Here is a 101866-nt window from a genome sequence, read left to right on the forward strand (position 1 = left end):
CCCAATCAATCTTCATTAGTTGTAGCAGGCTATCAATCTCAATAGAGAAGGGTGTGGATTTTTCCATATATAATCCTTCTACTGCAGTCTGTCATAAGGGAGGGTTATTTTCCACGTTTTTGGAGTCATTTCAGCAGGATTTCAGAGCTTGGACAGGGTTCACACATAAACTGCCACTGGGTGGAGATCCAAGTTAACTTTTCAAAAACCTTCCCCACTATATTTACTGCCTCTATCGAGTCAGCACCCCCCTTGTCATCGCAACCTTGTATCTCGCCCACTAATACTCTAGTTACCGTCAACCGAGGGAAACTCAAAGTTGGTGTGCGCCGAGCTAATGATGAACTAACACTACATGCGATGGCTTCCAGTTCTTGGCTGCCAACTGTCGCTCAGTGAGGAGTTTAAACATTCCTGTGTGACTGTTCTGGCATCCGCCGGCTTCCTTCCCTTCACAGTGCATCAGACTTTCCCCTGAGTCCCTCGCCCTTGGATGGATTAAGAGGACTGCTGTCTCCCACACAGAGCAGAGCTGTCCCTCTGCTCCAGAGCTAGGCTGACACTCCCTGTCTGGCTTCCTCTGTCATGATACAAGCCTAGATGTTGTTGTTGTTGTTGTTGTTGTACATTATGTTGTGTTGATTGAGTACAGTGTGTTTTGTATGACAGATGGGTGTCTTAAAGCTGTTTATTGAGGCAATGTTTTGGGGGAATGTTTCCAACTGCCCAAAATGATTTAACCCAAAGTGCGACATTTGCTCAAATGCCGACAGTGTGCCACAGCCCTGTGATGAGTTCTGGGACTCTTGGGTTTCCCAATGTACATACGGTATCACTGACACTTATGGGGTTGTTCAAATTGAGTGCCATTTCTATATCTATTGTTTTCATGTTTTTTCCCTAACCTAGGCCTTTGTATTAACCTGATGTCTTTTTGCTGTGCTGCTGGTGGCAAAATCAGTATTCACTCACTCACTCACTCACTCACTCACTCACTCACTCACTCACTCACTCACTCACTCACTCACACATTCACTCACTCACTCACTCACTCACTCACCCACTCACTCACTCACTCACTCACTCACTCACTCACTCACTCACTCACTCACTCCCATGCCGTGTGTTTTATGGGTAGTAGCACATATCTGTTGATTTGTAAACACAGCCACTCTCTACGGCTCGTGAGTCATCTCTGCAGATCCATTCTGCGCCACATCTCACATGTGGCAGAATCATTTTCTCATCAGAAATTGGAAGATTAAAAACAAGTCAGCCCTGTCGTCTGAATACCAACACGTCTACCGCCTCCTCCTTTCTCTGATGCATTCCTTCAACACATCCAGGGAGGGAAATGAAAGAGATTTCAATCTTCAGCTCGTATCTTCAGACATGCTCTTCAGACTTCCCGGTCTCCCAAAGGTTAATGACTTCATATCAACAAATAAATTCTAGCAGTTCTCAGCAGACCTGCCAGGTGGACACATTGGCACAATTGAGTTTGCGGCTTATTAAAGTAATATTCCTTATTAGGTTTCTGCAAGGTGTGGAGCTGTGAGCGCCATCTTCCAGAGCTGGACAGGGAACTCCCTGAGTCAGCAAGGTGATGGATTCTGTACGCAAACAAGAGTTGAAGGAAGCGTCCATCTTCTGTGATTATGCCTGCAAATCAAGCAGGACGCATTCTGCCACCGCACTGGACCCCTTGTGACGCACGGGGACTAGATGGACTTTTTTTGGGGGGGGGGGTTCCTGTGGCCCTGCGACCACACTATTCGGGGGGCCGTAGGGAGGATATGTCTGATTTGCTGACTAAAGCTTTGAAGAAATAGGTTACAGGCAATGCGGGCCATGCACAAACCCAGGTTACAGGCGACCAATGACACTAAAGGAGCGCGTTATCAATCATGCATGGTCTTACATGTCACAAAACATGCTTCTGCAGCACATTTACCCGAAAAAAAAAAGTCCCCTCGGATAGAAAACGAGTCTGGTGTTAACGCACGTGTGTTAGGTAATGATTTCTGGGGGATTTTCTCTCTGCAGATGAAGTCTACTTTCCAGGTCAGGTTTGGGTGAACGGAACGCTGACACTGGACACCCGTGACATTATCAGCCGCCATTACGCGGCTCGCCGTTCACCCCTGCAGCCCGAAATGTCACATCTCCTCATGAAACAGGTGCTCCGTGGCCCTCGCTTCCTCTCAGCCCAGCCCCAAACAATGGCGTTGATGGGGCCTGGCTGAGGTCGCGCTCTTTTTGGGATTTGACCTGTTCTCACTCTCTCATATTGTATCTCTTTATTTCTCTCTCACAACACTTTCTCTGCTGGATTCACACATGTAAGAGCATTGTGTGGAGGTGTTTTAAAAGGATGCTGATGAGGTGTGGGTAGGACAGGCTTCCGCCCGTCTAGTGTGCTGTGTCTATTCTTAAACCCCGACCTCTGCTTCTCTAAGGGGGAGGGAGATGGGCAGGAAAGCTGGGACAGAAGCAGAAGCTTCGTAAAATACTTTAGATTTTAGGGTTACCATCAGGGGTATTTCTCCTTTGTTCAGCTGTGGTTCACTGATGAATAATATGTGTGTGTGTGTGTGTGTGTGAGAGGGAGAGAGAGAGAGATAGTGAGTGCAAGAGTGAGTGAGTGAGTGAGTGAGTGAGTGAGTGAGTGAGTGAGTGAGTGAGTGAGTGAGTGAGTGAGTGAGTGAGTGAGTGAGTGAGTGAGTGAGTGAGTGAGTGAGTGAGTGAGCGAGTGAGTGAGTGAATGTTAGTATGCGTGTCCGTGTGTGTGTGTGCGTGCGCGCGCGTACACGTGTTTTATTCAGACTTTGACGGACAGGAGCTTAATGAGACTTAAGGTTAATGTAATGATCTCTCTCAGATGTGAACAAGCGGCCATAGCACATGGTATCAGGGCATGTGCTATCTTTTCAAAGACGAAGAAAACCAACGTGACCAGATTGTCTTTGATTGGCCACGACCCCTCCCTGTCCCCTGTGGATTTCCTGTCTTTGTTCTTCCCAGGGTGCGAGATTCGCTGGGTCTTAAGAGTTGACAGTTCCATCATGCATTTCAGTGTAATAATATGTCATAAATATGCAGCTTCACGACCACAAGGTCCCCCCCACACGCCTCCCAAGGGTGAATGTGTATGCATGTGTCTGTTTTCATTCGTGTGCTATATGTACAAACATGAAGATTCCATATGTGTAAGCGTACGCATATTACCTAAAGATAAATAAATGTGGTTGTTGTGGTGACAGCAACATATATTGATAGAAGGAAGAATGATACGGAAAGAGAAAACTGTCTCCCATACTCCTCACCATTGGGTCCACAAAAAAGCAATATATAGTAGGCCCAATAAAATTGTGTAGAAGCAAGCATTATGGGGCGGCTGTAGCTCAGTTGGTAGAGCGGGTCGTTCAGTGATCGAAGGGTCAGTGGTTCGAATCCCAGCTCCGACTGTCCACATGTCGAAGTGTCCTTGAGCAAGACACCTAACCCCAAATTGCTCCCAATGAGCAGGTTAGCACCTTGCATGGCAGCCGCCGCCATTGGTGTGTGAATGTGTGTGTGTATGGGTGAATGAGAGGCCATTGTAAAGCGCTTTGAGTGCTGCTAAGGTAGAAAAGCGCTATATAAGTGCAGTCCATTTACCATGAGGGATTTCACCATGCAGAGGAAACATAGCATGCATGCTAACCCTAACACCTCATACTGTTTCTCACTGACATTCAGTACCACTAGCCTGCTAGCTAGTTGTCTAGTTGTCCTGCTAGTCACTAGCTGACTTTTGCTCAACTATGAGTAAGTCAGAATCCACATACAGATTCAAACGCTTCATTTCCCAAATTCTCTCTATCTTCTGAATGTCTATATTTCTATCTAAGCGAACTATGTGCCTTTTTACTCCAATTCAAGACTCCCACATTTGAGTTTCTATGTGAAATATAAGTAACACATGGTGATTTGAGACGACTGGTGCTGAGGGTAGACTGCGGTAGCATATTCTCTCCTATTACAGCCAATCAAGCTCACAGTGACAGACAGTCACGAACCAAGCAGCTCAACTATCCGTGATGATTAGAATCCCATTCACACTCTTAAGACAATCCTCAGTTCAATCAGTCAATTGTATGGCCATCACTGAACTGAAACTTTCAATTTATAGGCTACATAATCATCATTTTCGTACTAGGGTTCTTCTATTATAAATATTGTATAATAATGTTGATTATTATCATTTAGGAAAACACGGTTATAGGCTACTAATTGCATATCTCCCGGTCAATGGAATTTGGGTAGACACAAACGATTTCAATCAGACCAAGTACTAGCCTAAATTCAAACTTGTGAATGAGTCAGTTATGTAGTACCTACATGTTTCCATTGTAGGTTATAGTTTCACATTTTTCTTGTGGAATAAGATACGTTGCAAACGTATGGGAAATAAATATTCACCATCTTGATTTCAACTGGATCACAAGACCGTTGCCTCCCAAGGAACGACCGTGGCATCTCACAACCTGCGCGGACGGTCTCTCCGTTAGAGACCCGTCACTCCAGCCCGGAGGAGAGGAGAGGAGAGGAGAGGAGAGGAGAGGAGAGGAGAGGAGAGGAGAGGAGAGGAGAGGAGAGGAGAGGAGAGGAGAGGAGAGGAGAGGAGAGGAGAGGAGAGGAGAGGAGAGGAGAGGAGAGGAGAGGAGAGGAGAGGAGAGGCAGTGAGCGGAGAGCTGCCGTCTGCGTGTGTCTTTAACAGAGTGATGAAACTCATCGTGCGGACGCAAGTCTAGGAGGAGCTCCAACACATGCCCATCTGAGAAACAGGAGGCAGTTAGTTGCACTTGGATTACCGGTTGGTGAACTGTCACAGCTTAACGGCTACTGACGGGTTTTACCATTGCGAGGCGTCAAGAGCGCACCGGTCATAAAGACTTCACATCTTCAGTAGCTGCAAACAACAAAACAATTATATTTGTTGCATTTGATTGATTTTATTGCTGTTTTTATATCTTTGGGTAAAACACCCTTGGTGAATTGACATTGGGCTGCGTTAAATATGATCACGGACGATAGAAGTCAGTTGCAGCTTTCCTTCTCGTAGGCACGACAGTGTTCAACTGAATAGGCCTATTTGAACAAAGTACGGATTTTGATTTTTTTTTAACCCTCCTCATCAAGGTAAGTCATCTATTTTGATATTTACATTTAAAAAATGTTTTAAATGTTTAAACATGTTTTAACTCAACACTTTTACTGATGAATGGTGTACAACTAAATGGTGTACAACCAATATCAGATAAGGAACTTCACGCTTGTTGATTGGCTAATTGTAGCACATCATTTCGCGTCAGTAATTTGCGCACAGGACGGTGACATTTACTCTCATTAACTCATCACAAGACATATTTCATTCAGCCAGTGAGTCCAGTAAAACATTAAATTAAAGTCTACCGTCAGGAATCATTTCGGATAATTGTCTGTGCCTTTAGATGGGTTGCACGAGCTTCTAGTTATAGCCTATCAAGTATATTGTAATATGCATTCTAGAACGGCATTATGATTTAAACAATCATTCATACATTACACATATTAAACTTGTTATACTGATTTGATATGATGCATGATTGAGTTATCCAAACATCTTTTCCCTTAAATAATGAAGGTTCTTTTCCAATAAATCCATTTATTATGCAGACGCATACAGCTGTCTGGCCCAGATACATTAGGAGATGCAGGCAACAGCGCTTCCACTGAGAGCACATGATTCTACATGTGAATTCTGAAAAATGTGCTAATGTAGCCAAGTGGTGCCTACAGTGCTCATCATAAGCAAGTGTGTGTGTGTGTGTGTGTGTGAGTGTGTGTGCATGTGTGTGTGTGTGTGTGTGTGAGAGAGAGAGAGAGAGTGTGTGTCTCCCATGACATTTTATAAGGAGAGGAGTTATACCTCACACACATACTGAACAGACAGATATTCTGGAGGGAGTTACTGAGATATGTCGAATACTGTAGAATACTGTAATAAAAGGAATTATTTCATGGACACAAGGTTCGTCTTATAGTCTAGCACTAAGGTACCATTTCCATGTAGAATTTTCTTGAGTCTAGTCTTAATCTAGCCCGTAATCTGTGTCTGGAACACTGGCCCTGGTTGGCTTTATAATGACTTAGTTGTTGACTTGATGTGTATTATGCTGTATCTCATATTGGGTGAATTGGAGCTGTGCTACAACTTTGAACCACTCCCATACATTATCTCACTGATGCAGTCTTATGAGGAATTCAATGAGCATTCAATACTCTGCATTGTCTGTGCGTCCGTCTTGAAACTGAAGAGTCAACACAATGATTCTAAATGCATGGATAGAATTTGAGTACTGGGCGACAGATGTGGAAGAGAGAGTGAGAAAGATCGAGATTGAAATCGAGATGAAAGCGATGAAGACTGAGAAAAATCGAGCAGAGCAGCTAGGCACATACATGGAGCCAGATACGGGACAGAGAAGCTAAACACATACATGGAGCCATCCAGGGGTAACTGACTGTTAAATCCAGTTCTCCTCGATTCCAGTAATTCATCATTCTGCACTGTTGGGCTGGTCAGGGACGAGAGAGAGGGGGAGTGATTGTGTGTGCGTGTGTGCGTGCGTGCGTGTGTGTGTGTGCGTGTGTGCCCGAGAGAGAAAGAGAGAGAGAGAGAGTGGGAGACAACAGATGTTCTGTATGTCCCTGAAGAGCGAAGAGAAAGCTCTGAATGGCTAGAGGAAAATTAAATCGATTATGGAACCAAAGTTATTGTGTCCCAGGAATTTGTCCGGAGAGAATGCCCCCCCCCCCCCCACACACACACGGTAGGACCGAATGCATGCAAACACAGAAATATATATATATATACACACACACACACACACGGTAGGACCAAATGCATGCAAGCACAGAAATATATATATATACACACACACACGGTAGGACCAAATGCATGCAAACACAGAAATATATATACACACACACACACACACACACACACACACACACACACACACACACACACACACACACACACACACACACACACAGTCCACAGTCACAATGTTCCTAAATCTCTGTCAGCTTAGGTCATAAGTGCATGTTGGGCTGGTTTGCAATTCGTCAGTATTAATCGAGCTAATGGTTCATGTTTTATTTATGGATTCATGGGATACACCATTCCCTTTATCTCCTTCTTTCTTTCCATCTCATTCTCCTTCTCCATCTCTATCGTTCCCTCCCTTTCTGTGCGCCTCGCTGTCTGGGACTGCTGTCTACATGTCCTGCTCCGATCCCTCCACTGGGGTGATTCATCACAACAGCCTAACTTGCCACAGAGACTAATTTTTGGCAGTATAGAGTAAATGACCCATATTGTCTGGCCTGTCTGCCTGCCTTTAGTCTAGTGGGATCCATCCTACGATATGTTCTCATCATGGAAATGCTCAACCTTGGCCTATTGTGTGTGTGTGTGTGTGTGTACAGTATGAGCTACAGTAGATGGCTTGGGTGATTTCATATACAAGGGATCAATAATATTGATCCCTTGTATATGAAATCACCCAAGCCATCTACTGTAGCTCATACTGTACACACACACACACACACACACAATAGGCCAAGGCCTGCACTATATAAGTGCAGTCCATTTACCATTGCAGAGGAAACATATTATGTTTCCTCTGCAATGGTAAATGGACTGCACTTATATAGTGTTTTTCCACCTTAGCGGCACACAAAGCGCTTTACAATGGCCTCTCATTCACCCATTCACACACACATTCACACACACATTCACACACCAATGGCGTTAGCTGCCATGCAAGGTGCTAACCTGCTCATTGGGAGCAATTTTGGGTTAGGTGTCTTGCTCAAGGACACTTCGACATGTGGACAGTCGGAGCTGGGATTCGAACCGCTGACCCTTCGATCACTGAATGACCCGCTCTACCAACTGAGCTACAGCCACCCTGTGGTTTACGAATGGTGTAGAATTCCACTCACACTGCTGTATACTCACCAAGAGGTCCATCCCACTCACACTGCTGTATACTCACCAAGAGGTCCATTTCCCATGACAGTACATACAACAGTGTATTGAGGCCAGACTTAGCAGCTTTCTGTATTTCACACAGCTTTCTGTATTTCACACAGATGCTGCTGTGTGCAGATATGCTGACACACATCTGCTCCCGCCAAAGGATATTATGTTTTTATGACATTGTAAAGCATAATTAATGGACTATAAAGGATACTGAGTCAAGTGTTTGGAATAGAGTGCACTTGACCAATTTTAGGGAGGTAACTGTGCTTAAATGTTGCCAAATGCGTGCCACAGGTTTGACTAGCCTTCATATATCATTTATGTTTTTTAAACGAACAAACCCGTAACACAGAAGAAGAAGAAGGCTTTATTTGTCACAGGACACACACATGCAATGGGCTGACATGGGTGACATGACACACACACACATGCTCTTATCCCATCCCATTGTACTTCCCCCAAGGGCCTCTGGTAACAGACGAGGGCCCGTGAATGAGCAGCACCAGGAGGGCAATCCAAGTGCTCCTGTCCGCCTTCGCCAGGGTCAGACAGCGTCAGCAATGTTTTTGTATTGGTTTCTTTTGGGAGGAACTCCTTGCGAACACAGGGAGAACTCTGCACAGAAAGCGTGCTTCTTGCTGTGAGGCGACAGTACTAGGTACCCAGATCTGGCCCTTGTGACTTAGTTCCGGCTCCTATATGGCCCAGAATCATTACACATCCGCTTGCTATCTGGGTACAGTGCCACCGTGCCCTGCGTGAGTGATTTTGGGGTTCAGTGTCTTGCTCAAGGACACTTCGGCACAATGGTACAAAGCTGGGATCGAACCGGGGACCTTGCGATCACCAGCCGGCCGCTCTACCTCCTGAGCTACGTGCCGCCCGAGGCGTGAACATTAGGAACTTCTCTCAAGTTTTATCATAAATGTGTATTCCTCAGACCATTTCTGCAAATAGCCTCACTCGGTGGCTTGAGTAGCCATTTTAATATCACACAGCAATTACAGGTATATGATTAATACTTATTCACTGTTTCAACGCAATAATAACCCCCTAATGAAATGAATTCTTCCATGTTAAATTTGTTAAGATATGTGTCATTTCAGCTCACTGTTCACAGTGCTACACTTAGTTAACACACACACACATACACACAGACATATACCAGCCCACTTCCGGCTTTAGGCCTGGGCCATAGCAAACACACACCAGTATTTGCCATGTCTCTCCTATGTTGTTTTTTAGCTTCTCTTACTCTGAAAATGTAATTTAATGTAATTTATTGCTTTATAAATGTTCTTATCTCAAACATACTCCTGGAGCTTGCTCGATCGCCTTGTTGAGAGGGGTCAGGGAAGAATTTTTACAGCTCACTTATCTGGCCCCCGGGTGATACTGTTTTTTTTGCTTCCCTCTGGAATATGTAGAGAGTGGGTCGTATGCCCACCTCCCTTGTTCTCTGTAAAGCGCATTGTGTTGCCTCTGGGTATGAAATGCGCTATACAAATAAAGCTTTGATTGATTTGATTGATTGAGGAGCTCTCTCTGTACACAGAGTACAGCACCTATAGGCTACTGAACAGCTAGCATCAGTAGGTGGAGCTAGAGGGTATCCATACTAGAGAACAGCCTACATAGTGTGAGTATGGTAGGCAGTCATGATAAACTTCTGATGTGATTCTGTTTGGGATTGGCAATGTCTGCTGGGCATGTTTGTTCGCTGTGACCTACGTGTCTTTCCTCTGTAGTCGCATCTGGATTTTCTGTCTGACTTTGATTTTTTTTTATTTTTTAGAAATGTCCTTATGAATTATAAAAACTCAATCCTTTGCCATTTGGGGTTCCTCATCATTGAAATAGAGAAGTAGCTACCTCAAGGCTTCCTCCCCCTCTATGAAATGCCTCTGATATTTTCTACCCTTGGCTCTTATGTTTGTGGATTTGTTGCCCTGTCACTCAAGCGACTGAAGCCCCAGCAGCGCTCTCTCCCAGTTCCTGGATTAATATACAGTAATGTTCCCTACTGTACCTCCAATGATGAACAACAACAGCCACAAGGTTTCACATTATCTTTACATCAAGCTATCCGCTCTCACATGAATAGATTGCCTCTGCACAAAGTTGAATACTTTGATGGTGATTTAAGACGTTCTGGGATGTTTCCATGTGGAGATTTGAAACCTCCTCCTATATGCCAGAGAATTGTTCTTGGGTCTTTTATCACTTTTATGAACATCAATGAGATGATACACAACTTCACTGTCAAATGAAGCCGACAGACGAAGTACCACACAAGTACAGTTACAGTTGTGTTACTGGCTTGTGATCTCAGTATGCTAGTCAAAAGAGAGTTAAAAGCATAGCACATGCATAGAAGATATATATCATTCACGCAAAATATTATCAGCATGGTTTGTACATCTGTCACTGATCAAGCGCTCCCAAAAAAATCAAAACACACATGTGGTTATTCGTCTAGACCTCAAATTCTTGCACTATAAGGAGGCCAGATCGTATTTGATAAACGTCTATAGCTGCTTCAACCCTCCCGTACTCATTGTAAAAGACAGCTTGAAAATTGCACGTCTTCTACTGTCGACCCTTGCAGCTGTAGCAGTCTCTGAATTTGAGAATAGCCTATATTGTTAGTATAATCTCTATGTAGCACTGTTCTTAACTCATAAAACCCTATCACAGAACAGACCAGCATACTAAAATTCAACAACACTTTACTGTTCGCCCATGGACTCTAAATAAAAAAGCGTCACACATGCTTCTCCATTTCTCAAGCCGGAGGGGAATCTAATAGCTATCCAGATTTCCACTTCATCTATCCATCTCATTGTACATTGTCCAGATGAAATCTGGTGGAAGAGACTGTAGAGAGACCCTCGTACATTAGCATGTACAGTGTGTCCGTCACGTCTGTACCAGAGCCCACCACCTGGGGGTGCTCACCACAACCACAAGTTTGAATATTGTTCGTCAACCCCCCCCCCCCCCACACACACACACACCCAGAACCCGAGATACGGGCATCAAACCAGCCGCCATAGACAATAAATGGAGTCATTTTAAGTTATTCCATGTGCTTATAATGACAGTCATTGACTCCAAACTGCTCAAAAGCAGATAGCTAGATTCTTTAGGCCGAGAGGAATCCAATGATGACCACCTCTTGACATCTGTTCAATTTTACTGACCATTTTAATGACGATTTTAGATTGACGAGAAGACGACCAATTTCATTCAACAACTGTAGCCTTCATGATGACGACATACGTAATGCGGGTGGGGGACCACATGTCTAGCCTTGTGAGACCATCAGATCTCGCTAGCTCACATTCTGTTTCTCTCGAAAAATCAGTCTGGATACTCTCCATAGAGATCCTTTTGTGCCAGATCAGAAAACGGCCTGGCCAAACAGCTACACTGGTCAGGTTTACTGTAGGTATGACGACAGCGAGGAGCGGCTGAAGTTAGGTGTGATAGACGGTGATAGATGGTTCATCCAATCACCTGCCAAGTATTTTTAAAAGTGCCCGCCCTTTTCCAAACAGTTTCCAACGGAGAGTTCCCAGATGGTTGTGTGACGTAAACCATCTGGCATGTCAGGTTACCACCGGTTCACCGTGTGTAGTTCTTTGAATTTGGTCCAGGACCACCCTTGTTCACTTTCCTGCTTATCTGCTTTTGTCCCATTTCTCTCACTTCTTCTGTCCGTGTTTGTCTCATGTTTGTGGTAATCACGGCTTTTATTTGTTCGTAGCTGGGTGGGTCTGTTGCGTTAGTAGTCATATGCACCTCATTTCATCCTCCCCTAACAGTGTGTACTTTTTTCTGTCGGGTCAAACCTTGCATCTCCAAAATGGCACGTTTTCAGAATGCTGAATAGAGCATTACTATTTCCAATAGGCCGAGGGCTGGGAGGCGTTCAGCGATTGAGGAAAGAAATATTCACCAAAATGGAGATTACAGGTTTTGACCCGACATCAGCGGTTTGCTCTTTCGGCTCATCTCTTTTTTCACTGCCTGTTTCAATTTGTTATTCTCTCCTTCCTTCGTCGCTCTTCTCATCAGCGCTCCGGCAGGGATGGGTGGACAGTCCCGTTTGTGGCTGATTTGATTTTCATCTCTTTCTTTCTATAACCCACAATTACTGGTTGGTCTCTCCCTCTCCCATTCTCACCTGTCTCTCTCATGCTCCTCATCTACCCCTTCTCTGTTGGCCTTTCTCTACCTCCATTTCCCTTGTTCCACGTGACGTCTCTCATCTCTCTCTCTCCTCCTCCTCTCTGTCCTTCTCCTCCTTCCTCCTCTCCCCAGTATAATTCTCCTTTTCCTTCACTTCTTTCCAGTCTGGCATTTCCTCCCTGTGTCAGTGTCACTCTGATAAAGCTCTCTCTAGCTGAGCGAGGCAATCTGAGCACACTTAATTACTCCCAGGTTGCGGCGAGAGAGGGGAGTGTCCATTGGAGGTTGGTTTTGAGAGACCAGTGGATGTTGAGTAGTGTTTTTGTTCTGTTTTTCTAGCAGCTTTTGTTCCGCATTTGGTGGTCTGGACTGAGTCAACGCACTCAGATAAATTGTGAGCAGCTTTCCACTAGAATGTTTTCCAATTTTTCTTGTGAGGTTAGGGGAAGTTGAGGATAACAGAAATGTTGTCATTATTGCCTCGGATACTACATGCCCCTCCTGGTGTCATTGGTGACATGTGGAATACATTCATCTATTATCTGACCATCATTTTTGTTTTGTTTACTGCTGGTTATACTAGTCAGATGCCCAGATCCTTCCAGATAATGCAATCCTCTCATAAACATTGGCATTTGAAACTTAAGCTATTTGACTCCTCCATCCTGCTAACAAGACAGCTTCACACAGAGCCGGCCATCTGTTCACATTTAAAACATAATCTGTATTCAAATGGAAATGGTGTGCCATCTTGTTTTGATTAACAAATCTGCTTGTTTTCAGATAAAGGGAGGAGAAAATGTTGAAGTTCCACAGCCAGAACTATCAACTTTGCTGTCAAACTAAAATGGGCCCCCTACTGTTTTAAAGTTACGCAAGTCGGAGAGGCTGAAATCACTTCGCCTGCTTGGCAAAAGATGACTTGTGTCGCTGTTTTTTAAAAGAATCTCCGACGGCAGCTTAAACTATTGTGAGGCAGGCATAATGCTGATTTATTGCATGTTCCCGAGGAGAGACTCTCTTACTCAATATGGTCCCTCAGCGAGCTTTGAATCGCCCGATATGCTCCTATTGATTTCCTTTTCCTGTCCACCTGCACTTGGCCCTCATTTCTGGCTCGCGTGGACGGAAATTTCAATTTCACACATAATACCAGGTGCAAATCACCTCCCATTAGTTTTTTTTTTTACAATTGATTGCAGCCCCCCTGCCTTGTTGACGTTTTGAAGGCGGTAGCAGCCAGTCATATCCCGCTCCTTTGAACCTTCTCAACCTTCTCCTGGCTGGTTACGTTTTTGACCATGTGGGATAGATCTCCTGCATCGGTTTCTAGGGTACCATTTTGTGTAGTTTTGCATTCTATTGACAAGAATGTTGTGGATGGAATATCAGACAAGGAGCAAGTGAAATGGGGACAGAGGGAGCTGAGGGAGAGGCTCAAGGAGGACAAGAAGCACTTCAGGAAGAAGATGGAGGGCAAGAACCACTTCAGGAAGAAGATGGAAGGCAAGAACAACTCCAGGAAGAAGATGGAGGGCAAGAACAACTTCAGGAAGAAGATGGAGGGCAAGAACAACTTCAGGAGGAAGCTGCAGCAGAGCGTGAGGGAGGTGTGGGATGGTACGAGGGTCACCATTGGCTACAAATAGACCAACTGGATGATGGGTTTACTTCAACTAAATAGCAGCAAAATGGAGGCTCTACTTGTCAGCACCCCTCACCAGGTCCAGCACTCTCCCATAACCCACCTCACCACTGCAGGCCAAACTATCGCTCTCTCCTCCTCCATTACCAAGTCAAGTTTGATCTCTGTCTGACCTTCGACTCCCACTTTGTCTCCTCAAGGCTGGACTACTGCAGCGCACTGTTCAGCGCAATCCCTCGCAAGAACTTCCAGAAGCTCCAGTACACCCAGAACAGTGCAGTCAGGACCCTGATGAGAGTGTGGAAACGGGGCGAACCCTAACCCCATATCACCCCTATACTGGCTCCGGGGCTAACCCTAACCCCATATCACCCCTATACTGGCATCTTGGCACTGTTACCCTGTCGATGCTACCCCATGGAATATGAGGGATGTAACCTAATCAGTTATTAATCTGGCTTGCCAGGCAGGTACAGGCATAGTTATTACCTACCCTGCTTTATGTTTTATTATAATTAACAATTTACTTTTTGGTAACCCCTCATTTTACAGTCCCCAATTACTAAGTATTTAATTGGTAAATATATGGTCATTTGTAGAATATTATTAGATAATTACCACTGTTAATAAGAAGGTAAATACGGAGCCACTACAGCTGCTGTAAATTACTAAGTATTTACCTGGTAAATATATGGTAATTTGTAGTTGGGTAATTACCACTGGTAATAAGAAGGTAAATGCAGAGTAAATACAGCTGAATTACTAAGTATTTACCTGGTAAATATAATGGTAAATTGTAGTATACTATAGGGTAATTACCACTGGTAATAAAACAGCGATGAACTACAGGTGAAATACTCCAGAAGAAAAACCTCCACTATTACCCATCAACTCAGCCAAGTACCTTGTAATTGTGACTGATTTAGGTTGGTATGAAAAGGAGAATAATCTATTACAAGGTATATGGTAAGAGCCAGGTAAACAAACAAGGCTTCCTTTTACAGTATAGTTTCAACTTACTTTCTGAGTAAATTGTCATATTTTACATTGCGATATATGGTCTATATTCGGCAATGTTGAGGATGTTCAGTTAGCTCTTAAAGACGATACACAGACGGACATGCAGATTGATGTGTGATTGGATGGAGGATTAATGACCCCCAAACTGTGAATCTGTCCCACGTGATTCTCTGCCCTTCGCTTACTCAACTAGCCTTTTTAATGTCTTAGGCCCAACCTCTCCTATACAGGAAGTTGATGTTGATGTGGTCCAGTCATAAACTGAATCCCAATCTGAGTGTGCAAACCACCCTTGCGGCCCCTCACACTTGCGGCCTGAGGTCTGAGCACTTAATTGACGTCAGCTGGAAGGGCCAGAGGGTGCAGGGCCGTGAATTAAATGGGACAGCACTTCCAGCGGCGTGCCAACGATTCCCAAGCTAGTTTAGCTCAATGCCCCTCCCACTTCGTTTTCATTGGCTGCCGCGTCCCTCCGACGCAGAGGCTGCTCTGACGCTCCCCTCAGCTCTCCGCTCGGCTCTGCAAATTGACCGATTGACGTCTGTTTTAATTTAATAATAATAAAAAAATTATGTTGGGTGGGATATGTTTGCAGCATGTGGATTTCAAGATAAATGTTGTGCTATCTGCAAATGTCATCATTTATGTGTGATGCACTGGGATCATGACTCGGATGCACTCAAGCACTGTGTCACATGAGACGCGGTGGGCTGTGGGTATTTTCTGCTCCTAAGTCCTCGAAATTGCGGACTTTTGGTAAGTGTGGTTAAAGTGCGCAAAATGGCGGCAGTGGCGCACTTGTGGACCTAGCAATTCAGTTTTGGAACTACCCTGAGCCCTTGTGGACTTAGCGGGAACGCGCATGTAAGACCACAAGGCCGCGAGTGCTCTGCACTTTCGTCTAAGTGCGCGATTTGGGATTCAGCTATAGATAGACAAACATACTCCAGGAGCTTGCTCGATCGCCTTGTTGAGAGGGGTCAGGGAATAATTTTTACAGCTCACTTATCTGGCCCCCAGGTGATTACTGTTTTTTTGCTTCTTTCTGGAATATGTAGGGGTGGGTCACATGCCCACCTCCCTTGTTCTCTGTAAAGCGCATTGTGTTGCCTCTGGGTATGAAATGCGCTATACAAATAAAGCTTTGATTGATTGATTGATTGATTGATTGATTGATTGAATCAATCAGAGCTTTATTTGTATAGCACATTTCATACCCAGAGGCAACACAATGCGCTTTACAGAGAACAAGGGAGGTGGGCATACGTCCCACCTCTACATATTCCAGAGGGAAGCAAAAAATCTGTAATCACCCGGGGGCCAGATAAGTGAGCTGTAAAAATTCTTCCCTGACCCCTCTCAACGAGGCGATCGAGCAAGCATTTACTTTTTACAAACTCTTGCGCACCTTAGACATGTTTGCACAGTCTAGGCATGCTAAGGAACCTCCTCCTCCTCCTCCTCCTACTAATTGTGCAGTAATTGACAAAAACATATATGGTACTGTCTCATAAGCCACTGTCTGTTGAGAACAGAACTTGGATACTGTTAAAGAGAGATTCAGAGAGATTGAACAGTACTGCTCGAGTCTTCCCACGAACCAGGAAAGAACTCATCAAGAATACGGGGTCCTCTTGAGATAACTGACCTGTAGATACCCACAGTCCTCTCTAAACTCTCTCCATTGCCGTCCTCCCCCCTCTCTCCGTATGGCTATATTTCTCTCTCAGTATGTTTAATATTTCATCTGTCTGCCCATCTTGTGGTTTCCACCTTCCATTTCTTTACAGTAGTTGTTTTCCAATAGCTCTCAGCTGCATATATGTTTCTTCAGTGAATGTACAGTATGGACTAGGCACAATTGGGATTTGTTACTATGTGGGAGAAAAAGATGTAAGCTATTCTTTCACACTGCGCTTAGATACCTGTACAGTAAGAGATATATCCATTAATATTGGATATGTATCTTATCTACACTGTACATTATCACGCTCCTTTGAATGGCTCCTTTTTTACATCTCATTTCTCAAAGGTTTTGGTCATGGGAGACGCAAATGCCTACCACACACTAGAAGTGTTTTAAAAAAAGTTTTCCCTACTGCTCTTGACAACTTGGCAGTCAGGGTGAAAGCAGCGGATACGTACTGCATCACTGTCCGCCCACACAGGCAAATTCAGTGTAGTCAAAGCCGACGTCTATAAAAAAATTCTATGCGGGGGAAAACCAGATTCTTGGTCTTTCCCTCGCAGGTATAATTGAAAGCACACACAAAAACAATGTTTTTTGGACTTAAGACGGAGGTCATATCATTTGATATAATAATTATACATTAAATTATCTTCAAAATATGTGGAAATAGCTCCGTTATTTTTAAGGAGACACATTCAGCTCTAGACATTTTATTTTGTGTCACACAAATGATGTAAGGAGATGGTATCAACACAGGTGAAACACTTAAACATGATAATAAATTGTAGTAATGAAAAAGGTGATAATAAATATGTCACAATTATTCCACAATGCCAAGACCCTGAGCAAGGAGGTGATTCATGTGCTTATCAAAATGTTCATGGCTTCTACAGCTTTTAAGCTCGAAACTAAGAGTGCAAGGATAAAGTTGATTTACAATGTGTAAAAAGGATAATAATTTGTCCGCCATATTTGAAGACATGTTTTATGGCAGACCCGAAATAAAGACATAAACATGTGCTTTTAAAACAACAACACTGCCTTTGTAGTGTGGACACAGATATAATTGTATGCACACTGTGTTGTTTGTGCCGTTAAAATCAATGCAAACACACAAGGATGTCATAGGATGTCCAGCAGTACTTAATAAGTTCTATTTATTCCCAAACAAACGCATCATTCAAAACAAAGTAAGTTCACTTGAGGGAACTGAAGATAAATGTCGGACAATCCATTCCAAATCTATCAGTTCAGAATCAGAAGGATCACAGTGCATTATATCGCTGGCTCACACAGCATGAAAGAACTAGTTATAACATTGAACATTGATACTGTTGTGACATTGAAAGACAAGTAAAATCCTGAGCCAAAGGACAAGCGATTATAATAATTCCAATGTACCTGTACCCATACTTTTTACACATAAAATAAACAAATAAACTTTATATTCTATTCTATATAAATATTGTATGCAACTTGCCTGTAATTAATTGTAAAAAAAAAAAAGTTAGACAGAGATTAGCTGAAAAGACCACCTACAAATGGCTTACCAGACCATAAAAACCATTAGTGTGGAGCTATCTACTGATTGGTTAATAGTGGGGTAATTTGGACCTTACTTAGCCGGCCAGACTGTTCCTGTGATCAAAATGGTTGCTATGTGGCCGGTTGTAGTAATGGTACTGTATTGCTATCAGGTGGGGAGAGACAAAGAGTGGGAGAGAGAGAGAGAGAGAGAGAGAGAGAGAGAGAGACAGAGGTAAGTTGATTTAGAGAGAGAGAGAGAGAGAGAGAGATTTAGGGATTGAGAAATGGAAAGAGAGATGGAGTGGCATGAACCTAACAGCATAGCATGCTTTTCACCATTGGCAGACGCACATGCAAAAAATAGATTTGCCAGCCTTCTGGTGAGATAACTCTTTTGACCATTCAGAGATTCACAAAACTGAGAAACATTATATATACATAGTATGTTTTGTATTTCATCTCCATGGTCTATGAATCAAGGAATGGCAGGATACAGATAGGAGACCAGAGTTTTTGAAGACTATTTACTATCTCACTTTAAAAATGGCCAGTTCATGTTCCAGCATCCTTGTACAGCCTCAGCTCTCATGGCTGTTTAAGTCTAGTTTGTGATCAGATCAGTTTGCGGTTAAAAGTCCTAAATGTATTTCAAGTTATTAGTCTCTATAAAGAAAATTCAAATTCAATACACTTTGAGGTAAATAATGACAAAACTTTACAAAGACACTGAAAGCTTGAAGGAATTTCACAAAAGCTTCAAAGAAACTGAACTTTGGATTATATTCCCTTGTTCTGCCAGAGCTGGTGTTTCTCTGCAGTGTGAGGCCAAATGAAGCAGATGATGTCACCACAGAAATGGACTCACCAATTCTAAACAGGCTTTTTGCACATAGGACAGGAATGGAGCTGTGTATACATGTTTCTGGTTAACTGTCGATGATTGGATCCACAGAATTGCCCTCAGCAACTCTCTCTCTCTCTCTATCTCTCTTCTTTTCTCTCTGTCCTCATGTCGGAAAACGTATGTCATGTAATAGAGCAAAAGGTGCATGTTACATGAGTTATATGTGACGAAAAAATGTACTGTCAATCTACAAGGACAGATTTGTGAAAAACAAGGTAAGGTGCAAGGCTGGGGTTTGGGGAAAGGTGCCTAATGTGCTAATGTGCTGTGCATGTACAGTAATCCAGCAACCTATAGGTTGAAAACCAGGGCTTCTCAGGGGAGAAGTACTATTCCTAAAACTAACCCTAACTCTAACCACAGACAATTATCTGGAGGACAAATTGCTTTACAGTATGTGATAATGCGACAATACTACAACTGCTATGTGAGCTTACAGTAGTGATATATTGATGTTGGTCATGTCGTTTCCCCACACGTGGTTACTATTTCTGTAAACGAACACTATTTTGCTAATTGGGCAATCCACCTCTCTCATCATGTTGTTAAAGAGAGCTGGATCAAAGCTTTGCCTGAGGCTACCTGAAGATCAACCGTAACACTCTTGCTTCATACAGCGTTAAAACCTTCCCCCTCAGTTGGATGTTCTCAGAATGTCCCCAGACGCCAATAGCTACGGGGCTAACGCCACCATCGCTCACGCTTTGTGGTGGACACAGTGGATGAATGAGCCAATGACACAATTAAGGGGGAAGTCAGGTAAGTTGGCCTAATGTTGACCAGGAACAACCCCCCCCCACCCCCCACCCCCCGCCCTAAAAAAAAACACACAAAAAACACTCAGTCAACAGTCATTGTAGTGACACACCGCTATATACTACAGTATACATAGGCGTCTTTATTTTTCATGATGTAGTTACCTCCATTATTAAGGCACACTTAAAACCAGGGGAAGAATTTTCTGCCGTTGTGTGCTAATGGTTGGGAACTCTTCTATGTGGCTAGGACTCAGCTCAGGGTATGCCAAAATATGCAGTTCTGTGGCCTTCAGTGTAGTCGTCTGCTCAACTGCCTTTGTTATTTTCTGGGGGGGGGGGGGGGGGCGGTTTCTTTGAGTGTAAACCCAGAAACATTTCAAGAATTCTTACAGTGCGGCATGACTGGATGTGTTGATATTACAAGCACTTGAACATGTGGCTAATAGTTTAATGTTTTCTTTTATGGCGTGCATTAAGACCGGGGGATTAGCTGGCCACCCAGTGGAAGGATGAAGGAGCTGGGGGTGTGACCCAGGAGCTGGGGGTGTGACCCAGGAGCTGGGGGTGTGACCCAGACAGACCACAGGCCAAAGCAGTGGCTCTCTGCCAGAGACATAACTCTGAGGGCTTTTGTTCTCCGGCTATGTGAATAGTTTGAGATGATAATTCACTGTCTAATAATAACACACACACACTGTAGTCTACTGTAGGAGGAGGGGGGGGGGTAGATAGATACATAGGTAGGTAGACAGATGATAGATAGATAGATAGATAGATAAATAGATAGATAGATAGAGAGAGAGAGAGACAGAGAGAGAGAGAGAGATAGATAGATAGATAGATAGATATCAACTTTATTCAAGGGAAATTCCTGAAATTCCTGGGTAGAGACGAGAGAGAGAAAGGGAGAGAGAGAAGAGGTGATAGAGACTGATAAAAACGGACAAAAACGTCTTAGGATGAAAACGATTACGTATTGTAACCCTAGTTCTATGAGTGGAGCGAAGCCCCATAGGGTAAGCTCCTTATTAGCTTAAACAATCGTAGCTAGCTACAATGAAGAAAAAAACATACACGCACCTGCGACCAATCAGAACAGGTGCACATCTGCTCCTAGACAAAACTTTCAGTGAGCAGACTGGGATTCAGCAAAGTCTGCGCCTTGTGGGGCTTCGCTCCACTCAAAGAACTAGAGTTACAATACATAACTGTTGTTCTATTTCGTGGAGCTCCGCCTCACAGCGCAAGCTCCTTATTGGCGGAGAGGAGCTACACGACCGCACCATACACTCTTGCTATACTTGATAACAAAAAATGGGGCAAAATGGCCAAAACACCATCATGTCCGATGCTGACTCCTGCTGGCAGTTGTGCCCAGCACAGACAATGCCACAGAGAGAGACGACACGGACAAAAGATGTCGCGGACAAAAGGAGACGGTGACGACCAAGTCGCCGCCGCACAAATGTCTGCCACAGACACTCGATTAAACAGTGCGGCCTTGTGTGACCACATCCGAGCGGCTCCACGGTGAATCGCTGGCTAGTCATTTTCTTCTTTCTTCTCAGTCGTACGCAAGCTGTTCTGATTGGTCGCAGGTGCGTGGATAGTTTTTTTCTTCAATCAAGAAAAAAATAGCTACGATCGGTTTAGCCAATAAAGAGCTTGCCCTGTGAGGCACAGTTCCATGAAATTCTGCTTTTTTTTTAATGTGCACTATCCTGCCAAATAAACAAATAAATAAAAAAATAAAAAATAGAAAGCATAATAACACCAAACAGCCCATCTGGAATTCCTGAAACCAGGATGTTTTGTGATCCAAATGTTAGCTTGATATATGCAGCAGCGATCACATAGCCAGGCTCATATTATCTCTGTCTCTACTATAGGAAAACTAGGTGTTAAGCGGGGGCGTATTGTGTTATGGATTCTTCTGGATGCTAATGAAAATACCTCAGAGCTGAAACATCCACAAAAATGCTGGGTCACTGCACCGGAGATAGCGCAACACACGAGGGTGTTAGTCATCGCTTCACCCACACGCCGAGGCATTCAAGTGAACCAAGTGTATTGCAGGCATGAGCACACAAGCACACATTTATAAATACACACACACACACACACACACACACACACACACAAACACTCACAGAGCAAGTATGAGAGAGAGAGAGAAACATGGGCTAAAATAAAAGCAAGACAGCCTCCAACCAAGCAATAAATGTAGCTGTCTAGTGTACATGCAGTTGATTGACACCTAGAAGCCCAAAGAACCGGATGATAAAACACCCTCCAGGACAATCTTTTATTTCCCGATTGATGCCCCCACCGCAGCACCCACTGCCACTGCTCACTCTGACAGGCTCACACCGACTGATCTTTCATAGGAAATTGGTTTGCTGAAGGTATTGTTTTTTTCATTGTGGTACGTAAGGAATGTGCGCTAACCAGATTAGCTCAGCTGTAAGGTTGTTAAATTGTATTCTCATGGTACAGTATGTAAACAAACATGGCATTGTGGTACTGTGGCCCAGGTTAATCTCGTCTTGAGAGGGGAAAAACTCCCCTAGTTTGGGGAATGTGTGTATCGCTGAAAGATTTTCCTATGACGGAAAGTAAATGTGTGTGTGTGTGTGTGTGTGTGTGTGTGTGTGTGTGTGTGTGTGTGTGTGTGTGTGTCTGTGTGTGTGTGTGTGTGTTCTGGCTGTATTTGATGGTGCAAGAGTAATATGGCTCCGGAGCCTCCATTCAGTTGACATTGCTGCGTTTTTCCTGCATCTGGTCCCATCTCTCCATCAGTCTCCTGTCTTTAGCACTGTCCCACCCCTTGTGATTCATGGTCATAAATGGTTGTTTCATTCACCACTTGAGAGCGCATCCCAAAAGCCATTAGCTTTGTCCCACAAGTGTCTGCGCTGTAGTTTTCCATTCGGAGCGAAGGGTTAGGGTTGCGATGCTGTTTGAACCTCTCCGTTTGAGTTCAAGATTTATCGGGGAGGATTAAGTCGTATCTCTGCCCTTTTTTGGCCTGTCATCCTGTCCTCTGGGTTCCATTATCTGTCCTGCTTCCTCGACCTCTGACCCCGGACAGATTATCTTTTATCCATGATTTGTGTGCTCATTCACTCCTAATGCTTTTGGACAGGGGCAGATCACGGGGCCTATCATCTCAGTGTTGTCTGTTGCACGGTGACCTGGGTTCTTTCTGGGAATGCCTGTATAATGCCTGATAAAGTTTGGTCTGTTATATATATATATATATATATATATATATATATATATATATATATAAACATATATGCGGTACTTGCTAGAGTGAATCCCATTTGTATTTGGTTAAACAAAAATGAAAAAGTTGGTGCGCTCATTTTTCAAGTTGAACAATAACTTTGTTTCTTTTTTTCCTTCAGTGTCTGCTGAACCTAAAGCTCTGGCAACATTACAGCCATAAGTCATTCTACATCTGTCTTCCACTGTCTGGCTTTTTATTTGGAGGGACAAGAGAAATGAGCAAAATATAATTTGATAAAGGTCCATGTACCAAACATTGTTTTCCCATTAAATAAGTTTTGATTGCAAGTGAAGAAGAGACAGTGTGTGTGCAGGAGTTCTTTTCGTTGTTGTTTTACCAATGGCATTAGCTAACAAATTAGATGTGTTTCTGAAAAGTCTTAGAGGAAATGACCTGGCACTCCACAGGCAAGAGAAGCAGAGACTTTTGACCAAGAGAGGTTTGTCAGATGAAAGGACCTTTTGTGTTTGCCAAAAAATACTCCTTGTGCAGAGGCAGATAGCTGTAAATAACTCAGCTGCTCTGCATAGACACGGAAAAGAACAAAACAACTTCAAACACATCCAGGAAATCAATCAGAGCAGAGCACACTTGTTCAATCGATCATAAATGTTCTCCTTTGTTTGACTGGTCAAAATCAGTAGAAACGTCATGGATGTCATTAGCTCTTGACTTTAATGTCCTCACAAGGACTTATTCCTTTGTGAGTTGATTGTCCGAGTACCAAAATGGAAGCTGTAATGAGTTGTTTGATTATCTTTTCAACGCCAGTCTTAAATGAGATAATAATTGCCTTTGCACACAGTGAACATACCCCAGAAAAACAGCCACAGACAACCGTCAATCTTTTTTTCTGTCTTCAAACTCCCCCACATTCATGGGATTCAATGACATTAGCATAATGATATGAGCACTAGACTGCAGTCAGGCTGTAGCAGCAGTAATGATACATATACAGTAAGATGCTGTAATGATTATGCTGAGGGTTGTTACTGGTTACTGTACTGTATGTTCAACTGTAATTACGCTTTTTACTGAATATGTACACTAACAAACAATATGGCTATTTTATTTTATAAAAAATAAATATACATCATTTAATTGTTAATGTCTAATGTTTTATTTGTGGGAATGCATGGCCATGGAAGTGGAAATTGGAAAAAGCTCTTTTTAAATTCGATCTTCAAAGCTCCGAGCAGCTTGGGCAGCTTACTGTGTTGGAGTAAGCACCAACCAAGGAGGATTTGATAGAGAGACAGCCTTGAGCAAGTCATTAGCTAGGTTTAAATTGTTCCCTCGTTGCGCTGACAAACTCTTATATCAAAGTATATAATTTCTTACTTCCTGGAAAACGGTGAGTCACGTGCAATGACGACAACAGGTACCTTAGATTTTAGGCCAATAATCTCACTACATCCACCCGTCAATCAACGCTATCCTTCTATCGAATCTGTCTAAAGTTCTTAAAACCCGTCCACTTGTCAATGTTCCAATCAAATTCCTCTAAACATTATGTCCCGCCCTGATAGCTTGTTTGCGTCGGAAATACGTCAAACTACGGAAGTTAGATGATCTCAAATGTCCGTTTCTGTGCGACTTTGCACTGATGGTACTGCATATGAACCTTGAATGCAAGGCCTTGAGGGCAGGATTTAGGATCTAGAGGTGCTTTCACTACCGCCCCACCAAGAGCACTGTCACAGCACCATTTCTGTTGTTGTTGTTAAAGTAAGTAAGTAAAACTTTATTTGTATAGCGCACTTCACAGCATGGATGCACAGAGTGCTGCACAGGGATTAAAGGGATTGTTAACTTTGCACAGGGATTGTTAACTTTTAAACACAGAAGACCATAGCCATTGTACGATATCTACGTGTTCTGGATGACACATCAGCTCTGCTCCACTACAGTGAGCTGAGTTTCCATTTACAAGATCATAAAGCTCCCGTCTGAGTCCCCTGCGCAAAACTTCGATTAAAATTCCCTCATCCGGGGAGAACGGGCACTCGCTCGGCTTGTCTACTCTAATCTGAACCAACAGGTCCAAACCCATAAAGCCACTGTGAAAGAGAAGGCCGTAAAACACGGGTCGTTAAGCGCTGACAGACGCCGCGTTCCTCCCATTCGTTTCCCATTATTCAATGGCCTTTTGGGTCTTCCTTTTTTTTTTTATAGTCAGCAAACCATCTTCAGTTTCAGCGGAGCAGGGGTTAAATATTTATCTTGTCTGATCATCTGCGAACAGCTGGGTCACATGTTGAATTGCTCTCTCTCTCTCTCTTTCTTTCCCTCTTTTTCAAAGGCGGAGATGAGAGATTAATTAGCTATGGGAAATGTCCCAATAAGGGGCCTTTGTTGGGGGGCGTACTGAGTCACGGGTTTGTTGGGGGGCGTACTGAGTCACGGGTGATCAGCCTGATCTCAGCAGAGAGACGGGGGTTGAGGGTGGAGGAGGGGGGGACCTCCAGATGTACATATAGGCCTACTATATGACTACACATCACTATGTCAGCCTCTTCCTGGTGTAACCCATGTGTTTCTGCATGGTATGATTCGAACCCAGGTCTGCCACGGGACGGACAGCGTTTTAACCAGCTACGCCGATGAAAAGCTGTCTCTTCATTGGGTGGACGGTATTCATACTGGGGTTGTGAGTTTAACTAACAGCTCATTACAGTACCTACACAGGGATACTCACAAGGACTCAGTTTCACTCGGCTACACAGACAGAGTTGCATCCCTACAAACTCCAACATGAACAAATAGATGCACACTCACACAAACGTTCAAAACACATGCAACTTTCCTCCCGGCAACCTCTCAGGCCTCAACACACACTACAGCCCCAGCTACTTTGAGGCAAACTTAGTGCGATCCTGGCACCTTTACCTGGCACAAAAACTCAAAAAAGTTGATTGGCCCCCATCTTTACCTACCAACAGAGCGTGAGTGGTATTATGTGACCATGTGCAGGGCATCAATGTGTAAACCCAAACTCATGTGGAATATATCACATCCCCCATTCAGAACTCTCTATGGGTAATAGTAAGACCATTTCCCTATGGGTAATGTAGTCTAAGGCCAACTGCCAAACTTTGAACAAATTAAAGGTGCAGTATGCAGTTTGTAATTTCCTGTTACACTTCTGAACTTACAGATACAGATACAGATTTATTTCATTTTAGTGTCTTTATTTATTGATCTATTTATTGATTTATTAGTGTTGATTTATTAGTGTCTTTATTGATTTATTAATGTCAATTAGTGTAATTGATGTATTAGTGTAATTGATTTATTAGTGTCTTGATTTATTTATTTATCATTTTAGCACTTTATTTATTGATTGCTGCCGGAATGGAATCAGAATTGCAAAAAATATAACAAAAACAAGTGCTTCTAAGCCAAACCGCATTCTGCTTTAACTTGAATATTGACACTAAGAAAATGGCATGTCAGGTCTAGAGTAATTGTATCTCATTTATAACTCATAACCTTTTTATCCTTTTTATAATCTTTATCTTTTTTTTTTTTATCTTTTTTTTTTTTGGGGGGGGGGGGGTTATTTCTTGCTTGTTTTATTTTAGCCCTACAGTATGATACTTTGCCACTTACCCTATACAGTATATAAAATGTATAGCTTATACATTATTGTTGATGTCCTGTTGCTTGCACAGCTGTGGGAGTTGGTGCAACCCCATCTCACTGCTGTTCTACTGTACATGTACAATTATATGAGACAAAGGTGATGGACAACATCCTAATAACTCTGATCAAGCTGACACACAGATAATGTGCTTGTCCTGCAGGACTGTTACAGCATTCCCCCACTCAAAAACAAATCTGTTTTCCAAAAAGAAAATATTTATGGGGGGGACTTAGTATTTTTTATTGAGCTCCCTACATAGTTTTTTTTCATCTGCTTCGAATTTCGATATGATTCTCAAGCACTTGGAGACTGATAAGAGAGCAATATGATGAAGTGTTTGAGACAGAATACAGCACATCAACACATTCTCTATACTATGTACAGTAAGCCCTGAAGGTAACCACACAACTATTGTTGAGAATCATACTAATATGGATTCTCTTCTCAAACTGAAATAATTTACTTTTAAGATAGAGGAAAAACATTTGAAACTATTGTCAATGGTGGTTCTACAATATCTTTGTTTAAAACTTGGTGTGACAGTGCTCTGCAGTAGGGCTGGGTATCAAGTCGAATTTCAAGAATCGATTCGATTCCGATTCACAAGGCTCAGAATCGATTATCACGATTCGATTCGATTCAATATCGATTCGGTTAGTGTTACTAAAACCTTTTTTTTTTTTTTTTTTAACTGTAACCTTAACTACATGACTGCCAAGTTATGCAACACATCAATACTAGGGCTGGGTATCGATACTGATTTCCAAAAATGAATGAATGAATGAATCATTGAATGAATTAATGAACTATTCATTCCTTCATTTATTCATTCATTCATTAAATAAAAGATCGATTTTGGGATTCATGAATCGATTCTGAATCATTTGATTCAGAATCGATTCAGAATCGATGAATCTTTTTTTAAACCCAGCCCTACCCTGCAGTATTCTCCTTTGTCCATATCCAACATTTGGAATGTGCGTCCACAGCACACACATACACACACACACACACACACACACACACACACACACACACACACACACACCTTGATACACACAACCACTAGCCTGTAAGACCTGGATCAAACAAATGAAACACCTAAAAGCTTGAAAATATTGCTGCACTAGGTTAAAAAAAAAAAGCTCCCCCCAAGAATTAGACAATATGCAAATGTTCTGTCACCCAAGTTAATGATTCTAAAGTACAGCACATCATATTTGAGTCATACTGAAGTCCCTACTCTCACTGTTCGAACCCACAGTCCATCCTTCTTCACACTCCCGGCCCCAAATGTGTCTAAAAAAAGCATTAGTGCTGCCGCTCTGCATCACAGACTCAAAGCAATTTGAGTGTTTTTCTAGGGTTCTCTCACAGGATGCTGTATAGATACACTTCACCGTTTAGGGCTTGTTCTATAGAGTACATTACGGCATGTATCAAACTCAAACCTAATGAGTCTGTTGTGCTTTATGGTTTCTATACATCCTTGTGAATGTCGATTGAGCTAATGGACTAGGTAGAGACTTCGAACTGTGAAACCTCTTTTGGATGAACAATAGACGGGAGGGAGGATATGAAATACTGTACAGTCAGGGGGATTGGACAAATACTTAGGATTAATGGTGCGTTCGTTTGTGGTCGGACATGGCAAGTCGCAAGTGGCAAAATACCTACCTCCGACCTGTATGCATTCGAGCTATAGCGAATGATATGATGATGATATGATATTGACATCAGCCGGCAACTGGGGGCTGAGAAACATATCCGAATTTGCGACGAGGAAGTGCGAGTTCATGCTGCGTTTTATTTAATCATTCCTAGTAGCAAGTCGCAATTTACCACCTCCCAGTTATAAACGAATGCACCATAACTAGCTAAGATGTGTGTTAACATGTTAATGGTTGGAAATAGTTTTTTTGTGTAGTAGTAGGAAAACATGCACATGAGCGACGGGCGGCGCGTTGGTAGAGGTAGAGCAGCCGGCTGGGTTTGATCCCAGCTTCCGGAGTGTGCCGAAGTGTCCTTGAGCAAGACACTGAACCCCTAAAATTGCTCACGTGTGGCACAGTGGTGTAGTACCTTGTACTGTCGCCTCACAGCAAAAAGGTCTCCGGGCCTTTCTGTGCAGAGTTTGCATGTTCTCCCCGTGTTCTCAAGGGTTTCCCCCATGAAGAACGCAATATGAAAAACATGTAGAAGAATAGATAGCTAACACTGTCTGTGCCTGGCAAAAATGGACAGGAGCACTTGGTTGGGCCCCGGGCGCGTCCCAGCATGCACCCTGCCTACTGGCTGCTCCTGGTGGCCCTTAGGGGAATAACGATGGGGTGGGTGAAGAGTAGAGAACATTTCATCGGCGACCCCAAAAAATACATGTGTGTGTATGTGTGTGTTACCATGTGTCGCCCATTATATGTGTGTTGGAGTTTGCTGCATGACAAATAAAGATTTCTTCTTCTTCTTCTTCTTCTTCTTCTTCACACACACACACACACACACACACATACACACACTCACACACACACACACACACACACACACACACACACACACACACACACACACACACACACACACACACACACACACACACAGCTTCCTGGGTGGTGTATCTCAGAGACACATTCCCTAAGGCTTATTGTTTCTCTCTATCCTTTGAAACAAAGTGTTTTCACAACAAAGCATTAATATGTACGTAAATGAATCGAGAGGGATCAGTTGAATAGGACCTCTGTGAAAACTAGGTCTCTGTAAACCGCTGTTTGGCTCTGCTACAGCAATTTCTACTCGATGTCGGGGGCGGAGCCAAGGATGTCAACAACTGGTTCAAACCGCACGCGTATGCTCAGATTCATCCAGTCACATGGACAGTTCTTCTGCGACCTAATATGGGAGGGGGGGAGTTCCCCAACCTTCAAATTGTAACCCTCAAGCAGGCTGAATTTACCTTTGCCACCAGCAGGTAACGTAACACATAAATGGTATATTTCAGCTTTGAAATCGAGAGTTTAACATGTTTTTTGAATGATTTTTCACGGTGCCCACCCACATCCATTGTATGACGGTGGTAGAGCAATTATCGGACTTTCTCAAAAGTGCTTTGTCAACTTTTTGATCTGATCATCATTTGTATATGATCATAAGTAACCTTAAAACAGGGCTAAACATGCATTTTCACATGCATTACTCCTTTAAACAACGCCTAGAATTTAGTTACATTGTGCCAGCGTCTCCTATGCACGTATAAATGTGAATGAATGTTGGTGGTGGTCGGAGGGGAAGTAGGCGCTGATTGGCAGCCATGCTTCTGTCAGTCTGCCCCAGGGCAGCTGTGGCTACAGATGTAGCTTACCACCACCGGTATGACTGTGTCTAAATGAATACTGGACTCTGTAAGGCACTCTGGGTATCTTGAAGGGCGTTATATAAGTGCAATTCATAAATAAATAAATAAATAATTCTTCCTGTCAAAACTCAATTTCAGCAATAGAGTAGTCCGCTCTGGTGTAGCGTCCTCTCACACCCCCGCACATACACATATACACACGTACGCAGCCACTCACACACACACACACACACACACACACACACACACACACACACACACACACACACACACACACACACACTTCAACTCTAAGAAGCTGAATGGAGATAGACAGTGGACTAAGAAAACTGACTGAGAGTGGATTTAGTCTCTGAGCCCATCAGGGCCATTTGAAATTGATCTCCCCCTGTCCTGTCCTGTTCTGTCCTGTCCTGTCCTGTCCTGTCCTGTCCTGTCCTGTCCTGTCCTGTCCTGTCCTGTCCTGTCCTGTCCTGTCCTGTCCTGTCCTGTCCTGTCCTGTCCTGTCCTGTCCTGTCTCTGACACTGTCCCTTTGATTCATGTATTTGTCTGTTTGTTTAGAGTATTTTAAAACTTTCTCCCAAAGGTCTATTCTAAATTCAGTGTCCTTGAATCTAGGTCACTGTTTATCAGCTGTCAACAGTCAGCAGTTTCCCCTGATTCTTAGCCAGACATGCTCATGTATCTACAACTCATTTCTTGGGTGCAAATATCATGTTGTTTGCTCTTTTTTGCAGGGTTAGTGTCCAGGCATAGAGTCAGACACATTCTGAATGCCTCATAGAAGATGCATTTTAGTCTAGGATTAGGCTCAATGGGGATTAGTACTGTAGCTGTCTTGGATTTCAGGGATTATTACCATATAGTTGTGACACAGAAATGAGGACTTAAAATAAATAAACCTTTATTTAGCCAAGAGAAGCTCACTGAGATTTAAAATGTATTGGCCAAGATGGCAACATAAAAACATACATATAGGTTGTATACAGACAAACAGAAATATCAAATAATTATGCTGCTGCTGATGTAATTGGGTCCTTTCAGACTTAGTCTCGAAATTTGTATTGAGCAGGACACATTTTCAGATTGTATTTTGTGCTGCTGGCATATATGCTTATACATTCTCACCAACATCTTCTAGAATTGAACCTGAAAAGTGCCTGGTATATTTACTTCAAACACTGCTTATGAAATGCCAAGTGAACACTGAGCTATTACAATTTGTACAGTAACAGTGGGGCCATTGAGACGATGTACTGTATTTTAGTGTGGGCTATTGAGATGATGTACTGTAATCTACTGTAGGCTAATGAGCTCACTAGCTACCTGAGGCTATGGTGAGGTTATGTTATGTTATGTTATGTTATTTTTATTTATAATGCGCCCCCAAACCAACTGTTACATCAGCCCGGGGCGCAGCCCGGGTACAAAGGGAGACAAACAAAAACAAAGGACTGCAAACGAACAGATTAACAAGAAACGCCAGGAATTGGAGAGTGGCTGGCTGCTGTCGGGCGTAGCGCCGCCATCATGCTTCCTAACAAAGCGCTTCACGATACAAATAACAGATAAAAAGGAAGAAAGAGCGACATACAAAATGCAATACGACAATTACGACATACAAAATACAGTACAAGGCAATTACAATGAGAGGGAAAGGGGGGGGGGGTGTGCGTGTTTGTGTGTGTGTGTTTCTGAGTCCGTGAGTTCAGTCCATGTGTGTGTGTGTGTGTATGCCTGAAGGCCTCTGACTGAGGAGGTGTGAAATGCTTTGCCAGACAGTAATGGTCTGATAGGGACCAGCAGGACGAGCCACAGTAGAGACTTGAGAAGGATCTTCTTCTCACAGACACCCAACCTGGGGAAGCTTGATTGCTGCAGTGCAGTTGCCTAGCTAGGCTGACTGGATAGATAATGAGCACTTTGCTTTATGTATAATTTTATCGGTCTCTTCTCTTTCTTTTTGCGGTCTTTGGTTTGTTTTCTCATTTGCGTACGTGCAGACACACATAGGAAACAGGAAACGCACACAAGTGCGCACACAAGCGCGCACGCACACACACACACACACACACACACACACACACACACACACACACACACACACACACACACACACACACAGTAATGTTGTGTGATGCTCCAATATTTTGGATTGAAGGGCAATGACTGTTGTGCTGAGACCCACCCCCATGGCTGTCTTATCCTAATGTATAAACAGACAGGTTCTATGTGCGTATTCAACCAATTTCACAGGAAAACCAGTTTCTTGACTTCACCTTATTTTCTTATTTTCTTTTTATTAAAATCTTTTCCCCTCTCTTCTCTCAACAGATTCAATGTGAGTTCAGACAAAATGGAGTTAACAGGCACCTACTGGCTCTTGCTATCTTTCATGGTGGTGAGTTCACGTTAAGCTTATTATCAATCTGAATAAGGTTCTTATCTTATCTTATCTTATCTTATTTTGTGCCTCTGTTGCTTTTCACATGAATCAATAACAATATTGCTCCAAAAAGTAATATTTTTAAATACTGTCAATTATGATGAAGTCAATAGTTTTGGTTTGGTGGTTTTTGAGGCTCAGCAAAAACCTGAAAGATTAAATAGATTAAATTCACCAGTCTGTTATTCCTTAATTGGTTCAGTTTGTTAATTAGGAGCTTTGATTACATTAAATGCTAAATGATCCCTGAGCCATGAGACTAAGGATCTGCAATAGTGGTTTGTGTGTGTTTGTGTGTGTGTGTGTGTGTGTGTGTGTACGTACACGTGTGTTTGTGTGTGCGTGTCTGTGTCTGTCAATGTACTGTAATGTGGCACCTATATACTATCTTACGGGAATACTTGTACATTAGCTAATAAATAGTACTGTATCGATTATTTTCTGTGATAAAATGGGAAATTAATAATTTATCTGATTGATGGTTGCCGATTGTAACATTGATTGATGTTGCCATACTGAATGTACTGTATAAGAACACATGTTATGCTGTTGTCATCCATCCAATGTTCATTCACTAGCACTGTATGTTTCCCATTGAGCTCATACTGCATACCTCTTTAAAATAATTGACCTCAGCTCCTGCTGGGGTAACTTTCTGCCCCCCTCCCCCCACAATTTTTTTTCAGTCAGTACAGTCTGCTGACATTGGTGGTGGCCTAGTGGTCGTATGTATGACGTCATTTACTTCAATGTTTGGAGTGACATCATATGTACGGCTGCTAAACTGCTACATAGGACAGCATCAGCACTCTGGAAAACTGACGAAACTTTCACCCCTTTAATAAAAATAAAAATAAATAAAGTATCTCCCTTCTCGTCTGTGCTGTGTATCTTTGCGTGCTGTGAAGTGACAGGTAAGAGTCATATGCTGGATATTCCCACCGCCCAAATGAACACCTGACAGGATTCTTAAATGAAGAAACAGTGTGAATGTGAACAGATGAAAGTGGGCCTGATGATTAAAGAAAAACATGAGAGGCTAGAACCCATCTCTGCTCTACGGAAGAGCATTAGGGCCAACAACTGAGTTTATTATTTTTTTTAAGTCAGAATTTCTGAGAAAAAAGTCAGAAATAACTTCTGAGATTAAAGTCAGAATTTCTGAGATTAAAGTCAGATTTTCTGAGAAAAAAACTCGGACTTTTTGAGAAAAAAGTCAGAAATAACTTCTAACTTCTGAAGCTAAAAAAAAACAAAAAAACTCTGCTGTTGGCCCTAATGCTCTTCCGTACTGCTCTGATAACGCATTTGAGCTACAGTATTGTGTGAATATTCATGTAGGATTAATTGAAAGTGGGGCAGCTGTAAGAATGAAGCTTGGTGCTTAGAGGGGCTTCGTTCTCAGAAGACAAACACTGGTAACATGAATCAATCTGAGGACCTGATGCAGCGCACAGATGCTTTTTGAGTCTCGATTTCCTCCTTGTCTTTGAAGAGAGCAACTGAGAGCAGTTTTGTTTTTTTAACCCACATCCGTATATACACAGTCCTACGTAAGAGCATTAGGGCCAACATTTTTTAAGCAGAAATTCTGACTTTAGATTTTTTTTCTCCGAAATTTTTAGTTTTTTTCTCTGAAATTCTGACTTTAATCTCAGAAAATCTGACTTTAATCTCAGAAAATCTGACTTTAATCTCAGAAGTTATTTCTGACTTTTCTCAGAAATTCTGACTTTAAAGTCAGAAATTCTGAGTTTTTTTCTCAGAAATTCTGACTTTAATCTCAGAAATTCTGACTTTAATCTCAGAAGTCATTTCTGACTTTTTTCTCAGAAATTCTGACTTTAAAGTCAGAAATTCTGACTTTAAACTCAGAATCTTCAAAAATAATAAATTCAGTTGTTGTCCCTAATGCTCTTCCGTACAGTCGATAGGCTTACTTACATGTTGGGCACTTTTATCATCTTCATTTGAGAGAAATTATCCCCTTGAGTTCCTTTGTAAATTCTCAAAAGCACTTTCTGGGAATACTGTAAGAAGTTGAATTCTTAACTATCGATTGGCATCTGTCAAGTGTTGTGTGCATGCATTTTGAAACTGCCTCAACATCCAACATCTTCAATGGAAAATGTAATTTAAAGTAAAAGTATTTAAAGTAAACAGTTTGTAAGCAGGCCACAAACATGCCTTATTTAGATTGGTCACAACACCATAATTGTCTTCTTAGAACATCTCCTCCTCTTAGAACAGTTCCAGTAGTATCGGGAGCAAACACAAGAACAGCGTGCACGCGCGGTATACTCAGCATACGCACGTTGTGCTCCATCCTGCGCTGTGCTTGTTTCAGCAGGGCGGAGCGGTCGCTGGTGCGTCAGAGTCCCTACCTGATCCCAGCCCGGACACATCGCTCAGGCCCGTCGTGACCGTAATGGAGGGAGAGGGCCAGGCCACGACAGGGGGTCGATACAAATGTCCTGAGCTGTCGAGCAGAGACCGGCCGCACAACAGAACAGGTGAAGCTCAAATCGCATTACGCGGCTTAAAGGACAGGATCCGATTTGATTAGCGTGGCGTCCTGAGGAAGTAGCGGCGTAGACACTGTGACCTCTGTCCCGTAAGTCGCACTAGATGGTTATCTTATCAGTGCTCTGTTGTCATAGGGGTTAGGGTAATGGAAATGCTGCTATATTTTACAGTTAAGGTCACAGTACTGTACATCGAGGTAACAGTAATATTAACACTGTTAAATGGTCTTCAGCCAGTACACAGATTTCACTATGACTTCCCTACTCCAGGTGTGCACTGTAGCAGAGAATGGGATGGCTTTCTGTGCTGGGATGAGACCCCAGTTGAGACTTACGTTACACAAACCTGTCCTGACAACCCCGGACTGGACCCCACTGGTAAGACAAACTTGTGGAACATACATTCAAACACTTAAGTACCCCAGGGTGGCTGATTTAAGTTTCTTGGTCTCTCAAGTTTTCTGGTGTTATACTTTGGAGAGCTTCCATTGCACTGAGGTTAACAAAAAGCACGCTGAGGTTTGGAAGTATATTAAATTAGGTTTCCAGTACTGTGAGAGAGACACGTTGTCCAAACTCTGGTGAAGGGTAGATTAGGCACGACACAGATCCCCTGAGCAGAAAGCGAGGAGAACACAGGTTTTGGCCTAGCAGGCTAGCAGCGTTGTGTGGTGTTAGAAGACAGCCAGGTCGGATCCCAGTCTGTATCGGTTGCCAGGTGCAGTGAAGTGCTGTGATTTGCATATTAAAGTTAAAGGTAAGATGATTGTCACACACCTGACCTGGGGGTGGTGAAATTAGTTCTCCGCATTTGACCCATCCCCTGGGGGAGCGATGAGCAGCTGAATTAGGCTGACCTCACTGAGGTTTTTCAATAGAAAGTAGCTGTAAAAAAACACACACACAAAAACACTCTAGATATTGCGGTCACAGTGTTAATGTACCACAACATGTGAGGCTTTATTGACATTCACAGACAATCATGACCCCTTTACAAGGCCTGCAGAGCAGCTTCAAATACTGTAAGAACGTCCGTGGACAGGACACCAGTCTGTAAGAACGTCCGAGGACAGGACACCAGTCTGTCTGTAAGAACGTCCGTGGACAGGACACTAGTCTGTAAGAACGTCCGTGGACAGGACACTAGTCGGTCTGTAAGAACGTCCGTGGACAGGACACTAGTCTGTAAGAACGTCCGAGGACAGGACACTAGTCTGTAAGAACGTCCGTGGACAGGACACCAGTCTGTAAGAACGTCCGAGGACAGGACACTAGTCTGTAAGAACGTCCGTGGACAGGACACTTGTCTGTAAGAACATCCGTGGACAGGACACCAGTCTGTAAGAACGTCCGAGGACAGGACACTAGTCTGTAAGAACGTCCGTGGACAGGACACTTGTCTGTAAGAACATCCGTGGACAGGACACTAGTCGGTCTGTAAGAACGTCTGAGGACAGGACACTAGTCTGCCTGTAAGGACGTCCGTGGACAGGACACTAGTCTGCCTGTAAGGACGTCCGTGGACAGGACACTAGTCTGTAAGAACGTCCGTGGACAGGACACTTGTCTGTAAGAACATCCGTGGACAGGACACTAGTCGGTCTGTAAGAACGTCTGAGGACAGGACACTAGTCTGCCTGTAAGGACGTCCGTGGACAGGACACTAGTCTTCCTGTAAGAACGTCTGTGGACACTAGTCTGTAAGAACGTCCGAGGACAGGACACTAGTCTGTAAGGACGTCCGAGGACAGGACACTAGTCGGTCTGTAAGAACGTCCGAGGACAGGACACTAGTCTGCCTGTAAGGACGTCCGTGGACAGGACACTAATCTGTAAGGACGTCCGTGGACAGGACACTAGTCTGCCTGTAAGAACGTCTGTGGACAGGACACTAGTCTGCCTGTAAGAACATCCGTGGACAGGACACTAGTCTGCCTGTAAGAACATCCGTGGACAGGACACTAGTCTGTAAGAACGTCCGAGGACAGGACACTAGTCTGTAAGAACGTCCGTGGACAGGACACTAGTCTGTAAGAACGTCCGTGGACAGGACACTAGTCTGTAAGAACGTCCGTGGACAGGACACTAGTCTGTAAGAACGTCCGAGGACAGGACACTAGTCTGTAAGAACATCCGTGGACAGGACACTAGTCTGTAAGAACGTCCGAGGACAGGACACTAGTCTGTAAGAACATCCGTGGACAGGACACTAGTCGGTCTGTAAGAACGTCCGTGGACAGGACACTAGTCTGTAAGAACGTCCGAGGACAGGACACTAGTCTGTAAGAACGTCCGAGGACAGGACACCAGTCTGTCTGTAAGAACATCCGTGGACAGGACGCCAGTCTGTCTGTAAGAACGTCCGAGGACAGGACACTAGTCGGTCTGTAAGAACGTCCGAGGACAGGACACCAGTCAGTCTGGAGTGTGAGGCAATTTGATGCACCAGTACACCCCTGGACAGGGCAGCTGTATAGATATTAAAATGATAGGTTACATCTCCAAAAGGACTCAACTGAAAATCCTTCAATGTAACTTTTTAATGCAGTACTGCAGTCAGCAGACAATAGAAAAATACCACCTCCATATATAGCATGTGCATTATCCATCCAGACCGATATTTATCTTCTTACCATTATTTTATACTGTATAGAAATTGTACTTATTGTGTAATTTGTACATAAAATTTTAATTTCTAAATTGAGTATTGGAGTCTATCTGTTATTGAGCATAATCTTGGAGTCGGCAGCAACATTTCACTGTGACTGCACACGTACGTTGCATGTGACAAATAAAGAAATCTTGATCTTCATGTCCAATCCTATTATCTCACTGATGGATTCTGCAGGGGCCGAGCTGCCAGGACTCATTGCTCAAATTACACATCACAAACAATTACAGAGGACCTTCTTTTTCTTTCTTTTTTTCAGGAAATGTGACAAAGTATTGTGATGAATCGGGTAATTGGGCCCAAAGTCCCTCCATTAATAAGACCTGGTCCAACTGTCTTACATTCTCCAAGGAGAAATTACAGGTAAGTGGATATTGATTCATTCCCAGTGATCTATGGATCTTGAGTCTTGAGTGTTCTGAACTGCTGCTGCTGAGTTTTTATATTTTATATAGTGTATATATTTTATATTGTAGCCAATTCACCAACTAGTCATTTACTGTATCTTTCCACACTCTGCGTACATCTTAACTTTTCTGATATATTCATATCTGCTGATATATGGTAAATGGTAAATGGACTGGACTTATAAAGCGCTTTTATCCAAAGCGCTTTACAATGGCCTCTCATTCACCCATTCACACACAAACACATTCACACACCAATGGCGGTAGCTGCCATACAAGGTGCTAACCTGCTCACTGGGAGCAATCTGCGGCTCGGTGTCTTGCCCAAGGACACTTCGACATGTGGACAGGAGGAGCCGAGATTCGAGCCTCTGACCCTACGATCATTGGACGACCCGCTCTACCTCCTGTGCCACAGCCACCCCATATGGTGCCCCCAATATATATATGTCTTCTATTCATTTTCCTGTAGAGGGCAACGCCCCATGGTGAGGTGGACGCAGGCTCTGAACCTACTGCAGAGACCAGGCTCAGTCCCATGGTCATTCGGAAAGAGGAGGAGAGGAAGAAGATTATCGATGGCCAATACAAATGCTTTGAAAAGATGAACAGGGATCTGCCTTACAACAAATCAGGTTAGTGAGTGTTTTACTACGGTGCACTCAGAAACCTGCATAGCACAACATAGGACATGACGTCCAATGATAGAACACATTTTGTTTTGCAAAGGAGCAATGTTTTTACAGCCTTGCGACGTATTGCAGTATATTATCTACACATACTGTTATACAGTCACAAGTCATAAATGATGCATAGTGCATTGATGATACAGTAGTAGTACTGTTTCGGTGTGTTAATGAGGAGTCTATGTTTTCGGGGACTTGTGCAGGTTTGTACTGTAATCGCACCTGGGATGGCTGGCTGTGTTGGGACGACACCCCGGCCCGGTCCATCTCTTCCCAGTACTGCCCCGATCACTTCCTGGACTTTGACTCCACAGGTGAGGCGCCGCAAATAGAAGTCCGCTGGTCCAGTGGTATCAGTGCGGCTTCTCTGACGACTTCAGTGCTCATAATGAATTCATCACTTACAGTAAGACCTCGTACAGAGTGTCCTTAAGGGAGGGAAAGGGAGAATGATTCAGAAAACCAGCCGCTATGCTGTTTAAGGGGCCCCTTTTCATGATGCCCAAAATTCCTAGCGATGCTCCCCGAGGATATTACACTCTATTAAAACGGGATACAGATATTAAACATTAATACTGTTATCTTGTTTTTGAATTATTCATAACTTGGGAGAGAGCCCGTCGTGTGGACATGGCTAGATAGTTTAAAGTGCCTCAGAGATCTACTGCGCTTTTTTCTATTAATTAGAAAAAGTTACAAAATACTGTGGGGAGGATGGACAGTGGTTCCAGCACCCAGTCTCCAACAGAACCTGGTCCAACTACACCCTCTGTAACTCACGCACTAAAGAGAAGTTAAAGGTAAAATGTTTGCAATATTATCATACTATGTCTACATTTCTCCTGCATTGTACAAATGTTACACCTAAAACCAATAAATACATTGTACTAAAGAGGAACAATTTACGGGCAAACTGTAAGGTAATGAAACTGACACAGGCCAACACACATTTTCACCAGCATGCTATAGAAAGATTTTGAGCCTACAGTAGAACGATAAGTCTCAAAACAGCAAAAGATGAGAGACTTTTATGTTAATAAACTCATAAGTCTGTCATGTCACGATCTGGGTTTAAATGACAAGAGAAGAAGATGAAAGGGAAAGGATGAATTAGATTGAATTGAATGTTCAAACATTGAATGTTTTGGATGTTTTTTTCCAGATGGCGTATATCTTATTCTACATGGCGATCGTGGGGCATGCGTTATCCATCACTGGCCTCCTTATCTCTCTGGCCATATTCTTCTACTTCAGGTACATGCCATTCTATACTTAAGACTTGTAAAGTTCTTCAGGTACATGCCATTCAATACTTAAGACTTGTAAAGTTCTTCAGGTACATGCCATTCTATACTTAAGACTTGTAAAGTTCTTTAGGTACATGCCATTCAATACTTAAGACTTGTAAAGTTCTTCAGGTACATGCCATTCTATACTTAAGACTTGTAAAGTTCTTCAGGTACATGCCATTCTATACTTAAGACTTGTAAAGTTCTTCAGGTACATGCCATTCTATACTAAAGACTTGTAAAGTTCTTTAGGTACATGTCATTCTATACTTAAGACTTGTAAAGTTATTCAGGTACATGCCATTCTATACTTAAGACTTGTAAAGTTCTTCAGGTACATGCCATTCTATACTAAAGACTTGTAAAGTTCTTCAGGTACATGTCATTCTATACTTAAGACTTGTAAAGTTCTTCAGGTACATGCCATTCTATACTTAAGACTTGTAAAGTTCTTCAGGTACATGCCATTCTATACTTAAGACTTGTAAAGTTCTTCAGGTACATGCCATTCTATACTTAAGACTTGTAAAGTTCTTCAGGTACATGCCATTCTATACTTAAGACTTGTAAAGTTTGCAACTCTGCTGATCAGAGACTAATGATGGAGATGGTAGTGAATTCTATGATCATACATTTCATTCTGTGATATCTTTCATCATCAGTGATTTGCTCATTCAACAAAGAGCTGTTTCTTGAATGTGTCTGACAATGGGAGCCTGTGGAAATGTAATCTAATGTATTATGTTGTCTACATACAGTAATAGTCCTCTGCCCCCCCCAATTTTTGTAAAAAATTGTAACTTAAACTTCACTATGATCATAGTTGGATCATCGCATGTACCATGGGTCATTAGTTTTGTACCCTAATTTGTCCAAGTAATGATTACTGTTCAACACTGTTTCCAAGGATTCAGACATACCTGAACCTAAAATGCATATGTTAAAATGCAAGGCTTGAATGCTGGTCTCAACATTCTTGCTGTGCCATGGAATCTCTCATTACTAGAGAGACGCACCAGCGTGTCCTGGATGTTTCCCTTGGTTCTCTCTCTCTTCAGTGTCATGCTACAGAAGCTGACTGCAGATCAGTTCAGGGCAGTTTCACAGACATCTGAGTTCAACACCTTTGATCCCTGTATTTGTAAAAGAGTTGAAGGAAAATGTTGGTAAAAAAGGAGATAGTTCCTCATATCTGAGCTCACATCTGTGTGCACCCTGAGAGTAGCACCCTAATCTGCTGCTTCACATGCACATTCATGAGATTACTTCCTGATAACAGGTCTTGCTGAATGCCAGACAGATGTAGGAACATAAAGATACCTGTTTAAAAGCTAACAAGGGGTACAGTTTATCAATCCTGAGTCATTTTATCAAGAATGATTGATTGAAATGATTGGTGTGGTTTGTGAAAATGCTGTTAATCAGGATTTTTTTATTTTATTTTTAAGTACATATTGTATCAATCTACTGTTTTTTATATTCTATGACTCAGCTAAAAAACAGAACGACCATCCCATTGTATGAAATGAAGGCTGTATTTTATTGAATTTGCTAATATTAGGAGAAGCATTTGGCACAGTTAAAGTGTGGTGTTGCTATTGGGAAATTTGACATGGTTTAGAATCTCATGGATATTGCAGTCTGGGTGTTACTCCAAAGCAGCTGTAACAGATTTCAATGTGCTGCAAACTTTATACCTGCTCGTAAATTCAGCCATGGTACTTACTGCAGGGGCAGTACTGCACATCTCAGTAGCTACTCAGTAGTTACGGTAATATATTCCCTTAACAAGACTATTAACTTGTTTATGGCTAGGCAAACATTCCTGCTTGGTATACATGTGAATACAAAGACCTAACAATTGACTAATGAGGATCTGAATAAAGTTTTTTGAATTGGCAAAACCCTGATTTCAGAGGAACATATCTTTTACGATCGAGGTGTTGTATTTATAGTCTGATCTCTTAAGTCAAAGTCTTAATGTGGTATTGTACTAGGTTCCAGATGTGAGGTTTTCAGTGGTATTTGACAGGGAACAGCTGCACTAGCCTCTTATTTACGGCGCGACTTGAATGCCGCCAGGATTCCCTGATAAAAATACTCCAAGTAACCTTGGAAAAAAATAGTTTGTAGAAATACTGCCCTAACTTCTAAATCTGGAGCACTACATAATACATAATACTGCTGCAGTAAGAATGTTAGTGTTCAGACAGTCTGATCAGATAGTGTTGTCCTGTTGTGTGAGCATTTCCTTACATCACAATCAGAATGTTATTGTGTCTGCTGTTGTTACAGCTGTATTGTGCACCATCCTGTCTTTTTTTGCACTATGCTCATTGCCTATCTTGTACATTTTGGTAGATTGTATTGTACTGTATATTGTACTCACTGTATCTCTTGAGTACAGTAATGCAATCTATCAAAATTGTACAATGAGTGATGTCACATATTGTACTGATAATGATTTTGGTAGATTGTATTGTATATTGCACTCACTGTATCTCTTTGTTATACACTGTCTTTATTATTATGTTTATTAGTATTATTATATCATGCACCAACAGACCTAAGCAAATTCCTTGTAGGTGAAAAACTTTGTGGCTGAAATAAAATCAGAATCAGAATCTAAAGCAATCCTCAGTGGCTTTTGACAAAAGAGTAAGAGGGTGTGTATTGTCTGTTTTAAGGTACTGTGCATGTTCTACATTGAGACACTTGCAGGTTAAAGTTTGTTTGGGACCATGTTTTACAGAATCGCTGGACTCGGCAACATCTGACTATCTCATTTCAGTCTCAGGAGCCAGATGTCTTTCCAATGATTCATTTATTGTCTTGTTTGCTTCATCAAAGGACTCCAATGCTGTTTTTTGGATGAAATATGTTAATGTTTCTGAATGAGTTTTTATTGCAAAATAGCCTTTACACAGTACACGCCGTAACTCGATGATGTGCATTGTGCCTCAGACCTTGATCTGTGACAACAACGCAGTGCGGATTATATATATAATATTTGCATACGCTTGTAATACTCATGCTAATAAATTATTAGGATATGTCTAAATAATCTAAATACTATATTACATTACATTATATTAATAACTAAGGTGGCTCAAAAGTTTGTCATTTGTTATGAGTAAATGTTTAGATTTGCACTTGATGTTTGCTTGGAGGTGCCTTGTTAACTATGGTGTTTCTCTCCTTTCAGGAGTCTGAGCTGCCAAAGGATTACCCTTCACAAGAACCTCTTCTGCTCCTATGTGCTTAACTCCGCCCTCACCCTCGCCTACCTCATAGCTGTGGTCAAAAACCCGGAAGCTGTAGGCAAAAATCCTGTGAGTTTCATCTCCAAGAAATCATGGTCTCTTCAAAAAAAGTGGATTAGAGTTAGATATGGGCATTTTTACATTTTGTAAGACCATTGTTTCATAAAAACAAAAAAGGGGTTAAAAGGGGAATAAACAAGGATAAACAATACACTTATATGTGACAAAACCAGCATTCAATTATTATGTGGGCTAGCTTGTAAAAGCTAACCCAATTCATGATATTCCCACAATTTCCCACAAATTGCTCTCTCCAAAACTTTGGCCCTTAACTATTTTGTCATTTTTTGTGCTAGAAACTTCATTCAAAGTTTAAAATATTCAGGACCTTTAGCTGATGGGTGCATCTACTTTTAATATTTATTTTTTTGTTGTTGTAAATTACAGACTAGCCTACATTTACAGCAAGCTTTCACACGTGACAGGGTGTTGACAAATCGCACAAACCCTTGTGATATGGAGATAAAAGAGCCCCTAGAAATATTTTGCTTCAGTAGGGCTGAAAGTTAATATCGATGAGCTATTTCCCCAGCGTCAGCATCTGACAGGAACAGTGCGTTGTCCCCAACTTTACAATTAATATTTGCTTAAGATTTACACAAATGGATAAGCTAGCCCACCTCACATTTTCTTTGGGAAATGTTATTTTTAGTTTATTATTTGAAATCTATATATATATGTATATATAATGAGATGCCTGCAGACAATGTGAGTTCAGCTAACTAAAAACTTAAAAATATTAAGGTTTGTTCTTGGTCAGTTTACAACACAAAAATCATACTTTTTCCTACTTTAAATTTAATTTATTTTCCGATCCCTCAAACATTCACCAGCATATTTTAATCTGCATTTCACTTGACAATATATTGTCATATAATTGACAAATATAATTTGTTGTGCTATTGATAGACCTAGCACAGAGCTATTCCTCTCTTAGCACTAACAGATTTTCCTTTGTCAGGATTCTGAAGTGCTGCCACTGGAGCCTCACTCATTGAATTCTTTCGATCTCGAGGTCTGTTAAGGCGAAGATAATAAATCTGTCTCTGTGGAATGCTATGCTATCAGGGATTGTCCCTGAAGTGTTGGTTATAAGAGACATGATCATTACCTACTGGCCAAGGAAATAATTTGAAAATTATTGTATAACCATAGCTGGTTACTCAACAAAACAGCAAACTTGCTCTTTTTTCAAATTTGAAGCGGAACTAAATGTATATTTATTCATTTTTAAAACGGGAGGCATGGGAGAGAGTGACAGACACAGAGAGATTACAGCCTACAAGATTTATGAACCGAGAAGCTACCTTGGGTTGCTGGGTGTGGGACAAGTTCATCTGTGCCGTTGTTTTTAGAAAGTGCTACAGAAACAACTCTGCCATTTCCTGCACAAAAAAGATGGCATTCCTAAACTGAGGCTTCATTTTGTGCACTTGTACACACATATACAGACAAGTCAAAAAATAATAATTTCCAGCGCTCTTAGCGAGACAGGCAAATATTGCTACACAGAGGACAGCAAAGAGGACACATGATACCTATTATTCCACTATCATAAGCTTTCTTTAAGACCAAACATCTCTTTAGAGAGTTCATTCGCCAGACATGGATAGATGCTCTGCTGTCTGGGTTTGATTTCCAGCCCCAGCGCTCTGTTCCTGCCTCCCCTCGTACCATCACGCTCCCGCCAGTGGAACAGACCTCAGGTCTAATCCATCTGGCAGATCCAGAAGCAGAGTGTTTACTCAGATCGGGCGCCTGAACGTGTCTTAAACACTGGAAGGACTGACATCTCTCACAGCTATGAAGAGAGATGTTCTAGTATAATATCCCATTTCACTCCAACCCAATCATCAATCTTCAGCCTATTTTAAAGAATTTTCTATTTTCAAAAGCAAAACATTTACAAACTAATGTACTTTTGGGGTAACTAATGTACTGGTTGGTAGTGGGGTCTTTGATACTTAAAGTGTTGCCTGTGTTCTCAAAACGACACACAGTGTCATCATGGCTGTGGTTTTGAAGAAAAGGATAGGGTCGGTTGGGATTTTCACATGCTGAACATGCTGTAACTCAAACAAATGTAGCCTGGGCTGCTCTCTGGATGGATGATTTATGGGTGATGGGTTCTGGTTGGAGAATAAGCTCTCTCTGTAGAACAAGCTGCCTTTCTCTATTTGTTGAGCAGTTAAAAAGACTGGTCTGCCAGTAGTAAGGGGGAATTAATCCCTTGCGCTTAGGTCAAATGTGGGAGAAGGCCAAAGACATGAAATGCCTCGAGAGACATTAGTGCTGTGCTCTGCACACCGATTAAACATGAACAAACTTTGCAATTACATTGGATGCCATGGCCTTCTACGGTCCTACAATGGATGTTAGATGTAGTTAAAACCTGTTGAAAGACAAGGAATTAATGACAAAATTGCTTTAAGTGAGCAAACTTGTCTTTCAGCACATGTACATGTAATAGCCAAATTACCCATCTGGACTGCATGTTTGGTCCAAGAGATGGGGAGAGGATGAGGGAGGACTCGGAGGAGACATAAAGCTGTAAGTTCATGACAGACAGGTTGTTTAGGGCTGAGTATGTGTACCCTGGAGACATGGGACTAGCTAATACCAATGCCAGTGTCTTCTAATTAGATCCGCATACATGCTTGGAGACATAAGACAGAGCTGCGCCCAGGAATTTGAACATAGAGGAAGCACAGCCTAAGCGAGTCACACAAAATGTCCCTGTTTGTATCCTGTAACGGGCATTTTAGACTCCAGTAACATTTATGGAGGTCAGCGGGTGATTATAATGTTTCTATTCTATTTTGTTTCTATTGATTTCTAAGAAATACATTTATACACAATAAGCCATTTTGGTCGAGATGGATGGAACAGGATGTTATAATTGGGTTAAACACAATCTAACACTGGCACCCAAACAGAGAGAAATGTAATTTTACTCTAATCCCTTACTGTTCTTAGCCGTTGGACAAAACATACTCCAGGAGCTTGCTCGATTGACTCGTTGAGAGGGGTCAGGGAAGAATTTTTACAGCTCACTTTTCTGGCCCCTGGGTGATACTGGTTTTTTGCTTCCCTCTGGAATATGTAGAGAGTGGGTCGTATGTTCACCTCCCTTGTTCTCTGTAAAGCGCATTGTGTTGCCTCTGTGTATGAAATGCGCTATACAAATAAAGCTTTGATTGATTGATTGATTGATTGATCCCTTTGAGCATATCTGGAAGGACGCTGTGCTGTACTGTACTACACTGAGCAGGTTAATGGACAAACATGCTGTTTTCAGAAGACAGTAATACATTGTTATTGTCTCTAAACCAAGCTTATGTCTCACATTTAACAGATCTCATGAAGTGCTTGGATAAATATAAAACGGTCTTGTTTCTGCCTCGCCCATAAACATAATGTCAACATAATATTATTTTCTAAAATGTGTGACTGAGTTGCCTTTTATCAAGAGGCATAAACCTAAATAATGAAAAAAGGTATAAGACAAGTTTGCCCTCTGACCCCTTTGTGATTTCTTTCCATGCATTCCTATGCAGGTTAGTTGTAAGGTGTTGCACTTCTTCTACATGTACATGCTGGGCTGTAACTACTTCTGGATGCTGTGTGAGGGGATCTACCTTCACACTCTCATCGTGGTGGCCGTGTTCGCAGAGGAGCAACGTCTTCACTGGTACTACCTTCTGGGCTGGGGTGAGTCACTCAATGTCCGTGGATCTGATCTAATTTACTTCTACTGTATTATGACCCTATTCCTGACAAATCCGGGTGACTACTGTTTTTTTGCTTCCCTCTGGAATATGTAGAGAGTGGGTCGTATGCCCACCTCCCTTGTTCTCTGTAAAGCGCATTGTGTTGCCTCTGGGTATGAAAGGCGCTATACAAATAAAGCTTTGATTGATTGATTGATTGATTGATTGATTGATTGAAATCAATGGAATGATTAGTTTGCCTATACATTTTGCCTTACATCTAATCCAGTCACCTCCATTCAATCATACGCTTACTTAGTTGCCTGAAATGGAAAAATAATGAAGTAAAAAGTGTTCTGCAGTTTGTAGTATACTGCAGCATGTAAATAACACAAATGTATGTCACTCAGACCTGGGCTACCAACAGGACGCACGAGTGCTGGACTCTTTAGCAATACTTGAAAAGTGGGAAGCTGCTGTCAGTGACCAATCAGAGGCCAATCAGCCTCTCCGCACAGTGCATCTGTGTGGGTCAATCATCCTCCTCGAACAAAATCTGATGGGATTGTCACTGGCATCCACAAATATCATCCCATGTTGGAGAGAGCTGCAGGGAAGACAGAATAGTTTCATTGCAACTCCCCATGTGACTTCATTTTCATTTTTACTTATTTCTGTCCCTATCCCTAACCCTAACCATTCAATTTCCATGCGTAAACTTAACCTAATCATTTGTATTTCATGCATAAACCTAAAAGCATTTTGCTTCAGCATTTCTTCTTAACCTGGTATATCGACTGCTGGGTCAACAAATGGTAGCATGGGCCATTTTGAAGAGCAAAACAGAGAATTTGGTCATTTTTTGCATGCAATCTCTGTTGTATCAGAGACCACCCCGTGTTGTAACCACCTCACCCCAATATCTCAACCGCGCTCGCAGTGAGAGCTTTACAAGCCCCTTCTGTTGGTTATCGGTCCAAAATGTCCTGTCATCCCTTCGTTCAAACAGGGGTAGATGAGAACGTCCCCGCCCTGCCCAATACGTGGACAGTATGAACCGTGAATGGTCAGCCATTATTAAAGATGGAAGGATAACCGTGGACAGTGTCTGTCACACAGCTCTCAAAGGGATATCTGGAGGAGACCCCGTTAGTCATTCCAGTCCGTGTGACTCATCTGCCAATACAGGGCCTCATTAGTTTAGATACCAGACTGCGCATTGGATTAATTTTAATTAAAATGAAAAAGCCAATAGAAGCAAAACATTTGCGTCCATGTTTGAAACATCATTATGACGTGGAACTTCATACGGTTTGAATGGATTCCAGAGGGGAACCCTGTCTGCCCAAGGATATCATCTTATTTAAAATCTTAATTTATTCATGATTGAATTGAAGACATTCAGTGACTTCAATTAACTGAATTATCTATGATATCTATAATATACTGTTCAGTGACTTCAATTAACTTAATTATCTATGACATCTATAATATACTGTTATTACTATAATAATTATAGAGGTAATCTTGATCAACTTTTTAAAAGAGCACCAGTTTTAGAAGGAATAACAGCATTATCTTCTATCTCATATTCATCTATTCTAGGATTTCCTTTAGTGCCTGCGACCATTCATGCCGTAGCGAGGAAGAAGTATTTTGATGACAAGTGAGTAATGTTCCTCTCCAGTGTAAGTAGAGAGAATGTGTGTGTGTGAGTGTGAGTGCGTGTGTGTGTGTGCATGCCTGCGTGCGTGTGTATGTGTGTGCGCTCGTATGGATGTAGATGTTCTGGGTTGCAGACAGAACCATCTGATTGATGTGTTTCTCTCTTGTAGCTGTTGGATGAGTGTAGAAACCCACCTCCTCTATGTGGTCCATGGTCCGATTATGGCAGCGTTACTGGTAAGCCAGTAGAAATTCTCCACCATTCACATTCATCAGCCAGTTCATGTGATTATCCTCAGGGGCTCAATATATTCATTGACTGAGGTACATTATTTCCCTCTTGGATTTAATTGATTAATCAATTAATTAATTAATCAATGGATAAAAGTATATTACATTGTTCTTCTTGCATGCAGAACACATAACCTGTACAGTAGCAGTTTTGCAGCCATTATTCACTGAGTTAACACACGAGTCAACAGTAATATTTTCTGAGTGCTTTTTGTATTTGGGTTGTCCCAGGTGAATCTGTTTTTCTTGCTGAACATCGTGCGAGTGCTGGTTACGAAGCTGAGGGACACCCACAGGGCAGAGTCCAACATGTACATGAAGGCGGTGCGAGCCACCCTGATCCTGGTCCCTTTACTGGGCATCCAGTTCGTCATCTTCCCCTGGAGGCCCGAGAACCGCCTGGCCGGGGAGGTCTTCGATTACATCATGCATATACTGATGCACTACCAGGTACGGTACTTGTACTGTAGGCTACTGTTAATGAAATTCCACTATCACCAATGCGTTACCCCCTTCTGAATGTTCCTATTTGATTGAATGTTCCTATTTGATTGAATGTTCCTATTTGATTGAATGTTCCTATTTGATTGAATGTTCCTATTTGATTGATCTCTCTGTTCATTGTTTTACAACCTCTGTGAAACTTCTTTCTAATCCGTTCCCATATCATCAGTCTGTTTAGAAACACCCTTTGCTCTGTGACATCACTTCTCTGTGACATCACTTCCCTGTGACATCACTTCTCTGTGACATCACTTCCCTGTACTGTTTGTCGCTGAGTGCACGTCACTATAAGATGTCTGGCATTATTTCAGTCCGACCACGCTGTTCGTGGGAAACACATCTCCGTTCAGAGTCCGTTTTGCAAATCGTATCATAGAATAAAAGTATTGTCTTTTGCTTGAAACCAGCTTGAATCGAACCACATCGCGTGTTTTTTGAAGTCTAACTTAAACCAAGTATAGATTTTCATTCATACTACTGTATTCACGCACACACAGACATACACCAGTGTTTGCCATGTCTCTCCTATGATGTTTTTAGCCTCTCTTAGTCTGAAAATGTAATTTAACGTAATTTATTGCTCTATAAATGTTCTTAGCCGGTAGACAAACATACTCCAGGACTGAGTTTCCCAGAGGCGTCGTAGCGCTACGTTCATCATAAGCTACGGCGTTCATCATAGCGCTACGATGAATGTAGCGCTACAATGCCTCTGGGAAACTCAGCCCAGGAGCTTGTTCAATCACCTTGTTGAGAGGGGTCAGGGAAGAATTTTTACAGCTCACTTATCTGGCCCCCGGGGTGATACTGTTTTTTTGCTTCCCTCTGGAATATGTAGGGGTGGGTCGTGTGCCCACCTCCCTTGTTCTCTGTAAAGCGCATTGTTTTGCCTCTGGGTATGAAATGCGCTATACAAATAAAGCTTTGATTGATTGATACTGTAGTTCCACTGGCTACACACAACACTGACATGATTTGGAAGGACTTCAAATGCTCTATTTGACCTGGCGCTGGTGTACACTAAAGTCTTTAGTCCCTGAATGAAAGAGATTACTTCTTTTAGGATTTTGGATGTTGCATTGTAATTGTATTGTCCAGTGTAATTGTTCTCTCGATACACAGCATATCACATTAACACCTTATTTACATTAACATTTCATAACATCCAATGCACACAGCAGCACACCCCTAGAGACTAACTCTCAGACCTAATCCAAATCTAATCTGAAGACTAAAAAGTACATTGAATATAGATATGGCTACTGTGTATATATATATATATATATATATATATGTGTGTGTGTGTGTGTGTGTTTGTGTGTGTGTGAATATATATACAGGTATGCCTATATGTGCCTATATATATGCCTATACTGTATATATTACATTATATATACATCTGTTTTTTAAATATTGTTTTCCAGGGTCTACTAGTGGCAACAATATTTTGCTTCTTCAATGGGGAGGTAAGATTAATTTGAGCACTTTTAAAACACTCTTATTGATGCATAATATTTGGGGTTCAGAATTCAGAATCCCCTCATGTGGGGAAGCTACTGCATGCAGCAGGTAAACACATTAATATCAGCAGAGCACCTGCCCTTTTCCCAAAGGCCAATATGTCAATGTCACATTGAAGAGCTGACCAATCACAGTGTGATAAAAGGATGGTGTTATCTGACCAGTCAGCCATTTTGTGCACCTGATAACACACTGATGAGTTACCGCTAGAGACAGAGGGCTTGTCTTGTTGATTTGGTGATTGATATTACTAAATATATTTTTATGTTTATTTTATAAAAAACAATGTAGAATACCGGTATTACCTTTTTTTAAAGACGTCACTGGGTATGAGCAGAATTGTGTGAGAGCAGGTTGGGGAATGTTTTGTAACACGGGGTTGTGCCTGAGGCCTCCAATGTAGCAGCTAGCGGAGTCAGGAGCAGAACCAGGGGCAGGTCAGGCGGAGGCGGAGACGGGTTATAAACGGTTCAGATGTTTCACACACGCTCGGCAAATCATCCTGTCACCCTCTCTCAACCTCTCCACGGTCTCCTGCTGTTTGACAGATATTAGCCTTGACTTGGACCTACCTCTTATAAAGGCATGAACTTTATTTATTTATTTATTTTATTCTGGTGTTCTTGCTGTTACTACATAGAGACCTGCTAGGTCTGTAGACTAATTTATGTGATGGGTGCTTTCGCCCTGAATGACTTAATCAAAGCCAGCCCATGCGGTGTGTGTTATAAGTTGTGATTAGCCATTTAGACAGGTCAAGAGTCACGTTCTAGCGGAAAGTACTGGTTGTTTTATCAAAGACGAGTCAGGTGGGTAGGGGGGTCAATAGAGAGAGACGGTTAGAAAAGTAGACAGAAGCCCATGAGGTATCTGGCACGGACAAAAACATTTACCAAGCCCAGGATTTTGCCATGTTTTATACATAGGCAATTATTTCAGGGACCTGAAAAATAGGTCAACTATATAACTATCTCATGAATGAGCAGCCATGTCTCATCAGCATCACTCCAGTCCAGTGACCGATCCCCGATCTGGGGGGATACATCAGAATTAGAGTTTGTATTATTGCCATTGTAGTTTTTCAATATACTAGGAATTTGCTTTCGGGCATGATGCATGACATGGAGAAATCATTGGACAGGGTGCAGGGACGAGACAGGACATTGGACAGGGTGCAGGGACGAGACAGGACAGTACAAAGACAGGATGTTTGAGGGTGTTGGGGGCGGGGGGGGGGGGGGATTGTTTTTCAAATCTGCAGTAGAACTCATTCAGGTGGTTTGCCAGGCGTGCGTCGTCACTGGACTGGGGGGATTTGGGTTTGTAGTTGGTGACCTGTCTGAGGCCTTTCTTTCCTTCTGAGAATTGGTGTTTCTCAGAGAAGTGTCATTTAGCCTCCTTCACTGCCTTGCTAACCTGTATTTGACCTCTTTAAACCCTTCCTTGTCTCCTCTCTTCCTTGTCTCCTCTCTTCCTTACTTCCTCTTCTCTCCAGCCTTAACCTCCTGAGTCTGTTTGTGAACCAGAGCTTTGCTTCATTGTAGTAGGCTAGCTGATCTTGGTACTCACTAATTCTTGTGAAGGGGAGGAGTATAATTTGTTTGCTTCAGATACATAATGGTGGGCTCTGTATGCTTGGTTAGGATGTGAATTTTGGGTTGAGTTGAGTTCATGGCTGTATTTGATTCTGGGACCAAACTGCACAAACCGGCCCCAATGGTTCTTTTGTCAATTCAGTGGGAGAGAGTGGGAGAGAAAAAAAGCTTGCAGTTGAGATATCCTGAAAAGAACTACAGGTCTTATGGTGCATTTGTTTGTGGTCGGAGGTGGCAAGTCGCAAGTGGCAAAATACCTACCTCCGACCTGTGTGCATTCGAGCTATAGCGAATGATATGATGATGATATGATATTGACATCAGCCGGCAACTGGGGGCTGAGAAACATATCCGAATTTGCAACGAGGAAGTGCGAGTTCATGCAGCGTTTTATTTAATCATTCCTAGTAGCAAGTCGCAATTTGCCACCTCCCAGTTATAAACGAACGCACCATTAATGGTCGTTTTTTAAACAGTGTTTTTTAGCATTAGATATTCTTAGATCATGGAACAGCAGCGTGTCTCCATTTCGCTTCCAAATTAGTTCTGCATTGTGGAAGAACTAAAGGTCCTAGCTTTAGAATTAAAAGTTAGAATTAAAGGTCCTAGCGTGGCTTGGTTGGCTTCTTCTCAAGAGAACAATGTCAGTCAGTTTCCATTTTTAGTACCTCTTTCAGATTAGATACAGTCATGATTTACATTTAATACATTTGCCAGGAAATTTCCAACTGTGTTTAGTGCCAAGTTTAATTTTTCCATTACTTTGATTTGACTGAATTAAAACCATGTCAATCACCTTACCTGTATGAATATTCTTTTACTCGTGTGTGGTCAGACACTTCAAGTGTCTTTTACTCTGAATTTCTCCTAGTCTGTTATTAATGCCCTTGGTGTGTGTGTGCTTCCGTGTGCGTGTGTGTGTGCTTGTGTGTGTACTTGTGTGTGTGTGTGCTTGTGCGTGTGTGTGCGTGTGTGTGCTTGTGTGTGTGTGTGCGTGTGTGTGCTTGTGTGTGCTTCCGTGTGCGTGTGTGTGCTTGTGTGTGTGTGTGCTTGTGTGTGTGTGCTTGTGTGTGTGTGCTTGTGTGTGTGCGTGTGTGTGTGTGTCCCTCAGGTGCAGGCAGCTCTGAAGAGACAGTGGATCCAGTACAAGGCCCAGTGGGGCCAGCGACGGAGGGAGCATTGCTCCATGCGCTCCACCTCCTACACCGCCACCTCCATCACCGAGGAGCCCGCCTTCATGTACCACCACGACGGGAACAGCGAACACTTGAACGGGCGTCAGGCGGAATACTCCGAACTGGTGGCGTTAAAGACAGGAGAGTCTTACGCCTGACAGCAACCAGAGAATGACAGAAGCATCAGAGGGAGGGACTTTGTGGGGAACTTTGGTGAAGGATGAAAGGATCTTTTTTTTCTGGTAAGGGGCGACGACGACGTGGAATCCACACAAGAATGAATGAAATGGGTCAGTTGGCCCGAACGTTGAGGAGAGGGGGGTGGGGGGGGGGTGTCCGGACAGTGAGAAGGAGCTCTCTCTCTCTCTCTCTCTCTCTCAGAGATGGGATGGCTTTCCTGGCTTCTGATGCTTCATTTTCATTACATTGCTGCCCTGGATGCTTTCTTGAGGACAATACTGAGGTTTAATGATGAGGAACGGAGCTGTGTTAGAAATGTAGCCAAAAAAGCTGCTATATCTGGGGGGGGGGGGGGGGATCTGTCCACACTTAATAGCTTTTGAAGGCGATGTGGGTGATGAAGATGATGGTGCTGATGTTGATGAAGAAACTGGGGTTTTAATCCACCTCTACCAGATGGTGTGTTGGCTGCCGGTACAACAAGCATAGTCTGTCTGAACTGATTCAAGCGCAGAGGCTATCCCCTAAGGTGACAAGACACAAACGCACAGACACACATACACACGCTAACGTAGACCCACACACAAACACACACACACACATAAACACACACAAAGTCATACATGCATGGAGAGAGACACACATGCTCTGACATGCATGATGACAAATTGCATGGAGACACACAAAACACACAGACACAGACAGACAGACAGACACACACACACACTTTAGGCCATCTGGCCCATGTGCATAAGCTCTGGAATGTTGTACATACCTTTGGTCACCAGTTTCACTTTAAAGTGTCACATGGTGGTCTAGAGGATTTTATTTTTGGCCACACTCCTGACCAGCTTCTGTTTGTGCAGCTGCTGTTCTTGTGCTCTTTCTGCTGTCGGGAGGCAGCAAAAAATAAAGGGCGCTATATATAGAAAGGATACGTTAAAGGAGTAGTAAAGGGGAAATTCATGTTTAGCCCTGTTTTAAGGTTACCTATGATCATATACAATGGTTCAGATCATAACGTTGACAAAACTAGCACTTTTGAGAAAGTCTGATAATTGCTCTACCACCGTTTTGGTCATACAATGGATGTGGGTGGGCACCGTGAAAAATCATTCAAAAAACATGTTAAACTCTCAGTTTCAAAGACAAGAAACTCACCGAGGTGTTAGTTGGCGTTCTGACATATCATTCGCCATAAAGTAAGATTCTAGTTCATCTGGAAAGGCTTTTTTAAATATTTAGCATAGAACTATTTAATCGCAGCACATACGTGTGTAAACTTGCGCTTGAACAATAACAATAGCTACTGTAAGCAGTTCCACTTCCTGAATCCCCTGCGGATTGATCTACACATCTACAAAGGTCGCGTCAATACAAGTCAATGGATTTCATAAAACCCTAACCCTAATGATCAATAAAACCCTACTGGATTCATGCGAATTTGATGTCAGAACACCAACGGACACCAATTACCCCCTCGGTGAGCTTCTTGTCTTTGAAATCGAGAGTTTAACATGTTTTTGAAAGATTTTTCACAGTGCCCACCCACATCCATTGTATGACCTAAACGGTGGTAGAGCAATTATCAACTTTCTCAAAAGTGCTAGTTTTGTCAACTTTTTGATCATAAGTAACCTTAAAACAGGGCTAAACCAGATTTTTCCCTTTACTACTCCTTTAACATGGGTTTATAGAGCAAATTGGTTTATTCGCTTTGAATACACACACATACACACCATGTCAAACATGGCCAAATGTAAGCTCATCATTCCTTCTTGTTTGCGCTTACCAGGAAATCAAAGACTTAATTCAAAATTATAATACTGTAACACTTTTCAAATTCACTAAAAACTAATATAATTCAGATATATTTTTAAACTAAATCAATGATATATAAATAGATTGTATACAAATATATAAAGAAATTATCATTTAAATGTATAAAGAATTATAAAAGAAAAACAAAATGTGAATTTTTGATAATTTCAAAGTTAATATTGCCATTCTTTTGAGGTTTGAGGAACCAATGTGAGTGACTTCTTGTGTTCTTATTTTCTGTTACGTGGCGCGCAATTCTGTTTTACTTGTTAAATATGTTGAATTTATCCTGGACTTGGAGCAGTGTTGAACAACAGTCTAAAGCTTCTCAAAGAAACGGCTTGACAATCGAGGGAAATTATTAAAAAACAAGCCCATATTTTCTATATGGAAAGCACGGTTATCTAGAGGCAGTAATCCAATCAATTGTACAGAAACGGTTACATGTAAAGAAAATGGTTCTGTCAAACTGAGGGCTGTATTGAAATTCTGTTGACGGTTTTTGTATGGTGCATTCATGTACTTTCATGAAATGATTGTTTAGATAATATTTTTATGAATGTGGAAAAAGAAAAATCTTGGACTAAATCTTATTTCCAACGGGAAACCTACTAGTCTGATATCAGACAGAATTGTCAACGCGTTACACTCTTAATTCTGACGTTGCCTCGACTCTAACCGATTTCCATGGGGGAGGGACATTCGATTTTCCCTAACCGATCACTAGAAACCAACGTATCCGCCTGAATCTAACGTCATTTCAAGTCGAAACAAGAACGCAAAAGACATCTTCCCTTTGAATAAATGCCTTCAAAGCAGAGTGCTGGTCGGATTTCAAAGTTACTACAGTAGTACTTTTAATCGCCATTGCAATGTTCATGAACAGCCATTGTTATCAACACTCTTTGGGTCCGGCATACAGGTTGATAACGCTTGACACGCAACAATTATGGCGTTAGTCTCGCCTGTGGCGTTGATTGGCTAATTGTTAGTGGCAAATTGTTCAAATTGCTTTTTAGTCTTGAAGTTCAAACTACTGTAGGTCTCGACAACTGTCTTCATATAATTGTGCTGTGATTATGGGAGCAGAATTATGGGTCTGGTCACAAAGGCCTCCCCTAAGTTCACACGCGATTCATAGAGGACACACCATATCTGAAGTACAGGGTTAAGGTCAAAGGTCATTTGATCTGAACATCTGAAATGAGTGTGGTAAAATGAGAAAACGTGGAGGGGATGGAATAGAGTAGCCTTGTGAGAGATCATCCTGATCTCATGAGCTCACTTTCAGTTTGCCTCCGTAGATCAGTCTGGACTTCTCCCCATCTCCCTAACATTTCTAACATAGAACTTAAAAGAAACCACTAGGGGGAAATTGTAACTGCTGCTGGTACCGACCACCCCCTCTGTCTCACAGATGAGGAGTCCACAAGTCCTGAGTGAAAGTGTCGCATGTTATTTCTGTCACTCGCCAGCAGCTGCCCACCTCCCACAAACACCTTCTGACGATCGAAATATCCCAACCCTCTACCTTGGTCTGCACTGGCCTGACTGGTCCCTGAAAATGACATTGTGAGACAAAAGAAAACGATCGAAACCACAAGTCTGATCACCACTCTACAGTATGTTGCTTTGTATGCAGTTATGGCGTCGCCAAGCGCGTGTTTATGTGCAACGTGTACTAGTAGGCTATGTGCATTTGAAAGAGATTGTGTGTGTGTTTGTGTTGTTTGGTAGTCTAGATAAAGCGATCTATGAACCAAAGCTGTTTGATGTTATGCCCAGCTCCACATTACCTGTGTTTAAAGATACACATCTCTTAATAATGTAACTCCAGGGGGTTAATTGTAATGGCATGGCTCTGATCTAAATGTGAAGAGTTCATTTGCAAAAACGTGCATTTTGATAAATGTTGATAAATCATATTTTCATTCAAATATCAAATATCAATCAAATTGCTGTTGGGTTGTTTTGATTAAGCAAAGAAGAGTCTTCTTTACTTAATCAAAACAACTCAACAGCAATTTGATTGATATTTGATATTGATATTTAACTGCAATTTGATTGATATTTGTTGTGATGTTGATTTGATTAAGTACAGAAGACTTTCTTTACTTAATCAAAACAACCCAACTGCAATTTTATTGATAATTGATATCGATATGTCATTGAAAAAATGATTTATCAAAATTGATCAAAACGCACATACCTGTTTTTGCAAATGAACTCTTCATACCTGTATATTCTGCATAGCTAAACCCAAGAGTCTAACTTTTTCTCATTTTAAACTCGTCATTTTTGGCTGCGACATTAGTTGAAGTGCTTGTCTATGCTTAATATGCCAACTCTGGTGCCCAGTGCCATCTTATGGCACCGTGTTGATCTGCTGTGTCAGTGCCTCTCCGATTGTACTGTAACTGCTTTAGTTCCTATCCAGCCCACCATAAAACCCTTTGAACCTCATGCCAACGTTTGTGCAGCATCCACTGTGCTTCGCTTCACCCAGCATCATGCAGAATTTGTCACAGAGATTTTACCAAAATGGAGCAAATTCTTTGCATTTGAAAGAGGAGAAGGGTGAACCCACTGTGAAGTCTGACATGATGTGGTTTGGTCTTTCTTTTTTGCATTCCTTTGTCCTTGATATATGATTGATTTTGATGAATTCTGTATATTTTGAACATTATTTTAGTTGTCCTGTGACAATGTAAATACTACAGCAGAGTTGTGAGTGTATAATATAGTAGATGTTCACACTGTGAAATGTTTTCTGTTCGGTTCTTTCTCATGTTGCTTGTGTTTGGCTCTCTCAGCTCTGAGTGGCTTCATTACAAAGCAGACGATGTTTTGTAAAAATGCCCAAACTAACCAGCTCTTTGGTTTGAAAGCTATTTCAATATATTGAAAATATATTCATAACCTATCCTTGATTGCCTCTTTTTGTTCCAACACGCATAATCAAAACAAAAACCTTGGCAAGGAAGATCATCAGAATGCACAATGAACTTCATCACTCTCAGTCGGTAAACGTTCCATGAGAAGCGTCATTATTGAGATTCATTATGATTATGTAACTACTTATGTGGTATAGAGTATGAAAAACACAGACAATATCTAATAAACATGATAAACATTGTTCACAAGAGACTTTGAACATCAGCGCACACACGCAACCACAGACTGTCAGCAGACGATTCAGGCCAGGTTGCTAGGCAGCTACATTACCATGTATAAACAAGACGTGTTTCAAGGTTCAGAGAATTCATTTAAAGAGAAGCAGAACAACAGTGTGACCTGGCTGACTTAATTTGTGTTCTTGCTGTGTTATTCATCAGGATTCGTAGCAGTTCTGAAACCGATTATTCCGGAGCTTCAACTCAAATCACAGGCCAACGCTACCAGATTCTATTTTTCTATTGAACAGGACAACTCTTCCATCTAACTTGGCACTTACATGCAGTAAGTTACTGCAATTACTAACATGGCAGTTATCATGCTAATAAGCATAGGTAGATAGATAGATAGATAGATAGATAGATAGATAGATAGATAGATAGATAGATAGATAGATAGATAGATAGATAGATATACAGACACAGACACAGACAGACAGACAGACAGACAGACAGACAGACAGACAGACAGACAGACAGATAGATAGATAGATAGATAGATAGATAGATAGATAGATAGATAGATAGATAGATAGATAGATAGATAGATAGATAATCCCCGTGGGAGAAATTTGAGGTTTCAGAAGTGGGGGATATACATAGAGAATATACTGTACATAGATTAAATTAAATTACAATAAATGTACATACAGTACATAAATATAGGATACATTACATACATCAGGCACTGTTAAAGAGTATAATACTCAGATATACATACATACATACATACATACATACATACATACATACATACATACATACATACATACAAGAACAGTCAGGCACTGTAATAGAGTAATCAGGATTTGTAGCAGTTCTGAAACTGATTATTCTATATATAGATAGATAGATAGATAGATAGATAGATAGATAGATAGATAGATAGATAGATAGATTTGAGGTTTCAGCAGTGGGGGAAAAAGATTAAAAAGTACAGAGGAATAAAGAACATAGAGAATATACTGTACTATAATAGATTCAATTAAATTACTACAAATATACATACAGTACATAAATATAGGACACAGTACATACATGCATACATACATACTGTACATACATACAAGAACACTCAGGCACTGTTATAGAGTATAATAATACTGGGCCTGTTCTGGGCGAGTTCTTTGATGTGGTTCTTAGGACGTGGGTGTGAACAGCCCGGGTTTTCTCTTGTGTTTACACAGGCCCCCCCCTTTAGTGTGAAAGACCTTATCTGACCTGTGACCCCAGGAAGCGGCCCGGGATTACCTGCTACAAAAGGAAAAAGAAACAATATTATGCTTTACAATTAACCAGGACAAAGAATGACCCAAAAAAGCTTTGGAGTACACTGAATGGTATAATGGGAAGATACACCTCTCCACAACCTACATTCATTGAAATACACATTTTTCACAAAACCCAGAGACATTGCAAATCACTTGAATAATTTCTTCAGAAGTAAGGTAAATAAATTGTTCATCCATTGTCATTGTCAACATCCAACACTACATGAAGGACAAACCTTGCCAGTTTGAGTTCAGTGAACTAACAGTGGAAACCGTGGTTCAGTTGGTGAAAGTGGCATGTGGTGACAAACACCCAGGGATGGATGGGATAGATGATAAACTGATTGGAATGGCTGTAGATTATGTTGCTCAGCCAATTTGTCATATACTTAAAGTCGCACTGAAATTAGAAAATTTCACAAGATTTCACAGCAGTATTTGATGTTATTGAACATAACCTTCTAGAAAAACGGGTGTCTTATGGCTTTAAACCATCTGCAGCTACCTGGATGGAAAGTTACCTAATACATAGATCACAGAGAGTCTTCTTTAATGGAAGTCACTCAGACAGTGTGCTGGTGGAAAGTGGAATTCCACAGGGAAGCTGCTTAGGCCCACTAATGTTCTCTATTTTTACTAATGACTTATCTCATGTATTAAGAAATTCAAATGTAAGTATGTACATGGATGACACTACTGTATATACATCAGCAAAAACAGCAGATGAATTGACAGTCATCCTAAACAGGGAGCTAAGTTCCATTGGAAAATGGGTCCAAGAAAATAAGATGGTACTAAACTTAGCTAAAACAAAAAGCATCATCTTTGGATCAAATCACTCTCTTAGAGCAGAGCCAGAGCTCAAACTGTGTATTGATGGGACACTTATCCAGCAAGTTAAAGAAACCAAGTTATTGGGAATCAGCCTTGATGACAAACTGTCCTGGTCAAAGCACATTGACACTGTTAGCTAGGTATGTAGGTAGGTAGATAATAGATAGGTAGGTAGGTAGATAATAGATAGGTAGGTAGGTAGGTAGGTAGGTAGGTAGGTAGGTAGGTAGGTAGGTAGATAATAGATAGGTAGGTAGGTAGGTAGGTAATAGGTAGATAATAGCTAGGTATGTAGGTAGGTAGATAATAGATAGATAGGTAGGTAGGTAGATAAATAGAGTACAGAAAAACTTCCAGAAGGATAACCACCTCTGCAGCATTCCACCAATCAGGCCTTTATGGTAGAGTGGCCAGATGGAAGCCTCTCCTCAGTCAAAGGCACATGACAGCCCGCTTGGAGTTTACCACAAGGCACCTAAGGGACTCTTAGACAATGAGAACCAAGATTCTATGGTCTGCTGACACCAATATTGAACTCTTTGGCCTGAATGCCAAGCGTCACGTCTGGCAGAAATCAGGCACCGCTCATCACCTGGCTAATACCATCGGTACAGTGAAGCATGGTGGTGGCAGCACTAGGAGACGAGTGAGGTTAGAGGGGAAATGAACGTAGCAAAGTACAGAGAGATACTTGATGAAAACCTGCTCCAGAGCACTCAGGACTGGAACGAAGGTTTACCTTCCAACAAGACAACGACCCAGATTGAACATCTCTGGAAAGACCTGAAAAATAGCTGTGCAACGACGCTCCCCATCTAACCTGACAGAGCTTGAGAGGATCTGAGATGTTGAGAAGAATGAGAGAAATACCCAAATACAGGTTTGCCAAGCTTGTAGCATCATTCCCAAGAAGACTTGAGGCAGTAATCACTGCCAAAGGTGCCTCAACAAAGAATGGAGTAAAGGGTCTGAATGTACATGTGATATTCTTAGTCACTTGTTGTTGAAAGGAGATTCACTTGTATTCACTTTTATATGAGTTCTCAACTACTCTATGGGCATATTTAGCACAATTTCAAGGTCTGACGATTACTGATATAGCCTAGCTAGTGGAAGTCCCAGCCCCTCATCTTCACAGGTGTATGTATTAATAAGAAGATAACAAGAAATTTGCATTACTAAAGCAGCTGTAATCTTATTTCCATTGCCACTTCGAAAAAGCTTAGGTAGCAACACCCACTCATGTTGATGTGAAACTGGAAAGGCAAACACTTGAAAAAGACTGTTAATCTGTGGAGATTCTGTTGCTGCTATTGGGGGAGCACAATTATTACTGGACACAATGTGGGCTAATCACAAACCAGTTACTTAAAAAAAAAAAAAGAAGATTTTCTAAGTTGATAAATATTTGATTGAAGTGTAGCTCACACCAGTAACGTGACCAATGAATCTGACCATAAATAGTACGCAACGCTCTAATTTCTTTCTGTTGGTTAACAGATAAAAAATACATGTACATTTATCATGGCTGTTTAGAGCATGAACAAGGCCTCTCATGTCAGTCAAATCCTGCATCGCAAATGAACACAGGCAAGAAAGACAAGCAAGGACAGAAGCAAAGGAAAGGTCTCATTTCTGTTTCCTGTCTTAGAGCCTTTATGATGGGGAATTAGCATTAGCCCACCAATGGCCAGACATTGGTAAAATAATAGTGAAGCACCCGCCACCGCCATGAACAACAACACTTAGTTAGCCATGAGTAGTGTGGTCTTGAACCTCTAGCCACATTCAGCTGTAATCCAGCTCCCATACTGCCTTGCCACAGTGCTGCGCTGGCCCCTAGCCTCCAGGAGAGCGCTGCATTTAGCTGTTACTCTCTTCCTCTTGGCTGGGCATCTCTGACCCTCCCACACTGGGCAAGGCGATGCCCTGTTTTGGTGATCTGCCAACCCACTGGTACTGTATGATGAGTGAGGAGGAGGATGCGTCAAGCCTCTCTCCTCTGGACTGAATGTTATGATGATGCGATCACTTCAACTATAGAGGTATTGGCATCTGGACACTTGGGAACACAACACTTTGAGCTGCCATGTTAGGTTCCTTAATTGGGAACATCTTATTACTGGATAGAACCCCCCCCCCCATATGTTCATCCCCTATGGTGCTCACTAAGCACTAAACCAGTGGTTCTTAACCTTGTTGGAGGTACTGAACCCCACCAGTTTCATATGCGCATTCACCGAACCCTTCTTAATTGGAAAAATAAAATATGATTTTTTCAAATTCAAAACATAGGTATATATTTTGCTGGTGCTCAAAATGAACCGTGCATCAACATCACTGTGTTCAAAGAACAAAACCATCAAAACATGATTTTCACACAAAAACAAAAACATAATAATGAATATTTACTGCAAATCAGTGTGACTTCTGCTGTTGCCTTTCAGAGACCAGTTCAGACCTTGGCAAGTGCCACTCTCATGTCATTTTTCGCAACAAAGTCTGTTCCTTTCACAATCACACGACGTACCATCACGGCAGTCACAAGTCGACTACTGAGCGCACCAAATTCCCTGCAGCACAGATAGGCCAAGCGATGTAGCGTGATCACCTGCAGCCAATGATGGCCAAGCGGGGCGTGTCATCACGAATCATATGAGTCGGGTGTGTGTCTTGACCTCCGCCGAACCCCTAGGACAGACTCACCGAACCCCTGGGGTTCGATCGAACCCAGGTTAAGAACCACTGCACTAAACCCAATGGGAACAGTTCCTGGGTGTACTGTAAGAAACTTGCCACTTGGCTCTCATGATGATTCCAAAGGGAGTCAACTCATTCTTTGTCGGAGCTTCTAATAGTGATGAAAGATGTGTCCTGGTTCGCTGTGTCTCAGAACTCAGTATTATTGAGTCCAGAGCATATTTCACAGATTCTGTTAGAACTTGATTGTTCATATCACCAATATCACACATCTGAAAATGTCATTCATACTGTATGTCCTCACAAAACTGCTTCTAGCATTCAATGTGGTTGAAATTCGAGCACAATTAGTTTCCATCAACATTCTTTAGGGAGCATTTTTGTTTTGGGGCTTTCTTCTCCATATGCTAGTGGTAGTAGCCCCTTGTGTCGAACAGTTCTTTTGCCAAACACACTCCAATCCAATCCCCGTCACGGCCTGACCTCTGTGTGTGTATGATGTGTGTGGTGAGAAGAAATGTCCTGCTGTCTCTACTTCCCTTTTCTCTGAGAGGAGAAACACAGATGACTGGCCCTACAGTAGCAAAGGTTCTTATTGGACAGCTCACTGGCTGGGATCAGCCATAAAACACAATGGATTGAGGTTTGAGGAGCATCCATTGGAGCCCAGTGTAGCACTGCCAACTTTGCTGCAGCCTAGGCTTCCTACTCAATCCTCCATTTTAAAGTCGCACTGAAACGGACGTTTGAGATCATCTAACTTCCGTAGTTTGACGGATTTCCGATGCAAACAAGCTATGAGGGTGGGACATATGTTTAGAGGAATTTGATTGGAACATTGACAAGTGGACGGGTTTTAAGAACTTTAGACAGATTTCGATAAAAGGATAGTGTTGATTGACGGTTGGATGTCGTGAGATTATTGGCCTAAAATGTAAGGTACCTGTTGTCGTAATTGCACATGACCTACCGTTTTCCAGGAAGTAAGAAATTATATACTTTGATATAGGATTACAACAAAAGTAGAATTTTGTAATTTTGTTGGCATACATCGTTGAATAGGTGAACACTATGACCAATTGATGATGTGAACCGAAATGGGACAGAATGCTTTTTTCATTTCAGTGCGACTTTAAACTAAAGCCAACAAAAGTGTACAGAAATTAAGTGTGTCTGTCAGTAGATCAGTGGTGTATCAATCAATCAATCAAGCTTTATTTGTATAGCGCATTTCATACCCAGAGGCAACACAATGCGCTTTACAGAGAACAAGGGAGGTGGGCATACGACCCACTCTCTACATATTCCAGAGGTAAGCAAAAAAACAGTATCACCCGGGGGCCAGATAAGTGAGCTGTAAAAATTCTTCCCTGACCCCTCTCAACAAGGCGATCGAGCAAGCTCCAGTATGTGAGTGGATGTTGCTAAATGTGAAAACAAAATGCCACAACTAAGGCCCTGTTCACACTACAACGATCCCTGCATAAAACGGCAAACTTTTGTTGCGGTGTCGCCTTTCGTTTACATGAAAACAACATTTTGGGGGCATGAAACCGCAAACTTTTGAAACCGGGTTCCAGAGTGGAATTATTCAAGAAGGCCACCCTTATCGTTGCCGTGCAAAAAAACGTGACAACACAGCCCCACTTTGTGCCTAATAGGCATGCGCGAATAGAAGAATATGAGGGATGTAGCCTACTTTACTACTCACAGCTCAGTGTAGCTAGAAAATGAAAGAAAACAAATAACTAAATAAAAGGAGGACAAAAAAAAAATCAATTAATCTCGTGACAAAAAACGACTTGTCTCTATGTCGGTCAATTTTACAGCTAAGCCTGTAAAACGCAAAAGAAAAACTTTCTCTTTGGAAAATGTGTTGTCGTGTAAACAGGGCCTAAATCAAAGGGGTGTGTGGAGAGAGGACTCTGGAGGAATGGGCAGCGTGGGGCTAAGTAGTCTGCTGCCACCGGCCAGCGTTAGGTGTGCTGCATCAGGCCTTGATTGGACCTGATGGTCTGCTGGTCTATCCTACCTGCAGGAGGAGATACAGAAGACAGACAACAACCCCCCCCCCCTAGGCAGGCCAGCAAACCATCACAATTTATATTAACAGCATTACAACAGTCTGAGAGTGTGGGTGTGGTCAATTGATTTGACATGGAACGTCAAATTCCATTCCATTCATAACTGCTGCGTTTGTGACTGAAACTCTAATTGCACTAGTTTATAGTTCCACCAACTCTGAGAGGACTTTGGTTTAACTTTGATAAGGAAACTGCGACTCAGCCACAATTACAAGGAGACCAGCTGCTCTGCAATGTTCCCAAAACAGGCACAATGGCATAGCTGGTTGAGAACCATTATTTTACAAACAACCGTCTCCAAGACCCAGAGAGAGGTCTTGAAGGAAGTAGCTGCCACACTGATGGAAGACATGAGATGGATATTTCTGCAGGGTATCCTGCAGAGAAGAATGCAGAAGGGGCACATACTTCACCAAGATGATGAACGATACCTCCACAGCACAGATGGAATCCAGTCTTAATGCTTTTATCTGAGTCCCCTGAACAGAGGCCATGCTTCTATCTGGATGGATTCAAACACTATTTTGCATGATAACTACTTTCCTCTTATCTCTGTAATGGCTCCTGTGCACGCATTTCACCATTATGAAATTTGCAAAGGAAATAATTTATTGTTCTGAGAGGTCCTAAAAATGGTCTGATAAAAGAGGCTTCTTAAATAGAATTTCTCCTCCTTTTTTCCCCATGTTCTTCATTAAAGATAATGTGTTGTGTGATGTGTTATATTAACCCATATTACTCCCACGTCTCAAAGCATCTTACAGTTTGAAAAGACAAAAAGAAAAGAAAAAGACAGTGTGGTTACACTTCTTAATGACGTTTCATGACTGGAATAATCATTTTTATTTAGCGTCAAGAAAATTACATTGAGTGTGTTAATAATGTAGAGACTATATTTCCTTTGAGAATCAATTGAACTCTAGATAACTAGGCCCCCTTTCTTGTAGCCTTGTTTAATTAGCACGTAATAAACATAACTGTCTTGAGGGCTAAATCTAGGCTAACTAGATTTACTAGGCTAAATCACATGATAATACCCACTATGACATCTGCATAGTGCAATCTAGACTGCTTTAAAAATCAAATGACAATATACTTGAACATTTTTCATGTTAAGGTATGAACAACTAGTTAAATACTTTACAGGATCTAGTGTACATGTGCATGAAGCTGGTTAGATCATGGTTATATTTGATCAGTTTGAAGCTACAGTATCAGGACTTGAGACCAAATAATTTGCTATTGTTTTGTTGGTTTAGTAGTAGTAGTAGTAGTACTAGTAGTAGTAGAAGTAGTAGTACTTTATTGATCTGTGGGGGGAAATTGCATTGTTACAGCATCAAAAGTCAAAATAGCACAGACTACAAATTTACAATAGAAAATACAGAATACACAAAAACAGAAATAATATACAGAAATCCAAATGTACAGAAGTCTAATAAATACTGCAGGTGTATAACAGTAGGTCGTTACATGTCTATGGTGTGCAAGAGTAGGAAAAAGTAAAAGTACATTTGACATCAATGTGCAGGGAGCCTCAGCACCCTCCGACCTGACTCAAGTCCACAGACCTCCTGAAGGTGCTCCTCTGCCTGACCAGAGTAGAAGTAGAACATGGGAGACATTGTCCACGACGGCCAGTCGTTTGGCCAGTATGAGACTGAGTCCAGGCTGAGCCCCAGGACAGGGCCAGGCAGACCCCCAGGACAGGGCCAGGCTGAGCCCCAGGACAGGGCCAGGCAGAGCCCCAGGACAGGGCCAGGCGGACCCCCAGGACAGGGCCAGGCGGACCCCCAGGACAGGGCCAGGCTGAGCCCCAGGACAGGGCCAGGCGGACCCCCAGGACAGGGCCAGGCGGACCCCCAGGACAGGGCCAGGCAGAGCTCCAGGACAGGGCCAGGCGGACCCCCAGGACAGGGCCAGGCGGACCCCCAGGACAGGGCCAGGCTGAGCCCCAGGACAGGGCCAGGCAGAGCCCCAGGACAGGGCCAGGCGGACCCCCAGGACAGGGCCAGGCGGACCCCCAGGACAGGGCCAGGCGGACCCCCAGGACAGGGCCAGGCGGAGCTCCAGGACAGGGCCAGGCTGAGCCCCAGGACAGGGCCAGGCGGACCCCCAGGACAGGGCCAGGCGGACCCCCAGGACAGGGCCAGGCGGAGCTCCAGGACAGGGCCAGGCGGACCCCCAGGACAGAGCCTGCCCTCCTGATCAGCTTGTCCATCTTATTAGCGTCTGTTGCCTTGATGCTGCTGCCCCTGAACAGAACCGCATAAAAGATGCCCTCGCTACAAGACTGGTAGAACATGTTCAGCAATGGAACCCTCGCTACAACAGAGTGGTAGAACATGTTCAGCAATGGAACCCTCGCTACAACAGACTGGTAGAACATGTTCACCAACGATGCCCTCGCTACAACAGACTGGTAGAACATGTTCAGCAATGGAACCCTCGCTACAACAGACTGGTAGAACATGTTCAGCAATGGAACCCTCGCTACAACAGAGTGGTAGAACATGTTCAGCAATGGAACCCTCGCTACAACAGACTGGTAGAACATGTTCAGCAATGGAACCCTCGCTACAACAGACCGGTAGAACATGTTCAGCAATGTTCTACATACATCAAAGAACCCGAGCCTCCTCAGGAAGTAACATATCTTAAACAAGGCTGATGTCTTTCGTAGGATATTTTAAAAATCAGATCATGACTTTCAGGTGGTGTGCTGCACTGTGTGCGTCAGCTCGCCGAGACGCTACCCCAGCTGTGAAGAGAATTATAACCTCCCCCCCCCCCACCACTACCTCCCCGCGTGAAGAATGATTTGATGGAGTGTGAGGCTGCCAAGCAGAACGGGAGGGAGGGAAGAATGGATGTGTGGAGGGAGAGAGAGGTACATCGAAGGATTTTGTGCAAAATGTAAACACAACTTGCATTTCTTCCCCTGTCGTACATCAAAGCTACTGTAGCCTGTCATCCGGTGTGTGTGTGTGTGTGTGTGTGTGTGTGTGTGTGTGCATGCACACATGTGTTCAGCTTGGTAGGTTGCCCAGGGGAAATAGAGCAGGCTGGTTCAGACACCTGTGAAATTAAAATGGATAACTGCATGAAAATAACTAATTTATAGGAGCACTAGTATGTCAAAAACGGCGTTTAACATTACAATGTCAGTGACCACCCACCCCTCCATGTGAGGAGATTTAGAAAGTCTTTAAACTCTTTAGAAAGTGTTTCAAGTTAAAACATTGACAAGCCTCTCTGCTACCACAATGTCATTTGTAGGTTACCAGAATTCAATTGAACAAAATATCTCATCAACAATTTCACAATGGCACAATTATTTGCAAAGAGAGCACAACAGACATAAATTACATTCAAGATGTAGATATAGTTACACAATCGGGATAAAAGACATAAGAACAATATACAAGATTTAAAACTGTACATAAAGCAAAAGGAAACAGGTAGACACAAGAACACAGGTAATAACACAACATCACATAGAAAAGTGCCTGCGGTACAGGTGGGTTTTACATTACATTACAGTCATTTAGCAGACGCTTTTATCCAAAGCGACTAACAATAATTGCATTTAACGTAGGAAGAGCCAATGTACTACTACTTGCCAGAACTCACAAGTGCATCTTCTCTCTAAAACAAGTGACTAAGAGCATAATCTAGTGCTGAAGGCAAAGTGCAAGAATAGCAATCTAAAGTACAGTGCAATATAATATAATACAATAATATACAATAAGTGCTTAGGCGGGAGGATTGTTGTAGTACTTCTTGAAGAAATGAGTTTTGAGCCTGCGACGAAAGATGGGCAGCGATTCTGCTGTGCTGACATCAGTGGGCAGTTTATTCCACCACTGCGGGGCCAGGACAGAGAAGAGCCGTGACCGTGGGGTCAGGACAGAGAAGAGCCGTGACCGTGGGGTCAGGACAGAGAAGAGCCGTGACCGTGGGGCCAGGACAGAGAAGAGCCGTGACCGTGTCGATCGACCGCAGGAGCCTCGGAGTGACGGGGCAACCAGTCGCCCTGGTTTTAAGCAGCTTTTTAAAACCATCCACTGACTGTGCGTTTCTTATGCCTATGGGAAGACTGTTCCAAAGGGTGGGGGCTACTACTGCACATGCCCGGTCACCCTTGGTTTTTAATCTGGAGTTTGGGACCGCAAGAAGGCCTTGGTCAAAAGAGCTGAGAGGCATCAGAGTTCTTACTGTAGCCAGGGGACACAATAACTTGGATATATAAAGTGGGGCCAATCCGTGCAGAGCTTTATAGGCAATTAAAAGATTGTTAAAATCAATCCTACAATCAACAGGTAGCCAGTGCAGATGGGCCAACACAGGCGTGGTGTGTGACCTACGCCCTGTGTTAGTTAAAAATCAAGCTGCTGCATTTTGGACCAATTGGAGTCGAGATATAGAGGAGCGAGTCAGGGTGGTAAACAGTGAATAGTCCAGGAGGGAGGAAACAAAAGCATGGATCATTTTATCCAGACCTTGTGGAGATAGAACAGCTTTGATTTTAGCAATATGAAGCCAGATTGGAGCACTTTCTTAACCTGCAGCTCAAAGTTCATGTGCTGATCAAAGAAGACGCCTACGTTTTTGGAGGCTTGCTTGACATTAGCGGCTAATGAACCGATACACTGCTGTATTTTCTCTGATATGCTCTCAGGGCCTAAAATGAGGACTTCTGAAGCACTCTTTGTCTCTCTTTGATATTTCACCATGTAAATGTCTTAGGCATAGTTCATACTAGTGCTGTGGCTTCTTTTTATTATAATTTAAATATTTTATTTAAAATTACAGGGACAGTGCACATTAATCAACTTTTCTGAATGAATGAATGGATTAATGAATGAATGAATTTTATTATTTAAGTGTCATGCCATCAATTGGCCCATCCCACATGGGATTATAAGACACCTTTATGACATATTAACAAAAAATGTAAATAAATAAATAATAAACTTCCGGTATTGCTGGCACAATAAAACATAAAACAAAGCATGCTTCCAGCCATTTTAAAAGTTGGTGTGGTCGCATACTTGATTATCTTTTAACCATGTTTTTAAATTTATTTTAAGGGGAGACACCCCAGGTGAATAGGAAAAAAAAAATCCTTAATAGGTATCACCATCAAACTCCCCCAGTTTGTTAGGTACATTAAGGAGCATCTTTTTTGTATTACAAGTTTTCTGAAATCTTATGGATTTCAATCCAGTAATATAGTTACTTTGTTTAATGAAATGCTTTCTTGAGAGCCTCTCCTTACACAAGTACATCTAGATGATGGTAAACAGTTTGTCTCAGGGTGGTGGTGGAGTAATAGTTGTGTCAGGGTGGAGGTGGAGTGAATATGTAGGGCTGGGTCGTATGCCCACCTCCCTTGTTCTCTGTAAAGCGCATTGTGTTGCCTCTGGGTATGAAATGCGCTATACAAATAAAGCTTTGATTGATTGATTGACTACCACAGACTCAACTCTGAAAAGGCAGGGATTATTCCATCCACTGATGTAGTCGTAGTTATGAATAGGTCTTCCACCATCACTTACCTATGAGGAGCTGGCGGTTATACTTGAGGTCGTTGAACCACCCTGGAATCTCCACCCTGCATCCATACACTCCTGTGTCACTTTCCAGGGCGTGGAGGATGGTCAGGGACACATCCCCCTCTCTTACCCCGCTCGAGGGCATGTATCTGGGGGAGGCGCGGTAGGTCACCTCTCCGTCCTGGGTGGAGAGGATGGTGCTGGTACATTTGGACCTGGGCATTAGCCCTCTACCCCAGCACATATTTGGATTGCTGTTGTACCTGCAGGGCAAGGTGATGTTCTGCCCTGCCATGCCAACCAACCTGAGACTGACAGCACACTCACATTCTGGGAGCACACACATACAAGTAGGGTCAGATGTCATCATCCTAAATCGTAGTGAATTGAACGTATACCAGTTGATTTTCAGTAAAGCACTCAGCCATAATGGTTGATCATTCAATCTTAGATTCACGGAACACATTGTGTAGTGTTTCCCACTCACTGCAAATGTATATGTTGTCTCTTGTTGTTTTATGTCCAATCGGATCAAAAACGATAAAAGTAGAAATGTAAGACTCACTTCTGAGGAGGACAGAGAGGAGAAGGTAGCAAAGCAGATACATCTTGCTGGACTTCTGTATGAGAGGACAGAACTGGACAGAGCAGAATGGCCACTGTCTTCCTAGAATACAGAAGCAGTCGTCACAGTCAGACAGTTTCGAGGGGGAATTCTGTTCCAGTCACAGAGGAAGTGGATGCTCATTATATCTACCACAGGACACATTCATACCGTAGGTTTCTCTCCTTCTCGCGATTACACTGTAAACCTACAGCCCTGTGAGACAAATGCTGCACTATTATTGAACTAGTGTTCATCAAGTGAAATTGCGCTAATGACAATTAAATTGCAGTAAAAAAAAAAAGAAAACTCCATTGCTACATGGAGACTCCCCAAGTGACCAGACCACCTACAACCACACTGAATAGAAAGTGTTGAGAAGTTGCACAACCCCTTTTCAAACACACTGGCCAAACCTTTTGATCACATTGGTGCCTTCTTAGGAGAGCAAGAAGAAACTAGAAATGGTGCTCAGAGAATGCATTTCATGGCCCTGTGCGTGCCAAAATTGAATGGGTTCTCAATTGGCCCATGCTACACCCCTCCTCCGAGTTTCACGAAAAGAAGTCTGGTAGTTTTTTGTAATCCTTGTCTAAAAACAAATGGAAGTGAATGGCCGTCCATGCTGTGTTCGAATGGCTCGTGATTCACTGGGGCGGAGATAAAAATGACTGGAGGTGAATGGGTATGAATCAAGCCCCCAGGATCAGCTTGGCGCATTGAAACCACCATGGGCTTTCAGGCCAAGCTCGGTATTGCAAGTCAAGTGACGGCATGCGGCCCAAGACCCTTATTTCCCATGGTTTGTGGATTATGATAGATAGGGCTAGAAAAGGAAAACAAAATTTTTCTGGGTATCATTCAGCATCAGAGACCAATCTAATCAATATAAACTTTTAATTCAATTGGGTTTTTTGTTTTTGAAGCCACCAATACCTGTATCGAGCCCATTTGAAACATGTGCTGTGAACGAGCCTCGGGGACGCTGGGCGCGCGCGTTCATGAGTCCTGCCGAATCCTGCGAACTCAGCGGAAAACACGTCACCATAGGAAGACCCGCACTACTCTGCCTCTGATTGGATAGGAAGTCATATGTAATGACATCGGCTAACATTTCCTAAGCTTTTAGCAATGAAGCTGCTATGATCATGCTAATCATAGATATGAACATATGTCTATGATGCAAATGATCATGACATGTGGTTACTTTAGGACATAGTTGGAAAAGATCTAGAGGGTAAGTGGGTCAATGTTGAATAACTTAGCTAACATTATCTAATGTTACATTTCTTTATATTAACGTCAACTATATTGATAGGCTAGGTAGCTATGCTAACGGTAGCTAATGCTAACGGCTTAGGGTTAACTTTAGTTAACGTTAGTTAATGCTAACGTTACGTTCGGAGGTTTCAGATGTATTTCAATTTTAACATAATGTTGAGCATGCTCAATGTGACATTGTTTATACATTGATTAGTCTGTAATCTTGTCTGGCGTTATTTAGCTATAGTGGGCTGATGCTTGCTGCTGCTACTATAGCATTTGCCACATTATACATCAAATTAATCAAGCATGGTTATTGTTATTACCTGAAGGCATTATTACCATTGCAAGTAAGCATGCCATGTATATGCCATGCCTGGAAATCAAATTAATAGTGTAATTCTTCCCCATCATAGCTCATTGTACCCTGATATAATCATTCTCCTTGCCTTTGCTAATACTCATCTCTTTTATTAAACTTTGTGCTAGGAAAGAAATCTGAGTGTGATTCGGCGCTAGTGCTCATCCAGGCTGTTGTCATCTCCTGCCTGGACTCCTGCAACTCCCTACTTGCTGCCATCCTGCAGCGTTGGCCATCAGACTCCTGGAGAAAGCTGCTGCTGACCTGGTGTTCAACAGCCCCATGCTCTTCCACACAACTTCCCTCCTCCGTTCTCAGCACTGGCTCCCTGCGCTGTCCCATCCAGTTTAGGACTGTGGTGCAAGCCTACAGGGCAAATGAACAGCTCCCTCCTTCCTCCAGGCTGTGGTCAAGCTCTGCTGCCTTGAGGTGATTGGTTCCCCAGTTGCTCCAAGCCCTCCTATGGCAGATTATAACGGCCATGGCTCTTTTCTGTCCTGGCCTCACAGTGGTGGAATGAACTGTGCACTGATGTCAGAACAGAGCCAATAATACACACTGTTCATAGTGAGCCTAGTTATTATTGATTAACTTGGACTGTTTCCTCTCTCCTTGTCAGTCATTAAAATATGTTCAGTGTTTCACAATACTTATGTATAACATTTCATTATTTTGTCTCAGACCGTTTCTGAAACAATCATCGGTGTCAGTATACATTTCCCTCCAATGTTATTGCTTGCCCATTTTTAACCATTTAACTACCAGACTGTACAAAAGAATTGCACAAGTATAGTTGCAATGATGTTCCACAGTTTCCACCCAAATTCTCAACAAATGTGGCCACCACACTGTTCAGGACATTCACAGGTCTTGCTCACAGGGATCGGTAAAAGAAAGGGACATGGTTCCTCCATAATGTGCAAAGGCTTGGTCATCAGAAAATATCACAAAGACAGTGATCACAAAACGACAATTAAAAACATGTCACCAACTGACCAACTTGACATGCAAGAAAACTGTCATGTCTTTGCACTTTGCATTAGACAAATCTAATTATCTCCACCTGAAAAAAAACATAAGGGGTAAGTATGGGTTTTTTTTTTAGACCAAATTTATTTTTATCTGCAATCTTCCTGAACATTCACAGGTATGTAGTACAAGCCATTCTGATCGGAGATCTGCCACCCATGGGTGTCTTTAGTCCAGTCCTAGGCCGAGCAGTGACAAATTTAATTATTTCCACCTGAAAAAAAACATAAGGGGTATGTATGGCGGGGTTTTTTTAGACCAAATTTATTTTTATCTACAATCTTCATGAACATTCACAGGTATGTAGTACAAGCCATTCTGATCAGAGATCTGCCACCCAGGTGTGTCTAGTCTATTCCTAGGCCGAGCAGTGACAAAACTAACTAGTGCTGCGAGCAGCAGTGAGCGGGCCCTCGCACCCCACGCGGGTCGGGGTGTGGCGCCGTTAAAGGGTGTGCTATTTCGGTGTCCAGTACTGACAGAAACTTCCTGTCACCAGTAGGTGGCGCTCTAAGCGTGACTCAATACCGACGCATAGATGTGTTCAGGACAGTACCTTGATGAAGTGTGAGAAATGTTGTGTAAATCGGACAAAGTATGTAGGAGTTATGAGGACTTCCTGTAAGCAGTAGGTGGCGCTGTAAGTATGACGCAATACTGACCTACAGATGTGTTCAAGATGCGACCTTCATCAAGCATGAGCAATTTGGAGTACATCGGATAATGTATGTAGGAGTTATGAGTACTTCCTGTTTCACCAGTAGGTGGCGCTGTAAGTGTTACTCAATACCGACGCATAGATGTGTTCAGAAGGTGACCTTCATGAAGCGTCAGCAATTTGGTGCAAATCGGATGATGTATGCAGGAGTTATGAGGACTTCCTGTTTCACCAATAGGTGGCGCTATAAGTATGACGCAATACTGACACATAGATGTGTTCAGGACAGAACCGTCATGAAGCGTGAGATAAATCGGACAAATCGGATAATGTATGGAGGAGTTATGAGGACTTCCTGTTTCACCAATAGGTGGCGCTATAAGTATGATGCAATACTGACACATAGATGTGTTCAGGACAGAACCGTCATGAAGCGTGAGATATATCGGACAAATCCGATAATGTATGGAGGAGTTATGGGGACTTCCTGTTTCACCAATAGGTGGCGCTATACGTATGACGCAATACTGACACATAGATGTGTTCAGGACAGAACCGTCATGAAGCGTGAGCTATATCGGACAAATTGGATAATGTATGGAGGAGTTATGAGGACTTCCTGTTTCACCAATAGGTGGCGCTATAAGTATGACGCAATACTGACACATAGATGTGTTCAGGACAGAACCGTCATGAAGCGTGAGATATATCGGACAAATTGGATAATGTATGGAGGAGTTATGAGGACTTCGTGTTTTATGGCGAAATGTCAAACTTTGGCGGGGCGCCACGGCAAGGGTGTTTGGTGAAAACTCAATTTTTTTGATAACTTTTGATCACAAAGGTCTTAAGATGAAGCTGACCCGATATGAAGTTGATCGGATGAAATCTGTAAGAGGAGTTCGTCGAAGTACGAGGCATGGAAATGGGGGAGTTATGAGGACTTACTGTTTCACCAGTAGGTGGCGCTGTAAGTGTGACTCAATACCGATGCATGGATGTGTTCAGGATGCAACCTTCATGAAACGTAAGCAATTTGGAGTAAATCGGATAACGTATGTAGGAGTTATGAGTACTTCCTGTTTCACCAGTAGGTGGCGCTGTAAGTGTTACTCAATAGCGACGCATAGATGTGTTCAGAATGCGACCTTCATGAAGCGTCAGCAATTTGGTGCAAATCGGATAATGTATGTAGGAGTTTTGAGGACTTCCTGTTTCACCAATAGGTGGCGCTATAAGTATGACGCAATACTGACACATAGATGTGTTCAGGACAGAACCGTCATGAAGCGTGAGATATATCGGACAAATTGGATAATGTATGGAGGAGTTATGAGGACTTCGTGTTTTATGGCGAAATGTCAAACTTTGGCGGGGCGCCACGGCAAGGGTGTTTGGTGAAAACTCAATTTTTTTGATAACTTTTGATCACAAAGGTCTTAAGATGAAGCTGACCCGATATGAAGTTGATCGGATGAAATCTGTAGGAGGAGTTTGTCGAAGTACGAGGCATGGAAATGGTCAAAACAAGGACAAAAAGGCACATTAAAAGCAAAATGGCGGACTTCCTGTTGCATGTTGGGTATAGCTCCAAGAGACATTTTAGTGCGACTCGATGAAATACATATGCCCTCCGAATTTCGTTTGCCTACATCAAACTGAAAGGTGGGGCTCGCCATTTTAAACTTTCCAGGGGGCGCTCTTGAGCCGTTTTGCCACGCCCATTTCCGTCACCCATGAATTATCAAATTTTTCACCGGGACTGACGTATCTGCAAAGTTTCATCAGTTTTCATCGATGTTCAGGCCGCCTAAAAGGCATTTGTTTGGGGTAAAGAAGAAGAAGGTAGAAGGAGAAGAATAATAATCCTTCGAATTTCAATAGGGCCTCGCACCGCCAGTGCTCGGGCCCTAATTATCTCCACCTGAAAAAAAACATAAGGGTTATGTATGGCGTTTTTTTTTTAGACCAAATTTATTTTTATCTGGAATCTTCCTGAACATTCACAGGTATGTAGTACAAGCAATTCTGATCAGAGATCTGCCACCCATGGGTGTCTAGTCCATTCCTAGGCCGAGCAGTGACAAATCTAACTAGTGCTGCGAGCAGCAGTGAGCGGGCCCTCGCACCCCACGCGCGTCGGGGTGTGGCGCCGTTAAAGGGTGTGCTATTTCGGTGTCCAGTACTGACAGAAACTTCCTGTCACCAGTAGGTGGCGCTCTAAGCGTGACTCAATACCGATGCATAGATGTGTTCAGGACGGTACCTTGATGAAGCGTGAGAAATGTTGTGTAAATCGGACAAAGTATGTAGGAGTTATGAGGACTTCCTGTAAGCAGTAGGTGGCGCTGTAGGTATGACGCAATACTGACCTACAGATGTGTTCAAGATGCGACCTTCATCAAGCATGAGCAATTTGGAGTAAATCGGATAATGTATGTAGGAGTTATGAGTACTTCCTGTTTCACCAGTAGGTGGCGCTGTAAGTGTAACTCAATACCGACGCATAGATGTGTTCAGAAGGTGACCTTCATGAAGCGTCAGCAATTTGGTGCAAATCGTATGATGTATGCAGGAGTTATGAGGACTTCCTGTTTCACCAATAGGTGGCGCTATAAGTATGACGCAATACTGACACATAGATCTGTTCAGGACTGAACCGTCATGAAGCGTGAGATATATCGGACAAATTGGATAATGTATGGAGGAGTTATGAGGACTTCCTGTTTCACCAATAGGTGGCGCTTTAAGTATGACGCAATACTGACACATAGATGTGTTCAGGACAGAACCGTCATGAAGCGTGAGATATATCGGACAAATTGGATAATGTATGGAGGAGTTATGAGGACTTCCTGTTTCACCAATAGGTGGCGCTATAAGTATGACGCAATACTGACACATAGATGTGTTCAGGACAGAACCGTCATGAAGCGTGAGATATATCGGACAAATTGGATAATGTATGGAGGAGTTATGAGGACTTCCTGTTTCACCAATAGGTGGCGCTTTAAGTATGACGCAATACTGACACATAGATGTGTTCAGGACAGAACCGTCATGAAGCGTGAGATATATCGGACAAATTGGATAATGTATGGAGGAGTTATGAGGACTTCCTGTTTCACCAATAGGTGGCGCTATAAGTATGACGCAATACTGACACATAGATGTGTTCAGGACAGAACCGTCATGAAGCGTGAGATATATCGGACAAATTGGATAATGTATGGAGGAGTTATGAGGACTTCCTGTTTCACCAATAGGTGGCGCTATAAGTATGACGCAATACTGACATAGATGTGTTCAGGACAGAACCGTCATGAAGCGTGAGATATATCGGACAAATTGGATAATGTATGGAGGAGTTATGAGGACTTCCTGTTTCACCAATAGGTGGCGCTATAAGTATGACGCAATACTGACACATAGATGTGTTCAGGACAGAACCGTCATGAAGCGTGAGATAAATCGGACAAATCGGATAATGTATGGAGGAGTTATGAGGACTTCCTGTTTCACCAATAGGTGGCGCTATAAGTATGATGCAATACTGACACATAGATGTGTTCAGGACAGAACCGTCATGAAGCGTGAGATATATCGGACAAATCCGATAATGTATGGAGGAGTTATGGGGACTTCCTGTTTCACCAATAGGTGGCGCTATACGTATGACGCAATACTGACACATAGATGTGTTCAGGACAGAACCGTCATGAAGCGTGAGCTATATCGGACAAATTGGATAATGTATGGAGGAGTTATGAGGACTTCCTGTTTCACCAATAGGTGGCGCTATAAGTATGACGCAATACTGACACATAGATGTGTTCAGGACAGAACCGTCATGAAGCGTGAGATAAATCGGACAAATCGGATAATGTATGGAGGAGTTATGAGGACTTCCTGTTTCACCAATAGGTGGCGCTATAAGTATGATGCAATACTGACACATAGATGTGTTCAGGACAGAACCGTCATGAAGCGTGAGATATATCAGACAAATTGGATAATGTATGTAGTAGTTATGAGGACTTCCTGTTTCACCAATAGGTGGCGCTATAAGTATGATGCAATACTGACACATAGATGTTTTCAGGACAGAACCGTCATGAAGCGTGAGATATATCGGACGAATTGGATAATGTATGTAGGAGTTATGAGGACTTCCTGTTTCACCAATAGGTGGCGCTATAAGTATGACGCAATACTGACACATAGATGTGTTCAGGAGAGAACCGTCATGAAGCGTGAGATATATCAGACAAATTGGATAATGTATGTAGTAGTTATGAGGACTTCCTGTTTCACCAATAGGTGGCGCTATAAGTATGACGCAATACTGACACATAGATGTGTTCAGGACAGAACCTTCATGAAGCGTGAGATATATCGGACGAATTGGATAATGTATGTTGGAGTTATGAGGACTTCCTGTTTCACCAATAGGTGGCGCTATAAGTATGATGCAATACTGACACAAAGATGTGTTCAGGAAAGAACCGTCATGAAGCGTGAGATATATCGGACAAATTGGATAATGTATGGAGGAGTTATGAGGACTTCCTGTTTCACAAATAGGTGGCGCTATAAATATGACGCAATACTGACACATAGATGTGTTCAGGACAGAACCGTCATGAAGCGTGAGATATATCGGACAAATCGGATAATGTATGGAGGAGTTATGAGTACTTCCTGTTTCACCAGTAGGTGGCGCTGTAAGTGTGACTCAATACCGACGCATAGATGTGTTCAGAATGCGACTTTCATGAATCGTCAGCAAATTGGCGCAAATCGGATAAAGTATGTAGGAGTTATGAGGACTTCCTGTTTCACCAAAAGGTGGCGCTATAAGTATGACGCAATACTGACACAAAGATGTGTTCAGGACAGAACCGTCATGAAGCGTGAGATATATCGGACAAATCGGATAATGTATGTAGGAGTTATGAGGACTTCCTGTTTCACCAATAGGTGGCGCTATAAGTATGACGCAATACTGACACATAGATGTGTTCAGGACAGAACCGTCATGAAGCGTGAGATATATCAGACAAATTGGATAATGTATGGAGGGGTTATGAGTACTTCCTGTTTCACCAGTAGGTGGCGCTGTAAGTGTGACTCAATACCGACGCATAGATGTGTTCAGAAGGTGACCTTCATGAAGCGTCAGCAATTTGGTGCAAATCGGATAATGTATGTAGGAGTTATGAGGACTTCCTGCTTGACCTGTAGGCGGCGCTATAAGTATGACTCACTGCTGACGCACAGATGTGTTCAGGATGCGACCTTCATCAAGCTTGAGCAATTTGGAGTAAATCGGATAACGTATGTAGGAGTTATGAGTACTTCCTGTTTCACCAGTAGGTGGCGCTGTAAGTGTGACTCAATACCGAAGCATAGATGTGTTCAGAATGCGACCTTCATGAAGCATCAGCAATTTGGTGCAAATCGGATAATGTATGTAGGAGTTATGAGGACGTACTGTTTCACCAATAGGTGGCGCTATAAGTATGACGCAATACTGACACATAGATGTGTTCAGGACAGAACTGTCATGAAGCGTGAGACATATCGGACAAATCGGATAATGTATGGAGGAGTTATGAGGACGTACTGTTTCACCAATAGGTGGCGCTATAAGTATGACGCAATACTGACACATAGATGTGTTCAGGACAGAACTGTCATGAAGCGTTAGATATATCGGACAAATTGGATAATGTATGGAGGAGTTATGAGGACGTACTGTTTCACCAATAGGTGACGCTATAAGTATGACGCAATACTGACATATAGATGTGTTCAGGACAGAACTGTCATGAAGCGTGAGACATATCGGACAAATCGGATAATGTATGGAGGAGTTATGAGGACGTACTGTTTCACCAATAGGTGGCGCTATAAGTATGACGCAATACTGACACATAGATGTGTTCAGGACAGAACCGTCATGAAGCGTGAGATATATCGGACAAATCCGATAATGTATGGAGGAGTTATGAGGACATCGTGTTTTATGGCGAAATGTCAAACTTTGGCGGGGCGCCACGGCAAGGGTGTTTGGTGAAAACTCAATTTTTTTGATAACTTTTGATCACAAAGGTCTTAAGATGAAGCTGACCCGATATGAAGTTGATCGGATGAAATCTGTAGGAGGAGTTCGTCGAAGTACGAGGCATGGAAATGGTCAAAACAAGGACAAAATGGCACATTAAGAGCAAAATGGCGGACTTCCTGTTGCATGTTGGGTATAGCTCCAAGAGACATTTAAGTGTGGCTCGATGAAATACATATGCCCTCCGAATTTCGTTCGCCTACATCAAACTGAAAGGTGGGGCTCGCCATTTTAAATTTTCCAGGGGGCGCTCTTGAGCCGTTTTGCCACGCCTATTTCCGGCACCCATGAATTATCCAATTTTTCACCGGGACTGACGTATCTGCAAAGTTTCATCCGTTTTCATCGATGTTTAGGCCGCCAAAAAGGCATTTGTTTGGGGAGAAGAACAAGAATAATAATAATCCTTCGAAATACAATAGGGCCTCGCACCGCCAGTGCTCGGGCCCTAATTATCTCCACCTGAAAAAAAACATAAGGGTTATGTATGGCGTTTTTTTGTATAAGACCAAATTTATTTCTACCTACAATCTTCATGAATATTCACAGGCATGTAGTACAAGCCATTCTGATCAGAGATCTGCCACCCAGGGGTGTCTTGTCCAGTCCTAGGCTGAGCAGTGACAAATTTAATTATTTCCACCTGAAAAAAAACATAAGGGGTATGTATGGCGTTTTTTTTTTCAGACCAAATTTATTTTTATCTACAATCTTCAAGAACATTCACAGGTATGTAGTACAAGCCATTCTGATCGTAGATCTGCCACCCAGGTGTGTCTAGTCCATTCCTAGGCCGAGCAGTGACAAATCTAATTATCTCCACCTGAAAAAAAACATAAGGGGTATGTACTGTATGGCGTTTTTTTTTTTAAGACCTTTTTTTTTAAACCATTCTGATCAGAGATCTGCCACCCAGGTGTGTCTAGTCCAGTCCTAGGCCGAGCAGTGACAAATCTAATTATCTCCACCTGAAAAAAAACATAAGGGGTATGTATGGCGTTTTTTTTTTTAAGACCTTTTTTTTTAAACCATTCTGATCAGAGATCTGCCACCCAGGTGTGTCTAGTCCAGTCCTAGGCCGAGCAGTGACAAATCTAATTATCTCCACCTGAAAAAAAACATAAGGGGTATGTATGGCGTTTTTTTTCTCAGACCAAATTTATTTTTATCTACAATCTTCATGAACATTCACAGGTATGTAGTACAAGCCATTCTGATCAGAGATCTGCCACCCAGGTGTGTCTAGTCTATTCCTAGGCCGAGCAGTGACAAATTTAATTATTTCCACCTGAAACAAACATAAGGGGTATATGTATGGTGTTTTTTTTTTTCAGACCAAATTTATTTCTATCTGCAATCTTCCTGAACATTCACAGGTATGTAGTACAAGCCATTCTGATCAGAGATCTGCCACCTGTGATCGTAATTTAACTGATCTAGTCAAAAGGATTTACCAAGATTCGCTCAAAAGGTTAAGTCTGGTTTATTGTGAAAAGCATACGAGCGCAAGGACTTCCTGAAAATGCAACAAGGGTGGTTTATTCAGCGAAGTGCCCGTTTGGTCTTCTGCTGTGCCTTATATGCAGTCAAACCACAGGTAAGGTCCTTCCAGGATGTGATTGGCTACTGCATTGTACATCATATGAAATGGCAGGCGTGGCCAAGAGTACAGACATGTGACATGAGAAAAAGGGCGGCAATTGGGGACAAAGGATGGTTATTCTGTTGTAGACAGATGGCCTCTCTGGAAGCCATTTTGTATGTTAGCACAGCTATGTGAATATTTGGGGGAGGTGATGAATTACAAGAGAAGTGAGAGGACAAAGGTTTAAGGTGTTTGGATGTAAATTCCTGAACAATCCAGGTGTGTCTATTCCAGTCCTAGGCCGAGCAGTGACAAATCTAATTATCTCCACCTGAAAAAAAACATAAGGGTTATGTATGGCGTTTTTTTTTTTAAGACCAAATTTATTTCTATCTACAATCTTCATGAACATTCACAGGTATGTAGTACAAGCCATTCTGATCAGAGATCTGCCACCCAGGTGTGTCTAGTCCAGTCCTAGGCCGAGCAGTGACACATTTAATTATTTCCACCTTTAAAAAAACATAAGGGGTATGTATGTATGGCGTTTTTTTAGGCCGAGCAGTGACAAATCTAATTATCTCCACCTGAAAAAAAACATAAGGGGTATGTATGGCGTTTTTTTTTTAGATCAAATTTATTGTTATCTACAATCTTCATGAACATTCACAGGCATGTAGTACAAGCAATTCTGATCAGAGATCTGCCACCCATGGGTGTCTAGTCCAGTCTTAGGCCGAGCAGTGACAAATCTAATTATCTCCACCTGAAAAAAAATATAAGGGGTATGTATGGTGTTTTTTTTTTTTAGACCAAATTTATTTCTATCTACAATCTTCATGAACATTCACAGGTATGTAGTACAAGCAATTCTGATCAGAGATCTGCCACCCATGGGTGTCTAGTCCATTCCTAGGCCGAGCAGTGACAAATCTAATTATCTCCACCTGAAAAAAAACATAAGGGGTATGTATGGCGTTTTTTTTTTAGACCAAATTTATTTTTATCCACAATCTTCATGAACATTCACAGACATGTAGTACAAGCAATTCTGATCAGAGATCTGCCACCCAGGTGTGTCTTGTCCAGTCCTAGGCCGAGCAGTGACAAATGTAATTATTTCCACCTGAAACAAACATAAGGGGTATGTATGGCGTTTTTTTTTTCAGACCAAATTTATGTTTATCTACAATCTTTATGAACATTCACAGGTATGTAGTACAAGCCATTCTGATCAGAGATCTGCCACCCATGGGTGTCTTGTCCAGTCCTAGGCCGAGCAGTGACAAATCTAATTATCTCCACCTGAAAAAAAACATAAGGGGTATGTATGGCTTTTTTTTTTTAAGACCTTTTTTTTTTTTAAACAATTCTGATCAGAGATCTGCCACCCAGGTGTGTCTAGTCCAGTCCTAGGCCGAGCAGTGACAAATCAAATTATCTCCACCTGAAAAAAAACATAAGGGGTATGTATGGTGTTTTTTTTTTTAAGACCAAATTTATTTCTATCTACAATCTTCATGAACATTCACAGGTATGTAGTACAAGCCATTCTGATCAGAGATCTGCCACCCAGGTGTGTCTAGTCCAGTCCTAGGCCGAGCAGTGACACATTTCATTATTTCCACCTTTAAAAAAACATAAGGGGTATGTATGTATGGCGTTTTTTTAGGCCGAGCAGTGACAAATCTAATTATCTCCACCTGAAAAAAAACATAAGGGGTATGTATGGCGTTTTTTTTTTAGACCAAATTTATTTTTATCTACAATCTTCATGAACATTCACAGGCATGTAGTACAAGCAATTCTGATCAGAGATCTGCCACCCATGGGTGTCTAGTCCAGTCTTAGGCCGAGCAGTGACAAATCTAATTATCTCCACCTGAAAAAAAATATAAGGGGTATGTATGGTGTTTTTTTTTTTAGAACAAATTTATTTCTATCTACAATCTTCATGAACATTCACAGGTATGTAGTACAAGCCATTCTGATCAGAGATCTGCCACCCAGGTGTGTCTTGTCCAGTCCTAGGCCGAGCAGTGACAAATCTAATTATCTCCACCTGAAAAAAAACATAAGGGGTATGTATGGCGTTTTTTTTTTAGACCAAATTTATTTCTATCTACAATCTTCATGAACATTCACAGGTATGTAGTACAAGCAATTCTGATCAGAGATCTGCCACCCATGGGTGTCTAGTCCAGTCCAAGGCCGAGCAGTGACAAATCGAATTATCTCCACCTGAAAAAAAACATAAGGGGTATGTATGGCGTTTTTTTTTTTAAGACCTTTTTTTTTAAACCATTCTGATCAGAGATCTGCCACCCAGGTGTGTCTAGTCCAGTCCTAGGCCGAGCAGTGACAAATCTAATTATCTCCACCTGAAAAAAAACATAAGGGGTATGTATGGCGTTTTTTTTGTCAGACCAAATTTATTTTTTATCTACAATCTTCATGAACATTCACAGGTATGTAGTACAAGCCATTCTGATCAGAGATCTTCCACCCAGGTGTGTCTAGTCCAGTCCTAGGCCGAGCAGTGACAAATGTAATTATTTCCACCTGAAAAAAAACCTAAGGGGTATGTATGTATGGCGTTTTTTTAGGCCGAGCAGTGACAAATCTAATTATCTCCACCTGAAAAAAAACATAAGGGGTATGTATGGCGGTTTTTTTTTAGACCAAATTTATTTCTATCTACAATCTTCATGAACATTCACAGGTATGTAGTACAAGCCATTCTGATCAGAGATCTGCCACCCAGGTGTGTCTTGTCCAGTCCTAGGCCGAGCAGTGACAAATCTAATTATCTCCACCTGAAAAAAAACATAAGGGGTATGTATGGCGTTTTTTTTTTAGACCAAATTTATTTCTATCTACAATCTTCATGAACATTCACAGGTATGTAGTACAAGCAATTCTGATCAGAGATCTGCCACCCATGGGTGTCTAGTCCATTCCTAGGCCGAGCAGTGACAAATCTAATTATCTCCACCTGAAAAAAAACATAAGGGGTATGTATGGCGTTTTTTTTTTAGACCAAATTTATTTTTATCCACAATCTTCATGAACATTCACAGACATGTAGTACAAGCAATTCTGATCAGAGATCTGCCACCCAGGTGTGTCTTGTCCAGTCCTAGGCCGAGCAGTGACAAATGTAATTATTTCCACCTGAAACAAACATAAGGGGTATGTATGGCGTTTTTTTTTTCAGACCAAATTTATGTTTATCTACAATCTTTATGAACATTCACAGGTATGTAGTACAAGCCATTCTGATCAGAGATCTGCCACCCATGGGTGTCTTGTCCAGTCCTAGGCCGAGCAGTGACAAATCTAATTATCTCCACCTGAAAAAAAACATAAGGGGTATGTATGGCTTTTTTTTTTTAAGACCTTTTTTTTTAAACCATTCTGATCAGAGATCTGCCACCCAGGTGTGTCTAGTCCAGTCCTAGGCCGAGCAGTGACAAATCTAATTATCTCCACCTGAAAAAAAACATAAGGGGTATGTATGGCGTTTTTTTTCTCAGACCAAATTTATTTTTATCTACAATCTTCATGAACATTCACAGGTATGTAGTACAAGCCATTCTGATCAGAGATCTTCCACCCAGGTGTGTCTAGTCCAGTCCTAGGCCGAGCAGTGACAAATGTAATTATTTCCACCTGAAAAAAAACCTAAGGGGTAAGTATGGCGTTTTTTTTAGACCAAATTTATTTTTATCCACAATCTTCATGAACATTCACAGACATGTAGTACAAGCATTTCTGATCAGAGATCTGCCACCCAGGTGTGTCTTGTCCAGTCCTAGGCCGAGCAGTGACAAATTTAATTATTTCCACCTGAAACAAACATAAGGGGTATGTATGGCGTTTTTTTTTTCAGACCAAATTTATTTTTATCTGCAATCTTCCTGAATATTCACAGGTATTTAGTACAAGCCATTCTGATCAGAGATCTGCCACCCATGGGTGTCTAGTCCAGTCTTAGGACGAGCAGTGACAAATCTAATTATCTCCACCTGAAAAAAAACATAAGGGGTATGTATGGCTTTTTTTTTTTTAGACCTTTTTTTTTTAAACCATTCTGATCAGAGATCTGCCACCCAGGTGTGTCTAGTCCAGTCCTAGGCCGAGCAGTGACAAATCTAATTATCTCCACCTGAAAAAAAACATAAGGGGTATGTATGGCGGTTTTTTTTTTAAGACCAAATTTATTTCTATCTACAATCTTCATGAACATTCACAGGTATGTAGTACAAGCCATTCTGATCAGAGATCTGCCACCCAGGTGTGTCTAGTCCAGTCCTAGGCCGAGCAGTGACACATTTAATTATTTCCACCTTTAAAAAAACATAAGGGGTATGTATGTATGGCGTTTTTTTAGGCCGAGCAGTGACAAATCTAATTATCTCCACCTGAAAAAAAACATAAGGGGTATGTATGGCGTTTTTTTTTTAGACCAAATTTATTTCTATCTACAATCTTTATGAACATTCACAGGTATGTAGTACAAGCCATTCTGATCAGAGATCTGCCACCCATGGGTGTCTTGTCCAGTCCTAGGCCGAGCAGTGACAAATCTAATTATCTCCACCTGAAAAAAAACATAAGGGGTATGTATGGCGTTTTTTTTTTAGACCAAATTTATTTCTATCTACAATCTTCATGAACATTCACAGGTATGTAGTACAAGCAATTCTGATCAGAGATCTGCCACCCATGGGTGTCTAGTCCATTCCTAGGCCGAGCAGTGACAAATCTAATTATCTCCACCTGAAAAAAAACATAAGGGGTATGTATGGCGGTTTTTTTTGGACCAAATTTATTTTTATCCACAATCTTCATGAACATTCACAGACATGTAGTACAAGCAATTCTGATCAGAGATCTGCCACCCAGGTGTGTCTTGTCCAGTCCTAGGCCGAGCAGTGACAAATGTAATTATTTCCACCTGAAACAAACATAAGGGGTATGTATGGCGGTTTTTTTTTCAAACCAAATTTATGTTTATCTACAATCTTTATGAACATTCACAGGTATGTAGTACAAGCCATTCTGATCAGAGATCTGCCACCCATGGGTGTCTTGTCCAGTCCTAGGCCGAGCAGTGACAAATCTAATTATCTCCACCTGAAAAAAAACATAAGGGGTATGTATGGCTTTTTTTTTTTAAGACCTTTTTTTTTAAACCATTCTGATCAGAGATCTGCCACCCAGGTGTGTCTAGTCCAGTCCTAGGCCGAGCAGTGACAAATCTAATTATCTCCACCTGAAAAAAAACATAAGGGGTATGTATGGCGTTTTTTTTGTCAGACCAAATTTATTTTTTATCTACAATCTTCATGAACATTCACAGGTATGTAGTACAAGCCATTCTGATCAGAGATCTTCCACCCAGGTGTGTCTAGTCCAGTCCTAGGCCGAGCAGTGACAAATGTAATTATTTCCACCTGAAAAAAAACCTAAGGGGTATGTATGTATGGCGTTTTTTTAGGCCGAGCAGTGACAAATCTAATTATCTCCACCTGAAAAAAAACATAAGGGGTATGTATGGCGGTTTTTTTTTAGACCAAATTTATTTCTATCTACAATCTTCATGAACATTCACAGGTATGTAGTACAAGCCATTCTGATCAGAGATCTGCCACCCAGGTGTGTCTTGTCCAGTCCTAGGCCGAGCAGTGACAAATCTAATTATCTCCACCTGAAAAAAAACATAAGGGGTATGTATGGCGTTTTTTTTTTTGACCAAATTTATTTCTATCTACAATCTTCATGAACATTCACAGGTATGTAGTACAAGCAATTCTGATCAGAGATCTGCCACCCATGGGTGTCTAGTCCATTCCTAGGCCGAGCAGTGACAAATCTAATTATCTCCACCTGAAAAAAAACATAAGGGGTATGTATGGCGTTTTTTTTTTAGACCAAATTTATTTTTATCCACAATCTTCATGAACATTCACAGACATGTAGTACAAGCAATTCTGATCAGAGATCTTCCACCCAGGTGTGTCTAGTCCAGTCCTAGGCCGAGCAGTGACAAATGTAATTATTTCCACCTGAAAAAAAACCTAAGGGGTAAGTATGGCGTTTTTTTTAGACCAAATTTATTTTTATCCACAATCTTCATGAACATTCACAGACATGTAGTACAAGCATTTCTGATCAGAGATCTGCCACCCAGGTGTGTCTTGTCCAGTCCTAGGCCGAGCAGTGACAAATTTAATTATTTCCACCTGAAACAAACATAAGGGGTATGTATGGCTTTTTTTTTTTTAGACCTTTTTTTTTTAAACCATTCTGATCAGAGATCTGCCACCCAGGTGTGTCTAGTCCAGTCCTAGGCCGAGCAGTGACAAATCTAATTATCTCCACCTGAAAAAAAACATAAGGGGTATGTATGGCGGTTTTTTTTTTTAAGACCAAATTTATTTCTATCTACAATCTTCATGAACATTCACAGGTATGTAGTACAAGCCATTCTGATCAGAGATCTGCCACCCAGGTGTGTCTAGTCCAGTCCTAGGCCGAGCAGTGACACATTTAATTATTTCCACCTTTAAAAAAACATAAGGGGTATGTATGTATGGCGTTTTTTTAGGCCGAGCAGTGACAAATCTAATTATCTCCACCTGAAAAAAAACATAAGGGGTATGTATGGCGTTTTTTTTTTAGACCAAATTTATTTCTATCTACAATCTTCATGAACATTCACAGGCATGTAGTACAAGCAATTCTGATCAGAGATCTGCCACCCATGGGTGTCTAGTCCAGTCTTAGGCCGAGCAGTGACAAATCTAATTATCTCCACCTGAAAAAAAATATAAGGGGTATGTATGGTGTTTTTTTTTTTAGAACAAATTTATGTTTATCTACAATCTTTATGAACATTCACAGGTATGTAGTACAAGCCATTCTGATCAGAGATCTGCCACCCATGGGTGTCTTGTCCAGTCCTAGGCCGAGCAGTGACAAATCTAATTATCTCCACCTGAAAAAAAACATAAGGGGTATGTATGGCGTTTTTTTTTTTAAGACCTTTTTTTTTAAACCATTCTGATCAGAGATCTGCCACCCAGGTGTGTCTAGTCCAGTCCTAGGCCGAGCAGTGACAAATCTAATTATATCCACCTGAAAAAAAACATAAGGGGTATGTATGGCGTTTTTTTTCTCAGACCAAATTTATTTTTATCTACAATCTTCATGAACATTCACAGGTATGTAGTACAAGCCATTCTGATCAGAGATCTTCCACCCAGGTGTGTCTAGTCCAGTCCTAGGCCGAGAAGTGACAAATGTAATTATTTCCACCTGAAAAAAAACCTAATGGGTATGTATGTATGGCGTTTTTTTAGGCCGAGCAGTGACAAATCTAATTATCTCCACCTGAAAAAAAACATAAGGGGTATGTATGGCGTTTTTTTTTTAGACCAAATTTATTTCTATCTACAATCTTCATGAACATTCACAGGTATGTAGTACAAGCCATTCTGATCAGAGATCTGCAGCCCAGGTGTGTCTTGTCCAGTCCTAGGCCGAGCAGTGACAAATCTAATTATCTCCACCTGAAAAAAAACATAAGGGGTATGTATGGCGTTTTTTTTTTAGACCAAATTTATTTCTATCTACAATCTTCATGAACATTCACAGGTATGTAGTACAAGCAATTCTGATCAGAGATCTGCCACCCATGGGTGTCTAGTCCATTCCTAGGCCGAGCAGTGACAAATCTAATTATCTCCACCTGAAAAAAAACATAAGGGGTATGTATGGCGTTTTTTTTTTGACCAAATTTATTTTTATCCACAATCTTCATGAACATTCACAGACATGTAGTACAAGCAATTCTGATCAGAGATCTGCCACCCAGGTGTGTCTTGTCCAGTCCTAGGCCGAGCAGTGACAAATGTAATTATTTCCACCTGAAAAAAAACATAAGGGGTATGTATGGCGTTTTTTTTCTCAGACCAAATTTATTTTTATCTACAATCTTCATGAACATTCACAGGTATGTAGTACAAGCCATTCTGATCAGAGATCTTCCACCCAGGTGTGTCTAGTCCAGTCCTAGGCCGAGCAGTGACAAATGTAATTATTTCCACCTGAAAAAAAACCTAAGGGGTATGTATGTATGGCGTTTTTTTAGGCCGAGCAGTGACAAATCTAATTATCTCCACCTGAAAAAAAACATAAGGGGTATGTATGGCGTTTTTTTTTTAGACCAAATTTATTTCTATCTACAATCTTCATGAACATTCACAGGTATGTAGTACAAGCCATTCTGATCAGAGATCTGCCACCCAGGTGTGTCTTGTCCAGTCCTAGGCCGAGCAGTGACAAATCTAATTATCTCCACCTGAAAAAAAACATAAGGGGTATGTATGGCGTTTTTTTTTTAGACCAAATTTATTTTTATCTACAATCTTCATGAACATTCACAGGTATGTAGTACAAGCCATTCTGATCAGAGATCTGCCACCCAGGTGTGTCTTGTCCAGTCCTAGGCCGAGCAGTGACAAATCTAATTATCTCCACCTGAAAAAAAACATAAGGGGTATGTATGGCGTTTTTTTTTTAGACCAAATTTATTTCTATCTACAATCTTCATGAACATTCACAGGTATGTAGTACAAGCAATTCTGATCAGAGATCTGCCACCCATGGGTGTCTAGTCCATTCCTAGGCCGAGCAGTGACAAATCTAATTATCTCCACCTGAAAAAAAACATAAGGGGTATGTATGGCTTTTTTTTTTTAAGACCTTTTTTTTTAAACCATTCTGATCAGAGATCTGCCACCCAGGTGTGTCTAGTCCAGTCCTAGGCCGAGCAGTGACAAATCTAATTATCTCCACCTGAAAAAAAACATAAGGGGTATGTATGGCGTTTTTTTTCTCAGACCAAATTTATTTTTTATCTACAATCTTCATGAACATTCACAGGTATGTAGTACAAGCCATTCTGATCAGAGATCTTCCACCCAGGTGTGTCTAGTCCAGTCCTAGGCCGAGCAGTGACAAATGTAATTATTTCCACCTGAAAAAAAACCTAAGGGGTATTTATGTATGGCGTTTTTTTAGGCCGAGCAGTGACAAATCTAATTATCTCCACCTGAAAAAAAACATAAGGGGTATGTATGGCGTTTTTTTTTTAGACCAAATTTATTTCTATCTACAATCTTCATGAACATTCACAGGTATGTAGTACAAGCCATTCTGATCAGAGATCTGCCACCCAGGTGTGTCTTGTCCAGTCCTAGGCCAAGCAGTGACAAATCTAATTATCTCCACCTGAAAAAAAACATAAGGGGTATGTATGGCGTTTTTTTTTTTAGACCAAATTTATTTCTATCTACAATCTTCATGAACATTCACAGGTATGTAGTACAAGCAATTCTGATCAGAGATCTGCCACCCATGGGTGTCTAGTCCATTCCTAGGCCGAGCAGTGACAAATCTAATTATCTCCACCTGAAAAAAAACATAAGGGGTATGTATGGCGTTTTTTTTTTAGACCAAATTTATTTTTATCCACAATCTTCATGAACATTCACAGACATGTAGTACAAGCAATTCTGATCAGAGATCTGCCACCCAGGTGTGTCTTGTCCAGTCCTAGGCCGAGCAGTGACAAATGTAATTATTTCCACCTGAAACAAACATAAGGGGTATGTATGGCGTTTTTTTTTTCAGACCAAATTTATGTTTATCTACAATCTTTATGAACATTCACAGGTATGTAGTACAAGCCATTCTGATCAGAGATCTGCCACCCATGGGTGTCTTGTCCAGTCCTAGGCCGAGCAGTGACAAATCTAATTATCTCCACCTGAAAAAAAACATAAGGGGTATGTATGGCTTTTTTTTTTTAAGACCTTTTTTTTTAAACCATTCTGATCAGAGATCTGCCACCCAGGTGTGTCTAGTCCAGTCCTAGGCCGAGCAGTGACAAATCTAATTATCTCCACCTGAAAAAAAACATAAGGGGTATGTATGGCGTTTTTTTTCTCAGACCAAATTTATTTTTATCTACAATCTTCATGAACATTCACAGGTATGTAGTACAAGCCATTCTGATCAGAGATCTTCCACCCAGGTGTGTCTAGTCCAGTCCTAGGCCGAGCAGTGACAAATGTAATTATTTCCACCTGAAAAAAAACCTAAGGGGTAAGTATGGCGTTTTTTTTAGACCAAATTTATTATCCACAATCTTCATGAACATTCACAGACATGTAGTACAAGCATTTCTGATCAGAGATCTGCCACCCAGGTGTGTCTTGTCCAGTCCTAGGCCGAGCAGTGACAAATTTAATTATTTCCACCTGAAACAAACATAAGGGGTATGTATGGCGTTTTTTTTTTCAGACCAAATTTATTTTTATCTGCAATCTTCCTGAATATTCACAGGTATTTAGTACAAGCCATTCTGATCAGAGATCTGCCACCCATGGGTGTCTAGTCCAGTCTTAGGCCGAGCAGTGACAAATCTAATTATCTCCACCTGAAAAAAAACATAAGGGGTATGTATGGTGTTTTTTTTTTTCAGACCAAATTTATTTCTATCTACAATCTTCATGAACATTCACAGGTATGTAGTACAAGCCATTCTTATCAGAGATCTGCCACCCAGGTGTGTCTTGTCCAGTCCTAGGCCGAGCAGTGACAAATCTAATTATTTCCACCTGAAAAAAAACATAAGGGTTATGTATGGCGTAGCTATGAGAGGCAGCATCCCAGCTGACCATTCCATCCTCCCATCCCACGACAGAGGGTTATCAACTGGGCTGGGACTCCGCCTCTCATCGCTAACCAGCAACTGAGCCAATTGAGCTAATGGTAGTTAGCTAGCTCGATCGTAAAATACTCAAACTGAATAAACATGACACCGATAAGCACACAGATGCCTAGTTAGCTTAATCTTGATATAACTAAGACATCTGCTAAAAAAATAATTGTGCCACCTACAGATTTAGCTACAGTGTCCATGAACATTTAACCCTTTCATTCCCTGGAATTGTGGTGGCTGAGTGGTAGGATACTTTCCTCCAGAGGATGTGTTTGTGTACAATTGTATTATTTTGTCATATTGAACTGGATCAGAAATCTTAATTTGTTGTATAGAACTAAGGATTCAGGTTATCAGGGTGCACCCGAGACAGATATCCGAGAGATAGATATTCGAGAGTGTTTTCCGAGGGGACATAATAGATACTTTGAATTGATTGTTGTATCAGCACCATATTGTTTTTACATTTATTTTATTAGGGCCCGAGCACTGGCGGTGCGAGGCCCTATTGAAACTCGAAGGATTATTCTCCTTCTTCTTCTCCCCAAACAAATGCCTTTTTGGCGGCCTAAACATCGATGAAAACGGATGAAACTTTGCAGATACATCCGTCCCGGTGAAAATCGGATATTTCATTGGTGACGGAAATGGGCGTGGCAAAACGGCTCAAGAGCGCCCCCTGGAAAGTTTAAAATGGCGAGCCCCACCTTTCAGTTTGATGTAGGCAAACGAAATTCGGTGGGCATATGTATTTCATCGAGCCACACTTAAATGTCTCTTGGAGCTATACCCAACATGCAACAGGAAGTCCGCCATTTTGCTCTTAATGTGCCATTTTGTCCTTGTTTTGACCATTTCCATGCCTCGTACTTCGACGAACTCCTCCTACAGATTTCATCCGATCAACTTCATATTCGGTCAGCTTCATCTTAAGACCCTTGTGATCAAAAGTTATCAAAAAAAAAAGAGTTTTCACCACACACCCTTGCCGTGGCGCCCCGCCAAAGTTTGACATTTCGCCAAAAAACACGAAGTCCTCATAACTCCTCCATACATTATCCAATTTGTCCGATATATCTCACGCTTCATGACGGTTGTGTCCTGAACACATCTATGTGTCAGTATTGCGTCATACTTATAGCGCCACCTATTGGTGAAATAGGAAGTCCTCATAACTCCTCCATACATTATCCAATTTGTCCGATATATCTCACGCTTCATGACGGTTCGGTCCTGAACAGATCTATGTGTCCGTATTGTGTCATACTTATAGCGCCACCTATTGGTGAAACAGGGAGTCCTCATAACTCCTGCATACATCATCCGATTTGCACAAAATTGCTGACGCTTCGTGAAGGTCACCTTCTGAACACTTCTATGCGTCGGTATTGAGTCACACTTACAGCGCCACCTACTGGTGAAACAGGAAGTACTCATAACTCCTACATATGTTATCCGATTTACTCCAAATTGCTCATGCTTGATGAAGGTCACATCTTGAACACTTCTGTAAGTCAGTATTGCGTCATACCTACAGCGCCACCTACTGGTGAAACAGGAAGTCCTCATAACTCCTTCATACGTTATCCAATTTACTCAACATTTCTCACGCTTCATCAAGGTACCGTCCTGAACACATCTATGCTTCGGTATTGAGTCACGCTTAGAGCGCCACCTACTGGTGACAGAAAGTTTCTCTCAGTACTGCACACCGAAATAGCACACCCTTTAACGGCGCCACACCCCGACACGCATGGGGTGCGAGGGCCCGCTCACTGCTGCTCGCAGCCCTAGTTTTCCTTGTTATTGTATAAGGTACCGTTTGCATTTCAAGTGTTATTTCTAAATAAGAGCCGGCATATATTTCCGGCATGTATTGGTCTCTGAGTCTTATTTAAACATTCCACTGCTCCATGAGTCGAACCACTGGTCCAAATTAAATCATATTCCTCCTTACACACACACACACACACACACACACAAACATACACACACACAGGTGGACACATTCACATTTTCTCTCTATCTCTCCCTTTCTCTCTCTCTCTCTCTCTCTCTCTCACACACACACACACATCAGCAGCTCCACCACCATACATGGAGGGTATCGGCGCATGAAGGTAAAGACACTGTGTAATTGCTATTACAGGAAACACTGTCACGGTTTCAGGCTTGCTCGGGTTTTGTTAATTCTTCATTTACTTCTCGCTACATCCTGGCTCGGTTGAGTCCCCCCAGCGCCACCAAGGGTCAAGGCAGCCATTACGGAGGGAAATGAGAAAACGGGATCAGTGAGAAATGCTGCGATCACGTACACCTCGGAAGCTCGTACTTACCAGTCGTGAAGACGTAATTACGACATACACGCATTCAAGTGCTTTTGGTCGGAAACAGCAACAAAACATCAACAAACATGGACACCAGGACGATGGATGTTTTTCTGTTGGTGATTTATAATCAGCAAAGAGCAAAGTCCCTTATCTGTATAATTAGCTAATAGTTGCTTAGCTAGCTATATTGCTAAAATGTGCTTAGCTAGACTTGTTAGCATCTGTGTTTGTGATTGATAGACGTTTAGGTTGAAAAGGGACTGCAATAGAACAGAATAACAAACTATATCATTTTTTACCGTCAATTGCTGCCAGGGTTTCCATTCTTTCCGCCATTTTTTGCTATCCAGAACGCCATGAAACGTCACAACTCGTAAACTCGGGTATCATCGTTATTTCCCAATTTCCCACTTGTAATTACGACCTTGGAGGGCCGTTCATGTGGTCGTAACTCGTAAATACGGTAAATACGATATTTTCTGAGGAGCACAGCAGCAAAACACTGAGGTATATAAGAACATGACAACCAGACAGAAGGACTGGAATACAGATGACATCTACCATAAATCCTCTAATAGTGGCCTTTATTCAATTATAGGCCGGGTCTCTTATAATGGCCGGGGGCATGGTCAAAACAGACAAATACAGGCCGGCTCCCTATACAGGCCGGGTCAAAAAGTGAGCGGAAAAAAAGCTCTGGGCTTTACGGTAGTTTTGGTTGCTAGGCACCTTGTTTGAGGTGGTAACAAACATGGTGCCGACCAGAAGAAAGTTTGACGTGAAATTTAAAGAGAGAGCTTTGCAGTATGCTGCAGAACATTCAGGGGAGCAAGCTGCAAAGCACTCTGACATCGACCCGAAGAGAATCAGATACTGGAGAAAGCAGAAGGATGAACTGCGTTTAGCTGACAAGAAAAGAGCACGGCTAGCTGGTGGTGTGTGGAAGAAAGTTAGCTTGGAGCTAGAAGTATAAGGTGATCTTAACGCCCGCACTCGGGAGTGGTGGTCGTAACGCCCAAACGCAGTGACAAGAGTGATTTCTGGGCTTGTGTTGCGACATTTTAAACTGCAACGAAAAAGTAACCGACTCTCCTACTATTACATATAGAGTCTACCTTCATATTTTCAGCTTATGTGCATATTTAGTTATTTCAAAACTACCACAAATCATCACTATGAATTCTGTGAAGTGTCGCCCCATAAATATTGTTTGGCGATGCCTCGTCATTGAGAAGGGTTAGGGTTAGGGTTAACCCTAACCCTATCCTCGTATGAGAATTCCATATTACGGTACCAATGTTACTGTACATAGGAGTTGGTGGAATGGGAGTTAACGCAGCCCCCCTCCACGATTCCAAATTGCAGCGCTATCGTCAAAATTAGCAACCCAGTTTAAAACTGACACATCGCCGCTAGATTTGAAAAACTGAATTGTTTAGAGGACACTTTGAGCTACAAAGTCAGCTAAATTGATATCACCAAAGGTTGTCTGGTTTTATACATTTACATTTATACGTTGTCACCTCAGAGTGGGCGTTAACATAGCCACTTCCACTAAACTTTCACTTTCTGTTTACATACAGGTAGGCCTCTTTGATTTATTTTGTTGGATGACACAGGGCATATTTTCTGGTTTGTGCAATGTTTTTGCAATAAAAATCCTGAAATTAAGGGATAATGTCCATGAGAGTTTAATTTTAAGAAATAAAGGCCTGCCTCTAATATAGGCCTGCCTCCAATAAAGGCCTGGGGCTCTCTGCAGCTCAGTAAATAAAGACTCCGGCCACTATTAGAGGATTTGTGGTATCTGAAGAAAAATAAATGTCTGACAGTGTCTTTGGAAAAAATGTGTGTTTGACCAGCTTAGCTGCGAAAGTTACACACATCAGTAGGATGGAGCCCTCATGCAAGTATAACCTCTAAACACATGATTGATGACTTTCACTTCGCACGTAAGGATTACCGTTCTTGTTCAAACAAGTCATTGCTCAACATCTACTATATGACATAGCGTGTCACGCAGCTGTCCCCAGGGCTCTCTCAGTGCTGTCTGTAGAGCAAAATGCCCATAAAGCCAGGTGACCAAAACTGCTTATGCAGCCTAATGTCTTCGATTCCCCTTTCCCAAAAAATCAATTGGAAGGCATGTAAACTTAATCTTAAATGTCAGGTAATGTTGGTGTTGAGTCTCTCTGTTGAACAGTAAAGGTCAAGGCTGTAGCTCGAACAGTCATACAAGTCTGTGTGTGCAGAGTAAAGGCAAGCAGGGGATAAATGAATTCACTTACCTTGTCAATTATGATCAATCTTGTTTTTAGGCAAGAAAAGGGCTTTTCACACTGCACTTAGCCTGGCTAAACACATTCTGAGAACCTTCTTAAACCCAGGCTTAGGGAGCTATTGGCCCCAGGCTATGCATCACGTTTTTCGTTGTCCAATCACACCTCACCTTAACCCTAGCTCTGGGCTTAGGTTAACCCTGGGTTAACTGTGTGTGTGTGTTTGTTTGTGTGTGTGTGTGTGTGTGTGTGTGTGTGTGTGCGTGTGTGTGTGTGTGAAAAGGGGCTAAGTTAACCCAGGGTTAACTCTTACTCCAGGGCTAAGGATAGGTGAAGAATGTGCGGTGTGAAAAGCCTTAGACCGGCATGATCCTGCTGGGACAGCGTTCCATAAAGGATGTTGGTTGGTTACTGAACAGTACACAAACAGGAAGTTTAAAAATAAACAGTGATCGTAGCCAACAAAACATTACAATCTACTTTGGTCACATGAAGTGTGGTGACTAAAATAGAATCTGATACAATATGAAGTGGATATTCAGGCGAACTTGCTGCCCTAGTGCTGCCCCAAAACTCACTCTACCCAGTGTAACTGAGATTAATTGGTTAAACTCACTCCTTAGTATGAATATTGCCCACCTATGCCATTTAATCATTAGCTTTTCAGTGGCGTGGTTGGTTAAAGCGGGGTTCATGAGAGGTAGTCATGTGTGTTTGCAAGTCAGAGGGCCCCAGCGAAGGGAAAGTATTGTTGGAAGCAATACTGATGAGCAATGCAGTGACCCCTGTCAGACCTACGTTGTTCTGGACACTGGAAGGCCTGGGACCATGAAATTGATTCTGAAGGTCAACAGGCCGAAAGGTCAATAAAATAACTGCATATGGAGCCAGACTGTGTGACACTTTTTTTTCTTATGACCATGAAATTAATTACATTTTTTGGAGCCTTTGTTGGTTTATCTCAGCATGAATATTCAGTATATAAATCTATTTATCTTGTACACACTGTTTAAATATGGTTTGTTGTGTTAATATCTGGGTCACTGAGATATGGAGGATTGGCCTGGTAAGTGGAGTGCTACAACAATATGCTACTGTACAGATGGTCGATGTGGCTATATTTCTGTGTACTGTAGCCTATGTGTGGAGCTTATTGGTCATTATGTTTTGTAGAGGAGTTTGTTAAATCAAACAGATTTCTCTCAAGTGTAATAATGAACTATAACTCTGTGGCCTAACAGGTACAGTAGCAGCTAGCCCATCTCCCCAACAACCTTTTGGTTGAAGTCAGAGATAGTTGGAGACAAAATTCAGTGCAATTAGCCTACAGTATACACAACAAATGATTAATGGTTATGTTTATTGTCTGGGAAGATCACCTCAGCCATGACTGTTGAATGCTCCAAGGTGCCAGAGGACCAAAGAACAGTATTAAAGGAGTAGTAAAGGGAAAAATCATGTTTAGCCCTGTTTTAAGGTTACTTAAATATAAATAATATAATAGTTTAAACAATAGGCAGTTATAGCCTAGACTACAGTTATAGCCTAGAGATAGACAGCCTACAGTAGATAGATATGTTCATAATAATTAAATGACATACAGATGGAGAGAAGATGCGTTAGTTAAAGGAGTAGTAAAGGGAAAATGCATGTTTAGCCCTGTTTTAAGGTTACTTATGATCATATACAATCGTTCAGATCAAAACGTTGACTAAACTAGCACTTTTGAGAAAGTTGATAATTGCTCTACCACCGTTTAGGTCATACAATGGATGTGGGTGGGCAACGTGAAAAATCATTCAAAAACATGTTAAACTCGATCCACAGCAATTATCAGACTTTCTCAAAAGTGCTAGTTTTGTCAACGTTTTGATCTGAACCATTGTATATGATCATAAGTAACCTTAAAACAGGGCTAAACATGCATTTTCCCTTTACTACTCCTTTAAAACAGGGCTAAACATGCATTTTCCCTTTACTACTCCTTTAAGGAAGAAAGTTCTGCACACTTACTGTAGGTCCATGCGGGTTTCTTTAATAAAACAAGTGCCAAGCTTTAATTTTGTCAAGCTTGGGCATGTAAAGCAAAAGGTTAAGTTAAGGTCACAATTAACGATAGGGATAGTTTCAGAAGTGAGAAATGGCATTTGAGGCCCAGCAACAACTTTGATATTGAAAAAAAGAGTACAAAGGCATCATAAAGAAAAATCTAGTAGGAGGAAATCCCTCCCCCATTTGACCTGCATGCTTGCTCCCTACTGATCATCTTCAGAGCAAGCGCTTCTCAGATGGTTTTCAAATGAAACTTGGCATGTTCAATATCCAATACAATCTCCAGACGGTGTGAGAACAGGTCATTTCACACACATACTGTAACCTCTGCAAACCAATCGATCCACAGAGAGAAAAATGTATTTCTGCTTGTTCGGTGATATCTACTTGTCTTGCTGAGAGAGGTCAGGGAATCATTTTTACGGCTCTCCTATATTGGCTCAAATGGGTGAGCTGTTGTTTTTGCTTCCCTCTGGAAAATTAGGTGTATAGGATCAGTATGTACACCCCATCTTTCCCTCTGCAAAGCACATTTGTTACCTTCATGTATGAAATCCGCTATATAAATAAAGTTTGATTTCATTTCACCTTAAAGGACAATGCTCGTTTTTGACAACCTGGACCTTATTTACGACATATTATAAGACGTTTGACTCACGTTTGAGATCACTTTGGTGTAGTTCAGAGGCATGTAGAAGAAATTTAAAATCCAGCGCGAGCCAGTATATCCAGTCGATATCTAGACCTGAGTGCTAAGGGAATGTCATTTTGTTAATTTGTTGCTTCATTAACAGTGCTTGGGTGTCACAATTATGAACGCTAACCTTCTGAGACATCAAATGAGGGAAGTCGATTTAATATAGCAATGTATGCTATTCTACATTAAATAAGTAATATAAATTAAAGTAGTAAAGGGAAAATGCATGTTTAGCCCTTTTTTAAGGTTACTTATGATCATATACAATGGTATTTGTATATGAACATATCAAAACGTTCACAAAGCTAGCATTTTCGAGGAAGTTGATAATTGCTCTACCACCGTTTTGGTCATACAATGGATGTGGATGGGCATCTTGAAAAATCATTCAAAAACTTGAAAAATCATTCAAAAACATAGTGTACATTTTGTTTCCACTGACACTACTTAAGATGTTTCTACAACTTAATTGAATTCCACCTGTGGTAAATTTTGCCCATTCCTCTTGGCATATCCTTGCAAGCTCCGTCAGGTTGGATGGGGAGCATCGGTAC

General features: G+C 41.9%; 1 protein-coding gene across 1 annotated transcript; it reads left to right on the forward strand.

Annotated features, from left to right (window-relative positions):
• Window positions 1–11362: 11362 nt before the first annotated feature.
• calcr (calcitonin receptor) lies at window positions 11363–54069 on the forward strand (the record flags this gene model as incomplete). The annotated part of the gene is made up of 19 exons (XM_084455055.1): window positions 11363–11392; window positions 13642–13891; window positions 14068–14213; window positions 29534–29718; window positions 32438–32504; window positions 34897–35062; window positions 35345–35452; window positions 38005–38108; window positions 38625–38787; window positions 39042–39152; window positions 39526–39638; window positions 40001–40092; window positions 43333–43459; window positions 47008–47161; window positions 48766–48826; window positions 48996–49062; window positions 49348–49566; window positions 51045–51086; window positions 53848–54069. 19 exons carry the CDS (start codon window positions 11363–11365, stop codon window positions 54067–54069), a joined length of 2427 nt encoding a protein of 808 aa, XP_084311181.1.
• Between the last annotated feature and the right edge of the window lie 47797 nt (window positions 54070–101866).

The sequence above is a fragment of the Borostomias antarcticus genome, assembly GCF_949987555.1.
Source record: "Borostomias antarcticus genome assembly, chromosome: 21".
Lineage (NCBI taxonomy): Eukaryota > Metazoa > Chordata > Actinopteri > Stomiiformes > Stomiidae > Borostomias > Borostomias antarcticus.